This window comes from Bos grunniens, chromosome 10 (genome assembly GCF_055505025.1).
Source record: "Bos grunniens cultivar Pamir isolate PY7600 chromosome 10, Bosgru_T2T1.0, whole genome shotgun sequence".
Lineage (NCBI taxonomy): Eukaryota > Metazoa > Chordata > Mammalia > Artiodactyla > Bovidae > Bos > Bos grunniens.
In genome coordinates, this window is record NC_141174.1 from 82,900,732 (window position 1) to 83,030,538 (window position 129,807).

General features: G+C 38.0%; 1 protein-coding gene across 2 annotated transcripts; it reads right to left on the bottom strand.

Moving 5' to 3' along the window:
- Window positions 1-4,026: 4,026 nt before the first annotated feature.
- ARIH1 (ariadne RBR E3 ubiquitin protein ligase 1) lies at window positions 4,027-108,621 on the bottom strand. 2 transcript variants are annotated; one of them, XM_086322662.1, is made up of 15 exons: window positions 107,941-108,621; window positions 78,906-78,973; window positions 60,789-60,856; window positions 42,410-42,554; window positions 35,100-35,192; window positions 34,539-34,594; window positions 26,190-26,256; window positions 24,791-24,897; window positions 22,034-22,076; window positions 21,438-21,509; window positions 18,578-18,708; window positions 15,103-15,160; window positions 9,491-9,751; window positions 8,326-8,438; window positions 4,027-7,364 (listed from the first exon to the last, which is right to left on the bottom strand). In XM_086322662.1, the coding sequence occupies exons 1-15, from the start codon at window positions 107,969-107,971 to the stop codon at window positions 7,280-7,282; spliced, it is 1,398 nt and encodes a 465-aa protein (XP_086178788.1). In that variant the 5' UTR covers window positions 107,972-108,621; the 3' UTR covers window positions 4,027-7,279. The 2 variants fall into 2 exon arrangements, with proteins under 2 accessions (XP_086178788.1, XP_086178787.1); XM_086322661.1 differs by lacking the exon at window positions 78,906-78,973.
- Between the last annotated feature and the right edge of the window lie 21,186 nt (window positions 108,622-129,807).

Sequence of the window (129,807 nt, forward strand, 5' to 3'; positions counted from 1 at the left end):
GAGGCTTGCTTTTAAACTCTCCTTAAAATGTGAGGGTGGCTCTGAAATGAGAGAAAACGGCATACTTTGAGTCCTTCTTAGAGTATCTGAGGTTAACAACAAAAAGATATGTTTTGAATAGAGAGAAGTCAGAAAGAATTGGTCGTTGAGTCTCCTGAGGTTGGAAGTCCCTTAACTAGTCTGTATAAATTTAGCAATTACTTTTGGCAAAGTTGTTTGGGAAACAGCCAGTGATGAAGTGAATTTAGTAGTCAAAATGTGCCTGCAGACCTGCCATTAACTGGCTAGGTGACTTTGAGCAACCCATAGAATCAGGATTAAGTGCTTCAGACAGACTGCTTTGTTCACCGTGGTAAAACAGTTCCCAACACTGCGGGTGCTGACTGAAGGAACTAAGGTTTCAATCTTCATTCGGCCACTTACAAACAGATGGCCTGAGAGAGAACCCACCTTCTTTGAGCTTCTATCTTCTTATTTATAAAATGGAGATGGTAACTATCTCATATGATTTGGAGTTTCAAAAACACGGACATGAAGCATTTAGTAAACACAAAATAAGTTAGACATGAGTATCTATCATATACAAACTCTTTACATTTATTTAAAAAGAAAACTTTCAGGGCATTTTGGTGTTGTTGAGGATACTTGTGATGGACAGCCAGCAAAACATTCTAAGATCTGCTTCTTCATCCACAGGGGTAAGCCCCCCCCAAAGTCACATTTGTACCAATCATAATGTCCCAAGGGTCTGTTGGGTTTTCTATACATGTGTCTGGGACAGTTAACATGTAAAACCTAGAGCTATGGTGGTAGTGGAGAGGAAAAGCAGAAGCCTTTAGAATGATGTAGACTATACAGACAATGCCAGTTTTAGGAGTCCAAAATGGCTTTCTAGTTCCTGGATCCAATCTCATTCTGCTTTGGGAGTCTATGAGACAAATTTGCATCCTTATTTTTTGCCTCAATTAGTACTAGTATGCTCATTAGTTGTAACTAGGCTTTGTTTTCCCATTGATTTTCTTTGATCCTCACAACATTCCTATAAAAAAATTATGAGGGAATGAACACATGGAATCAGACAAGCACGACACCACCATAAATGCTTAAAGTTTGAATTACTAATCTCGACACCTTTCTTCTCATAAAATAGGACAGCAATGCCTACTTTGTTTTAGAGCTGCCTATAAGATACATCTGGCAAGAAGCACTCAAATTATAGCTCCTATTGAAAGCGAATGTGTTAGTTGCTCATGTCTGACTCTGCAACCCCATGGACTGTAGCCTGCCAGGCGCCTCTGTCCATGGGATTCTCCAGGCAAGAATAGTGGAGTGGGTTGCCATTCCCTTCTCCAGGAGATCTTCCCCACCCAGGGATCAAACTCAGGTCTCCTACATTGCAGGCAGATTCTTTACTGTCTGAGCCACCAGTATCCCCATCTTACAAAGGTAAAACTGTGGCTGAGAAATAGATATTCTTTCTACTGCACCAACCACACTCAGAATAACAATAAGAGAAAATACACTGTCTTAAAACATACAAGTTGATCAAAAGAATGAAAAAGTAATGGCCAAGAAGAAGCCTGTGACTTTCAAGTGCTCTAAATTTAACTGATTAAATGAAATTGTGCATTGACTTGAAACAGATAGCTTAACCAATATCCTTTGTTCACTCTACTTCCAGACAGGGTTCTTTTTCTTACTAAGAAAACGTAGTGCCAGTTGATGTGAATATTCTATTCAGGTTGTCAGTTCTACAGTACTTTTGGTTTTGTGAATTTATTTTCTCCAAGGTGTACCACTTATCAAAAAACCAGTAACAACAAAAATAACAAATCGGGGACTTCACACTGGACACTTAGGAGGCAGCATTCCACAAAAGCCACTCAGCTAGGGCATACAGCATGGCCCTTTTCTGAGCCTGTGAATTTGCCACAAGCCCTATTGTCCCATCTGACTATAGAGTGCTCAGCTATACTCCTCTTGGCATCTATGTAAGTATCTACATCAATGGACTCAACCTTGCCTATGAGTCTTAGACGGCACTGCACAGGCATCAGAGTTGGGTGTGGCTTTAAAAATTAATACTGCTCAGGACACAACCCAAAGCAATTAAATCGTAATTTCTATGGGGTGGGACTCAAGCGTAGTTTGTTTTTTTTTTTTTTTGGCTTGTCCTGTTGAAGCATCTGTGATTTCAATGTGTAAAATGAACAGTGACTTCCAGTTGCAACACAAGTTGGAAAACGATAGGCCCATGTGCAGCTCTTCTCTGACCCACATTTAAGAATATTTTAATAACCAACATTTCAAAATTGAGAGGCTCCTCGCAGAGCCCTCTTAGCCCAGGGCAGCCTATTAAAATATTTACCTGGTTCTTGTAGACATCTGAGTTTGGCTCTTGTGTTGGTATCACTTGAGACCCATGGATTACTGTGGTAATAAGTTGTGCTTTTGGCATTGTTAGAGCTGCTACGTTATCAATGTGTGACTGATTTTTATTCTAATTGGCTTCCACTCTGAAAATGGCCCTAAACAAACATTATCTATAGTTTAATCATAGTCTGAAAATTGTTTTTCAAAAGAATCTATCATTTTCGCTACTCTAAAAGCTACTGCTAAAAGATCAACCACAGTTGCCTCTGCTCCTGCAGTAGGCATTATTTCATTATTTCTGGTTGAACATTTCCGAGTTAGCTATTTCATCCTGGGTATTTAAGTGGAGAAACAAATTCCTTAAAATGAACCAGAAACACACCAACTTTATCCCCAAAGAACTCTGAAAAAATATGAGGGGTTCACACTTTTTCCTGTTTCTAAATGAGTCAAGGTCTCCCCCTAATTCTCACTACTTATTTTCTGAAAAGTTTCACAGGTTCCACAGGAGAAATGCTGAGAAACAAATAGAAATATGCTTTTCTGTGCATTTTCAGTTATAAAACAAATTCTCTAACAAGTTCCAATGGACAATGCAAAAAGTTTCACACTGAAAATTCATTTAACAAATAATTTGACCTACAACTGCAAATTACTTGGCCACTGTTTATCAAATCAAATGATGCTGAACACTCTAACTCTCAACTCTATGTGTGATAGTCTTCTCATGATGCCAGTCCCAGTCACCAAGATGGGAAGGGTTATTCTTCTATCCATGGCTGATTTTTATGATGAGGCAAAACAGAGAGCCACATTAGTTGCAAATCCTGCAAGAGCAAATTAAAGATCAGATGTAGCATATAGCCTTCCTCTAACAGGAACAGGAACAGGTATTTATACAGTCTTTGATAGGTTCAGTACACTACAGATTAGATAAGAACCACCTTTCGTATCAAATGCCACGTCATTCTGAAACCAGATTAACAAAATATGATACAAAGAGGTAGCATGATGCTGCTCAGAAAGAATAAAGCTTAAGTTCGATAGGAGAAACTGTGAGATCTTGGACTAGTTGCTTAATCTTGTTGAGTAACCTTATCTTTCTTTTAGATAATGATACAAGTTAAAGTGTTCTGAAGATATTAAGTGATAAATGAACTCTGGTAATTATAAATCCAAATAAGACCAAATTAAACTGTCCTAAATTCTGGCCTTGAATATTAATGACAAAGATCTCAACTTGGGACCTTCTTTAAGACAACTCTCCCCTCATTTTGGCAGGAGATATCAGCTTCTAAAAGTGAACCAAGTGGAAGTAATGTGACGGAGTTTCAAGTTTGAGAATGACTTTTAAATTTATGTCTATAAACTGACAAAGATCTACTGGGCATCTAATATCACTCATAAAACGAATAGCAACCTAAATTCAATGTTCAAGACACAGAACTTGGAAAGCTTCCAGAAAATGCTCTGAAGGCTTCATTAACCAAGTTTATTGTTGGGGAGAGTCTCATTCACAGTTCCCTGCAAAGAAACTGAACCAAATCTTGACATTTTATGTTAAGTAGGAACAGTGAATAAGGCACATAATATAGGTGACTCTTAGGCCACCAATGTCTTTTTCTTAATATAAAAATAAACATAAGTAACTAATGGAATAACAAAATAAAAGTTTATTTTATTAGAATTAGGAATGTTCTTTCCCTCTGGGCAACCTGAACAGTCCAGTTACAATGAAAATCTAAGAACAGTTATTTCCACAGCACAGTGTGCTCTACGCACAAAATTACAGGGTTAGGAGCATTTAATCAATTTACCGATCTGATTGTCTCACCAACCCGCCCCCTCCCATCCCCCAAGTGCTCTATACCGGGATTTTTGTACATCAAGTCCTTTTCTCTCTTATGCTAAATTTCAGTTCCTAATCATGGCTGATCCACATTTTACACTGCAGATTCAACCATTTCAAATCAAGTCAGTCAGTCTTGGATCTGCTATATTTGTGTGTATGTATACACGTGTATTTAATGTATTTATTTAAACACACATAAAACATACAATCTGGGTTGCAGCGGATTACATAGAATTTAGAGTCTGATGATATATGCTACTCAATTTTACCACTGTGGTTTGTAGTCCTGCGCTTTGGATCAACAATTTTATTGTAAATTATTTAAGTCCATCTACTGCTCAATGAATTGTTCAAATGATGCATGCAGTTTTCAGAAGACCTCAAAAAGACAAGGGAGACCCTGGTGCTGACCATGAATAGAGCCCTCTGACAGAAAGACTTAGGTGAAACAGGGAAGCCATCATATCATTTGGCTTAAGACCTATCCCAGCTGAGATCACTGAAGTTACTTACTGACAATGAAAGTGATTAACTGATGGGAATTCTGTCAGATATGGAGATAGTTGTTAAAAGCTTGAAATGGAAAAGGCCAATTCATCTTGATCCATACATATTAGGGAATGCACCCACAACTGCAATACCCTCAGGTAATATGCCAACACTGAAACTAGAAAACAGCTCTAAAAAGCACTGTTCTTCCATGGGGGGGGGCTGTTATTATGAAGTGCACACACTGTTTCTGGATACCTCTTGTAAGGGGAGCGTGTAAAAAGGGTTTATGACACTGAAATCTAGATACTGTAGTTAACCATGTAAGATATTTCTTAAAACACCACATATACACAAAACATTTTAAGGGGGCCACATATATCTAGATAGCAACTCTGGCTGCTTTTCAAAGTTACCAAGGAAAGGAACTTATTCAAGCTTTCTTAAAAAAAAAAATCCTTAGTTTTGATAAATGTCTTTTAAGATTGATGCAGTCATTTAAAATAAAATCAAATGTTTGACAAGGAAAAGGAAGGAGAAGAGAATAAGGAAGAAGCAGACACTGAGTTCAGATTTGCACCTGAGGTGGCAAGGGAGGGGAGGATAAAAGGTATAGATAAAGTTGATCCTAGAGCGACAAGTGGTTTAAGGAAGCAGCATAATATACTCAGCAAACATTCACTGATTTCTGATGGGAAAAGAACAGTTGCAAGTACATCTCATGTAACAACCTTTTCTAAAAGGAAAAGTAGGGTTGATTTAGCAAAGCCTAACTTAGGCAAAAGGCCAGAGGAAAGTGAAACTACTTCCCAATGGAGTAGTAAGATGTACGGTGCAAGAGCAGACAGAGCTGCCTCACAAAAGGTAAACACTCCCTAGGCGCAAGACATTTAGAGGAAGACAAAGAGGTCCTTCAGCCAGAAGTGGTATTTAGTATTAAGACCTCATCTAGTTGCCTAGTTCACTCTGTACTCCTGTATAAAACTGACAGATTTAGGGATGAAAAATACCACAGCCAGAATGGCCTAAACAGATACATAGTTAATAAAACCACCACCATCCTTTACTTTTAACATAGCTCTTAGTAGAAATTTCATAAAAATGGACATCACAGCTAAAACGCCTTATTAATTCTCCTATCTGTTGACAAATAGAAAAGAAGCAAAGATTTCTATTTAAATGCACTAGATGGGAATATCAAGTTCTAGGATGTTTGCCTTCAAACTGAACCCACAGCAACACACACAAGCAATTTCAGTATCTGCCATTTTTAATTCACAATCTGAATCTAAGTGAATGGCTATTTATTTATATTTATATTTAAAGCAAAAACGTCCTATTTGACACCCTAACATAAAGAAGGGATGAGAGAAGAGCCATAACTAAAATCTTAAAAGGCTCAAAGCAGCAATTAAAGGGACAAATTTTTGAAATGTGTCCTCTGGATGTGACAGGAAGCCTAGGAAGCCTTCAGCTGTGTGTATGACACGGGCCCACAAAGGCTTACGTAGATGTATGAGGCTGCTGAGAGGGATGAGGTTGGAGACTGGGTCATTCTTCAATGGCAGCAACAAAGCTCCCTGTTGCAGCCCTTATCCAGCCACGGCATTTAGTCAGAGCTTGACCTCTCTGTGCTCAACCAGGAGCTGGCAATTCTGGGCATGAGACCCAGGGCCAGCAACAAATACATCAAAACCAGAGAGGGCAAAGTAATTTCAGGAAAGGGAAATCAAAGAACTCTAGTTAGGTCTTCCAGAGGTGCTAAACCAACACACCTTTTATCCCAACCCTCAGCCCTGGAAAGATAAAGCAAACTGAAAGAAAATGCACAGCAAATAGACATAATCTTGAAGATTTTTAAAGAATAAATATTTTTTGTAATTAAACATTATGCAAACACGTGCCACGCTTGCTTTGTCCATGCATATGCACTATATACAATTTTGAAAAATACTGTGTTGTCCTCTTGTTTTAAAAGTCATATACAAAGTTTTTTTTGTTTTTTTTTTAATTCCTCTTTCTGCCTACCCTCTTCCCCGCCCCAAGAATTTTCTTTACAAGGAACTAATCATTATTCACTCATGACCTTGGGGTATGAGAGAGAGACAGTCTGTGTGTGTGGGTATATCTGTATGTGTCGGGGAGAAACGGGAGAGGTCCTTTACCAAAGTACAACAAAATGGCTGGTTTGGACATGAAAAGCAGTGTCAAGGAGCAGTTTTAAATTTTAACTGTACTACACTCAGGAAAAAGAAAATGAAAAAAAAAGGAGTCAGCTTGGAGAATGAAGCTACGTTACAAGTTAAAGTTGGAGGGCTTTTAGTGTGTCTGTCACACTTTTGTTGGCGGCCTAGAATACTGTTGTACAATGGTTTATCTACCTTTTTTTTTATTACAATATAATTTACTTAAACTTTCCGTTAACAAAACAGAATTCTGGTACTACAGACCAGCGGTGTCAGAATAGGCTTAGTGCCTCCTTGTTTGTGTTTGTTTTGTTTGTTTTAATTGCATGAGCACTCTAGATGGTAAAGTTTTCAGAGTTCATTTTATGCAGGGCCATTCTCAGTCCTCAATGTACTCCCACAGATCTTTTTCATAGCCTTCATGCACATGCTGTAACAAAACCCTTCGTCGACTCTCACAGTATCTGTAATCAAAGAGAAAGAGAGAGAAAAAAAAACAAACACCTGTTGTCAGCCTCCAGTAAATTTTTTTTTTTAAGAGGCATTTACTTGTTTTTTAGGGCTCCCTATAGTTTATCCAGACATAGAACCTGTTTTTAAAAGGCATATTTTTAGGTCTAGATGTAAAGACATGACTATTTCTAATTTTCAAAAGGTATTTTCCGGAGTTTCTAGTTTGGGGAAATTAATTCCAGAGCAATAAACAAGCCTTAGAAATTATCTGATTCAATCTCATCATTCTACAGGTAAGTAAACAGTTTTAGGAAGAAGTAATTTCAGGGGGTATTCACAACTAAAATCTTAAAGTACTAGCGGTAGCTCTAATTGGCTAAGGGAAGTGAACATATTACTCAGGATTAAATTTTCAAGTCTTGCAAATTCCCAGAGATTTCCACTACTATTAAAGAGAAAACAACTTTTTCCAGCAAACAACTTTTGGAGAAAGAGCTCTACGTGAGAAAGCAAACATTTTGCATCTTTTACTTAAGAGGTGACATCTCTTAAAGTATCATCTATCCCTAGGACAAAGTAAATCTCTCCTTGGAAAATCAAATCTTAGAAAAAAATCTTTAAAAAGTCTGGGTAGCTCACTTGCCAAGAGCCACGATCCACCAGGATCCCTAGGCCAGGGCCAGCATGTTATTCTCACCCCTCATCCTAATAGTCACTTGCCCTTTTTGGGCTCCTTCTTCCTGTCAGGGCAATAACTACATAGATAAAGCCACATGGAAGAAGCAGGATCAGCCAGCACTGGCTGATTTCCTCCCTATGCCCAAAGGACAGAAGCGATCTGTGAGAAACATGGCAGCAGTTCAGTTATTGAATATGCTAAACCCAAGTTTCACCATCATTTAACTTCACCACTATGGCATACCACACCACCAGTGGCAGACATTTTTGCTCAACAACTAAAAATAAACTTACCTGTACTTATCTTGTACTTTCTGCTTTATATCCTGCAGAGAGTCTTGGGAAATATCTCGTTCGAGGTAACCCGAGAGCACCTCTGTGGCATTCTCTAGATCTGCTTGGTTATTCTGCAATAGGAAGGAGAATATATAGTAAATTCTGCCTTCAAAAGAAAGCTAAGAGATAAACTATCTTAGCTACTTCCTTAATAGACTGTACTCAACACCAATTTTCACAGGTGGTCAATTGTACCTCTAAAGTCCTTCATTACTTCCACCTCTAACAACTTGTTTTCTCTTTTTTTTCTCTTAGGAGAACTTTTTAACTATGAAAAGAACCAAAGATTTATCCATTACCTCTGGAAGAATACCAAGTATAATTTGAAAGTACTTAAGAAAATGTTTTTGGAAATCTAGCTCTGAAAACTATTATGTTAAAGCCTGAGAAACAAACAGAAATGCATTATTCTTTGTATCTAGCTAGATACCTAATCTTATCAGAAAACACTGTATGAAAGATTAAAATTTTGTTATCCAACCGTTACTAGTATAGCTAGTTCTGTACATTTACCCATCTAAATTCCCATCTGCTAGTCACTGTTACTATCTAGCCATCTATCCACATCAATACTGCATGTATAAATTTTAAATGAGCATCTCTACTTGAAAAAACTTTACTGCTGAAAGCCCCCTTTTAGTCACTACTTCTCCACAAAAGACAAGCTCCATATTTACTTCTAATACCATGTTATGAGTTTTACCTGAACAGACTTTTGAAAAGAACTTAAGATGTTCCTGGTGTTACATAAGCATTATACATGGATTGTCTCACTTAAACATCTTAACATTTCTAGAAAAGTATTATCCCCATTCTAAAACAGAGATATAGAAGAGGTTAAATAACTTGCTTCAAGTCAACAGAGCTAAAAAGTGATGAAGTCAAGATTCAAATTCAGGACTAATTGCAGAGCCTGCACACTTAATCACTAGCTGGCTAAACCACATCAATTTGAATGTAGTTTACAGCAAGATATCTGAATTTTTTGTACCTTCCTAATAAACGATAAACTTTTGATCCACATTCGGGGGCAAAGAGTAACCTTTAAAACTCTTATCTATAAAAGATAAGTAGTCCTATGACACACAGGTGGTTTTTTTACCCACTCAGTAACTATTCCTACCTCAAAGATAATGGACTGGTTATTCTTTTTGAGGTAGAAAGCGAAGACATAAGTGTACATGAGTGTGGCACGACACTGGCAGAGGACATCAACTGCTTTCTTCAGGAACTGCACCTCAATCCAGGACATGTTGTGCTGTTGCATCTCTTCCATTTTCTGTTTCACCTGAGCATATAGTTTGTGCTCAAAGCGGAGACTCTGCATGTGGTTCATATAGCGATTACAGTAGAACAGGTACCTCTGCAGGGCTGCCCTAGATCTCTGTCCCATTAAAAAAAATTAAGGTCACATAATTATAACAAATTTATTATAGGCACACAAAACCTGATATCATATTTACTGATGAAACGGAATAGGAATTTAGGCTAAAATCAAGAACAGAGAGACATCTATTGCTACCTCTGTTACTTAATATTTTTTGACTGTCCTATAGCTGTACTTTCCAATATAGCAGCCAGCAGTCACATATGGCCATTAAAAGTAAAATTTCAGTTTCTTAGTATTGCAGTCAGTGTCTACCAAATCAGACGGTGGTATTAAGAACATTTCCATCATTATGAATATTCTACTGGATAGCTCTGTTCTGCAGTGTGCAATAAGGTGCATCAATATTATAAAGTAAAAAACAAAAGAGAGGCAACCAGACATCATATAACTCCTAATATAATGCAACAGAAACTACACAGTACATTTAACACCAGTTAAGTGTTCTGTGTTCTTTCCACATCCCTCACCAAATCGTCTGAATGCGAGTATCTAGAATTAGCACCAGTTTCAGCAAGTTTAGGGACAGAAGAACCTAACCAGGGATTTGCAGTTGGGAAATCCAGAATAAGAAAAATGCTACAGCACAAAAATGATTTAAGTTTCCTCAACAAATAAATGGCAAAAGAAGAAGGAAAAAAAAAAAAAAAAGCCCCAAAACATGAAAGGACCTACAGATTATAACATCACATCCAACTTGTGGACCTATATGGATCCTCATTTGAACCAATTATAAAAGAAAGTTTATGAGATAAATGGGGACACTGGAACACATATTAACAAAATACTGCTTCAAAAATATATAATAAATATATAGCATAGTTATAAAATAACATAATATACAAATACTACTACAGTTTTATGAAAAATCTTTTAAAGTACATGAAGTATTAAAAAATATGATGAAGTATTTAAAAACATGATATCAGGTCTAAATTTGTTTTATATTGTTTATCATACTGCAAAAATAATTCACATGGGTCTCTCTTATTACACTGTAGATGTTAAGGAGATACACTTTTAAAAAAGTAATCTTGGGACTTGTCCAGTGGTCAAGACTTTGAGCTCCCGGTGAAGGGGAGAATGGGTTTGATCCCTGGTCAGGGAACTAAGATTTCACAGTTCAGTTCAGTTCAGTCGCTCAGTCATGTCTGACTCTTTGCAACCCTTTGGACTGCAGCATGCCAGGCTTCACTGAAACTCCAATACTTTGGCCACCTGATGTGAAGTGACTCATTGGAAAAGACCCTGATGCTGGGAAAGATCGAAGGCAGGAGGAGAAGGGGACGACAGAGGATGAGATGGTTGGATGGCATCACCAACTCAATGGACATGAGTCTGAGCAAGATTCCACAAGCAGCCAAAAATATCATTTTCTTCATATTAAATACTAGACACAACAAGATTAAAAAAAGCAATCTTGTTATAACTCTAGTACTTAATATCTAAAAAATGATTGTTGAATGTAACTACTATAGAAGGATTTCTTACCACACACATGGATTTCTTTTCTTTAAACACCATTCTCCTCTTCCTCTCCTCATGCCTATGGCTTACAAACAGTACAGATACTACAAGGCCTTATGCTTGGTCTCTTGCTCAGAAACACTAATTCTGAACCACATAACTAGCCAATCACATGATCCAGTATCTTACAACATGGAAACACCTAAAAAAACCTACACAAGTCATATTATTTCAGCAGTCAGGTAGGTAATCAATGCTTACACAGTGGAAAATTATGCCAATCATATCTAAAAATACTATGACAATTATATCTATTCATTATTAGATAAAAATAATAGTACTGTTATTAGATATGATTATACATAATAAAATTATGCCAATTATTTCTAAAAATAGAATATGCAAAGAATAATCTACTTGGCATTTTACCTCCATACAAAGCACTAATATTTTCAAGAATTCCCAAGATGAAATGGAAAACCTAAATCATGAATTAAAATGTATGTTATAGGACTTAATATGACTAAGAGTTCTCAAACAGCTTGCATCATTAAGATAATTTTAAAATTCAATATGAAAAAAACCAAACCACCCACACTACCACTGCAAATAATACCCATTTTTAAATCAAATCCCAGAATCTGGACTGAGAAATGCAATGTCCTGAAAACGCTTTGGAAAAACACACAACAACATGACTGCTTAGAAGACGGATAGGCAATCCAGCTGCTGCCTATTTTTGTTTTCAAAGTTAATCTGAAATGCTGCCGCATCCACTCCTTTAAGTCTATGGCTGAGTCAGCAAGCATCACAGGAGAAGGACGGAACTGAGCAATTCTAACAGACTGGATAGTCTGCAAAGCTGAAAACAGTTACTACCTGACCACTCACAGAAGTATACTGACTCTGGGTTAGTAGATAAGAAAATTTAGGGAATTCCCTGGCAATCTGGTGGTCAGGACTCTGATCTGACAGCCAGGGACCTGGGTTCAATCCCTAGTTGGAAAACTAACATTCCGCAAGCCGCATACTGTGGTCACAGAAAAGAAAAAAGAAAAGAAAAAAGTACCATATATGTTCTTTCTGTACTGTGTGCCAACCTTATAGTACTTTTTTAAGAACTACAACTGCCTAAAAATGGAAAACAAACAAACGAACTACAACTGCTGAGAAGCGGGCAAGAGAGGGTGAGATGGTTGCATAGTACCACCAACTCAACAGACATGAGTCTTAGCAAACACAGGGAATGGAATACTGAAGGACAGGGAAGCCTTGCGAACTGCAGTCCATGGGGTCACAAAGAGTCGGACACAACTTAGCAACAACAATATAACATAAATAGAATCATGTGACAGAGATCACAGAATGCTATCTGTAGACACTGGCTTTTTCACTCAGCACAGTGCCTGTGACATCTAAATTGCTATGTGGATAAACAGTTCATTTTTTGTTATCACTGAATAATATTTCACAGTATGGATTACCATGGTTTGTCTAATCATTCACCAATTAAGGAAAGTTTTAGATGTTTCCAGTTTGGGACTATAACAAATAAAGCTGCTATGAACCACTGTTTAAAAAAAAAGAACTACAATTGCCAGAAAACACTAGGCCAGAGTATGGACGTAGAGGAAGTGAGGAAAGAATAAGCTAGGTGTGTATGCCATGGTGTGCTCCATTCTGGGAGGTATGGCTCCTACTAAATAAACAAATACAGTCAACTCATACAAACCCCTTTCCCTGTACACTCACAGGATCAGAAGATTCTAGTTTAGTCCAATATATGACCTAGAAAAATAATGCAATCTAATGTCTACAATCTATACATTAAAAGGGCTAAGAAGCTATGTCCAATAATCCACCCTCCCTGCAGATCTCAGAAAGGAATGCTACCAGCACCCAAACACTTACCAGTTAAGGTCAAGGATAACCCATACACTTTCCATTGTCAGCAAATTCTGGCTAGATTTAGCCAGACTACTAAAGAACCTGCCTGCCAATGCAGAAGACATAAGAGACCCAAATTCGATCTATGGGTCGGGAAGATCCCCTGGAGAAGGAACTGGCAATCCACTCCAGTATTCTTGCTTGGGGAACCCCATGAACAGAGGAGCCTGGCAGGCTACAGTCCATGGTTTAGCAAAGAGTTGGACACTACTGAAGCAACTTAGCACACAAAAACTAAAAGCCCACCATGGTAATTAGGAAAAATATAATGCTACATAAGAGAAAAACAGCATTTCTTTATGGATTGAAAAAAATATTATCATAATTAGAAGAAAACTTTAGGACAAAAGCAGAAAGCCAGAAAGGGAGGCGGGGGGAGCTAAGATTTAAAAACAAACCTGAAACAGAAGGAGATGCAATGACAAACTTAGCTGAATAAAAATGAAAGAGAGGACTCAATTCAAAATGGAGGGTGGGAAAGGCATCACTCTCATTGCAGAGTTTTTTATACAAAGGTTACATGGGTGATGGTTCTCAAATTATAGTCTGAGGATACTAGAGGGAACTGGAGTAGGGGTTCCAAATGATCTCGTTTAAACAGACCATGGAAATTTTTAAATATTAAAAATCTGATAATAACCTGAAGAAAACACAAACACTCGACCACCTGAATAAACTTATGACAACGCTTTCAGGTCTTACATTTGTAAAATGGCTAAAAATGGCATCAAGCCATACTACTTTAACTGCACCAGAGTTGAGAATAAGTGACAGGAAATACATTAATAATAAATTCTGATCAAATCAAATTTTGATGCACTGTAGGGATGAAAAGGCAATAGTTGATATATAGAAAACTGATGGGAGAACAAATTATCACGTGGTACTTATAGTAGTATAATAATACTAAATTCAAAAATTCTGGGTCTTAGTCTATCAACAGTAATTCAATTTCAACAAATAACTTATTTGTATAATTAGTTTTTTTGAGTTTCACTGGTTGTGGGTTTTTTCATTTGGTTGTATAGCTGCTTAAAATAGTCCAGCTGGTTTTACTTTAAACACAGTTAATATAGTAATATTATAATGAATATAATGTAAACCAACATTATAACCTGTGGGTTTTTTCCCCCTTTAAAACGATCACAAATATTGTAAACATCTGAAATATGACAGCCTAGGTTATGTAAATATATTCTTTTGTATTTACAGTAATTTAAATAAATTTTAAAGGAGCCTTTGAAAAGTGAAATAATAACAAACAGGTCGTGTTCTGGCTTGCATCTTGGCAAGACAAGTCTTTTTAAAAGATTCTGGGAAGAGAAATGGGGACTTTAAATACAGAATGTATGAATGTAAGGGATGACTAAATTCTAGAATTCTACTATTAAGGCAGAATTACTAGCCTGAAAGGAACTCAAAGTGTTACTGAATCTAATCCACACCAAGGGTTTGAATCTCTTCTTCTATAAAAGTGGGTTATTTCCTTATTCAGTAATAGGGAAATCCCTACCTCCTGAGACAGTTCATTCCAAGTTACCTAAAATCATTAGAGCTTCTTGAACAATGAAGTAATTAATTAAAAAGAAGTGAGGCTGGATATAAATAGCAGCAGTGCCATTTAACAAATATTGTCCTTTAGACTCTTTGCTGGGCAGGGAACACCTTGCTATGGAAGACTACTGATACCTAGAGGTATGCTATATTACTAGACTGGTTTTTTTTTTTTTTAATGCAAACAAATCTATAAATAGGAATACTCCTAATATGTATTTTGCATAAGATTCCCTTTCTACATGTATACAGATATACAGTATTTATTGGAATATCCTTTAACAAATCTTTCAGAATTGAACTCTTTTGCTAAATTATTCCCTAATCAACAGATAATGCACACTCCTGTTCAACCGTTACCTGAAAATAAATGTACTTACCTCCTGTGCGTCTCTTGCTGCCTTTGCATCATCCTCATTATAGCGGTTACAGTTGTACCTGAAGTAAGTAAAGAGGATTCCATAAAGCCATAAATCAATGAAAAGGGAACAAATCACAGAATTTTAGCCTGGATTTAGCAATTATATAGAGCCAATATTCTCCTTTACAAAGATAAAATGAGGTGAAGAAAAAAAAAAGCCCCTAGGTGTTTGAATCCTTTCCAAGAGTATGTCTGTTCTCTATTAGTAAAAAGCAGTTTCCCACCCCCTGAGGCAGTCCACTCATTAAGTTTACTGATAATCATTGGAAAACATTTTTTCATTTACCAACTGTAGTTTGAACTTCTAATTCATATTTTGAAGAAAGAGACTATCTCATCTCCTACACAGTCTGTTATTTAGCCAAATATTTTCAATTTTTCCAGATTACTCACCTTGTTATCCTCACTTGTATACACCAAAAAGAACCAACTGTTGACAGACTGTTATGTGACAAGTGCTGTGCTATATGCTTTATATGCTCTGAACAGTTTATGAGAATCCCTGAAAACTCAATATACAAAATGAGGAGCAAGGGGAAATCTGCCCAGAGAAGTCAGCTCAGAGTGGAGATGTGTAAGACAGGCACTTCTCCTTCCTGATTACCTGTTTTATTTTATGGGAGCCTACATTTTGAGAACAACTGACATACACTATATTCCATCCACTTACTAAGGATTTTAACTGTACTATCACATTTAATCCCCTCAATTACCTTATGAAATATGTATCATTATCCTCACTGAGCATATGAAGAATCCGATTTTGAGAAGATAAGCAACATATTAAGATCACAAAAGAAGAGTTTCAGAGGTGGAAATTAATCTGATGCCCTTCTGCCAACTGAGACCCATGCTCTTAACTAGTGAATACATATCTTCAGAATCTTTCTAATGATGACCTTTTTAGAAGAATTTTGAATTTAATATAAATCTCATTAAACTGAATTTATTATTCCAGCCTGTCAAATTCTTTAAGATTAAAATGGTTTATATATTCAATATCTCTCTTTGATATAACCCCAGAATATTGTATACAAAATTTTTTATATTAATTCAAGAAAATCATCAATACAATTGAACAGAAAAGCAGTATATAGTTTATGTGAATAAAAAAGATGTGGACAAAGCCTTTCAGCAAACCTTAAAGCATTCCACTAGGAAGACACAAATCTATTACCTGTACTCCCAAACATCTCCATCTGTAGTTCACAGCCTAGGCTACAAACCTCTGTCCACAATGAAATACCTTGCTGAAATCTACCAAACATTCCATAATTCATCATCCTAACAATACCATTTGATTCTGGAATTTCACATAAGAGAAAAACTAAACAAACTAACAAACTATGGTTCATATGCAATTTGTGGAATGAGAAATTCTGAAAATTTGAATTACACTGTCTGCTCCCAATCTTAGGTTCCTTTCTATTTTCCACAGTACTCAGAAACAACCAACAGTGATCACTGATTTCATCTCAAAGTTTTTAAAGTAACCCAGACCACAATTCACCTGAGTCAAGAGACATTACCAGTCCCCCAGATGGATTAATAATCCTCTCTTACCAATAATTATTCTACTCACAAATAAGCCTAAAGATGCCTCTTCTCGCTATCTACTGGTCAACGATTAACACATTTTCTTCCTAACTGATATATCCTCAAAAACTTTCCTTTTGATATTTGTTAGATATTTTTAAGCCTCAACTCACTCTGGGCTTTACTCTGTCAACATTAAGAATTTTAAGGCCAAGAAAGCAAGGAGGGCTCATCTATATTTCCAACTGAGATTACTGACAGTGCTATCTGGAATGTTATTTTGAAGATTCTAAGATATTTTCAGATTTAAACAAGAAAGCACAGCAGGATTCATCTGCAATATTAGCCACGGGAAAAGGCAAGATACAGGCAACATTTCTGATAACCCCCGGACCCAGCCATTCTTCATTCTTCCGTAGTCATCATTTGTTTTGTATCCCTTTCATTTTTCAATCCAGTTCATTTAAAATTTGAGTTGTGATCAGAGACTTCCTTACATACACACAAAAGTCTCTTTAATACTTGTCCCCCATTCCCTCTCTTCTTCACTGAACTTGTATATATACACTCATATGAATTTAGTTTCTGGGAACACTCTAATCTTCAGTTTGCATTCCTAAACCCCAAATATCTTTCCTTGGCTCTGACAGTAGTAAAATCACTTTTTTTTTTTCACCTAACCAATTAGTTTTTACCTAAACTAGTTTAGAATCAATTCAAGACAATCGGTCTATTCCTCTAATTAATGAAATAAATGAAAATTCCAAAGAAACTAAAAGGGAATGTTTGCCATTGTCTTAAGTTCAGATTCTCCTCATCTTGTCTTGAGCTTGCAATTTTTCCCCTCCCACCCACTCTCTACAAAGCAGCCACAATGTCCAGATAAAGTATGGAAAACACCTAATACAGAGCATGTCATCTAAACTACAGACATAACGTTGTTACTCTCAGTAAAAATACTTCTGATAATTGTCCAAACTACTTCAGGTCCCAGTCTACTTTCCCTTTTCCTATTCCCCACAATTTATGAGGGGCCACAAACTCAAACACCAACAGGAGACAAATGCAAATAACATAAACTAGTCAAAACGGCAATCTGCATTATTGTAACACCCAGAAATATTTCCACATTTACCAGGAGATGCACTAGCTCCCATTTTTCTTGTTTTGAGAAAAATGCAACAAGATATCTTTAATCTAACTTGCATTTTCCCTGCATGCATGATAAGAAACATGCAGGGAACAAAGGTATGTATCACTACCAAATGTGCCATCGTAAGACATGCAAATGCCAATAAGCTTTGGTCTTAGGGAAAACATTAAACTGCAGTAAAGGCTCCATCTAAAAAGCAACCAACCAATTCCAGGTGATTTTTGCCAAAAAGAAATGCAGGCCTGTTCTTATGTTTCAATGAATGCTAAAACTCTGGATTGCACTGGGTAATTTTCCAGTTCTTAAAGTTTGGACAGGTTTTTTTGTCTAATGGCATGCAGGATAACTAAAACACAACTGTGGATTGGGTTCTGCCAAGTGTCTTTATTGTCTAGAGAGACGTATTAGACAACGCTGAGTAAGTCATGTACTATCACATTCTTCTACCTTTGTTCATGCTACTCCTTTTGCCCTGAATGTTTTTCCTACCACTTTTTGAACAAATGGAACTCTTAGTCTTTCTTAAAGTTCAACTCAGTTGTTACCTGATCTGTGAAATAAATCTTATTAAACTCTCTCTTTGGATATCTTGCATACACTTCTAATACTGATCACACCCTGTATTCATTTATCTAGTCCCAAGTTAGAGGGTGATTTTCATGAGGCAGAAACCTTATTCATAATATGCGGCAGATACATCACACAGTTATGTGAACATGTTCTTCCCTTCGTTTCCCCAACCTACCAGGCAGATCCATGTGGTTCCCAAGGGCCAAGACACACCCAGCAAAACTCTGCTTTACAGTTCTGGTTACGACAGACCATGTGATTACAACCGCCATCCTTCTCAATTGTGACATGGCATTTAGGACATTCCTATGAAGAGAAACTATAAAGTTGGTGTCAATGCTACACTGAGGAGAAGCCAGCTCTAGATTTGGTTTATTTTTAAATTGATTCTGTGATTTATTGTGATTGATACATGTAAAGCACTTAGAACAGTGTCAAACACTTAAGTACTATTGAAAATGAGTTATTATTACGGGTTTTTAAGATGCATGACAATTTAAGGATTTGTTTTAGTGGGGTTGGGGGACAAAAACATTTTAAGTACTTTTAACCATACACACAGTAATAATAGTTTTATGAGAGGCTAAACATTTTGTTCCTGTAAACATACTGTTCCAGTGCTATTTGGAAATAATTACTGAATACTTCCTGTATCCCATACATTGTTCTCAGTGTTCTATATGCATTAACTCATAATCCTTATAGTGGTCTTACTCCGATTTCCATTCATCAGATGAATAAACTAAGAGAAAATTTTAAAGAAACGAATCCAAGGCTATACAAGTAGCAAACGATAGTTAGGATTCAAACCCAAGCAATTTGGCCTTAAGAGTCAGGCAAGTAAAACTGATCATTCTTTTTGTGGCTACTGAATTTCCCAACTTTCTTCTGCCAAATACCCTTGTTAAAATCTTTTCATTGTGGTTCCTTGACAACAGTGCTGCAGAGATTACATCCCCTTGCTCAAGTCTGTATCATTTTCTTGGTTGCTAATGAGCCAAAGTTACTACCCTTGTGGGCACATCTAATGTTCTTCCTCTTGAAAAATTTAGAGAATGAAACTTACTCATTATTTTTAATAAAACTATGAATAAGATGTAAAGCTTGGATTTTTGCTGTATGTTTTTGTGTTGATGTCTATTACTCCCATAAAGGGAGGAAAGTATCACCCAACATAATATTTGTACAATTCAGCTAAAGTGAACAGATTTTACTGTCCACAAACTATAGTATTTCAAAAGAGGTCAATACCATCAGATTTTTGAAGTTACTCACATAAAAAATACTATCATCTTCCCAAAGAAGCAAATTTCAGGCCTAAAATATGTTTCATTCTATATTTCTTGGCTATAATTAACTAAACAGTATTGATTTCTTAATATAACAACAACCTGCAAATCTAAAGTGCTAGTAACAAAAATAAGCTTCTGAAATGTCTCCAGAGGGAAAAACCCTCAGTTTCATCTCAAAACTTCCAACTGATAAATCTATTATTACAAATTGTCATTCTTACTTAATAATCTACCCTCTAAACAAAGTCAAGCATATTCAAACCTATACTCCCTATTTTAAATATCTTGGAGATTTAGAATATGTAGGGATTTTTCCAGATGCAGGAGAGGGTAGTTTATAATCAAACTACTTAGGGAAAATACAACTGCTCTATTCTAAATACTAATCTGACAGCATATTTAAGGATCTAGGACTTTAATGAACATTTCTGGTGGAGAAATCTTCAATTTTTGAAGAAGAATGCTTAAATAACAGAAAAAAAAATTTTTTAATAAAAAAGCAACCACTTTCTGATATTATAGTAAGATTTTCTTAAGTGCCATAAGGTATGTTTATCATGCTGGTTTCAGAGACATAGAAATGCTAATTTCAAAACTACATTCCCCAAAGATGTGGGTATTTCTTTTATGCAACAGGACTGTTTTATTGCCAATGCTTTCTGGGAGACAGAAATGTAAACATGTTTTAATCTTTTAGGGTAGAGCCAGGTATCAGTGTTACAGAATCACGTGCTGGCTGTCATTTAAGCAATCCTTATTCTTATCATTATCCCATAATTGAGTGATGGAAGACCGCAAAGTTATAACTAACTCTGGTCAAACAACTCAATATTCTTCAAAGCATCATCATCATATGTGAAAGACAACAATAAAAATAAACAGCCCATGAATAACACTATTAGTCACCACTCAAAGCCACTTCCTATTCAGACAGGACATAAGATTGGATGTTTATACAATTTCCTACAAAAAATTGGCTGGGTACACAGTTTGGATTCAAATGCTTACCACTTAGGGATAGAAAAGAAGGGTATTCAAGTTTATTTGCATTTGTAAGACATTCCTCTAGGGTTTAAGATGTGGTTTATGTCATAAAGATACTGAACTTTGAAACTAGTATCATGACCAATGAATTCAATAAATAAACCCCCCAAAACCAAGGATATTCGTGTTATCCTTAAGCTTCCATTTCTCAGGAATCAAGTCTTTTAGTAAATTATATTTTGGAAGTTCAACATGTTAAAAACGTTAAATTTGTTAAGCCCAGTTCAATTACATAATTAAATTACTCATTTACTCTGACTCAATACTGCCCTAAAGAATAACTCCTTAAAAGTTAAACCCTGGAGATTTTAAGGGGCAGAAATATAGCCTAGTTAAAAGAAAAAAAGGCTAGATGCAGTAAACTCTATTATTGGTATACTAGAAGGCAGCCAAGAATTTACATGAAAAGATATTATCAAACCCCAGGGTAGAAAACTGATTAAGCAACCACTACTTTTCTGATGGAAGAAAACTAAAGCAGAGTACTACACATACTACAGTAGAGTACTCAATAAAACAAACTCAAACAGTAAAACAAAGGAAAATTATTAATAGGCAATCATTCTGAAAACAAAAAGCAAACTAATCAAATGAAAGGGAAAACAAGGCCCTTCAGTATGTAAACTTACTGCTTCTGAAGTTGATACACCTGTTCTTATCAGTTTCAATACCAAGGGTTTACTGAAGGAAGATACCAACCTTTGTGTTGGCTGCAATCCAATTAGAGGTTTCACTGTCATCATCACACTTTTTAATCCACTTCTTCAACCACTGTTTGAAAACAAGAACTGTTAGAGCACAACAGAAGACTTAAGGATAGCAAATTACATCAACATAATATAGTCAAGCTTAAATGTAAAAGCCAAAGGATAGGATTGTCACTGGATTTACTTCTTTTTAAACCAAGAAATCCTGTGATTCTCATTTACAGTCCAGGTACATTAAAAAAAAAAGAAAAAATCAACCAAAGGAGGACTTTCTCTAGCTGCAGGGAAGTGAGGAACCTAGAATTCAACAAGCAGCCCAGCTGCAAGGTGTGTCCTTCCCCTTAGCTAATTATACAGCTTTCCAAGGGAAGGACCTTAACCCTCATTATCCTCATAATCAGGAGATAACTTAATTCCTAAGCAATGTTCCCTGAATATTTGCAAAAATCACCTGAAATAAAAAGGACAAAATACCATGTTCCAACTACTAATGAATAAATAACAAAATGTGGGCTGTGACTTAAAGTCATCAAGTCTTAGAAGTACTCTACTACCTTATTTAAAAATGAAAATGCCAGGCAAACTCACCTTACATTTAACAGGGTCATGCCAATTTTCTCCACAGTTAAAGCTGTTAAGTGACACAAGAGTTAAAAGAATTAAGTCCTACCTACTGTGAGTAAACAAACAAACAACTTCACGCTTTACAGAACCTCAGTACTTTCACCAGTTTCTAGTGACTGGCAAATACAAGGAAAGGAACCATGTCTATTTTACTCTGAAGTAATTTACTTAGCCTGTAGTACTAGGGCCAGCACACACTGAGTGTGTGTGTGTGAAATGAAGAAATGACCTGAAGGATGAAGACATTTTATCATGACAATTACAGAATAAATGACTGTCTAAATAGCTACCAAACTGTTGTATGCTGTGTGCTTAGTCACTTAGTCGTGTCCGACTCTTTGCGACCCCGTGGACTGTAGCCCACCAGGCTCCTCTGTCCATGGGGATTCTTCAGGCTAGAATACTGGAGTGGGTTACCATGCCCTTCTCCAGACCAAACTGTTAAGACAGTACAATCAGTTTAGAGTTGTATTTTCTGATAGTTTTTAATATGTGTAATTCCTTGCTGCAACCACTGTCTAACTGAACTAAAATGAAATCATGTTCAATAATCTGAACTTACAATGCTTCATAGAAAGTGAAAGTGAAGTCGCTCAGTCGCGTCGGACTCTGCGACCCTGTGGACTGTAGCCTACCAGGCTTCTCCGTCCAGGGATTCTCCAGGCAAGAATACTGGAGTGGGTTACCATTTCCTTCTCCAGGGATATTCCCGACCCAGGGATCGAACCCGGGTCTCCCGCATTGGAGGCAGATGCTTTAACCTCTAAGCCACCAGGGAAGCCCTGGTGGGGTTCCCCATAAAGAATGCTTCATAGGTATATATTAAATATTTAACATTCCAAATGAAGAGTTAGTCTGACTTCGTATGGTAATTCTATACTTTAGTACTAATGCACAGTAAGCAATATGTGAGAAACAAACAGGTCACATATTTTTGCAAGATCCAAACAAATGAACCTCAGCCTAGTAAAGTGTACCAAACAAGGTATAAAACAAAAGATGATGACTACATATTCTGCTACATTAACTGCTAATTCCTTTCTGCTTTCTAGGAGCATGGTTTAAAAAGTATAAATTAAGAATAAACACTCCCTCGTGGCTCAGATGGTAAAGAGTCTGCCTGCAATGCTGGAGACCCTGGTTCTATCCCTGAATCAGCAAGATCCCCTGGAGAAGGAAATGGCAACCCCCTCCAGCATTCTTGCCTTAAAATCCCATAGACAGAGGAGCATGGCAGGCTAAAGTACATGGGGTCGCAAAGAATCAGACACAACTGAGTGACTAACACTACTACTAAGAATAAAAACAAATGCTTGTGAAAAACATAAGCATGGAATGGCTGATTAATTAATCAAGTACTTTGGGAATGCCCAAAATCCTTTGCAAATTAGAAGAATAAAGTGCTCTCAGTTTAAATGAAGCCACGATAATGGTTAGTTCTAGAAGACGGGGAATGGAATAGAGAAAGGAACATCAAGAAGCTTCAAATATATCTTTCATGTTTTATTTCTTGACAAAAACAAACTGATTTTCATTAAGGTCGGTTGTAACTTTATAAGTGTTTAAGTATTGCTGTTATTCTCTATACTAAATCTGTATTTGAAATACTTCATACACAAAATATATTTGAAAGCAGGGAAGGAATTAGACTCCACACTATGTCTACAGAGTAAATTCTGAAATGATAATGTATAACCTTTACCAAAATAGCATGTACTTTACACAAACTTAATCTCTGTGAGTTTTACCTATTCTTTTGGGAAATATTTAGTATTAATGATGCTAAGACTAAATCTATTGCTGTTTGGAGGAAAAAAAGAATGATACAGAGCAATTTCCCTAGAGGGCTAGTGGTTAGGACTCCATCCTCTCACTGCCAAGGGCCTGGGTTCAAACCCTGGTCAGGGAACTACGATCCCACAAAATGCATACCCATGACCAAAACAGAAACAAACAACAAAAAAAGAATGATATGGAAAACCAATAAAATGTGTATTTGCTACCTATAGAGCCCCTTGGCTTTAACAGCTTCTCATTTCTAAAAGATCCATAAAGGAATGGTCTCTAATGTGTGGTAATGGAAATTCCCTGCTAAGTTGAACCTAGAATTCAAAGGCTATGGTACTTCAAGAATCCAGGTTACCAAGAAAGCTGGGGCCAGAAGCCCCAGAGAAAACTCTTAGTTAAAAAAGATTTAATCAACAACTAAAAGATTTAATCAACATCTAATCAACCAAGTTTTAGCTTTCCAAATTTATCTACATATTTTTAGGACCAAGATTAAACTCATCAGAACAAAGGAAATTAAAAACTCCTAACTCTGTATTTCCTAAGAGATAATCTGAATACAAATCATGAGCCATAAGGAAACAAAAAACAATGTGACAAAATAAGCTGTTAATCAGAAACGAGAACTAAGTTCTTGTCCCAGATCTTTAGGTTTGCTCCTATACATGTGCCAATGGAGGATACAAGGAAAAGTGATTATAACTGCACTTTTTTTTCCCATAAGAAAATAAATCCAAAACTTACAGCAACATAGAAAGAGGAAAATTATCTTAAGATATGAGACTTTTTAAGCTAAGTTTTATTTTAAAGAAATATATGCTATTTAAAATCAGTTACCAACCTACCTGAGGTAAAGAAAATTTTCTATTTCACTACCAAAAATAAATAGAAAAGCTATGTGTACTACTCCAATTCAGGAAATCACCTGCTTACCAAAACTGGCGCCCACATTTGCAGCGAACAGGTTTAGCATCAGGATACTGAACTTTAACAACGTGGTGGCAGTCTGGGGCAGGACACCACTTTAACAGTCGATTGCACTGAAATACAAGTTAGAAAATTAAAAAATGACAGCAAATTAAATCATGATGCAAGATTTCCCAGCACACCATGCAATTATGTATACTACTTCCTCACTATCATAAAGTGCGGATGGTGTCACAAGCATTTAAAACCCTGCTATCAATAGTCTTTTACAGCAATGCTTCTGGATGTACTGTTTTTCTAAGATTATAGATCACTTGAATACCTGGAATTATAAACTATCTCTTGTTCTATCTTCAAAATCCCACTGGGAAACTTTAAAATAAATAATCACCATTATGTGATCATTAACACACATCAATTTGTGTATGGTTCTATTTCAGGGCAATTTTATAAGATGCAAAAAAATAAGGTAATGCTTCTACTCAGGGAAGGAGTTCATATGCTATATGAAACAAGCTAAAGAATACACATGGAATTCCTCTCTTTGGCCATAAAAAGTTCTTCTAAAAACAAAAACCAGTTCCTAAGCCACAGCAATGGTTGCATTTTAGTTCTTCAAAAGAAATATAACTTTTGATATATTTTTATTATGGGACAAAACATTGCTCAAGGAACACTCCATGAGAATTCAAGTTTATTGACCATTTTTAAAAATGTGTAATTCTTTACAACTGCTATTTCTAGAAGACCTTCAGTTTAACTGCTAATAAAAATTAATATTACTTTCTAGAAGTGAAATACCAAGTTACACTCATGCTCTTACACAGGGGCTGGCAAACTTCTTTCAAATGGAGCCCGATAGTAGATATATTTGGCTTCATGGGCCATTCTTTAGCAACTACTCAACTCTGCCACTGCAGCACAAAAGCAGTCACAGACCACATGGGCGTGTTCAAATAAACCTTTATTTACAAAAAGCAGACTCGCCGTGCTTTGACAATTTCTTTTCTGTTAAGCCATACTTGATACAACATACAAAAACCACTAAACAATTCATTTTTAACCAAGTTTACTCGTAATGCAAGGAAGGTAAAACAAGTAGAGATATAGCAGGGCTAATGTATCAAACGTGATGAAACATGACATCACTAAGAATCAGCTACAGTTCTCTGCTAAGGATAAAGACTATAAAAATAATTTTATCAAAGCTTAAGACCTATGAAAAGACATCTATTTATTGATTTGTCAGATTCTTTTGAGAATAAAGGTATTTTGGTATGCTTCATAAAAAGATAGTAACTGAAGTTATCATAAAGGTGTTTCTTATGTAAGACAAACTGAGTACTTCTATTAATAAGCAGAATTTCTTTTATTTAAAGAATGAAAACTTATGAGAATCACTTACCTCTACAAAGCTATTTGTTATTAAATGCTGATACTTTAATTTAACTTTTGAATCTGTGATCAGGCGCCTGAAAGTGAGAATAAAAATAGTTTATTAGGAGGTTTTCAGCTAAGGGTATTTTCCACATTCATAAAATAAAATTTCAATGCTCTGGTATGAAACTGCCTTAAATTGAAAGTACTAAAATATATATATAAACTGTCAACATATATAACTCTAGGAATCAAAACAATAATCTCAAAGTTTCTATAATTTTATTTTGGTAGATGTTTCCCCCTGGTTCTTATACTCTAAATATTCCATTTTTACCCAACTGGTATTTGTGTTGTAGTCTAATGACTTACCAACTATCGCCAAATTTGGGCCCCTTTCAGAGTCTTCTGACTCTCATATCTTGCCTTAAGACAGCAATTCTTGGCCACCTTTCCTAAGATCTCCTCCCCTAAAATCAGTGTGTGAAATAAAACAATCTTGACAGGAATGTTCAGAGATGGATATAGGTTTTGCCACATATAATTCTGATAGCCTTCTTCTTCTGAAATCTTCTGGTAATTTATTAGAAATGCTTACTAATTGCAATCTGGCATTCCTTATTCACCTAGAATACTGTAAGTCACAAGAATTTCTTAAACTCACAGGAACTCATGAAAGTGAAGAACCTTCAAGTTTAATTTTCACTAGTTAAACATGCCTGTGGGTATTATAGGAAAACGGTATTAAAGCAAAGAAAGTAACCACCAAAGAAGCTATTAAGAACAGTACCAAAAAAAATGTAAAGTCCAATATCATCTTGAGTTTCTTATACCACTCACTTCTCTTATCACACTGCCCTTACAAAAGATCCCCACCCAGTCCTGTGCACTCCTCAGTGTACTCCTCTCGCATCTGTATTCTTTCAAAATAGTAAGCACCACCCTTCCTCAGGGCCTCCCTGGTGACTGAGACAGTAAAGAAACTGCCTGCAATGCCAGAGACCTCAGTTTGATCCCTGGGTTGGGAAGATCCCATGGAGAAGGCCATGGCAACCCACTTCAGTATTCTTGTCTGGAGAATCCCCATGGACAGAGGAGCCTGGCTGGCTACAGTCCAGGGTATTGCAAAGAGACAGACATAGCAACAACTAAGCACAGCACACCGGAGGTCAGGGGAGGCGTCAGAGAAGAGCAACCCCATGTCCAAGGAGCGGCGGCTGCGCAGGCACAGGAGGGCCGAGAGGAGCTACTCCATGTCCAAGGTCAGGAGGGGCAGCCGTGAGGAGAGACCCCTCGTCCAAGGTAAGGAGCAGTGGCTGCGCTTTGCTGGAGCAGCTGTGAAGAGATACCCCACGTCCAAGGTAAGAGAAACCCAAGTAAGACAGCAGGTGTTGCGAGAGGGGATCAGAGGGCAGACACACCGAAAGAATAATCACAGAAAACTAGCCAATCTGATCACACAGACCACAGCTTTTTGTCTAACTCAATGAAACTAAGCCATGCGGTGAAGGGCCACCCAAGACGGGCGGGTCATGGCGGAGAGGTCTGACAGAATGTGGTCCACTGGAGAAGGGAATGGCAAGCCACTTCAGCATTCTTGCCTTGAGAACCCCATGAACAGTATGAAAAGGCAAAATGATAGGATACTGAAAGGGGAACTCCCCAGGTCGGCAGGTGCCCAATATGCTACTGGAGATCAGTGGAGAAATAACTCCAGAAAGAATGAAGGGATGGAGCCAAAGCAAAAACAATACACAGCTGTGGATGTGACTGGTGAGAGAAGCAAGGTCCGATGCTGTAAAGAGGAATATTGCATAGGAACCTGGAATGTCAGGTCCATGAATCAAGGTAAATGGGAAGTGGTCAAAAGGAGATGGCAAGAGTGAACGTTGACATTCTAGGAATCGGTGAACTAAAATGGACTGGAATGGGTGAATTTAACTCAGATGACCATTATATCTATTACTGTGGGCAGGAATCCCTTAGAAGAAATGGAGTAGCCATCATGGTCAGCAAAAGAGTCCGAAATGCAGTACTTGGATACAGTCTCAAAAACGAAAGATTGATCTCTCTTTGTATCCAAGGCAAACCATTCAATATCACAGTAATCCAAGCCTATGCCCCAACCAGTAACGCTGAAGCTGAAATTGAACGGTTCTATGAAGACCGACAAGACCTTTTAGAACTAACACACAAAAAAGATGTCCTTTTCATTATCGGGGACTGGAATGCAAAAGCAGGAAGTCAAGAAACACCTGGAGTAACAGGCAAATTGGAATACGGAATGAAGCAAGGCAAAGGCTAATAGAGTTTTGCCAAGAGAACACACTGGTCATAATAAACACCCTCTTCCAACAACACACGAGAAGACTCTACACCTGGACATCACCAGATGGTCAACACCGAAATCAGGTTGATTATATTCTTTGCAGCCAAAGATGGAGAAGCTCTATACAGTCAGCAAAAACAAGACTGGGAGCTCACTGTGGCTCAGATCATGAGCTCCTTATTGCCAAATTCAGACTTAAATTGAAGAAAGTGGAGAAAACCACTAGACCATTCAGGTATGACCCAAATCAAATCCCTTATGATTATACAGTGGAAGTGAGAAATAGATTTAAGGGACTAGATCCGATAGAGTGCCTGATGAACTTTGGGCGGAGGTTCATGACATTGTACAGGAGACAGGGATCAAGACCATCCCCATGGAAAAGAAATGCAAAAAAGCAAAATAGCTGTCTGGGGAGGTCTTACAAATAGCTGTTAAAAGAAGAGAAGCAAAAAGCAAAGGAGAAAGGGAAAGATATGAGCATCTGAATGCAGAGTTTCAAAGAATAGCAAGGAGAGATAAGAAAGCCTTCCTCAGCAATCAATGCAAAGAAGTAGAGGAAAACAACAGAATGGGAAAGACTAGAGATCTCTTCAAGAAAATCAGAGATACCAAGGGAATATTTCATGCAAAGATGGGCTTGATAAAGGACAGAAATGGTATGGACCTAACAGAAGCAGAAGATATTAAGAAGAGGTGGCAAGAACACAGAAGAACTGTACAAAAAAGATCTTCACGACCAATAATCATGATGGTGTGATCACTCACCTAGAGCCAGACAACCTGGAATGTGAAGTCAAGTGGGCCTTAGAAAGCATCACTACGAACAAAGCTAGTGGAGGTGATGGAATTCCAGTTGAGCTATTTCAAATCCTGAAAGATGATGCTGTGAAAGTGCTGCACTCATATGCCAGCAAATTTGGAAAACTCAGCAGTGGCCACAGGACTGGAAAAGGTCAGTTTTCATTTTCATTCCAATCCCAAAGAAAGGCAATGCCAAAGAATGCTCAAACTACCGCACAATTGCACTCATCTCACACGCTAGTAAAGTAATGCTCAAAATTCTCCAAGCCAGGCTTCAGCAATACGTGAACCGTGAACGTCCAGATGTTCAAGCCGGTTTTAGAAAAGGCAGAGGAACCAGAGATCAAATTGCCAACATCCGCTGGATCATGGAATAAGCAAGAGAGTTCCAGAAAAACATTTATTTCTGCTTTATTGACTATGCCAAACCCTTTGACTGTGTGGATTACAATTAACTGTGGAAAATTCTTCACGAGATGGGAATACCAGACCATCTGATCTGCCTCTTGAGAAATCTGTATGCAGGTCAGGAAGCAACAGTTAGAACAGGACATGGAACACAGACTGGTTCCAAATAGGAAAAGGAGTACGTCAAGGCTGTATATTGTCACCCTGCTTATTTAACTTATATGCAGAGTACATCATGAGAAACGCTGGGCTGGAAGAAGCACAAGCTGGAATCAAGATTGCTGGGAGAAATATCAATAACCTCAGATATGCAGATGACACCACCCTTATGGCAGAAAGTGAAGAGGAACTAAAAAGCCTCTTGATGAAAGTGAAAGAGGAGAGTGAAAAAGTTGGCTCAAAACTCAAAATTCAGAAAACGAAGATCATGGCATCTGGTCCCAACACTTCATGGCAAATAGATGGGAAAACAGTAGAAACAGTATCAGACTTTATTTTTTGGGGCTCCAAAATCACTGTATATGGTGACTGCAGCCATGAAATTAAAAGACGCTTACTCCTTGGAAGGAAAGTTATGACCAACCTAGACAACATATTCAAAAGCAGAGACATTACTTTGCCAACAAAGGTCCATCTAATCAAGGTTATGGTTTTTCCAGTGGTCATGTATGGATGTAAGAGTTGGACTGTGAAGAAAGCTGAGTGCCAAAGAATTGATGCCTTTGAACTGTGGTGTTGGAGAAGACTCTTGAGAGTCCCTTGGACTGCAAGGAGATCCAACCAGTCCATCCTAAAGGAGATCAGTCCTGGGTGTTCATTGGAAGGACTGATGCTGAAGCTGAAACTCCAATACTTTGACCACCTCATGCAAAGAGTTGACTCATTGGAAAAGACTCTGATGCTGGGAGGGATTGGGGGCAGGAGGAGAAGGGGACTACAGAGGATCAGATGGCTGGATGGCATCACCGACTCGATGGACATGAGTTTGAACTCCGGGAGTTGGTGATGGACAGGGAGGCCTGGCATGCTGTGATTCACAGGGTCGCAAAGAGTCGGACACGACTGAGAAACTGAACTGAACTGAACTGAAGCATAGCACACCCTTCCTCAAAGGCTTCTGCTTGGGGCTACCTTCCTTGGAAAGCAAACAAAAGATTATCCTAGTGGGGCTCTGAAGTGGGACAGCCTACGTTAGAATACTGGCTTCTCAACTTACGAAGTGAGGATATGTCCTTTGACTTCCACTCTTCAATTTTGTTGTTATTTTAGTCGCTAAGTCATGTCCAACCCTTTGATACCCCATGGACTATAGCCTGCCAGGCTCCTCTGACCATGGGATTATCCAGGCAAGAATACTGGAGTGGGCTGCCATTTTCTTCTCCAGAGGATCTTCCCAACCCAGGGATCGAATCCAAATCTCCTGCTTGACAGGTGGACTCTTACCCCTGAGCTACCTGGGAAGCCCATTTTTCAGTTTACTAATCTATAAAATGGATAGCAGAAATAGAGCTGGGAGACTAGCATAGTGCCTGGCAAATAGTAAGCACTCAATAAATATTAGATGAAGCTGAATTCATCACCATCATTATTATTTCACTCAGTTAAGATGTACTGTTACTCACTCAAGGAGGCCCTTCCTACAATTCATACCAGTCTAGATGTAGACCACTCCCCTTCAGTTTTCATGGCAAATTATACACTTCTTTACAGAATGTGTCATAATTTTCATCAGCCAGCTATCATATAATCATTCTTTAATATCTGCCTCCCTAATTCCCTATTCTCAACCAAACAATAAGCTCCATGAAAGGATCTCTTATGTCCAATACACTGCCTGGCCTGTGGAAAGTATTTAGTAAGTACTTTTCAAATGAGTAAACCTTCAGATTTTGCACATGTTGAAACTGAGGGATAAAAGTAATTAGTGCACAAGGCTGTTCCTCAAAAAGCCAAACACAAAATTACCATATGACTCAACAATTAATTCCACTCCAAGGTATATACATTCAAGAGAATTAAAAACAGGTGTTCAATATAAACCTTGCACACAAATATTCAAATAGTAACAAAGATTTCTACAAAAAGCAAAAATAACTCAAATGTCCAAGAACTCATGGAGAAATAAAATATGGAATATCCGTATAATGGAACATTAGTTAGCCATAAAAAGGAATGATGTCCTTATACATGCTGCAACATGAATGAACTTTGAACACATTATGTTAAGTGAAGGAAGCCATTCACAAAAGGTCATACACTGTATGACTCCATTTAAATGAAATGTCCAGATTAAGCAAATCCATGCAGACAGCAAAGGTGAGTAGTTGTCAGAGTCTAGGGAAAGGAGGGAGTCAAGAGTAACTGTTTAGTGGATATGGGATTTCTTTTGGGGCTGATGAAAATGTTCTGGAATTAGATAGTGGTGATGGTTACACAACATCACATAAGTATTCAAAAAGCCACAGAACTGCGTACTTCAGTTAAAAAGGTGAATGTTATGTTATGAGAAGTTTACATCATTTAAAAACCAATGGGACGTCCCCAGTGGTCCAGTGGCTAAGACCCCGTGTTTCCAATGGAGGTGACATAGGTTTGATCCCTGGTTAGGGAACTAGACCCCACGTGCTGCAACTAAGACCCAGCACAGCCAAATAACTAAATAAATATTTTTTTAAAAATGAAAAAATAATTAAGGGGCTTCCCTGGTGGTCCAGCGGTTAAGAATCAGCCTTCAACACAGGGGACGATCCCTGGCAAGGGAACTAAGATCTCACATGCCATGGAGCAACTAAGCCTGTGCCACACACAAGTAGGGAGTCCAAGTGCCACAGCGAAAGATCCCGCATCACGCAACCAAGATCCCACGTGCCACAACTAAGGCGCAGCCAAATAACAAACATAGAAAGATGATTAATGTCAGAATATCTAATGTTGATTTACATTTATTTATTTAACCAGGCATGATAAACAATAATCTTCTAACCACATCTCACTGCCCAAATGCCTCCCCACTCTACACTATCCTCCTTTGCATTTGATGAGAAAATGCAAATCTCATCAGTCCTAATAACCTTTTATGACAAAACTCAAACTGTCAAACTCTTTTCATCCTCATCTCTAGTAATCTGCTACTTTGTGCTTTAGCCATGACAGAATACATAAAAGAGAAGTTCATGGACTATTACTCTCCACACAAAATTTTTAATCCTTGGTATCTCTCCCTAAGATGCCCTAATTCTTTAGGTAATGTGTTTCCCTGTAACTGTACTTTATACATACATTTACACATAAAATGGGCTTCTCAGGTGGCAGTGGTGGTAAAGAACCTGCCTGCTAATGCAGGAGACACAACAGACAGGGGTTCAATTCCCGGGTTGGGAAGATCCCCTGGAGAAGGGGATGGCAACCTATTCCAGTATTCTTGCCTGGGAAACCCTATGGACAGAAGAGCCTGGAGGGGTACAGTCCATAGGGTCATAAAAAGTCAGACACAACTGAAAGGATGTGGCAAACATGCATACATCAAATGTAAACTATGTATTTATTATTAGGAACCTCTTGGGGAAAGGAAACGTATCTTAATTTGTTCTCCTGTGTTTATGTGCTAATAAAACAGGCTCCCAGTAAATGTTTGTGGAAGAAATGAAAAGATACAGTGACCTGTACTGATGAAAGAATACAAAGAATTAAAAGTATCAGAGGACAAGATAAAGACAACTGGAAAGATGGTGGTACTTTAAGACCATACATGGTTAATGGAAATAAGATTTACTGAAAGACAAGCTGACAAGAGTAAAGGTATTTTAGTAAACCAAAGTAGGTTGGGATTAATAAAGTGGAATCAGTGGCTTTATAAACTGTGCTGGTTAAGTCAATTTATGGCTTCATTAGGTTAAGAATTTGCTCACTAAAACCCATGGCTGCTTTCACTCTTATTACTCTCAAATCCCAGTGCTTAAATGCAGACATACCTTTCTATACGGGCAATTATCCAGGACTAATTATAAAATTTGTCTGTGGATCATTCAGGCCCTCGGTCTATTTATCTTCCTAGACTAAAATCAATTAGGCTGCCTGAGGTTATAAAAACAGCACTGACTCAGGAATTAAGCGACTCCGGATTTTATCCCATGTACAGGAGCTAATTATACCTCTTTCTTCAAGTTTCTTTCTCTCCTTCAAAAGGGAACCTTTCACAAGGCCAGTAGTCAGCCAACAGCCTCCAGCTGCAGTGCCTTTGAGATTCGTAGCAGTGTTCCAGATGAGGCCACACCCGCCCTGCTTAGCTCCCAGTGAGAGACTAAGCGTGACACTGGTGCCGGGGCCTGGCCATTTCTGCTGCCTGAAGCATCCTCTGTGGGAAATCTATGGACTGGGGTTCCCGATAGGGCTGACAGAGACTCTCTCACAGCTGCACACAGTCTTAGTCATTTCCTACTGAATTCTTCTTCCTTCTTTCTCAACAGGTGTCAGAACTGTATCATGTCTGTCCACTCCTCCTATTCCTATTTATCCTACATAGACGCTATCCGTAATAAAGCACGTTCTAACTATGTCCTGGCTCTGCTTCTCAGAAGATCAACTGATACACTGACATAACCTATCCTCCAACTGCAAAGTTCGCTGAAATCTAGCTATCACGCATTGCCAACTTAACAAAATACTGACTGGGCATTTAACCAGGCTACAAACAGGCTTGTGTACTACAAAGGAATGTACGTTAGAATGTCTCTCCAGACTTTAAATGTTCACCTCCAGTGTGGTGTTGAGCAAAAATTAATTTGGCTTAATCAACTAATATATATTCAACATGCAGAATCTATCAAAAGTACTTACATAACTGTGTTGTCATCCACTAAGATATCACAACCATGAGCAGGACACGAAATAGTCTGGAAAAGATTGAAATTTAAACTACGTCTTCATTCAACAAATATTTACTAAATGTTTACCACTGCCAGGAATTTGCTAGGTTCTGAGGATACCTTAACATTTATAGGACCCTAATCATTTCCTTTCTTTTAAAAGAAACCTGTATGTGAGTATCTGTCACTATAAAGCAACTAAAATTGCTAACCCAAACAACTGGTTTTTCAATATTAAACTTAATTGGCAAAGGCAAGAGATACACAACAAAAATTCTCAACAAGTTTAGCCTGGATAAATACAAATGTTAATGCCTGCTAAGAAAACATTACCTGCACTGGATTTTTAACTGGAATATCACATTGTAAATAGGAAAAAAAAAATCTCAATTATCTTTTAGTTGTTTTAACCTAGAAAAAAGAGCCAAATGTAATTCACAACCCAGAATGCTTTACCTGTTTATATTTGTGTAACAGTCTAAACACTTAAAAGAAATTCAACAAAATCTCAAGAACAAAGTGGCATCTTTACCTGTCCCATGCCTTCTTCCATTATTTTGGTAGTTAAATATTCACTCCAGCACTGCATACAAAACTTATGTCCACATTCAAGGCCAGTGAAATACTGCAACAAAAATAATATATGGACTTTCAAAAGAAATTATCAGAAGAATCACTATAGTGACTCAATAAGAATCAATCAGATCATGTTTCTCATAGTGGCTAAAATGTCCAATTTGACAGGACTAAATGGGCTCCTAAAACGAATTTCTATGGGGCAAAATCTATACACACATTCACTGAGCAGAAAACAACGAGAGATGATTCTACATTAGATATTTATAATTTTTAGGAAAGGCACACAAGTTTGTACCAATAAGCAAATGAAAAGATGCTCAATATCCTTAATCATCAGGAAAGGTAAATCAAAGTCACAATGAAACACCACTTCACACCCACTAGGACAGTTATAATCAAAAAGACACAATAAAAGTGCTGACAAGGATATGGAGAAATCAGAACCCTCAAACACTGCTAGTGGGAACGTACAGGAATTTTGGAAAACATTGGCAGTTTCTCAAGAAATTAAAAGTTATTACCAAATGATTCAGCAACTCCACTGCTAGGTATGTACCCACATAAAAACTTGTACACAAATGTTCACAGCAGCATTAGCCACAATAATTCCAAACTGGAAACAAATCCAATGTCCATCAACTGATAAATAAGCAAAATGTGGAATATCCATGTAACAGAAAATTACTCAGCCATCAAAGCAGTAAAGCACGCACTATAATGTGGACAAACCTTGCAAACATGCTAGTAAAATAAACCAGTCACCAAATACCACATGTTGTTTGCTTTCACTTGTAGATTGTGGTTGCCTAAGGCTAACAAGCTTGAGAGGAATGGGAAGTGACTACACAAGGTCCTTGGGGGATTATTAAAATGTTTGAAAATGAATTGTGGTGATGGCTACACAACTCTGTGACTATGCTTAAGACCATTTTAAATAAGTAAGTTGTATGGTATGTGAATTACATCTCAATAAAGCTGCTACTTTATTATTATTTTTTGGCCATACTGCTTGCTTGGTTTGCAGGATCTTAGTTCCCCGACCAGGAAGTGAACGCAGCCCCACAGCAATGAAAGCACCAAGTCTTAACCACTGGACTACCAGGGAGCTCCCAATGGTGTTATTTCTAAAATGTCACACAGATACCACAGTTCTCGGAGCTGCAATGGAATATACCTAACCTAGAAAATAAAACCTTATGGAAACCAAAATACTTCTTCAGAATAGTAGTAATACTTTAATAGTAAGAATAATAATAGTAACATTTTGGCCTAATGTTATACTACTTATATGATTTGAAATACTTTCAATTTGATGGCTGGTTAAATGAACCTTATTATATTCTATAATGGGATATTAAAAGCAGGTACTTTAAGTAATATTAAGAGTGTAGAAGACTACACTTCAAAAGACAAACATGGTTATCATAGTTTACTTTAAAAATATTTTACTATATTTACCACCTAATTCTTTTTAAATTAATATAATATAGGCTATAGTTAAAGACAATTATTTAACAATATGAGTTTATGTTAAAAAAAAAAAGTCTTATCTCCATCTTTCTCTACCTTGTCCTCTACTTCTCTACCCAGAAGTAATCACTATTTCCAATATATGGTAGAAGTACCACAAACCTTCTTCTGTATCTTGGTTTTCTTTTTATTATCTGTGTGATCAAATGAATGTATATCAGGAAAAATTTGTACAAGTGAAATTCTAACAGTATACATTTTGATTATTGCAAAGAGGTTGTTGCAATTTACACTACTGAAGAAAACCTTCTCACACCCATGCCCAAACACTTAAACTCCTTGATTTTTGCCAGTAACAGGTGAAAATGAACTAACTACCAAGAGTTTTGATTTTAATTTCTCCTTTTGAGTGAAGCTTAAAAATTTGAAACAAGATTTAAGGCTGTATATTTCTTTTTCTGTGTATTTTCTTCACCTTTTTTGCCAAATTTTCCTCTGGGCATTTTTTCTAAATGTTTTACTGTTTTTTTTGTTTTTACTTATTTAGAAAATTGACTGTTTATAAGTATGGAAAATATTTTCTCCCAGTTTCAATACATTTTGCTGCTGTGCAGAAGCTCTTCATTCATATACAGCAAAATGTATCAGCTTTAGAATCCATGGCCTCTAAATTAGTTTCTTCTTAAGTTGAAAAAAGTTGTGACAGACTTATGGACATGGGGAGAGGGGAGGAGAGGGAGAGATGTATGGCAAGAGTAACATGGAAACTTATATTACCACATGTAAAACAGAGCTAACAGGAATCTGCTGTAAGGCTCAGGAAACTCAAACAGGGGCTCTGTATCAATCTAGAGGGGGGAGATGGGGCAGGAGATGGGAGGGAGATTCAAATGCAAGGGGATATATGTATATCTGTGGCTGATTCACGTTGAGGTTTGACAGAAAACAACAAAATTCCGTAGAACAATCATCCTTCAATAAAAAAAATAAAAACGAAAGCAAGACATACAAAGGAAAAACTAGTTAAAAGATTATTTTGTTTCAATATGTGCAAATAAATTTTTAAACCTGGAAAAAAAAAGTTGTGTTTTTTTGGGGGGGGAGCTGCACTGGGTCTTTGTCGCTGAGCACAGGCATCTCTAGTTGCAGCAAGACAGGGCTACTCTTTAGTTGCAGTACACAGACTTTTCAACGCAGTGGCTTCTCTTGTTTGGAACACAGGTTCTAGGGTGCGAGAGCTCCAGTAGTTACAGTTCATAGGCTTAGCCGCCTATGCCAGTTCCCTGTGGCATGTGGAATCTTACCAGACCAGGGATCAAATCCGTGTCCCCTAAACTGGCAGGCAGATTCTTAACTACTGGACCATCAGAAGAGTCCTAAATTAATTTTGATATAAGGAGTAAGGCAGAAATCTAAGTTTCCAGATGGTTACAGAGTTGTTCCAATACCATTTATTAAATAATCCTCCTTAAAGGAAATACCCTCTCTGTTGTGTATTAAATTCTCCACAAATATACTCGACTCTGGCTTCTCTGGTGGCTCACTGATAAAGAATCCGCCTGCCAATTCAAGAGATCCAAGTTTGATCCCTGGGTCACGAAGATTCCCTGGAGAAAGAAATGGTAAACCACTCCAGTTCTTGCCTGGGAAATCCCATGGACAGAGGAGCTTGGCAGGCTACAGTCCATGGAGTGGCAAAGAGTCGGACACGACTGAGCAACTAAACAATACTCAACTCTATTCTGCTTTACTGCACTGCCTATTTCTGAATTTGGTAAGACTAGCTTCTCTCTACCCTCATCAATCTACTCTTTGCTTCATTTTATTAATATTCTATCTTTCCAAATACTTGTCATTTATTTATCTCCCCTTTCCTTCATATAGGTCTTTCATATTTCTTGCCAAGTTTATTCTTAGCTCTTTTATTCATTTTGTGGCTCTTATTAAAGTGGCATTTTAAATTCTACAACATTTTCTAATTAGCTGTTATTTGAAATATGCTTACAAAATTTCTGATGTTGCTTATGAGCTATAAATGCAAATAAGATACAATATTATAGCATACTAACTATGTAAAATATACTTGGAAAGTAACTGGGAAAGAAAAAGTTCAGAGTCCTAATACTGGTTTTACAGACCAAATAATATGGAAAATATCAAGGTTAAAATGTTACTATTTAGAGAGTGACAATGATTCTACCTGAGTCACAAAATAAGTGAAGATAGATATTTGGGAAATCAATATTCTAATCCAAAAACAAAAGATCTGAGAAATAAAAAGAATCTATTCTTACTACTACTCACAACAGTGAAGGAGATCTGGCACTAACCTATTGTCAGATTACTAAAGGAGAGTATTTGATTTTTGATATTTGAGGGGGCATTCTACAAATATAATAAAATCGTATCAGTAATTCTAAAATGTTTTATTCATAACCTAAAAACACAAACACACCCTCATGTGCTTTCCTCTTTTTTACAAAGACTGATAGCTTAAAGGTCACAATGGTTACGCAGTGATCTCTATAGGTAACACGTCTACTTTGGGGGACTTTTACACCAGGGCTCTTTTAAGATAACATAAAAAGACAAAAAACAAAGTTGTTTTTTTTTCCCCCTTTCCAATAACTTTTTAAATTAAACAGGTAACAAGACTAAACAACATAAATTAGAAAAATAAATCACACATACATGTCCAAAGGTAAAGCAAAAAGAGGGTGGCAACTCTCACAGTCTTCAATTTTGCTTTTATCTATACCTTATTCTTAGAAAGTATAAAATGATTTACTTCATAAAAAAGATGATAGCTCAAGCTATATTTTCTAATAGAGCTAAATCTTAAGCTTTGATTGAAAATAATATTATTATATAAAGTAACTGTTGCCAAGGCTAAGAAATTCCTGAACTGGACACAACACAAGGGGGTAGGGGGACAGAGGAGGAATCTCTGAACTGAAAAAGAGTGTTCCAAAATCTCAGGAAATTGTTTTTAAAGAAGAGACCACCCAAAATAGCCCCAAAGTATCAATTTTATAAACTAAACTGTCAGAAACATTTACTTAAAAACCTGTTTTCATGTGGCACTATATAAAGCAAAGTTGCTTTCTAGAAGGATAAAGGTATTGAAGATAAACAATAATAAAACACAAGTTATCAGTGTTTGAAGAATAGTGGAAATTGATACATGGGAGTCAGGTAAATAATGTAAGTAAAGAAAGCATTCATCCAATTAATAAAGCCTGAATAAAGAATCTCAGGTGACATTCACTTGCAAAATTGAAAAGGTTAAAATTATCCTTTATTAGCCCAAGAACTGTGAGAAAAGAAGTCCTAGTTTCACTGTGCTTACTTTTTCCTAACACCTGGTACAGTTTCCATAACACTTTTAACTTACTTTCCAACCAATGCTGCTGTTTACTTTCTTGTCCTGTCACTTACATAGCCAAACTTCCTTTGAAAGACTAATTTATGTTTATTGCCTCCACTTCCTTTCCCACCTTCAAGTCCATGACTCTTTAGCTCATGTAGTTTGGTTTCCCATCTTACCATAATACTTAAAATTACTTTTCAGGATCATCAGTCAACTTCTTGTTGCTAATTCCAAACTCAACCTTTCAATTACTCTCTCTGAAGCTCTAGCACTGTTTACCACTCTTGGTATTGCATTTTCTTCCTTTGGTTTCTGTATTGCTATACCCCCTGTTGCCCTACCTACCACAACTTCAGAGGTTAATTCAAATGTCAATGTCAGTGGGAAGTCTCCCTGATCCAAAACTGGATTAGGTGTCTCTCCAATGTGTTCCCTCAGTACCATGCCTCAGTACCATGCCCTACCAAAGCTCTTACCATTTTTTCTATGTCATTTTACTTATTTGCCCAGTTAACCTGTAAATTATGCCTTTATTCTCCACTGTTTCTAACATTTAGAATAGTGTCGAGTCTGCTGAATAAATGAAGGCTGTTTCCTCCACTATCAGTTATTAAGTATAGCACAATCCACACTGCAAATATCTACTTATGATTTTCAATTCTAATTTGTTCAAGGGCATTGAGAAAGTTATAGCGGTTATTTGTGAGCAGCTAGCTTCAGTACTTATATTTAAGGTTTATACTAAAGAGGAGCTGGCTGTAAGAGAGCAGGAAGGGAAATGCCAAGGAATAAGAAACCATACATAATCCGGAACAAACTTTTTGAGTCTTAGTATTACCTCATAGAACCATTTACATACACTATACAAATGTCAACTGGCAAAGAGAAACTGTTAAAGAAAGATAATAAAATGGTCAAAACACAAAACTAATGTATTTTTAATAGCAGTTTTTTAAATACTTAAGTTAGGACTGTGATTTAAGTAAAGGGAAATGAATATAGTTTCAGGCTGACAGAGATCTGAAACAATATCTTATTCAATTTATTTGAAAGGTTAAAAAAAAATGAGACTCAGCCAGATTAAATCATTTATTACCCAAAGCCAAGAAGCTAGTGTTACAGCTGTGACTGAGAATATGGGGTACTTCCCCTGGCACTCCAGACGTTAAAATACCATGTTTCCACTGTAGGGGACAAGGATTTGATCCCTGGTCGGGAAACTAAGATCCTGCACGCCGCATGGCAAGGCCAAAAAAAATTTTTTTAATTCGAAAATAAAATAAGAATGACTTAAGAATCTGGAAATTCAATTTAGTATTTTAGCTACTAAATTTTTTTGACTGAAAATTTTAATCAGTTGATTTATTTTTTAGGCCACACCATGTGGCATATAGAAACTTAGTTCCCTGACCAGGGATCAAACCTGTGCCCCCTGCACTGGGAATGAGGAGTCTTAAGCACTGGACCACCAGGGAAATGCTCCTACTAAATTATTTTAACTCTGATTTTCCAGTTCTCTAAGAGCATATTAATTAACTTTCTTTTAATACTCTTCTAAGTGCTTGTATGTGCAAACAAATTAATTTCCTTCAAATGAGAACGTTTAAAGGTACACATGTCAAATTCTAAGATTAATAACAAAAAACCTTCAATATGTTAAAATATATAATACTGGTGACAAAGTTCTGGTATATACTAATTACTATAAAAACCTGCTTAACTATTACAATAGAGAATATAAACAAGATGGTTATAATTGTTGTAAAATTAAATTAGCCTTAGATATCTTTAAACATCTTAAGAGGTGAATTCTGAGTAATTAAATACATTTTTTTGGCCATAAATGTAATTTTCCTATGGTTACTAATAAAGTGCTTTCACAAGAAGAAGATTGTGTTTATTTAAGCATAACATTTCTTCACTAGATAAGTCAAAGTAAATCCTCTAAATACAATAGGTTTTAGGAGGGATACACGTACTAAAGAATAGCTGTTGGATTGGCTCTGTATGTGTGAAAATCTTTTGTTAAGAAGAGTCCTGAAAGCTCCCTAGTGAAATAGCATTAAAGACATTTTGTTAAGTGTTTTGGATATTCTAAAAACTTAAGTTTTAAATCTACTTTAATTTGGATAAAAATAATTCTATTTGCTGCCTACCTATTAACACAATTCTCCCATAGAGGTAAAGCAAAAAGATTCAGGTGTATAGTGACAACTTGGACAAGTTGCAGCTTTAAAAAGCAAATGAGGATGGGGAAGGGCTGAGAGACAAGCTCTTACTCTTCTTTATTCTTAATATATGGATAGGTTACTGCTTTGCTACAATCCCAGACTCCCAGAACTGCCTTTGTTGAAATAACGAAATGTCAATTTATCCTCTGAAGTAGAGTCAGCAGTGCTGGCCTTAAACTACCAGATACTCACCGAGTTAGGGTAGTTCAAGTAGCAGATCTGACAAGGCATATCCTGTGCTGATGACCTTGTATTCATCTGGCGTGTTCGAGACTTTTTACTTGGATTAATTACATGACACTCAGCAAAGAGCTTCTCCAGGTTTCCATCAAAGTACCTGCATTATTTAAACAGAAAGGATGAGAGCCCTGCAACAGCACACTGTTAGAGCTCTCAAAAACCTGATTTTCTATAGGGAAAAGCAAAGAAGTGAATTAAACCAAGACCATATTCCTTCTTGCTCAGAGAAAATGTGTTGTATGGCTACAAACTGTAGCAAACAGAAGTATATGTACAGGTAAGCAGATCAAATTTTTGCTCTTTTAACATTTTTTACTTTGTTTTTATCCTGAGAAGTTAAGATATTAGTATATTAACAGAACTACAACTAAAATCTATGGATAAAAGTTGTATTATCTCTAACGGTACCTTATGAAAAGTGTGTTTTAATAGGCTAGGCTATATTTTACACCAATGAATTAATTTTATTAATAATTTTAGTTCTACCAGTTTAAATACATTAGTGAGTAAACTACCTACAAAGCATACTTTATCCCACAACTCATTTAAAAATTAAACTACTACATGTGTCTCTTTCTACAAAAGACTTGCTTTCTAAATATTCTTTGAAAATAATTTTTAATTTATTAGGGTAGGGGAAGAAGGAGGAAACAAAAAAGTATATCTTTAAAAGTTTTTATATCAAATAATCTATATATTCATTTTTTCATATAAAGTATGTATCTATATTTACAGAAGTAGTTCACTAAGATATCAACAGCATAGTATGGCAAGTACTAGCTAGAGAGTTACGACTAAACTGTAAACTTCTTGACAGAAGATACGGGTAAATACTTAGCACAATGTTTCCCATTAATCCAGTAAGACATGGTCTTTGGTCTCCTGAAATATCTTAATATTCTAAATGGAAAAGCAACAGATTAAAGAAAAAACTTTCAATTTAATCAGCAAAAATGTTAACATGGAATCTGATCAATTTACTTTTTAACTTAAGTACAGGCTTAAATAACTTCAATGTTCTTTATATATAAACAAGAGGTTCTCCAGTTAAAAAATTATCGATACTCAAAAGAGTTCCCAATAGTTTTCATGAAAGTCTTCTTCAGGCATTGTATCAAAGCATTTACTGCATCTCCAGAACATCACTCATGAGAACCACCACCACTCTCTAAAGACAAATAAATATCCTTTTATAAATGCTTTGACTACAATTATGTTTCAATGAAATGGTCATGTCATCAATCAAAATGTCAACATATTATTAATATAAAAGGGGAACGCATATGAAGTTGTCTCTGATGATTCAGCTAATCAAAATATATAGAGCAGAAAAATCAAATGTTTTTCTTCACAAGTTATCTTTGAAAACACCTAAGATATAAGTTTTATCTGAAAAGTTGAAACATATGAAGAAAACACTAAATATGAATAAGTATTCCAATTAACCCCTTGTTTTTTAATTAAAAAAAAAAAATTTGTGGACACAAGAAAACACAAACTCCAGTTATCAAAAACTTGAAAATTAACAACTAATACTTCGGTGAACAGTCTAGGTAGCATTCTATGCAAATACAAAGAGACGTGCACATCTGATATCATCTCATATTCCAGGCTTATTACCTGCTTTCTTCACTAAACAATATGTAACACCACCTTTGTCCATGAGTATGGGGTTACATTATTTTCACTGTTGCATAATATTTCTCTGTAGGTATATACTATAATATACTTAACCAACCTTATACTGAAAGATATTTAGAGATGTTCCACATACAGACAATCCTAGATTAAAATACTGCCCCATCTGATGGGGGGAATATATCTAGACTTGTATTTCTTTATTAGTGAAACTGAATATATTTTTCGTGAAGATACTGCTATTAGTTTATGAGTTCAGCGAGTAAATGAAGAGTAATCCTTTGTTTTATGGACTGCTTTCTTCCCAGTTTCCAACTTGCCTCTAAATATTGTTTAATGGTGTTTAACTGCCACTTTTAATTTTTCTGTGGGCGAATTTACCATGCAACACTGTTGTGATTTATGGATTTCATAAACTTCTTAAAAATTATCTCTATATGCAAAGACTATAGAAGTTTATTCATGATTTAGGCCTTTCCTTTAAACTGTTTCCATTAAAACTGTTGATTTACGTGGAAATTATTTTCGTGCAGTAAGAAGAAAGCAGGGGTTCCATTTAATTTTAAGCCAAATGGCTAGCCACTACTGAAGGGTGTTTCAACTACTGAAATACTTCCTTCTACCTTAAAGGTATCAATTTAAACCTCATCTCCTTAAACAAATCTTCTTTGACAGTTCCTCCTCTTCATATTAGGTAAGGCTCCCTTGTATTACATCCTCACAGTATTTTGTACTCCTGTGTAACAAATCATATTACTAACCCTGTAATCACTGTTTATGTTTTTCCTGTGAAAGATAAAGTGAAAGTAGCTTAGTTGTGTCCAACTCTTTGTGACTCTGTGAGCTATATAGCTCACCAGGCTCCTCTGTCGATGGAATTCTCCAGGCAAGAATACTGGAGTGGATTGCCATTCCTGTAATCACTATTTTATGTTTTTCCTACTAGAATGTAAACCCCATGAGGACTATTTTATTACTGTAGCAGCCCTATTATCTGTAAGAGTTCAATTTCTTTTTAGAGAACAAAGAGATAATAATAAATCTGAATTTCTTTATTTAGGAATATTTCTTAAAGATAGCAATATATTATAGTTTATAGTTTTCAGTCCATTCTAGAAGGCAAATAACCTTCAAATACAGCCCAGGTAAACAGAATGGAGAACTGAAAAATCAACTCATATTGCTGGTCATAGCAGGCAGGCCAAGAAATTTTGTTCATTTAAGTTCCATTTTACAGAAATGTAACACTTTAAAATTTGTTTTTATTTTTATTCATCACATGCTCTGTCCACCGAAGACTTTGCTATGGTTATTTGGAAAGATACTGAAGTCTAATTTATTGTTATAGAACATACCTTAAAATGGGTATTTAAACCAATTTTGCCAATTGTATATAATACATTGACTGTCCTTATATAATACCCTACACTTAACTCTAGGTTGGAACTTCCCGGAACTCTTCCCAGTTGATTACCATTTTACATAATTTTTCCACTAATTACATTGTTTTCACATTGTATAGCTTTTCTTTCAAGAATAGTAAAAACTGCTTTCTATTTCCTAAGCCTGACAGCCCTAATTACTTAGACATAATTAAAATGTTGTGTTTTAAAAAATTTATCGGCCTCCCTCAGGCCTTAGTTTTGGCACGTGGATCTTTTGTTGTGTCATGCAGGATCTTTCACCGCGGTGCAAGAGGTCAGTAGTTGCAGCTCAAGGGCTTAGTTCTCTGTGGCATGTGACCAGGGATCAAATCCATGTCCCCTGCGTTACAAGCTGGATTCTTAACCACTGAACCACCAGGGAAGTCCCTAAAATGTTTAATTGTATTCAAATGCTCATTTTAGCCACACTACTACTCATGACAACCTCCATTTCTTCTGGTACCTGTTGTTACTGAAGTCTTTAGTAAAAATAATTCTCATTTTATAATTCAAATCATTTTCAACTGACATATATTCAAGGTTTCTTCATTCTTGAAGTATAGTTCTATAGGGTTGATCTTAGCATTTAACTTTCTCTTTCAAAATGCCAATTCAGGTAATAATTATTTCAAGAGCTTTTAGCTATTAAGATCTGCTGGATTTACACCCAATCTTTGTTCATCTGTCTTCCTTGCCTACCATCTACTAATTCCTTCTTTGTCCTTTTCTTCTCTTACATGTCTTCATTTTCCATAGTACCTGCTCTATTTCTGGCTATTGCCAACATGCTTTCAATACATTATTGACCAGGGGATTTTTGCAGAAACACCTGTGGCCCGCAAGTTGTTATCCAAGTGAATACCTGAAAGGTCTCCCGTCAGTAACGTTCAGGTAACAAAAGACATATTACTATGTCTATGGTCAATAACGAGGTAACTTCTGCAAGATTACTGCTTGTCCCTTTTTTTCCCCCCTTAGTTCTGTCAGCTTCCTTTTATCTTGTTCTGTTATTTCATCAGTTTATCTTTGATCTCTTATCTCAAAGTCTATTGCTTACTTTAATCTTCTTAAAAAGAACAAAGAAGCTTTTTTTCAACCTACTAATTATGACAGTTTTATAAGGACTACTAGAGAGTAAAGCGTCTGCCTACAATGCAGGAGACTTGGGTTCGATCCCTGGGTCGGGAAGATCCCCTGGAGAGGAAATGACAACCCACTCCAGTACTCTTGCCTGGAAAATCCCATGGACTGAGATGCCTGGTAGGCTACAGTTCATGGGGTTGCAAAGAGTCGGACATGACTGAGCGACTTCACTTTCACGCTCAAGAATATATGTGGATTCTTAACTTCTCAGACTTTGTATACCTGGGTCACTACATATTTGAATGTTCCTTCAGTTTGCTGGCTTTTACGTACATCCTTGCTGGTCAAAACAGACCAAGATGAAGAGAGACTAATTCAGTGTAAGGCAATTTAGTTCAAGTACCTTGCTTAATGAGTTAACACACATATTTCTCTCTGCTTCACTGACTCCAGTACACAGGTGCAAAGATTATCATAAAACAATACTATCTTCCTTTCCTACAAAATCTAACTATCCTTTTGACAAAATCATATTGATGAAAAGAAAAACAGAATGGCAGTATTGCTCTTTTCCTTCAGTCCAGATTTTCTTCAGTGGGGCAAGGGCATGATGATTACAGTATCCCCACTCCATCTCTCACAAGGCCTAGATTTTTCTAGATAAAGATTGTTAGAAGGGCTGGGGATTCCCTGATGGTCTAGGGGTTAGGACATCATGCTCTCAATGCTGGAGCATCATTAGATTCCTGGTTGGGAAAGTAGGATTCTGCAAGCTGTGCAGTGCAGCAAAATAAGTTAGAAGAGCAACATGAGAGGGTCTTCAGTAGAGATTTATGTGTGTGGTGTGTGGGATCTGAGTTCCCCAACCAGGCATCAAACCTGTGCCCTCCTGCACTGGAAGCGGGGATTCTTAGCCACTGGACCACCAGGGAAGTCATTCAGTATGTTTTCAGAAATATAGCTAAGCAAACTGGCACTTAATCAGTCAACTCTCCAAAATATTTAGATCTTAATTTTTCATTTTCCTTGAATATGAGAAATATACCAAGTAATATGAATTAAATTTCAAGGCAGGAACAATTACAGCTTAAAAACTAAGTCTGGTTATAGAAGTATATATATAGCTGGCTAGTATGTCTTCTTGAATTCCAAATGACTGGCATCATTGTTTGCCATGTCAATAATTTTGTCGTTATGAGCTTTTCTTAAAAGCCACTTATCACAGTAAATTTGATAAGAATTCAGGGAATAAGGCGATAGGGGTGGGGGGCGGTGGGGGAATCATACAACTCAGATCAGGAGCTAGAACACTGCTAGTACTTTACAAACCCTCCAAACACCTCTTTTTCAGTAACAAGCTCTCCCCCCAAGAGATAATCACTACTCCATTTTACCACCTAAATATCTACCCTCAAACAATGTAACTTATTTTTGCCTGTTTTTGAATTTCATATAAACAGAACCATATTGAGGCCAGGTATTCTGTTGCATTTGTTTTCCTTTCACTAAATATGTTTTTAAGATTCATCTATGTAGTCAGTTGTTGCACTATTTTACTTTTCATTCCTGAATTATATAAATATACCACAGTTACCTACCTATAGACACCTGAGTTGTTTGTAGCTTGTGCTCGTATGGGTAACAATGCTATGAACACACTTATATATAACCTTCAATTTAGACATACTTATTTTTCTCTGTATACCTGGGAGTGGAATTATTGGGTCAAAGATATGCAATTGTATTGCTGCTAATTGAAAAATAAATTTTTATAATTCTAAAATCATTTAACAACTTTTCTGTAGATTCCTTTGGATTTACAATATATACCATTCATATCAGTGATTAACTGTCTAGTATCTGCCTTACAACCATTATACTTTATTATTATTGGTATACTACTGGCTAGGATCTCCTTCAGTATATGTTGAATATGAGCAAAGATAACAGACACCCATGTCTTGAACTCCATATAAAAGGGAAATATTTTCAACATTTCATCATGAACTATATCTCCTACAGATGCTTTTATAGATTTTTAGATTAAGTTTCCTTTTGTGCCTACTTTGCTAATGGTGTTTCTTTTTTAAAATCATGAATAATTGGTAATTTTCAGCAACTGCTCCTCTGCATCTACTGAAATATTATTCTCATTTATTTGTTCCAGTGACCATATTTAACTGTTTCAAGTTAAACCAACCTAGCATTTCTGGGATAAATCTTGGCCATGCTGGATTATTAATTCTTTTTATGTACTGCTGGATTATTAATTCTTTTTATGTACTGCAGGATTCAATTTGCAAATATTTGGGGTTTTTGTTTCCCTTGGCAACTATGTATATGATAGAAACTGACGTGTAATTTTCCTTTGAGCTTTAGTATCAACGTTGTGATAGCTTCAAGAAGGGGGAGCAAACTCTTTTTCTGTTTTCTAAAAGAATATAAAGTTATGTATTATAAGGTTAGAATTTCTGTCTCATTAAATGTTGGTCCAAGTTCCCAGTGTATCCAATCTGGACTTGGACTTTATTCAAAGTTTCACTTCACAGTTATAACCCCATAAGAGTTTTATCTTTCTTACGTAAATTTTTGTAAAAGCAAATTCCTAAGAATTTATCCATTTCATGTAAAATTTCAACCTAGTTATTAACAGTATCTTTTTTTTAAGTATCTTAGGATTCAAAGGGACATTCATTACTGATATTGGTTATTTGTGCTTTCTTTTCTTGACTAATCTCATCTTTTGTCTTCTTGATCCCTTTTACTGTATGTTTCTTTTCCATTTCATTAAAGTCTCCCCCAGTATTTCTTCTTGTACATATTCTCTCTGAATTTATTTTGTTCTTTTTCTATTGGACATATCTAGCTCATCATCTTGAGACTTAAGATGAAAGCTTAGCTTATTACTATTCTTATACATGCACTTTACATGTATTTATACATGTTTTAGCACAAATTAGGCAGCTGTCTACAATTATTTTCCCTTAACATTCTAATAGTTGCTTAAATAGCATTTATGAATATTTGAAACTTTAATAAACATGGATAGAATCTGAAATGTTGGCTTAAAAAATACAAATGCTAGGTACAACACAGAGCCACTTTAATATTAATTTTAAAGGATAGCACCGTTTCTGAACACATTTCCATGATTATAGTATTCTAAATAGTATTCTAGATTAGCACTTATTTTCTTTCATCTACTGAGGGATCATCCTAACATCACTTTCACTTTTAGTACTGGGAAATCAGCTATCCTCTGGAAGAATATATACTTTCAATTTCTATTTTTCCCTCTACATACATTATATATATACACACATAGTTTCACTTTTTGTAAATAATCCTTCTTGTATCTTATTGCTCTTATGATTGTCTGTTTATGTTTACAGGTTTACTACGATGTTTTAAAATGTAGATTTCTTTTTACCGTATTTAATAAAATGCTTTGGCACCAAAATTAATGATCTTACCAGAAAGTGAAATGGGAAATTTTTCACATAAGTCAAATTATCAATCTTGTTGGACTGTAAGGTGCCATCAACTGAAAGATGCATTTAGATTTCAGACAAATATCTAAGGTGTGAAAAACTACATCTTAGAATCAATAAAAACAGCATTGTATTATGCATCAGTCAGTTCAATTAAGTCACTCAGTTGTGTCCGACTCTGCAGCCCCATGAACTGCAGCACGCCATGCCTCCCTGTCCATCACCAACTCCCAGAGTTTACTCAGACTCGTGTCCATTGAGTCGGTGATGCCATCCAACCATCTCATCCTCTGTTGTCCCCTTCTCCTCCCGCCTTGAACCTTTCCCAGCATCATGGTCTTTTCCAATGAGTCAGCTCTTTGCATCAGGTGGCCAAAGTACTGGAGTCTCAGCTTCAACATCAGTCCTTCCAATGAATATTATTTTGCATGGGAACAGTTAAAATCTCTTACCAATCTATAAAAATTGGTCATTAAAGCTTCAAATATCACCTCTGCCCCATTTTCTCCTCTTTTTCTAAACTCAATGGAGACCTTCTTGTATGTTTTATGTTTCTTCTCTTGTGTATTTTCCATCCATCAGTGTGTGTGCATAATTCTGAATAGTGTTTTGATTTCCTATTAGGTTAGTGCAAAAGTAATTGCATTTTGCACTGCTGAAATCTGCAACTTGATACTGGAATACATTCTTAAATGTGGTTATGTTATACACCATTTTAATGCACAGTTCTTGCTTTATGTTTTTTGCTAATGACTTATTGCTTGCTATTTATATGTATTTTACACTGTAGAAATAATGTTAGACAAAAAGAAATTTCGAGTGATTTTATTCAAGTTCAAAATTGGTCATAAAGCAGTAGAAACAACTCACAATATCAACAACGCATCTGGCCCAGGAACTGCTAAGGAATGTACAGTGCTGTGGTGGTTCAAGCAGTTATGCAAAGGAAACGAAAGCCTTGAAGATAAGGAGTACAGTGGCTGGCCATCGGAAGGTGACAATGACCAACTGAGAGAGCCATCATCAATGCTGATCCTCTTAAAACTACGGGATAAGTTGCCAAAGAACTCATCATCAAACATTTTATGGTCATTTGGCATTTGAAGCCAACTGGAAAGGTGAAAAAGTATGGTAAGTGGGTGCCTCATAAGCTGACTATAAATCATCATTTTGCAGTGCCTTCTCTTATTCTACACAACAACAAACCATTTCTTGATCTGATTGCAAAGTGCGATGAAAAGTGGATTTTATACAACAGGTGACAACTAGATCAGTGGCTAAACAGTGAAGAAGCCGCAAAACACTTCCCAAAGCCAAACTTGAACCAAAAATAGATCATGGTCACTGCTCAATGGTCTGCTGCCAGTCTGATCCACTACAGCTTTCTGAATCCCGGTGAAACCATTACATCTGAGATGTATGCTCAGCAAATCAGTGAGATGCACTTAAAACTGCAATGCCTGCAGCCAGCACTGGTCAACAGAAGGGGCCCAACTCTTCTCCATGGGAATGCCTGACTGCACGCCATACAGCCAAGGCTTCAAAACAGAAAGAACTGCGCCACAAGTTTTGCCTCAGCCGTATTTACGTGACCTCTTACCAACCAACCACCATTCCTCAAGCACCTCAACAAGTTTTTGCAGGGAAAATGTTCCATAACCAGCAGGAGGCAGAAAACGCTTTCCAAGAGTTTGTCAACTCCTAACACATGGAGTTTTATGCTACAGGAATAAACAAACTTATTTCTCATTGGCAAAAACGTGTTGATTATAACAGTTCCTATTTTGATTAATTAACACGAACATGTGTTTGAGCCTAGTTACAATGATTTAAAATTCAGGATCCAAAACTTCAATTACTTTTGCACCAATCTAATAGTACACTAAATCTGTTTAGCTGTTAAACTAATTCACTGAATTAATTTTGCTTATTTTAATAAGCTTTTTTTTTTCCTTCTGAATCTGTATGACAGCTCATACATTCTAATTCCCTGATAAAAGCATACCTGTTTTAGTTTACTAATTTAGTGTGACTAATTCTAATACCTAGAATCTCAAGTTAGTATACTTTAATTATAAAAAATAATTTGAGGAAGTAGTTTGAGGCCTTGCTGCTTTTCCCTAGAAAAAATTTATACTTGGTTCTGTCAGGTGTCTGGGTACATTAACAGTTTGGAACCATCTTAATTCAACTTCAAGGCTTGAGGTTTTCTGGGCCACTCAGATGACCTGAATACTATCTTCAGTCTTTAGGAGAGCTAGTTTACCTAATCCTCATTCTTGGTGAGATGAGAACTCCAACTTTTTTCTCACTAACCAAAGGCGAACAAAAACCACAGCTCAGTCTCCTGGCTACCTCTTCTGGATCAGCATATGCCTCTAGGGCACAGCAGACCTGGGTACTTGACTCATCTGTCTAGATTTCCAAGTTCTCTTGGGTTTTAACCCTCTATTTCTTATTTTACTAATTATCAGATGTTCTTTGTTATTATATTTAGTGGATGGAATGAGTCCCAGAAGTTTTCCAGTCTCCTTTATTTTCTGTTAAACTCCTTCACATCTCTTTCATCAATACTCTGCTTTCAATTAACTGTCACCCAACCTAAGTCAAGCCAATTTTTATCTGTATTATTGAAATAGTCTTCCACTTGGTCTTCTTGCCTTCAATCAGCTCATACTGTTAGTTTTTTTTCTATAATAATGTTTTTATATTAAATTTCTCCATAAAACTTTTAAGGGCTTTCCACTAAACAGTGGAAAAGTCAAATTTTATTTGCTAAGCATTCAAGGTCTTCCAAAATGTACTTTCCACTAAACACATCCAATCATTTCCTCTCTATTCTTCATGTAAATCTCAATTACCATTCAACACATGTTCCTTAAACACCCCCCATACCAAAACTATTTTCTGAACCTGTAATACCCAGGTTTTCACATTCCCCTGACCTTCTAAGTCCAATCAAATGCTATCTCATCAATAAATTCTTAACCACAATAGCAATAATAAGATAATACATTTGCTGCTTTCTATACACTGCTCCCCACTAACACCTGAGTTGTTTGAAGAGGAAAAACTGCTATACTGTAGAACAGTGATGAATGCTATCACAAAAGTCTGCCATCTGACAAACCAACTTTACTTTCACATTCTAGCAGTTATCTGTGAAGCAATATACTATTATTAATGTGGTTAAGGAAAGCTACATACTATCACAATAACGTACAAGGGCTAACCCCCATACTTAATTACTCAATGGGTGTTAATGCTTCAGAATGAAAAGTGGAAAGCTATTTGCAACATAGGGTGGAAAAGACTGATATCCATTTTTATTAAGATTCTTTGATCACACCTGTCCATTAAAAGTAGTCATCAGCCACCTGTACTGCTCCTCACTTCAGACAGGCCAGTTAACTTATTAACTAACATTCACCTTATATATTACTGACTACAGTGAGTATTAAAATTTAACAAAACATACCTATAAGAAAAGAAATCTGAGCTGCAGAAAAGAAGATACCAACTTGTTACTTGCTACTAACTGTAAAGGAGTTTAATCTGGCACAGGGTGGTGGTGGTAGGTGGATTTGTCTCAAACTCCTGACAAACTGAAATCTGATTTATATGCATATCATACATTAAAATAAAAGTTCTACTGTAGAAAAACAAAAGCTAGAAAGGGCTGAATTTAAAGTATTTACTAAACACTATATATGTCAGGAATTGTGTTAAGTGCTAGGAATGAAAAACTAGTGAGGTATTTTCTACATAAGGAACTCTAGCTCGATCCATGGGTTGGGAAGATACCCTCAAGTAGGAAATGACAAACCACTCCAGTATCCCGTGGACAGAGGAGCCTGGTGGACTGTAGTACGTGGGTCGTGAAGAGTCGGACACAAGTGTTCTTCAACGAGAAATTTACTCTATCAGAGGTAAGGAGATACTCAATTTTCAAAGACTGCAATAGCAGAATTACTAGTCGTGGTGTCACACGCTCAATATTTGATGCTACAAGCTGTGATGCCTGTGTCCAATAGCACCAGGAACAGCTCTTCCATTAAAAAAGTTCGGCATTTTCCTGAACTCAGACTTCACGGCTGATTCTCAATATGTAATGTCTTTTCCACTTAACTTCTCAGTTTGCTTACAAATAAAAACCCTAATTGATATACCAGAAAAGGAGACAGTTCAAGATAACAAATTAAATAATGAAAGCAACATGCCACAAAAATTATGATAGAATCAAAGCCCAGATGGAAAGGTTGGCCTTAAAGAAAGACAGACTTGTTATTGCTGTACTTCTGATTCTCTGATTTGTTCACCTGGAGGATCATGGGAAGAAGCCTAGTCAATAGAGAAAATTCTATTTAATTTGTAAAACAGAAAATAAAGATATCTGCAGAGTTAAAAAGCAGAATGCTGGGTAAGAAAGAAAATGGCAAAAGTCTGGAAAGCTGTTATAAGAGACAAAAGAGACCAGAAAGTTAAAATGGTCCCTTGTCTACCAGCCCCTCCCCACCTTCACCAAAATTTATTTTTCAAAAGAATAAATCACTCATGTTTAGGGTCAGGACAGATCTGTTTAAGCTATGGACTAGAAGTCCAGGAGGCAAGTAAGAAGAATTATTGTTAAGAATCTATTTATACCTATATTGCTATTGCTGGACTATGGATTCCCTCCTCCAGGACAGGGACTATGGCTCACTAATAAACACAAGAAATATTGATATGCTTAGTATATGGAAAAGAGAGAGAAAGAAATTTAAAACTTCACAATTTTTACTAAGGTAAGAATCATCTTTAAGTATGTCAAAATGAATAGAAATAATACTTGAATTCATTTTGTGTCACCAACTGGAAAACAAGATTTTTTTTTAATGCTATGTAACAAAATTCACTGGCCATATTATCTGTCTTTGCTTGCAATTCCTGGGATCCTAAATATTATAAAATTATCATACAAGTAACTTTCACTTTTATACTTAAGAACTGGGAGACGCACAGTGTCACTGAAGCTAAGCCTCCTTATAATTCCGTGTTTCTTTTCATTCTTCAAGGATATTAATGGGGTGAGAGGAGAGGTAAGAATGGAAAAGGGCCCGGGCATTGACATTTACAAAAATTCTTAGGTAATTTCTATGTACTTTAATAGCTTACCAACTAACTGTCTTGAGTCTCCTGGGTAACAATTATATTGTCTTCACAGAATTTCTCTTATATGAATTTCTTTTTTAAAAGAATTATTTTTAATGTTTTATTTTCTTTGGGTCATGCTGTGCAGCACATGTGATCTTAGGTCCTCGATCAGAGATCAAATTCACGCCTCTAGCACTGGAAGTACAGAGTCTTAACCACCGGACCACCAGAGAAGTCTTTTTTTTTTTTTTTACAGAAAAGTGCTTTCATTACAAGTAAATGTTTATTTTCTGAATTAAGTAATTATTTTGTTATAAACTTTTCTGCTATTTTAAGGGAAATTCACAGAATACAAAAAAGCATAAAGAATTTTTAAAAATCCATAATCCTCCCATCCCCAAAACAATCTTCATGCCACTTATTTAATTTTCCATGTATTATTTTATGTATTAGAACTCCCAGTACATTTAAATGGTGGTGACCGTCAATAACCTTGTTTGATTTTAACTGGCACATTTCTAATATTTCAAAATTATGTATAGCTTTGCTATAGGTTATTAGTTGATATCCTTTATTAATCTAAGCAATTACCTTATTAGTTTGCAAAAAATTATTTTTTTTCTGACTCAGGGGTAAATACACAATATTATTAATACATTGCTGACATTTATAATTACCTTCTGGCTTCTCTTCATCAACCTGTTAAAAGTAGTAAATGCTACAGACAAGTTTTTCCCTAAAGGTGAACCATTCTTGCATTCTTAGGAGAAATTCTACTAGACCATTATTATTTCAATTATTTTTTATTCATGAAATCAAAAGCTATGTTCATAACAAAGGTAGTTTTTTTATGCTGTCTTTGTCAAATATCATAACCAGATTTATTCTGATTTGGCTAACATGAAATAATGATGCCTTATCTTTTTTTACATTCTAAAATAATTTTCATTAGGAACCAGTAGCTCCTTAAAGGTTTAAGATAGAACTTGAACATAAAATCATCTGGTGCTTTTTGGGAAAGGAGAGGGATCTTCTAGTGTATTTACATTTTCCTGCAGTTGTCTTCCTACTTTTTTCTTTGGAAGATGGCTAATTTCCTTTCAAACGTAATGGTATAAGTGGTGTAAGTGTGTAGTCGCTCAGTCGTGTCCAACTCTTTGAGACCACATGGACTGTAATGCACCAGGCTCCTCAGTCCATTGGATTTTCCAGGTAAGAATACTGGAGTGGGTTGCCATTCCCTTCTCCAGGGGATCTTCCCGACACAGGGATGGAACATGGGTCTCCAGCGTTGCAGGCAGATTCTTTACCACCTGAGACCAGGGAAGCCCCGTGGTGGTATACACAGTATTAATTAAAACTTTTGAAATAGGTTTTCCTAACCATAATTATACATTATTTCCAATGTTGTTTATTTGTGCCTCTTCCTCTTACCCCAATCACATTTGCCAATGATTTACAATGATTTATCTCCCTCTTTTTCAAAATAAACTTTACCTTTCAAAGAGCAATTTTAAGCTCAAAGTTGAAAGTACAGAGGTTTCCTGTATAACCCCTGCCACTACACACACACACAACCTCCCCTTCCATCAATATCTCACATAAGAGTGGTACATTTGATGCAATGAACCTACATTGACACATCACCGTCACCCACAGTTTACATTAGGTGTCAGGTTTGGTGTTATACAGTCAATGCATTTAGATAAATGTATAGTTGACATATACTTATCCTAACAGTTTCATAAAGAACACTTTCACTGCCCAAAAGATTTTTTTTGTATCCCTCTACCTTCTGGCAACATCTTTTCATTATTTACATAATCTTGCTTTTTCCAGAATGTCATACACTTGGGATCAAACAGTATGCAACTTTTTCAGACTGGTTTCTTTCACTTACCAATACTCATTTAAGGTTCCTTCATGTCTTTTCATGGCTTGATAGCTCACTTCGTTTTAGCAACGATATATTCCATTGCCTGGATGTGCCACAGTTTGTTCATCCATTCACCGACTGCAGAATATCTCGGTTGCTTCCAAGTTTTAGCAATTATGAATACAGATGCTATGAATACCCATGTACAGGTTTTGGTGGGCACAAGTTTTCAACTCATTTGGCTAACTATTAAGATGCGTGACTGGATTATATGATAAGAAACTTCCAAACTGGAGGCAAGGTGGCTGGACCATTTTGCATTCCCAACAGCAATGAATGAGAATTCCTGCTTTTCCACATCCTCATCAGTACTTGGTGGTGTTTTCTGGATTTTGGTCACGCTAACCAAGGTGTGTGGTGGTAATTTTGACAATCCCATTTTAATGAGCAGTACCCTAATGATGATATGTGATGTTAAATATCTCTTCATATGCTTACTTGACGTCTGTATATCTTCTCTGATAAGGTAAGTATTAAGATTTTTGCCCACTTTAAAATTGGGTCTTTATCCTACTACTGCGTTCCAAGAATTCTTTATGTATTTCAGGTAACAGGTATCTAGGTCTTGTTTCTCATTCTCTTATTTCCCTTTACCCATTTCAAAGATGTTTATTTCTGTTCCCTAGTTCACTAATGCTGTTTCTATCTTAAATAACTATTCTACTCTCTGAGTTTATTTTATATACTTTTCTAACTTCCTGTTTCAAAGGTTCAGTTTGTTTTCTCCCTATTTATCTTTTTTAATAGATACTGACTATAAATTTCACTGTACCTCTTCAGCCACATTCCACATCTGACCTGCCATTATTTAGTTCTAACTTTTAATAATTTCAATTTTGGATTCTGAGTTTTTTGCAAGTGTGAAAATGGAAGCAACATATCAATTTTTCTTGGAATGTATTATAGCCCAGAATGTGACCAATTTGAAAATAATATACTCTGAAGGATACACAAAATACCAATACATATTTTAAACTCTAAGTTTATTTATTGACACCAGCCTAGAGAGACAGCACCCACAAAACAAGAATAAAGTTATTAAAATGAGTAAGTTGGATACTGTTAAACAATTCAAGATGGCTAAACAGCTGATGCAATAAGAAAAGCAAATTAGTGAATTAAAGGTAAACCTGAAGAACTTTCACAGACCAAAGTAAAGAGACAAGTACAGAAGAAGCATTTTTTAAAAAGGTGGAAAAGAGATCCAGAAGTCTCAACATATAACCAACAGGAATTCTAGAAAGCAACAAGAGAATGGAGAAAAGGTAATATTAAACAAATAATAGCTAAGAATTTCCCAAACTAAAAACATGAGTCCTCAGACTTGAAGTGTGCAATTAGCTATATTTTCCAAACTTACTCCACAATTTCAAACTATTAAGAATTTTTCTTGAGGAAGGGGACACATGTATGCGTACATCCTATTCATGTTGATGTATGGCAGAGGCCATCACCATATTGTAAAGTAATTATCTTCCAATTAAAATTAAAAAAAAAAAATTCTCATAGAGCACTAAAGAATGTATTATTCTCGAGGGAGGAAAAAAAAGTAAATATGGAGTAAACAGTGGGATGCCAAAAAAAAAAAAATTTAGCCAAAAAACAAAAAAAGTTAAATATACTAATAGTAAAAATGCTTAACATTAAATGAAAACTTCAAATATATCAACTTATCCAACTGAGAGAAGAGAGGACAGAGAAGAAAATTATGCTACAGTTTTTGTCTTATGTAGGACATGAATATAAATAGTATACTGTTATAAACTTATAGTTAAGTATACATATACAAACTATAAGGGTGATCACTTAAAAAACTGAAATAAAATATATAACTCTGAAATTATTAGGGGGGAACAAAGGGAAAGGAAACTTGGTCAAGCCAAATAACCCAACAGAAAACATAATAAATATAAAGCACAAATCAAGGAAATCAGTAACTAAATCTAAACTTATTAGTAATTACAAAATAAAGTATAGCAGTGCTACCATCAGACAACATAGGATATAATGTGAAACATTATGTGAGACAAAAGGTATTGCACACTGATTTAAAAACACAAAAGATTTACAAGCACCCAGTAATATATCTCCAGAATATACAAAACAAAAACTAGAATTACAAGGAGAAACTGAAATGTTCACACATACTAGAAGTTTTCAGAAGTCACCTATTTCAATTCATACTCGTCACACTTAAGTATAGTATTTAATTGAAGAATGCTTTCAACAGTGTCAGCAATGCTGCAGGGCAAATTTGAGAATGCCTTTAGGATATACTGATAAAATAAGTCTAGTTCAGCAGAGGAGTATCAGATGTAAACAATGAAACCTACCTTTTTCCTAACAGAGGTGTCATAAAGTAAGTTTGAAAACAAACTTGACCAAAATTAAAAGTACCACTGATTTTTTTCAAAAAAGGTCAGATCCATACAAAAATAGGGGGGAAAAAAACCACCACACTAGTCAAGGAGCATTTTATTCTTCAAGCACCTGGGAAAGTTCTACAGTATGTGTCTAAGAACATAAGCTTTGGAGTCCAACAAATCTGAGTTTAAGTGCTAACTCCTTGTGTTACAAAACTCATACAAATATATCAAGCTCTAAGTCTTAGGTTCTACAACTATTAAGTGGGGATAATAATTTGTAGCTCCATAAAGCTATCACCAAGATAAAATGAAATAATGCCTGGCCCAGAGGGCTCAATAATTAACAATTATTGTTGTTACTATTAAATTGTATTGGGGTGCAAGATGTGAGAAACTTCATAATATTCTTGGTATTAATTAACATCTGTTTTGCAAAGCGTTTTTGATTTTAAAGTCACACAGGAAATATTTTCCATTTATTTCTCATAATACTTGGATTCTCAGGTTGTAACAAAAACTGTATGCAATTTTAAAATCATTTAAAATTAGAACTGCTAATTTTAGACTGATAGAATAAATAACGGCTCTCATCCTATTACCAAGTGCTTCAAATTTCTAATCTAAGAAAGACAAAAAGATCAAGACGGCAGTATTACTATCATTCTCCAGTCCTTGTAATTTCTTGCCTTTAGAACCAGAAACATTTCCAGCGAGAAAATGCCCAATGGGATTTAGTCCTGCACTGAAACCAGAGAATCACTCCAAACAGCTGTTTTGCTGGTAAGGATACCCTGAGCGACTTCTTTATATTTACTGAAGAAATGTCATTATTGTGCCTACAGTAGATTTAAAAGTTTATGGGGAAGAAAGTTTTAAGTAATTAAAGGAAGATCTTATTCATGTGTTCTAAGGCTGTATCAAGTCCTTAAAAAACAAACAAAAAAACACCTACTTTTAGTTCTCAGTACTCAAGGGGATGTATTATAGAAGATATTGAGGCAGAGTCACCACACCTCACCTCCAAAGTAAAAGAAGAAACAAGCCTGAGTTCCCTTAACACTAGGTTTATTGCAAAACTTACAGATGGGGAATATATCAAAGCAAATACTACTCATACATGGGAATATATCAAAGCAAATACTACTCATACACGAGTTTGGTAAGTATATAAATCAATCCCTTACTTGTGTCTCATAAATTCAGTTCAACAGGCTTTCCATAATTACTTCTAAGTATAAAGCTCACAATATAGTTCCTTACCTTTCCATTAGCTTCTCTTTATCCCAATTGAAGTGGCTAAGGAGTATTCTTGTGATAGTTGCTGGATTCTAAAGAAGGGGGGGAAAAAAGTCATTTTAAGGTAATAGCACTTATTGACATTTAGTGAATTTTTTAGGTTGAATTTACTCTTCTATAACACCCCACCCAAATTACCTTTCCTAAGGTATTTCTTTATTCCCCTAAGAAAATACAAAATTTTAAGATCAAGACTATTTACAAATAGTTTGTCACACTAATGTCACGCTTCTATGAGATTCTAAAGCAGAATTCACAATAAGCCAAGAAGAAATTAAATGAAAAACTACTGTATTAAATCAAGCACTAATAAAGTGAACTTTTTTGCAATTAGATTTAACCAACTGCCAGATCAACACATTGTAAATCAATAAAGTTTCTAATATCTTATGTACTGAATAGCTCTAATCAGTCCAAACCATTTTTAATTCAAAAGTCCCATACTTAATGAAAAAGACAAAATACCTGTACTATGAAATAATTTATAGAGCATCATCTGTAACCACCATTTCATTTCTCACAGGAAACCACAGAGTCCAAAGTTTAGTGCCCCATCATCATGCAGTGATGTCAAAGAGCCTCCCGCTTGCCATGAAACTAGTGAACAGAGTTTTACCTCAGTAAGATGATGGGGCCCAGGAGATGAAGGAAGCCCAACTTATTCAAAGACACTAAAGCTAGTTACAATGCCAAAAGTGAAATTCAAACCTGAGTCTGCTCATCTGTACTTTATGCATGATTTTATTATATCAAGTAACATTTCAAAAATGGTCTCTGCATATAAACCATGGTTAGACAGCAATGTCCCGGGCACAGTAAGTGTTTGGGCTTCCCTGGTGGCTCAGACGGCAAAGAATCCACCTGCAGTGCAGGAGACCTGGGTTTGATCCCTGGATCTGCAAGATGCCCTGGAGAAGGGAATGGCAACCCACTTCAGTATTCTTGCCTGGAGAATTCCATGAACAGAGGAGCATGGCGAGCTGCAGTCCATGGGGTCGCAAAGAGTTGGAGATGGCTCAATTAATAACACACATCTACTGATTTAGTTTAAAAGCAATCCTGTATAAAAATGTCATGAAAGAAATCCCTATCAATTATTCTTAGTAATATCATTTGTCACAAAAATTCATAGACATCCACATTGCTGCTGTTGTTTAGTTGCTAAGCTGTGTCCGACTCACCTTTGGCAAAAAAGCCAAAGATGCAGATATGGTAAGTCCCAACCCTCTGCTCCAAGCACATTTTGCTAATTCATCTAGGTATTCCTTACTTCTTAGACTCAGACTTAAGAATCTTCCTTCAACACACCATTTGAGAAAAACACTGTCAGTCTATAAGAATAGGTGAAAAGAAACCTATTAGCTCACCCTAAATTATAATATTTGTACAGAATACAGATATTATCACATATCCAGCTCTTTTACAATAGGATTGTGGGCTTCCCTTGTGACTCAGCTGGTAAAGAATCCACCTGCAATGCGGGAGGATCTGGGTTCAATCCCTGGGTTGGAAAGATCCCTTGGAGAAGGGAACAGCTACTCACTTCAGTATTCTAGCCTGGAGAATTCCATGAACCGTATAGTCCATGGCGTCACAAAGAGTCGGACACAACCGAGTGACTTTCACTTTTTCTTAATGGAAACCACAATTCTGATTTCCATTAGAAAGGACTGAGCAACTTTCACTTGCCTGTAACTGAAATAGTAATTCAGTCATATTTAAAATAAGAGCAATAATCCCATCAATTGGGAAAATTTAGTAGTACTCATTGGGATTTTGCAACTATAACTTTGGGACATCCAAAACACTATACATTCTCTGCCACTGGGGAAAATTTTTCAGGAACTGTTAAGTCTCAACTTGCAAACAGAAATATGGGAGAGGTGGGGAAATGCCCTCTTTGACCTAATGTTGCTAAGTGCCTTTTCTGTGTTTGAGATCCCACATCATAAACTGGTCTCATCCAGAGTTTCCAAACCTGTTTTATTGATTCTTCAAAAATAACTATGGAATGTTCCGTTAAAAAACAGATTCCTAGGTTCCACCTCTAAATGTGCTTGTTGCCAAAGGGATTCAGAACATTAGACCAGTGGTCCTCCAGGATGAAGAAAACATGGCAATCTTTCTGGTTTTGGCTGTTCAAAAATTTCTGTGTAGGTTTAAGTGTGTGTTTAGTAGTGTACAGAGGGACCTCCCTGGCAGTCCAGTGGTTAAGACTTCACCTTCCAGTGCTGGGGAAGCAAGTTCAATTCCTGGCTGGGGAGCTAAGATACCACAGGCCTCAGGGCCAACAAACCAAATTACACGGAGTTCCCTGGCTGTACAATGGTTAAGACTTCGCTTTCCAATGCAGTGGATGCAGGTTCCATCCTAAGATTCCACGTGCCTCTTGGCCAAAAAGCCAAAAAACAAAACAGAAGCAATACTGTAACAAATTCAATAAAGACCTAAAAAAATAATAATACTTTATTGAGGTACATGCCAGAAAATTTTCCCCAGAAGGATACTACTGGAAAATTTGGCTAAACCACATCATAATGCCAAAATAGCTATATTCTACCAGTGATCTACACTTCAGGGAAGAGAATATTTCACAATACTAAATAAATATATTTGGATCACTATCTCAGTGCAGCTGGCTCAAGTCATTTATGTGCATTGAATATAAGGAAAGGTGATGGAAAAATAACGTTTATTGTACATCTACTATATTCCAGACCCTGTGTAAGAACTTCCCAGTTGGTGCCAGTGGTAAAGAATCTGTCGGCCAATGCAGGAGACATAAGAGATGTGGGTTCGATCCCTGGGTAGGGAAGAACCCCTGGAGAGGAAATGGCAACCCATTCCAGTATTCTTGCCTAGAAAATCTCAGGGACAGAGAAGCCTGGTGGGCTACAGTCCACAGGGTCAAAAACAGTCAGATATGACTTAAGAGACTGAGCACACATATACAACACAGTACTTTATATGCCCCATTTAATCCTCAAAGCTCTCTGTAAGGGAAACATTCCTACTTCCCATTTTAAATATGAGAGAACCAAGACTAGGCTCCAGGCGTATACAAAAACTATCCAATATCATACCTCTGCTGCTGCTAAGTCGCTTCAGTCGTGTCCGACTCTGTGCAACCCCACAGCCGGCAGCCCACCAGGCTCCCTCGTCCCTGGGATTCTCCAGGCAAGAACACTGGAGTGGGTTGCCATTTCCTTCTCCAATGCATGAAAGGGAAAAGTGAAAGTGAAGTCGCTCAGTCGTGCCCGACTTTTTGCGACCCCATGGACTGCAGCCCACCAGACTCCTCCGTCCATGGGATTTTCCAGGCAAGAGTACTGGAGTGGGGTGCCATCGCCTTCTCCATCATACCTCTAATTAAGTACAATAGTTGGAAATTCTAGCCTAGGACAATCTGGATCTAATATTCCTTCATTTATTCTATGTGGGAGAATGCAAAGGACTATTAAAAATATTACTTACATATGTTTAAATTCTTTTATATCCTCCAAAACAGGGTAATTCAAGGCAGGATGAGGAGGGGGTGACAGAAAGCTATAAGGCACAAGGGCATTTGAGGGACTGAAAAATGTGATGGTTGGTAATGATGAGGGAAAATCTTTATCAAAACTCAAACTATACACTTAAAAATGGGTACCTTTAGTCAAATAAAAGTTACACATTAATCATGTTTATTTTTATTTAAAAACAGAACAATCTGACTTTTGGTCCTGGCATCTCCCTCCCACCAATTACAACTAAAAACTCTGCACAAAATACAACCAACAAGAGTCCTCTGACAAATAACAGCAGGTAGATTGGGGAGAACAGGGAAGAACAACAAATAAGATGGTAATGAGTATCCTGTTTGTTTTATCTCCTTTATTTCCTGGCTTGGACACAAGGGTGGGCCAAATAGGCAAAACTGTGTAATAGGCATGCTCGGTAAAAACTGAGCCAAGCACACCTTCTTGGTCAGAGTACTAGGGCAAATGCCCCTGAAGAAGTCAGAGAGAATACTTTTCATTTTCCTTTATTTATTTCTCCCAGCCTTGGCCTGAGACCAGTCCCAGCCATGAAAATACATTACTGCAGACCACAGAAAACTACCAGGGAAAACCCACTGCTCTGAACAGAGGAACAAGGAAGAACTCTGTTGTGAAAAGTGTGAGAGAATCCTTATTATTTTCTTTTTATCTCTTGCCACTTCACCTCAAGGCATGACAGGCAGAAAACCGAAACTGAGAGAACTCCATACATTCAGCTAGAGGAATAAAGAAAAGGTCCCCTGGGAGACAGAGGAAATCACTGTAAGGAGAGAGATGCAGAAGCAGATTCCTAATTCTATGATGAACCAACTTCTATGATGAACCAAGTCCTAGGCTCAAATGCAAGCAATACATGTGTGGAACAGCCAAAGAAGAATAGGAAGTTTTCAGAACAGAACTATGATATAAACCACTGCCCAAATCCTAGATCAACCTAGTGGGAATGGGAGGGGCAAAGTGAACATAGCAAAGATTTAGAAAACTGAACAGCTAATGGAATCAACCTGTACATAAGGTGAGAAAGAACTCTGGGTAGAACCTAACTGGGTTGACTTGTTTACTAAAACAAATAAAAGATCCTTAGCATTTTTGAATTGGAAAAGGAAATGGCAACCCACTCCAGTGTTCTTGCCTGGAGAATCCCAGGAATGGGGGAATCTGGTGGGCTTCTGTCTACGGGGTCGCACAGAGTTGGATACAACTGAAGCGACTTAGCAGCAGCAGCAGCATTTTTGAAACGATTTTAAGAAGACAGAATCTCACATGCAGGAGAGAATACAGAACTACAGAAACAAATTAAGAACAATAACAAAAATCTGATCAACTATCAAGGGAGAAGACAATTACTTGAGTCTGACCCCAAGATGACCCAGATATTAGAATTATCAAAGACTTTTGAAGCAGCTGTTAAAAATATGACGCATTAGGTAAGGGTTAACACCTTAAAGTGAATGAAAGAAATTCTTAGGACAGAAGCTCAAATTATTAAAAAAAAAAAAAAAGAAAGAAAGAAAGAAGAAGAACCAAATGGAAAATTTTAGGACTAAAAAACTCTAAGATCACTGGATGGGCTCAAGAGCACAGAGGAGATGAGAGAGCAGTCAGTGAACTCAAAGATACGTCAATAACAAGAGTGAGTGAGTGAGTGAGTGTGTGTATGGGTGTGTATGAAGTCTTGGGGCCCTGTGGGATAATATCAAAAGCTACCAGCCTAAAATTCTATATTCAATGAAAAGTATAGTTCAGGATTGAAGCAAAGGATATTCTCAGACAGAAGAAAACCAAGAGAACTCACTGCCAGCAGACCTGCTCTAAAGGAACTGCTAAAGAAGTTCTCCAAATAGAAAGGGAATGGTAGCAGAGGGTAACCTAGAATTTCAGCAAAGAAGGAAGAGCAACAGAAATGGTAAATGAGTAAATATCATAGTCTATTTTTCTCCTCTTATGTTTCTGAAAATATGCAGTACTGCTGAAACCAAAATTTATAACATGTTATGGTGAGGGGAAAGGTTAAATGTATACCGATGTAACATGTATGACAACTACAATACAAAGGGACAGATACAAACATTATCTATATAGCTATAAGGTTTCTATGTTTCACTTGAAGTGGGAAAATATTAACTCTAAGTAGACTGTGAAGTGAAATATTCGTATATAACGCCTAGAGGAACAACTTAAAAAGAGAGAGATAAAAGCACCAATACATATATAAAGTCGAATATTTTTAAAATTTCAATCCAAAAGAAAGCAGAAAAGGAGGACAAAAGAGAAAAATAATTTAAACCACCAAATTCAACCACATCAATAATTACATTAAATGTTAAAAATGGGGAAAAAACAAAACCAAAAAAACAACACTAAAAGACAGAGAGTGAGAGAGAGTGAAGTCGCTCAGTCGTGTCCAACTCTTTGCAACCCCATGGGCTGTAGGAGTCTACTATGCTCCTCTGTCCATGGGATTCTCCAGGCAAGAGTTCTGGAGTGGGTTGCCATTTCCTTCTCCAGAGAATCTTCCTGACCCAGGGATTGAACCCAGGCCTCCTGCATTGTAGGCAGACACTTTACCGTCAATCCACAAAAGACAGAGGTAACTATACAAATACCAAATTATTATGTTATATACCTGAAACTGATGTCATATGTCAATTATGCTTTAATTAAAAAAAGAAATCTTTGTGCTGCTAAATGAAAATAAAAGAGACAGAAAGTTTAATTTTTTTAAGGCAAAACTATATATTGTTTATATAACAACCCATTTTCCAATATAATGATATACAGAGACTAAAAATAAAAATTTTTTAAAAAGATGTATTATGCAAAACACAAATCAAGCACAAGCTGCAGCAGCTGTTTTTCTCAGACAAAGTAAACTTCAAAACAAGAAAGTTTACCAGTGATAAAGAGAAATCTCAGTGGAAAGGTCAAGTTACCAAGAAAACATGCACCTAACAATAAAGTCCCACAATAAATGAGGCAAAAACTGACAGAAATGAAAGCAAAACAGACAAATCCACCCAATTATACTTAGAGATTTCAAAACTCCTCTCTCAGTAATCCACTGAACAGACGATTCAGAAAATAAACCATCTTCTATTAAGTAATCCAAGGGTCAACAAGGAAGTCTTGAAGAAAATTAGAAAACATCTTGAACTGAGGACTATGAAAATACAAAACATCAAAATTTGTGAAATGTAGCTAATGCTGTTTAGGAAGAAATTCATTGTGTTAAATGCTTACATTAGAAATGAAGAAAGATAAAAATTTTTTTTTAAAGCACAAACTACACCTCACACAAGCAGAAGAATTAATAAAAAGAAGTCAATAAAACTGAAGACAGAAAAACAAGAGAAAATAAATGAAACCAAAAGCTGTAGTAAACATGAACGGAATGCAAGCAAGGGCTAAACAAGGGACTGCTCTGCTGGTCCAGTGGCTAAGACTCTGCACTCCTAATGCAGGGGACCCAGGTCCAATCCCTGATGAGGGAACTAGATCCCACATGCAACAACTACGAGTTCATTCACATGCCGCAACTAGAAAATCCTGCATGCTGCAACTAAGACCCAGCACAGCCAAAAATACAGCCCACCAGGAAAAGTTTCAGTTTCTTATAAAGCTAAACATAATATTTAACCCCAAAATCTGACTATTGGGAATTTACCCAAGTGAAACAAAAACGTATGTTCACCCAAAATCCTGTATGAAGATGTCTGTGTGTGTGTGTGACAGTCGCTCAGTCGTGTCCAACCCTATGCGACCCACAGTCTACAGCCTGCGAGGCCCCTCTGTCCATGGGATTTTCCAGGCAAGTATTGGAGTGGGTTGCCATTTCCTCTCCAGATTTATATATATACATACAAACACACACACACACACACACGTATATAATAGCTTTATTCATACCTGGTAAAAACTGAGAACACCCTAAACGTTTTACAACTAGGGAATGTATAAACAAATGGTGGTACATCCACTGGATGGAATACTACTCATCAACAAAGAACTATTGTTACAACAGTACAGATGAATCTCAAATGCAAATTCTAAGTGAAAGGAGCTATACTCAAATGGCTACACATTATTGCAAGATTCCATTTTTATGACAAGGTAGAAAAGGCAAAATACAGAGATGGTATACAAATCTTCTAGTTGCCAGCGGTTGGGGGGTGGTATGATTTGGACAAACAGGATATAAGAATGGAGCCTTTTAGAGGGTAATAATGGAACTGTTCTATAAGCTGGCTGAGATGGAATTTATATTCTCTAGGCATTTGTCAAAACTCATGGAATTATATATCTAAAAGTGACTATGCCAAAGCCTTTAACTGCGTGGATTACAACAAACTGGAAATTTCTTTAAGAGATGGGAATACCAGACCACTCTACTTGCCTCCTGAAAAATCTGTATGCAGCTCAAGAAGCAAGAATTAGAACCGGACATGGGACAATGGACTGGTTCCAAACTGAGAAAGGAGTACGTCAAGGATGTACATTGTCTTATATCAATAACCTCAGATATCCAGATGATACCACCCTTATGGCAGAAAGCTAAGAGAAACTAAGAGCCTCTTGCTGAAAGTGAAAGATGAGAGTGAAAAAGCTGGCTTAAAACTCAACATTCAAAAAAACTAAGACCATGGCATCTGGTCCCATCATTTTCTGGCAAATTGATGGGAAACAATGCAAACAGTGAGACTTTATTTTCTTGGGCTCCAAAATCACTGCAGATGGTGACTGCAGCCATGAAATTAAAAGAAGCTTGCTCCTTGGAAGAAAAGTTATGACCAACCTGGACAGCATATTAAAAAGCAGAGACATTACTTTACCAACAAATGTCCCTCTAGTCAAAGCTATGGTTTTTCTGGTAGTCATGTACAGATGTGAGAGTTGGACCATAAAGAAAGCTGAGTGCCTAAGAATTGATGCTTTTGAACTGTGGTGTTGGAGAAGACTCTTTAGAGTCCTTTGGACTTCAAGGAGAACAAATCAGTCAATCCTAAAGGAAATCAGTCCTGAATATTCATTGGAAGGACTGAAGCTAAACCTCCAATACTTTGGCCACCTGTTGTGAAGAACTGACTCATTGGAAAAGACCCTGATGCTGGGAAAGATTGAGGGCAGGAGAAGGGAATGACAGAGGATGAGACAGCTGGATGGCATCACCAACTTGATGGTGATGGACAGGGAAGCCAGGACTGCTACAATCCATGGGGTCCCAAAGAGTTGGACAGGACTGAGAGACTGAACTGAAAAGTATAAATTTAGTGTATGCAAATTCAAATATAAATTTAAAATATAAATAAATTATAAAAGTAATTAACTTGTACTAGAGTACCCATAATGGAATTCTGACTATTAAAAGTGCAATGATACCTTACAACCCATCAATCACACTCCTGGGTATTTTTATACCCACTAATTCAAAAACATACATGCACTGCAATGGTCACAGTAGCAGTGTGTGAAACTGGCAAGATATGGAAGCAACCTAAGCATCCATCAACAGAAGAATGGATGCAGATGTGGTGTATATACATGCAATGGAATATTACTCAGGCACAAAAGGAATGAATTTTTGACATTTGCAGCAACGTGGATAGACTTGGTGGTCACTCAGTTCAGTTCACTCCCTCAGTCGTGTCCAACTCTTTGCGACCCCATGGACTGCAGCACACCAGGCCTCCCTGTCCCTCACCAACTCCCGGAGTTTACCCAAGCTCATGTCCATTGTGTCAGTGATGCCACCCAACCATCTCATCCTCTGTCGTCCCCCTCTCCTCCTGCCTTCAATCTTTCCCAGCATCAGGGTCTTTTCAAATGAGTCAGCTCTTCGCATCAGGTGGCCAAAGTATTAGAGTTTCAGTTTCAACATCAGTCCTTCCAATGAATACTCAGGACTGATCTCTTTTAGGGTGAACTGGTTGGACCTCCTTGCTGTCCAAGGGACTCTCAAGAGTCTTCTCCAACACCACAGTTCAAAAGCACCAATTTTTATTGGTGTTTCTTCAAAAAAAAAATAAGAAGATACAAACAAGCCAAACAAAATCAGTTAATGAGCAAAATCACCATAATTAGAAAATTAATACTTGCAGCAATATACTTAACCTTTAGGACAATAAGGCAATCCAAAATTTCACATGATCTCTAGCTACAAGCTCTAAAACAATGGTTTCCCCATTCTGGCTACATATTAGGATCTCCTCTGGAAATGTAAAAATATCAATACATGACTTGAGCACCAGCAATGTGGTTTCAACTGTCTGGAATGGGAAATGGATACGTGTACTTTTCATCCAACTATAATATAACCTGCAGTTCCCCCAGACAAGAGTAGTATGCAGCCAGAATTAGGGATTAATACCCTGAACAATTTCCCACTATGAGGGCTCTGAAGTGTATGAACTTATGAACACTGTGTCCCATATGAACACAGTGGCTTAGTGTTTCAGTAATTTGAAGAAAATTACATTCTACAGTTATAGCAGTAGCGCTTGCTTTAAAAGTATGTCCAAAGTTCCATTTCTGGATCTTTAAAAAGTGGGTCTCATATGACAACTGTCCCAGCTGACTTTATGCACTATCATCCTCTATTCTTTGATCAAATGGTCCTCAACTATGGTAGTCCATTAGAATATGAAGCACTTTAAAAAACTGATGTGCAAGCCACATCCAAGGCTAAATACATCAGAAGCAAAGTAAGGGAGGAGAGGTGGAGGAGGGGACTGGGTACAAAAGGGAAAAATCTTGGCATTACCATTTACTGAAAGCTTCCTGGCATTCCAACATGCAGCCAAGGTGGAGAACCACAGTTCTAGATGTATGCATACATGCAGACATGCCCACACTCTAGAGTATGACAGAATCTCCTGGCAGATCAACCAAGCTATTGAATGACATTCCTAGGATTAGTACTATGGAGAAGCAACTATTTTTGAAAAGTCTCAATAGATAATCCTTATTTTAGGGGAAAGCTAAATATTAGATGAAAGGGTTTTATAATATAAAACAGCAGTCTAAGATGAAACAACAAAAAAATTAAAAAAAATAATAACCCAATTATCATACACAGAAAAGACCCCACAAAGGCTAGCTTTCTCTCAAAATTTGATCTAAAATAGAACAGGTTGTAGATTCCATTTCAAAACTCAGTCTGACAATTTTCCTACACGAGAATGGGCTCATGCTTCTATGTTTCTATTCACCTTAATCTGACCTCCTTAAGAGGGCTTCCCGGGTGGCTCAAACGGTGAAGCGTCTGCCTGCGATGCAGTAGACCTGGGTTCGATCCCTGGGTCGGGAAGATCCCCTGGAGAAAGAAATGGCAACCCACTCCAGTACTCTTGACTGAAAAATCCCATGGACTGAGGAGCCTGGTAGGCTACAGTCCATGAGGTAGCAAAGAGTCAGATGTCCTTAAGACAGCTACTGCCAATTTAAATTTTTACAAGCTATTAATGTGCCTTTTAAAGCAATATAGGAACCCAAAAGCCATAAAGTACAAAAACTTCTGTATAGAAATATTTGCAACACCTACAATAAAAGGTAAATAAACATGTATGTCCATAAAAGACAAATAATCCAACAAAAATAGGCAGTTTATGAATTCAAAGAATATAACTGGCCCAAAAGGAAATATTTGATCTCCTTAATACAGGTACTGCTGCTGCTGCTGCTGCTGCTAAGTCGCTTCAGTCGTGTCTGACTCTGTGCGACCCCATAGACGGCAGCCCACCAGGCTCCCCCGTCCCTGGGATTCTCCAGGCAAGAACACTGGAGTGGGTTGCCATTTCCTTCTCCAATGCATGAAAGTGGAAAGTGAAAGTGAAGTCGCTCAGTCGTGTCCAACTCTGCGATCCCATAGACTGCAGCCCACCAGGCTCCTCCGTCCATGGGATTTTCCAGGCAAGAGTACTGGAGTGGGGTGCCATCGCCTTCTCCGTAATATAGGTACAGGCTGTTTTTAATTTAGCACAATGGCCAAGATCTTAAAAAAAAAATTATAATATTTGGAAACAAAGATGTGGGGAAACGGCCCACAACATGTTAGTGACATGACAACTCTCTTAAAACCTCTGTAACAACAGTTTAGCAGAACTGATCAAAACTTAAAATGCATCTAGAAATTTTACTTTTAGGAACCTACCCAAAAGAAATCTTCAAGTGTAAAAGGGTAAGAATAAGAAAGTAGACATGCACGTTATTTGTAACAGCAATAAAGCAAAAATAACCTACATTCTCCCAAAAGACTGCCTATAAATTATGCTATATCCATACTTAAAATATTATGCAGCAATTTAAAAAACAAAATAGACCTGTGAACACTATAATGGAAGGATATTACTGAGATACCACTGACTGAAAAAAGCAAGTTTCTGAGCAATGCACAATATTCCATTTTTGTGGGTTTTTTTTTTTTTAAGTAAATTTCTATGACATACTGAATGTGCAATTTTAAAAGTTTAGAAAACTATCCCTAAGAATTATATCCCCAGGGACTGGTTTAGGAATAGGGTGATAACATGTCCCTTAATTTACAGAACCAATCCAAATTTTTTGGCCAACCCAGTACTTCAAAAATGCGTCCCACAAAATCATAATCACCCAAGAATTAGTTAGGAATGCAGAATCCTAAATCCCAATCCACACTGTATGCACATTAAAATTTGAGAAGCACTGGTACAAACTATGTAAGGAAGCAACATTCTGAGCTGGTCACACTAACCGTAAAAAGTTTCATTTCCAAATTCTCAGATTTAATTAAATACCTGATTTCCTTCTAAGAAATTATCATGTATAATTCAGGTATAAACATCTTCCCTTTAAAAGTATGTAAGAATGCTGAGAACTTTATACCAAGAGTCAATAAAAGACTGCAATACAATTAACAGTTAATGACATACAATAAATACATACAATAAATTCTCTAGGTATCAAAAGCTCACACTGTACGATATACAAAATTAAAGAGTAGGATCCTGTCACCAAAAGACACTCTTGACTTTCATCAATCAGGGTTAGGTGCCAGAAGAGAAAGCACTAGGTATTTTGAGGAAAGGGAGAGTTAATAAGAGCAACTGGGTACTTAATAGTTGCAAGGACTGGAAGAATGGGGCTGTAAGGCTATGACCGTCTCCAAGAATGACACCAGAACACGAGACAACTGAAGCACAAGGGACTCTCTGCCCTTAAGCCAGCAACGTGCACGTGTGTGCTCAGTTGCTTCACTGCTGTCTGACTCTTTGGGACCCTACAGACTGTAGCCCACCAGGCTCCTGAGTCCATAGATTCTCCAAGCAAGGATACTGGAATGGCTTGCCATGTCCTTCTCCAAGGGATCTTCCAAACCCAAGGATTGAAGCTGGGTTTCCAGCATTGCAGGCAGATTCTTTATTGACTGAGCTACCAATAGAGCTACTAAATTCAAGAATGGCAGCTAACTGTGATCCAAGGGATCAAAGAATCACCACAACAACTGCCTCCAGATAACCATGAAACAAGGGGATGCACACAAGAGCCTCCCTACCGCCTCTGCTACAAATGCCTCTTGATAACATAGAAAGGTGAAGAATGGATAATGCGATGCTGCATTTCTGCTACTGCAGAAAAATATCAAATTTTCACAACCCAGAAAAAAGCAGCAGGTAGGAATGGGGGGCAGAAAAGGGAAGAAAGATGAACTTCCTTCACACCTCTCAAATATGTACCTATTAAATAACTGGCAGCAACTATTTCACATCTAAAAAACCCTAAATGCAAAACAGTCTTAGAAATAAAGTTTTTGGCTTTCTACTCCATCCTCCTAATTACGGAGATTAGGAGGATGAGGAAGACCATCACAGAATTCTCAGATGGCTTGAACACTATATAAATAGGAAAAAAATTTACAACACTAATCCTCAAAGTTTCCAATTTTGAATATTTACTTCTAAGCAACTATCAGGAGAAGGAAGGTAAAAAAAAGGCGGGGGGTGTGCAGGAATGTTGAGGGTAGTGTTCTTGAGATACTTTTCCACTGAAGTGCTTCCTGGAGATTATTTCAGTAAGAAGTTCATACTCTACTCACTACCCTTTGATATTATTTTTAAAAAATTTAACACTAACAAGTTTTGACTAACTATTTTAATTCTGTAGATCCATGATACTTTACTTGAAAGTTTTCTGAGGTAAGCATCTGAACTATAAACTTAATCTTGATGTACCAAAAGTTGTTACTGAATGCACCCAGCCAACCACCCATCAATAACATTTCAAATTTGAAATTTGCTCTTCTTCACTTGCCCTTGTATAGGCATTTTATGAAGGGAATTACTTCTACGTCATCTCAAATTTGAAGAGTCAAAGATTTCACCTCTAGAGAATGTCTCAAGAGTTTAGTCAGAATAAGACAAATGTTTCTATAAATGGAAGGATACTAAACTGTGTATAATCACTTAAATTTTTCTGTAAAAATCCAAATGCAAACCAAACGGGTTGGGTGGAAGGGATATTATTTACATGAACAGTAGAAACAATATGTAAAACTTCTTTTTTACAACAGAAAAACAAATTCATGACTTTAAATAGCACTATCTAGTTTTACATGTAGCTGAACAATAGCCAAGTTACACAACAATCTTTTAAATCTTTTAACTCTTTTAAATCTTTTAAAACTTTTTAGATCTTTTAACTCTTTTAAATCTTCACCACTACATGAGGCCCCATTCAAACAAGATTTTGGTGGACCTCAGTCTCCTAACTGCCATTAGGAGCAGGGAAAAAACTACGATTTCCCTGGTGGTACAGTGGATAAGAATCCATCTGGCAGTGCAGGGGACATGAATTCAATCTCTGGTCCAGGAAGATTCCACATGCAGCAGAGCAACTAAGCCCAGGAGCCACAACTTCTGAGCCTGCTCACCCCAACTAGAGGAAGCTTGCACACACTTACGAAGACCCATCGACACCAAAAAGAATGAAGTTTTCAAAAAATGAAATAAATCACAGGGATATAATGTACAACATGATGACTGCAGTTAATTTCATATTGTATATCTGAAAGCTGCTAGGAGAACAGATCTTAAAAATTCTCATTACAAGGGGGAAAAAATCTAAAAGGCAAGGCCAAGAACCAGGTAACTCCAATTCCAAACTATCTTGGCATAATGGAGCTAATCTAAACCACAAATGAAGATTATATATAAACCACCTTATCCTATGTTAATATTTTTTTCATAGCTCTGAAACTGTGAGAAATAATTAAGATTGTTTAGCAACCCTGAGTCATCTACTCATATTCTCTCCTCTGGATTCCAATGGTCAAGCCCAAAGTATTAGCATTCCACATACCTACGTGGCACATACTAAAAGTGTTCCACCAAACACAGAAACAAAACATCTGAGTGACTTCAATGCACTGTCACTTCTCACACTAACAGCCATCTTCAAACTATCTAAAGATGGCACACAAAAATTAGTTCTACAACGCAAACTGAATATTGTTAAGTCTTGGTTTTTCAAATTGCTGTATAGTTGCTTTACTCTGCTGTGTCAATTTCTGCTATACAGCAAAGTGAATCAGCCATACATATACACATATCCGTCCTCTTTTGGATTTTCTTCTCATTTAGATCACTACAGAGCACTGGGTGGAGTTCTCCGTGCTACACAGTAGGTTCTCATTAAGCAGTCTTGTATGTAGTTATTTCTCCATGTGGAGGCACTTAGAAAAACACACACATGCACATTCCCGGCTACTACTGTTTTGTTTTTTTTAAATAGTATCTGACCTAGTGCTTTAAGCGATTTCTTTTAACCCATATCCTTCTGTTCCCAACACAGCAACTCAAAACAGCTATTGGTAAGTGATAGGATTTTGATTAGCAACTGACTGATTACTTCTTATTCATAACCTATACATGTATATATGGTACACAAAATTTTGTAGAATATTTTAGATGTGCGATTATTTGAAAATCATAGGGCTTATACTTTGAGTTGTGAAAGTTTTAAGCAAATTTTTAAAGCATCTTACAAATGCTTTTTTATGAAAAATTTTACTTGAAAATAAAGAGATTGTAAATGTCTTTAAAGATCATAAATGCAAATGATCCTAAAATAGACAAAAATATATAATATATACTCTTGTATCATTTAAAGCAAGTTTTACAAGTAAGCTGTAACAGGTCATGTACATCTCCAGTACATTCTCTTGCTAATTATCCTCAAAATACACAGCTCAACGGTTAAGAATTAAATAAGAACCATGTGATACATACAACTGGAATCTTCCTTCATGAAGGCTTGGACTAAGAACATTTTTACATATATCTGCAGAGAGGATTTTAAAGAATGAAGTATCACTAAATGTGGACCTTTAATGATGGGACTGCATTGAATCACTTGATTTTTTTTTAGAGTATGTACACAGTTTTAGAAGGTAATGGTAACCTCAAAGCTTAACAACCATCTTGGCCATATCCCAGATGCTATTTATTTCCAATCCTTTGAGGCAACCATTTACAATTCTTTTAGCTGTTTCTCCTTGTTTTTAAATTTATCCTAAATAATATGCTTATGCTCATATAGTTACTATCTTTCCATTTTAGATATTACCACATTCCTTGTGAAAGCTGAAGATTCAGCACTCTTACAGGCACCCTCTCTGAAATCATTTTTATATAATTTTATCTTAGTTTTTTATCTGTCATCATATGTATTACTTTAAACCACAAATTACAGATGGGAGAAAAGAACTACAAAAACTATCCTATTAAGAACTCAATAAGAAAAGGCACAAAGGACATGAAATGGCAATTCAAAAAAAATGTTAAAACAACCAAATAATATTTTATCAGACTACTGAAAATTTTAGGATTCTTAACAGTTGTCAGTTGTAGATTAAAGTTTATTGACAAAAGCATAAACAAGCACAACTTTAAAAAAATCAAATCTTAGCAATGATTTAGATACAGTTCAACAGTTTCCTCTTCACCCCCTTACTAAGAATTCCTTTTCATAAAGACATAGATTAACTAGATTTTGTAAAGGTGCTACCAACATACATTTTTAAAAAAGTGAAAACCAAAAAGCAGAAGTTACTTTTGAAATGGCAATAGTGGCAGTCAACATTAGAACATACTTAGGTCTCTGAAATTCAGAACTATTTTTCTTTATAGTGAGTTGGACTACTAGGTCTGACAATTCTGAAGAAACTATAGATTCATGACTAACATTCATGCCACACAAAAAGATAATAATTTGTGATTTATTTTACACCACGAAATACCTAAAAAACATTTGAAAGAAGGTATGAAAATTTTAAAAAGTTAACCAAAAAGGTTTCTAAGATCAAAAAATCCTGGTGTGTGTGGGGAAGATCTTAAAATACACCGAAACACCTCAACACTACTGATTAAAGATCTCTCTCTACTACAGTACACCAAGAAACGGCACTTCAAAATACATTTTCACATTCAAGTGACAGTATACTAGATCTCTTCAATATAGCATAGAGAGTTTATTATAACTATTAACTTTTGGGGCCAGAATTTACGCTACCGATATCTAAGATCTTCATTTTAAAGTCATTTTGAACATCTCGTAATCTTCACTGAAATCCAAATGCCAACTTTTATCTGCCTTTTCACTCAGGAAGCCTTGAGAAACACTATAATTACCTGCTAGAAAAACCACCCCTGTCTTTTGGAAGCACAACAGCAAAGAAAATGATGCAAATATCTGTATCATTCAGTTATCCCTATAAAATCTCACTTTACAATCAATACTAGAGGAATAAATAAGCAATCCAACACTTTACCATATTACACAATATATAAGCCTTTCACGTCTTTTTCTTCAAATGTTTGCACTGTACTGCCTAAGTTCTTATAACTTGGCTGTGATTTACCTCTTAGGATTAAGTATAAAAGTGCTGTTGCTCTCTCATTTTAATCCAACATTTACCCAAAAAAAGCCAGGAAGAGCTATTACAAATGTGATCATTTAGCAAGTAAACGGATACAAATATGAGTAAATGGTACCAATATTTAAGTAAAAATCCTTAAGGTTCCTTACATAAGTTAAAAGAACCACCAGGATTTAATTATTTTCATCAAAATAGGATCAGATATATAACATTAATACATAAATATATATGCATGGCCAGATCAATCTATTTTTCCTGCTTCTTCTCCCAGTTTTACAAATGGGATTTTCTGTTGTCATAGATTCTGAAAATCAACCAGGTTCATGAATCAAGCAAGCGTCATAAATACCTTCCATTTAATCATTTCTATTATTCATCATTTTTAAAAAGATAGTGGCAAACATCAATTTACTTTGTTGCCTGAATACCAAGTAAACTTCTGGCTTAAAAAACAGTAAAACTGTGCCCTTTATAAACAGATATGTCAAATTTGTCATGTCAGACCAGGCTTTCCATATCGATTTATAGGATAAATTGTATGCCCTTAAAATACTAGATGCTGCTTTCAATATGTGCTCACATATACATATGTTAATAATCCTTTAATAACTTGTCTTTGGAATGATTCTGTCCTACCTTTGCTGCTGCAGCCCTCCTGTCCTTTGCATCACTGAATTCATACGTCTGGAAGTACCCAATATGCACTGTAACAGACAGATGGACAGATCAATGGGCCACAGCGGCAAAGGCCAGATAGACAGACTTGATTAAAAATTAAAATCAAAGTATATACAGGAGAGGGAGGAACCAGAAAACATGCCTGCATTCTATAGTAAATACCTAAACTTCATATCTGCAACTCTCCCATACACATACTACATAAACTATTCTTGACTTCCATAGTATTCCCTTTCAAGTAGAAATAGTACCATTGCCAAAGGCAAAATAATCAGTATTTTTAATACCATCAGCAGTTACCAATATAGCAGGTATTTCTGTAATCACACCACACAATTTCTTCAAATAGAGGTTGCTCTTTAACACACAAGAAGCTATCACATCCAAAGACTTTCTATGAAATATTAAAATGGCAATTATTACACACAATTTCTAATGTAGTGCCAAGGCCTGTGTGATTCGAGTTTATTAGTGGGAATCATTGAATGAAAGTCATATTTCAGCATTTTATTATTGTGTACTTTCGTGACTATGTAAAAATGTTTGCTCACACCACATCTAGATTACTTGGGTGGCTTAAAACAATGTGTTAGTGCCATTTAGGCCAATTTCTAAGATAAAGTAAAACACTTACAAACAAAACTATCAACAGTATTTTTTAAAGCGATGTGGAGTTTTCCTGTTACCTCAAATCCATACACCATAAAATTCAAAGTATGTGATTCAGTGGTTTTGATTACATTCAGAGTTGTGACACATAGATGTGTTAACCATCAATTTTAGAACATTTCATCACCCCCAAAACAAACCCCATACTCACTAGCAGTCACTCCCTGTTTTCCTCTTTCCCCATCCAGCCTGTTTTTTGTCTCCAAGGACTTGCCTATTCTGGACACTTCATATAAATGGCATCATATAGTATGATGAGTCCTATGCAACTGGTTAATTTCCTCATTTAGTTTTACTTATCTAGGAAGATTAACAAGCTGAGAGCTTGCCATGAACATCAAATAAGCCTGCTTTACTGGGAGAATGGAAAGGAACTATTAATTCAGAAAGTGAAATGCAGACTGCTTAAAGCTTCAACTACATTATAATAGATGAGCAAAAGAAACTGATTAAAATTATATAATTGATATAAAGTCACACAGCTGATAAAAGGTTAAAAAAAAATAGCTGGAACTAAGTTCTATACAATGTCAAAGTCTTAACCACTAAACTATTTTGTCTCCTAATAAAATAATTCAATTCTCACTGATGCTACCTCCTAATACCTGAATACCTCTCCTACCTCTCCATTCCTGCTTTCACAACCTCATCGTGTATTTCTTGCCCAGATTATAATACATTTCTCATTACTCTCCCTGCTTCCTAATGTCACCCTGTTCTCATTTACTCCCTATACTGCCAACAAAGTGGTACTTCTCAACACTAATCCTATATTAAGAGTTTACAGTTGTTTCAACTGGCCCCATCTCATTTAGCACTATGCTAAAACCTTTCACAAAATGCATAACCTGTCTAGGTCCAGCTCTGACCACACTACTTCCCAATCCTAATTGTTCATTCAACAATTTAGACCATTAACAGCTTCTACCTTTTGTACATTCTATTGCTCTTGCTCCTCTGTCTGGAATTCCATCTCCAATCCCATTTGCCTAACTAAGTTACTATTCATTTTTCAAAACCCAGCTTCAGACCCACTTCTACCTGTCGGTACTTTCCAGAAAATAGCACTAAACATTCCTTTTTGATTCCTGTAATTCTACTGCTGGACATGTCACTGTATTATAATTTATTTATACAAACCACCTTAAACAACTGTCCAGTATCTGTAGTCCCCCAGAACAGTGTAGCTAAGAAAATATTAGGTAAAAATCAATCAAGTACTCAACTTATATACTGTTCTCAATTAAACCGAAGCATTATTTTTGGAATCCATAAAATAATCATATTTAGGATCTTAAAAGGAGGATAAAAATCAGGTTAGGAGAATTGTGGGGGTTCTATTTCTAAGAGAAAAGTACTAAGAATAAAGATAATAAGAGTAGTGATTAGCTCTGAGGGAGGGAATCAGGTAGTTAAGATATTAAGGCAGGAAATTTTCTTTTTTATCTTTTGTACTTTTTGAATTTTGAGCCAAGAAAATATATGCACAAACAAAAAGATGACAGTCTAATCCTTAACAAATATATCAACAGTCTTAGAATACTAAAGCTGTTTAAAAAAAATTTTTTTTATCAGAGGCTATACAGTTCAGTCATATTGGCCCCAGTATGCAACTTATTTCTGTATTTTGCTTTGGTTACACAGAATGAAGAAAAGCCTGATTAACAAAGATAAGAAATTTCCATCACAATTTCGTAATAGTCTTCACTTAAACTGATTCAGAAGCGTAAAAAAAGGCAGTAGAAAACATTTTAATCAGAGTCAACCAGTTAATACTGTCCAACAACTGCTTTTATTTATATAAATGCAGAGTCAGAGGAAATACCATAGTAGTTGTCATTTAGTTGCTCAGTTATGTCTGACTCTTTTGTGACCCCATGGACTGCAGCCCACCAGACTCCTCTGTCCATGGGATTTTCCAAGCAAGAATGTTGGAGTGGGTTGCCATTTCCTTCTCCAGGAGATCTTCCTGACTCAGGGATCAAATCCACGTCTCCTGCATTGGCAAGAGGATTCTTTACCACTGAGCCATGAGGGAAGGCCACATTCTGTTTAAACAAGAGTTGAAATATCCAGACACACTTTCCCAAAATAACTGATGCTAGTTGAAAATGAATGGCAGTGAGATTCTCCAAGGGATTTCTAATTAGCAAAATGTGTATAATTTTGAAGAATTGTCTATTCTTTGCTGGAAGACAGTCACTCAACAGGTCAAAATGCAAACTGATGTCTCTGTTCTAAACCTAAGTATGGCTGCTTCATTTTTCTGAATGAGATTTTGCTTCTTTTCCCTTAAAGGCAAGAATAAAAAAAAAAGAATATATAACATCAACAGTGACTATCAATAAAAGAGTAACAGCAGGATGAGTTAGCTATTCACTTGTTATGCAAAACTTGCCAATGTCTGCAATGAGGGTATGAAGAAACATCTGCTTCTGCTTTGCCTGGCATTTATTTAACAGAACAGGATGCGTAAGTGCTGCATCAGTATCCTACTTTCTGTAACTTTGAGCAGACACAGACAAGTCTGAATCCAAAATACCAGTTCATAACAATCTTTAACAATCCATAAAAAGTGAGGCACAGCAAAGCAAACTATAAGCAAGGTGAAAAGACAATCCTCAGAATTGGAGAAAATAATAGCAAATGAAACAACTGACAAAGGATTAATTCCCAAAATATATAAGCAGCTCATACAACTCAATACCAGAAAAACAAACAACCCAATTAAAAAGTGGGGAAAAGATCTAAACAGACATCTCTCCAAAGAAGACATACAGATGGCTAACACACACATGAAAAGATGCTCAACATCGCTCATTATCAGAGAAATGCAAATCAAAACTACAATGAGATATCACCTCACACCGGTCAGAAGGGCCTCATCAAAAAGTCTACAAACAATACATGCTGGAGAGGGTGTGGAGAAAAAGAAATGCTCTTGCACTGTTCGTGGGAATGTAAATTGATACAGCCACTATGGAAGATGATATGGAGATTCCTTAAAAAACAAGGAATAAAACCACCATATGACCCAGCAATCCCTCTCCTAGGCATATACCCCGAGGAAACCAAAATTGAAAAAGACCCATGCATCCCACTGTTCACTGCAGTACTCTTTACAACAGCTAGAACATGGAAGCAACCTAGATGTCCATTGACAGATGAATGGATAAAGAAGTTGTGGTACATATACGCAATGGAATATTACTCAGTCATAAAAAGGAACACAGCTGAATCAGTTCTAATGAGGTGGATGAACCTAGAATCTATTATACAGAGTGAAGTCAGCAAGAGAAAGATAAATATCATACTCTAAGGCATATATATGGAATCTAGAAAAATGGTACTGAACAATCTGTTTACAGGGTAGCAAACGGGAAACAGACATAGAGAACAGACTTACAGACATGGAGAGAGGAGAGGAGAGGGTGAGATATATGCAAAGAGTAATATGGAAACTTACATTACCATCTGTAAAATAGATACCCAATAGGAATTTGCTGTATGGCTCAGGAAACTCAAGCAGGGGCTCTGTATCAACCTAGAGAAGTGGGATGGGGAGAGAGATGGGAGGGGGTTCAAAAGGGAGGGGATACATGTATACCTACGGCTGATTCATGCTGAGGTTTGACAGAAAACAACAAAATTCTGTAAAGCATTTATCCTTCAATTAAAACATAAATAAAATTTTTTTAAAAAGTAAAGTAGAAGCTTTATTCTAGATTCTGCACACACACACAAATATTAGCCTAGATATAGTTTAATGCATTGGTAATTTCCAATATGTTAAATAACTCTTTAAAAATTACAGAAAGGCTATCATGAGGAAGGGTTAGAATCAGGTAGGTTCAAGAAAAAAGCTACAAATAAACAGATATTAACATATGGAAAAATTCAATATCAGAGCTGTTCAAATATGAAATGCACTTACTTCTAGAACAGCTGTGGGGGTTTAAGTCATGGTAGACATTTAAGAACAGGCTCAGGGACCACTTAACAGGGAGACAGTACACTTGGTAAGTTGCTGGCCAGCATAAGATCTTTAAGATCTTTTTCATTCCTATTAACCTTACTCTACATGAATCAAAAATTGTGTTGACTTTGATATCAAATAGTTGACAAGTTTATTATCATCCTTCATTCTTTAACTACTGTTTATTTATTACACTTTCATTCCTAAGGATGACTACAGGATTTTTATAAATTTTAAAGTGCTATTCTCACCCTTTCGGCTTTATAGTTGAGTGGAATACATATTATAAATCAAGCTACAGATACTCATATATTCTGAGGACCCAGGATAACTATATTAATGCAATGTGAGTTGAGATGATTATATTAATACAAAACAAACAAAATGTTTAGGGCCAATGAAATGTAATGATTATATTTAAAAAGTCAGACTGGTAAGTAAAATTATATATACATACACATACATATTTTCTTTTCAAAGGAGCATTACTTTCATATTAAATAACAATGCGGAGAAGGCAATGGCACCCCACTCCAGTCCTCTTGCCTGGAAAATCCCATGGACGGAGGAGCCTGGTAGGCTGCAGTCCATTGGGTCGCTAAGAGTCAGATACAACTGAGCGACTTCACTTTCACTTTTCACTTTCATGCATTGGGGAAGGAAATAGCAACCCACTCCAGTGTTCTTGTCTGGAGAATCCCAGGGACCGGGGAGACTGGTGGACTGCCGTCTATGGAGTCGCACAGAGTCGGGCACGAGTGAAGCGACTTAGCAGCAGCAGCAGCAGCAGCAGCAAATAACAATGAGGCTCACTCTAAGTTTTTGTTTTATAAGAACAGAAGGTTGAAAAATATAGATTTAACTTTAAATGGTGTGTTATCAGTAATACGGTCCTCTAAGAACTTCACAAAAGAAACATTTTCTCATTTTTGAACAAAATAAGTCAAATCAGCTAATATCCCTTTAAATATATGAAGCATTTGTTATCTAGTGCATTGACAACAATTTCACCACGCTATTCACCTAGAACCTCTTTAATGTGTCTGTCAGGGGAACGCAGACTTTGAGGACTACTGGCCTCAGTTTGTCATTCCATATATAAATCACAAATTTTACATTATACATGTGTGCATTCTACAACATACATCAATTTTTAATGTTAAAACTTTGTTTTAACATTAAGCATTAAAAAAACTTTGTTTTTAATGCTTAAATGCTTAAATTGGAATGGAAAGTAGTAAATACCAATTTTGGCTTGAAATTTTCTTGAAGATGGTACATATGTAAGATGCAAAGTTTAAATGGGGTACATAGTAGACTTCTGCCTCTATCCGCACACTGGTTTATTATTTATTTGGATTCATAAGCAACAGCACTAAAGTCATAAAACAGTCCACTGACTATACAAGTTAGTCTCCTGGGGCATACAGAGTTGGAAAGACAAAGAGCAGATCTGGAGAGACAAACAGAAAATACCCAACACATAAGACAAGAGCAGTCATATATGTTTTATTTCTATTTAATGATCTAAAATACTGAGTTTCGACCCCATGAAAGCCTGGGCAAGCTACTTAATTCCTCTAAGTCTCAGTTTCCTTATCCATAAAATAGTAAAAATACCATCTACTTCAGAGAACTGTTGTGATGACTAATATTCCCTTAACAACTGGTTCAAAACAAAAAAAATGGAAAATATATTAGAGAATGAGAGAAGATTTAATTTGATGAAGTCAACAGAAGAGGAATGTGAACCATTCATAAAGGAAAAACACAGGAGTAGTACCAAGACTTATTTTTTTATCAATAATAAAACTCATTCACATTTAATTTTGACTCTTCAAATCCATGTTTATTAGCCATGTTGCAGGAAATGTGGGAGTCAATGAGAATACCAAAGGTAACACTGATCAGGATTTTCAAAATCCATTAGCAAGAGAATAACAAATTATTTTTTAAATAATAGTATTATATATACAAAATTCTGAGACCCACTCAAAGGGAAAGATTCAAAGATGAAATGATGTTTAAGGTGAGTCTTGAAGTATTAATGAGTTTATTAGGGGAAAATCATCTGAAAGGAAAAAAGACAAAGTCACAAAGGAGAATTTCACAGGGACTATCATTTCACAGGGACTATTATTTTGTTGTGTCAAGATGAGTGTGAAGAAATGATGGATAAAGTAGATAAAGGTCAAATTATGAGAAGTCTGATCTATCAGGCTAAGAATCTTTTATCCTAATCTGCATCCTCTGGTAACCTAGTTAATGGAACCCTCTAGGCTCAAGAAGCCCTAGGCTTAGTAGGTTCCTCATAAGCACCATTTCCTGTCCCATTCCTACTGCCTATCAAGATTGGTAAAGATACGGTGTACTTTCTCAGGCCATAAACAGACCAAGTATGAACATTTTTGACACTGTCATAAAATTGAACAGGATGACCACTCAGAAAAAAAGGAGACATTCAGCATTTCCTAAAAAAACCTGTGGTAATCACACCACACTGATAAGGCCCCATTTTCCATCAATATCACTCTTTTCATTCTTTTCATTTTTCTGATGTTGCCAATGAGAACCTTCTAATAACTTCTAATATCTTCTAGCAAGACTTATCCAAAGGACTACTTTCCTTCTTTCCTAAAAACCAGCTAGTGTCTTCGGAAGGCAAGGCTTTCCTTAACCAAACAGCAAAGAGTGGTCTAACTACAACAAAAGTGAAAACACATCAGGGTTGACCTGGTGTAAAAATAACATCTCAAAAGACAAACTGGTAGGGGTGGGATTTCTGGGTAATGGCAATAAACCAAGATACTCAACTATGAAAAACCAGACCAGAGCAAATCAAGAAACAGGATATAACTGAGATTAAGCTACATGTGGATAAAAGCAGGCATTATAGGTCCTAGTTACTGCCTTTACAGTCAAGGATTGATTTATGTGTTTGCCCTTCCTAGACTAGGAGCCCTGGAAAGGAAAGTGTTCTCCAATCATCTTTGTACACCTACTGCCAAAGCACACCAAGGGGAAGCACATGAACGTAAAAGTTTAGCACAGATTTGGCAGAACATGATGACAGGAAGATGTATAATGTTTTTAGGAACAGTGTTATAAAATCCAAGAGGACCAATTTCAAGATAGACAGGGCCATTAGATCAGATGGAAAGGAGGCTTTGGTCTTTCAGCTCCCTATCTTGAAAGCATTCACACTAATTACCTTTTGTCACCTGAATTTTATACCTAGAAAGGAGCTTTAGAAATCATGTCCAAACCTTTCCTTCTGCAAGGGCAGGTTCAAACTATAAACCAAGTTAGTCTAAGGTTACACAGTAATGTAGATGGGTCAGACTCTAGTCTTAGATAAGGTACGAGTTTTATAAGATAAGAAATATGAATTAAATAGACAAAGTAATTATTATGTACTTAAGAGCTTTATATATACACCCAGTTTGGGGAGCTTTCGAGTTCCCTTTTTGTTATTTATTAAGCATAATGTAAAAAAAATTTTTTTAATCTCATGATCCTGAAACTAATAAAGTGTCATAACCACAGTTCTGTATCTTTCCCTTCCTTTTCACATAGTCTGTGTGGTAGGCCAGCCTCCAAGATGGCCCCCAGTGATCTTTGCCCTCTGGGATATGTGCAGTTCCCTCCCACAGTGAACAGGTTTGACTGTGTAACCAACTGCTGTTGTTTACTCACTAAGTCATGTCGTGACTGGAGAAGGAAATGGCAACCCACTCCAGTGTTCTTGCCTGGAGAATCCCAGGGACAGGGGAGCCAGGTGGGCTGCCGTTTCTGGGGTCGCACAGAGTCGGACACGACTGAAGCGGCTTAGCAGCAGCAGCATGTCATAACACTTCTGTGACCCCATGGACTGCAGCCCACCAGGCTCCTATGTCCATGGGATTTCCAAGGCAGAAACATTGGAGTGAGCTGCCATTTCTTTCTCTGGGAGATCTTTTGGACCCAGGGATTGAACCCAGGTCTCTTGCTTGGTAGGCAGATTCTTTACTACTGAGTCACCAGGGAAGCCCTGTATAACCAATAGGACAATGCAGAAATCACAAAATAAGGCTAAACCATGAAAACATTTACTGTATCTGTCTAGGTTCCTTGGACCACTTGGTCTAGTTGGAAGTCAACTAACTTGTAGCGAGGACACTAAAGTAGCCCAGTGAAGAGGCCCATGTGATAAAGAACTAGTCTTCTACCAAACAACTACGTGAGTCCTCTTGAAAGCAGTTCTTCAACACAAACCAAGCTTTAAGATAAAGGCATCCTAGGCTGACAGGACGACTACAACCTAATCAGAGACCCTGACCCAGAATCACCCTGCTAAGCAACCTGCTGCTGCTGCTAAGTCGCTTCAGTCGTGTCTGACTCTGTGCGACCCCATAGACGGCAGCCCACCAGGCTTCCCCGCCCCTGGGATTCTCCAGGCAAGAACACTGGATTGGGTTGCCATTTTCTTCTCCAGTGCATGAAAGTGAAAAGTGAAAGTGAAGTCGCTCAGTCGTGTCTGACTCTTCACGACCCCATGGACTGCAGCCCACCAGGCTCCTCCGTCCATGGGATTTTCCAGGCAAGAGTACTGGAGTGGGGTGCCATTGCCTTCTCCGGCTAAGCAACCTAAAACTATAATAAATGCTTGCTGTTTTAAACCCCTAGTGCTAGGTAATGTGTTATGCAGCAATAGATAACTAATACAAGAGACATTTAAAATTAGTCAATTAGCTAAAATGAAAGATTCTTTTAGTACTATAAACTTTTCAGCATAGCAAAAAAAAAAAAGGTATGAGGATTTGACTCAGTCATAAAGTCCAACTAAGGTCTGAAAAAGTTTGGTATAGCAGAAAGAATTTTTATCTTAAGTCAAAAAGACCCACCAGTCCTCCACCAGTCTGTAATAGAGAAACTCTGAGATTCCCTGAGAAAATAATTTCTCAGCTTCTCTACCTTCAATTTACTCATCTATATAATAGAGATAATGCTACTTTCTTGGGACTTTGTAATAAACTAATAAACATGAATGAAAACACCTAGCATAGTTCATAAATATCAGTGATTATTACCACTTCTATGTTTACAAATCTTTCCTTACATAAAAATGAGTAAATTAGATCTTTTTTCCCCTCTATCCTGTTATTTTCCCAAATCTCAGACATTCCCTTACTCCAATCTTTAAATTGTCATACTTGCTAGCTGGAATTGAAGTTCAAAAGCCCACAATGTGGCTGTATGCACCCATGGAAAGCATGCTTCAAAAATCTCCAAGACAGATCTGATAGACTAAGGATATTGACTGATTTTTAAAAGTATTTAGTATTCCATTTTCAGGTAGAATATAGTTAAGATGTATACAACCATCCCCATCCAGAACCAGAAAAGCTGGATAATGTCCCAAAATCATGTCTGAAAACAGCAGAGAGCTGTGAAGGCAACAAAAACTAGAGAAGGTGGTAATTTTACAACTTCAGTGGTTTCCCTGGAGGCACTTGAGAATTCTGGGAGCAAAGCAGAATACTGATAATCTACCACAGAGGGGTGCTACTGACAGGCAGAAAAGTGGTTCCCCCACCCTGAGATGTTCATATCCTAATATTTGGAACCCATGAATTTATAATACGTGGCAGAGAGGAATTACTGTTGCGGAGGTAACTAAAGCTGCTAATTAGCTGCCTTAGAGATTTTCCAGGTCAACCCAATGTAATCAAAGGGTCTTTTTAAAAGAAGGAGGAGGCAAAAGTGGAGAAAAGAACTGAAGATGCTATGCTTTTCTGACTTTGAAGGTTAGAGTTAGGAAGCCGTAAGTCAAGGAATGTAAGCAGCCTCTAATAGTGAAACAGTCAAGGGAATAGATTCTCCCCTAGGACCTCCAGAAGGAACACAGCCTGCCCAGTGAGATTCACTTTGAACTTTTGACTTTCTCAACTGTAAAATAATGAATTTTTGTTGTTCAGAGTCACTAACTTTGCGTTAACTTATTAGAACTAAATGAAACTAATACTGAGACTTGAAGGGGTATCTCAATGAGTAGAGGAATGGCTGGTCTTCCCCCCAGAACATTTACTGAATCCTGGGATCACACAGGGCCAAGACTAAAAATCTAGAGCCTCTGAAACATAGATTGGTGCTTCCAGCAGTCTGGGAAGGAAATAAAGTTTGGGAGCCCTTAGGAGAGGGACTGATGAAAAACATCAATTCTTAGTTGAAGAAAAAAAAAAGCCAATGGCACGTAAGAGAGACTAGAACTGAACAGGGCTAGAACTCAGCCTTACTGGATTAAGACAACCACTCACTACTCTCACTGTCAAGCAGAAGGAAAAATAAAAATCCTCTCTGGAGGAATCCATCATCATTCAGAATCTCTAAATACTTTATATAGTGGTACTGGCATGTAATCAAAATATGTCAAATGACAAGAACACATGACTGAAAACAAAATAGTATGGTAGAGACTAACAGATAATTCAGATGTTGGGAGTTAGCTGACAAAACCTTTAGTAATAAATTCTTAATATGCTGGAGAATATAATGCAGAAGATGTAACACAAATGAAAAAGAAAAATATCACTAGAAAATCAGCATCAGTAAAAAAGAATTAAATGGAAACTCCAGAATATAGTACCTGAAATAATTGAGGGGTGTTTAATAGCAAATCAGACAAAGGAGAAGACAGATGTAGAGACTCAGACAACAGATCAATAGAAATCAATCAAACTGAAGCACAGAGAAAAAAGGATATAAGATACACAAAAGAGCATCGAACACATATGGAACATAATAAAAAGCTCTAATATATGTGCAACTTGAGGAAACAGGATACAGGCAAAACAGAATTTCCAAAACCCCCAGGACATCACCCCCAAAGATTCAAAAGGTTCTGAAAACACAAAGCAAAATAAACAAAGTGAAAGAAAGTGAAGTCGCTCAGTCGTGTCCAGCTCTTTGCGACCCCATGGACTGTAGCCTACCAAGCTTCTCCGTCCAGGGGGTCTTCCAGACAAGAACACTGGAGTGGGTTGCCATTTCCTTCTCCAAAACATAGAGAAAACCACAACTAGACACAAAGTCAGAAATATTACAAATATTACAAACACCCAGATTAAGTGCAGGCGGCTGCGATGGCACACAAGCGCAGCCGAGAGGAACTACCCCATGTCCAAGATCAGGGGCAGAAGCCAGGAGGACCCCATGCCCAAGGGGCGGCGGCCAAGAGGAGCTACCCCACGTCCGAGGTCAGGGGCGGCGGCCGGGAGGAGCTACCCCCAACCCAACCCGCGCGCGAGGTCAGGGGCAGCAGCCGGAAGGAGCTACCCTCCACCCGAGGCCAGGGGCGGCAGCCGGGAGGAGCAACCCCAAGTCCAAGGAGAGGTAGCTGCTCGGGCGCAGGAGGGCCTAGAGGAGCTACTCCACGTTCAAAGTCAGGAGGGGCAGTGGTGAGGAGATACCCCTCATCCAAGGTAAGGAGCAGGGGCTGCGCTTTGCTGGAGCAGCCGTGAAGAGATACCCCACGTCCAAGGTAAGAGAAACCCAAGGAAGATGGTAGGTGTTGCAAGAGGGCATCAGAAGGCAGACACACTGAAACCATAATCACAGAAAACTAGCCAATCTAATCACACTAGGACCACAGCCTTGTCTAACTCAATGAAACTAAGCCATGCTCTGTGGGACCACCCAAGATGGGTGGGTCATGGGGGAGAGGTCTGACAGAATGTGGTCCACTGGAGAAGGGAATGGCAAGCCACTTCAATATTCTTGCCTTAAGAACCCCATGAACAGTATGAAAAGGCAAAATGATAGGATACTGAGAGGAACTCCGCAGGTCAGTAGGTACCCAATATGCTACTGGAGATGAGTGGAGAAATAACTCCAGAAAGAATGAAGGGATGGAGCCAAAGCAAAAACAATACCCAGTTGTGGATGTGACTGGTGATAGAAGAAAGGTCCGATGCTATAAAGAGCAATATTACATAGGAACCTGGAATGTCAGGTTCATGAATCACAGCAAATTGGAAGTGGTCAAACAGGAGATGGCAAGAGTGAATGTCGACATTCTAGGAATCAGCAAACTAAAATGGACTGGAATGGGTGAATTTAACTCAGATGACCATTATATCTACTACTGTGGGCAGGAATCCCTTAGAAGAAATGGAGTAGCCATCATGGTCAACAAGAGTCTGAAATGCAGTACTTGGATGCAATCTCAAAAACAACAGAATGATCTCTCTTCATTTCCAAGGCAAACCATTCAATATCACAGTAATCCAAGTCTATGCCCCAACCAGTAACGCTGAAGAAGCTGAAGTTGAACGGTTCTATGAACCTACAAGACCTTTTAGAACTAACACCCAAAAAAGATGTCCTTTTCATTATAGGGGACTGGAATGCAAAAGCAGGAAGTCAAGAAACACCTGGAGTAACAGGCAAATTTGGCCTTGGAATACGGAATGAAGCAAGGCAAAGGCTAATAAGAGTTTTGCCAAGAGAAAGCACTGGTCATAGCAAACACCCTCTTCCAACAACACACGAGAAGACTCTACACATGGACATCACCAGATGGTCAACACCGAAATCAGGTTGATTATATTCTTTGCAGCCAAAGATGGAGAAGCTCTATACAGTCAGCAAAACAAGACTGGGAGCTCACTGTGGCTCAGATCATGAACTCCTTATTGCCAAATTCAGACTTAAATTGAAGAAAGTGGAGAAAACCACTAGACCATTCAGGTATGACCCAAATCAAATCCCTTATGATTATACAGTGGAAGTGAGAAATAGATTAAAGGGACTAGATCTGATAGAGTGCCTGATGAACTGTGGGCGGAGGTTCGTGACACTGTACAGGAAACAGGGATCAAGACCATCCCCATGGAAAAGAAATGCAAAAAAGCAAAATGGCTGTCTAGGGAGGCCTTACAAATAGCTGTGAGAAGAAGAGAAGTGAAAAGCAAAGGAGAAAAGGAAAGATATAAGCATCTGAATGCAGAGTTCCAAAGAATAGCAAGAAGAGATAAGAAAGCCTTCCTCAGCGATCAATGCAAAGAAATAGAGGAAAACAACAGAATAGGGAAGACTAGAGATCTCTTCAAGAAAATCAGATACCAAGGGAACATTTCATGCCAAGATGGGCTCGATAAAGGACAGAAATGGTATGGACCTAACAGAAGCAGAAGATATTAAGAAGAGGTGGCAAGAATACACAGAAGAACCGTACAAAAAAGATCTTCATGACCCAGATAATCACGATGGTGTGATCACTCACCTAGAGCCAGACATCCTGGAATGTGAAGTCAAGTGGGCCTTAGAAAGCATCACTACGAACAAAGCTAGTGGAGGTGATGGAATTCCAGTTGAGCTGTTTCAAATCCTGAAAGATGATGCTGTGAAAGTGCTGCACTCAATATGCCAGCACATTTGGAAAACTCAGCAGTGGCCACAGGACTGGAAAAGGTCAGTTTTCATTCCAATCTCAAAGAAAGGCAATGCCAAAGAATGCTCAAACTACCGCACAATTGCACTCACCTCACACACTAGTAAAGTAATGCTCAAAATTCTCCAAGCCAAGCTTCAGCAATATGTGAACCATGAATGTCCAGATGTTCAAGCTGGTTTTAGAAAAGGCAGAGGAACCAGAGATCAAATTGCCAACATCCACTGGATCATGGAAAAAGCAAGAGAGTTCCAGAAAAACATCTATTTCTGCTTTATTGACTATGCCAAAGCCTTTGACTGTGTGCATCACAATAAACTGTGGAAAATTCTGAAAGAGATGGGAATACCAGACTACCTGATCTGCCTCTTGAGAAACTTATACGCAGGTCAGGAAGCAACAGTTAGAACGGGACATGGAACAACAGACTGGTTCCAAATAGGAAATGGAGTATGTCAAGGCTGTATATTGTCACCCTGCTTATTTAACTTATATGCAGAGTACGTCATGAGAAACGCTGGGCTGGAAGAAGCACAAGCTGGAATCAAGATTGCTGGGAGAAATATCAATAACCTCAGATATGCAGATGACACCACCCTTATGACAGAAAGTGAAGAGGAACTAAAAAGCCTCTTGATGAAGGTGAAAGAGGAGAGTGAAAGAGTTGGCTTAAAGCTCAACATCCAGAAAACGAAGATCATGGCATCCGGTCCCCTCACTTCATGGGAAATAGATGGGAAAACAGTGTCAGCCTTTATTTTTGGGGGCTCCAAAATCACTGCAGATGGTGACTGCAGCCATGAAATTAAAAGACGCTTACTCCTTGAAAGGAAAGTTCTGACCAACCTAGATAGCATATTCAAAAGCAGAGACGTTACTTTGCCAACAAAGTCCGTCTAGTCAAGGCTATGGTTTTTCCTGTGGTCATGTATGGATGTGAGAGTTGGACTGTGAAGAAGGCTGAGCGCTGAAAAATTGATGCTTTTGAACTGTGGTGTTGGAGAAGACTCTTGAGAGTCCCTTGGACTGCAAGGAGATCCAACCAGTCCATTCTGAAGATCAGCCCTGGGATTTGTTTGGAAGGAATGATGCTAAAGCTGAAATTCCAGTACTTTGGCCACCTCATGCGAAGAGTTGACTCATTGGAAAAGACTCTGATGCTGGGAGGGATTGGGGGCAGGAGGAGAAGGGGACGACAGAGGATGAGATGGCTGGATGGCATCACCGACTCGACGGATGTGAGTCTGAGTGAACTCCAGGAGTTGGTGATGGACAGGGAGGCCTGGCGTGCTGCGATTCATGGGGTCGCAAAGAGTCGGACACGACTGAGCGACTGAACTGAACTGAACTAGCTTCCTCCTGGGCTTCCCTGGTGGCTCAGAGGTTAAAGCGTCTTCCTCCAACGCGGGAGACCTGGGTTCGATCCCTGGATCGGGAAGATGCCCTGGAAAAGGAAATGGTAACCCACTCCAGTATTCTTGCCTGGAGAATCCCATGGACGGAGAAGCCTGGTAGGCTACAGTCCATGGGGTCTCAAAGAGTCGGAGAAGACTGAGCAACTTCACTTTCATTTTCGCTTCCTCCTACCACCACAAACCACTGAAGCCAGAAAACAATGGAATCTTTAAAGTGCTGAAAGAAAACTACCAACCTACAATTATATACATAGCAAAATATTCAAGGGGTAAAATAAAAATGTTTACACAAAAAATGTTTACTAAGTGATTACTATGTGTCAGGTGGGCTTCTCAGGTGGCAGAGGGGTAAAGAACCCGCCTGCCAATGCAAGAGATATAAGCAACGGAAGTTCGATCTCTGGGTTGGGAGGATCCCCTGGAGAAAGGCATGCCAATCCACTCCCAGGATTCTTCCCTGGAAAATCCCATGAACCAGAGGAGCCTGGCAAGCTACAATCCACTGGGTCGCAGAGTCGGACACGACTGAAGCAACTTAGCACTCGGTGTGTCAGGTACTGTTCTGGGCGCCGGGACTACAGCAACGAATAAAACAAAGCCACTGCTCGCACAGAGCTTTCATTTCAGTGTAAGAAGTCAGAACGTAAACAAATTAATGGAATATGTCAGGTGATATCTCTACTAGCTATTCCTTGAAAAAATTGAGCATCCCATTCCATTTCCAAAAATCTTTACGGAACTAGTCATATTTTATGATTCACGTTTCTAATATTTGTTACATATTAGCACAGCATCTAACATAGCTTATGTATGTTTCTGACTAATCAGCAGTAATTCCTAACCTGTCATATATACCCATTACTAATTTAAAGTAAACACATAGCGGGGTTAGTCATATATTGGTTAGTCGTATCTCCTGTTTGCAAGCCAATACTATGTTTCCTTAGTGATTCAGAAATATTTCACAATATCAAAGCAGCAACTCTCAATCTGTTTGGCCTCAGAAGCCTTTTTAAATTTTAACATTACTGAAGGCGCCAAAGAGTTTTGTTCATGTGAATCATAACTATCAGCATTTATATTAGATATCAAAACAGAATTTTTTAAATAACTATTAATTCATTAAAAATAACAGTAATAAAACCCATTATGTTAATATAAAGCCCATTTTTATTAAAATAAATTGTATGTTCTAAAACAACAGAGAGAAAAACTGCACTGCTTAAGTCTCTTTAACATCTGGGTAAATAGAGAACAGTTGGATTTTCATATCTGCTTCTGTATTCAATCCTCAAATATGTTGTTTTGTTTAAAAAAAAAAAAAAAAGTCTCACAAAGATATATAGAGTTGGAAAAAGCAGGAGAACTTTTATAGCCTTTTCAGGTAACTGTGGATATCTTTTTATATTATACCAATACTCAAAAGGTGGTAGTTTCTTAAAGGCTAGCCGAAAAATAGAATCTGAAATCATATCAAACAACTTTTCTTACTCTTGTCATATTAAAATCCAATGGTCTATCTTGTACTTTGAATGGATCATTTACCAATGTATGATTGTGATATATCACAACTGCTCACTGGAAAATTAGTCATTTGAAAAATACTGGTTCATTATATTAAAAGCAGATCTTCCAAATGTTGATATATTAAACAGGATATCATCACCAGGATATTGTCAGTCTCAGTCTCACAGTGGTAGATATGTTTTCCAAAATTCTAATTTGCACTGAAAAACTTTAAGTATTTATCACTGGCAACAAATACCATAAGCAGTTTTTTTTTTTAAATAACAGGTGTATTTGGAGCAATAATTACCATATGTTTATTTGCTATTTGTCTGAATAATCAGTTTGTCATTTTTTCCAAGTAAAATTGGTGTTCCATCAAGCAGCTTGTTCAGCTCGGAAACCAATCAAACGCACAAATGTTTTTCTTTGAGACAACCTCTGTACTTGAGTATGCAGAAGTGCCTTATAAGACATGTGTACTTAAGAAATTGTGTACTTAAGGGATACGATATAGTAATACTAATAATTTTTACTGCTTCACCCAGGACAATAAGTGAAATCAACATTTTTAATGAATGTGTGGCAGTGAAAAATAAAATGACTAGCACTAGTGTAATTAGTGCCTCTGACTTGATCTGTGCTAAGGTTCCCACGGTTTTACGTAACCAAATCCATTGCTTCTGCACTATCAGTACAAATCCCAGCATGTTAACAGACAAATAACGTCCTAAAAAGTTTTCCTCTCATGGACCATACTTTGAGAGCTACTGCATTCAGTTCAGTTCAGTTCAGTCGCTCAGTCGTGTCCGACTCTTTGCGACCCCATGAATCGCAGCACGCCAGGCCTCCCTGTCCATCACCAACTCCTGGAGTTCACTCAAACTCACATCCGTCGAGTCGGTGATGCCATCCAGCCATCTCATCCTCTGGCGTCCCCTTCTCCTCCTGCCCCCAATCCCTCCCAGCATCAGAGTCTTTTCCAATGAGTCAACTCTTCGCATGAGGTGGCCAAAGTACTGGAATTTCAGCTTTAGCATCATTCCTTCCAAACAAATCCCAGGGCTGATCTCCTTCAGAATGGACTGGTTGGATCTCCTTGCAGTCCAAGGGACTCTCAAGAGTCTTCTCCAACACCACAGTTCAAAAGCATCAATTTTTCAGCGCTCAGCCTTCTTCACAGTCCAACTCTCACATCCATACATGACCACAGGAAAAACCATAGCCTTGACTAGACGGACCTTTGTTGGCAAAGTAACGTCTCTGCTTTTGAATATGCTATCTAGGTTGGTCAGAACTTTCCTTTCAAGGAGTAAGCGTCTTTTAATTTCATGGCTGCAGTCACCATCTGCAGTGATTTTGGAGCCCAAAAAAATAAAGTCTGACACTGTTTCCACGGTTTCCCCATCTATTTCCCACGAAGTGATGGGACCAGATGCCATGATCTTCGTTTTCTGGATGTTGAGCTTTAAGCCAACTTTTTCACTCTCCACTTTCACTTTCATCAAGAGTGACTCAGTTATTTTTAACGTAACTCTCAGTTCATATAAAGTGCCAGAGAACTACATGCAAATAAAGTTAAATCTAAAAGAGTCGCTGTATATTCGGAGATTTTAAAAAGCTTGCATTCTTGGAATTCAAACACTTTTTTCTTGTCACCTTACACTACTACTGAGGTATTATCTGGAAATTATAAAATAATTTATTAGTGCCAGAAGAAAATTGTGTCCGGCTCTCTTTGGTTTACAGGTAAGGAAACCAAGGAAACAAGGGACCAACTTCAAAGAACATGTATTCACTGAGTTTCTACTACGTCAGACTATTAGTGTGACATACACTATGGATGAAGACTCGGCTCTTACCTTCAAAACCCTCATAGCCAGCTAGTGACTTAGGTATTGGGATGGCCATATTACAGGCTCCTGTATTATCCATATAAAGGGCTATGCAAACACAGGTAAAAGAGCAGTGATGGTAGGGAAGAGGGACCTGGTAAGAGATATGTAATATCTGAGCAGGGTATAAGTAGAAGGATATCAGGCAGTTAAAAAGAGAACGAAGACTTCCCTGGTGGTATAGTGGATAAGAATCTGCCTGCCAATGCAATATAGGAGATCCAGGTTCGATCCCCGGGGTTGGGAAAATCCCCTGAAGGAGGGAATGGCAACCCACCCCAGTATTCTTGCCTGAAGAATCCCGTGGACAAAGAGCCTGGTGGGCTACAGTCCACAGGGTCACAAAGAGCTGGACACGACTGAGCAACTGAACAGCAACAGCAGCCAATACAGGGGACGTGGGTTCTATATACAGTCCGGGAAGATTTCTCATGCCTTGGAGCAACTAAGCCCCTGTGCCAAAACTACCGAGTCATCGCTCTAGAGCCCTCAAGCTGCAACTACTGAAGCCCCTGCACCTAGAGCCTGTGAAACAAGAGAAGCCACTGCAATGACAAGCCCATGCATGGCAACGAACAGGAGCCCCTACTCATCGCGACTACTGAGAGCAACGAAGACCCAGAGCAACCAAACCCAGCGCAACCAAAAATAAAACATAATTTAAAAAAAAAAGAGAAAGAGCAACCACAAAAAGAGGCATCAGCATGAACAAAAACAGGAAAACACAAATGTGCATTTATATAGTAAGAAATTACAAGTAGTGCAGTTGGGAATGATGGGAAAATTAGAAACAACAGCAAATAAGAATGAAAAAATTACCAGAAATCAAGGTGAGGAAGCCACGAACACTATATTAAAGCATCTAGGCTAGACATATAATAGAAAATGTGTTTCCTATTTAGTTAAAAGGAGAAGAATAACAAATTTCAGAGTAACTTGATCAGGGCTAATTGGATACAGGAAATGCTGGGGCAAAAGAGAATCACTGACTTTCAAATTCCAAGAATGGCTGATTAGTAAATCAATCAAAGGAAGAACAGCCTTAGGGAGAAAAGGCAATAAATTTGTTTTTAAATGGGTTTCAGAGACCTGTCCAAAATGTCACAAATTTCAATGAGTCCACATAAGAGGTTTTTACTTATAATTACTAAGAAAATCAGAAAATACTTCTCAATCTCTAGCATATACTTAATCCCTAAAAAACTATACAATTGTGACTGAGAAAGGATATAATATATAATTGTAATCAGTTAATATGTGAATTAGAAGTATGACAGTCTCAAAGCAGATAGCAAAGCAAGTCTGGGAAGAAGTGTCTGGGATTATAGCTATTCTTAGCATTGTCTAACCAAATGTCTTAGTAATAAGGAAATGTTACCTAATACTTCATTATCTTCTGTACTTTTTGCCAAAATGTATTAAGTGTATAAGGTCACTTGTGACACTTCTTTTAAATGGAACATAAGAAAAAAGGAAAAATGCTATTCAGCAAGTTTACATTAAGGAAAAAAAATTACATGAAAAAGCTCCCAATACAGTATTTGACCTTAATACTAGTATTCTCATTTTTAAAAATGAGAAAAAGTAGGGCCTCTGAAAAGTTAATCTGCCAGAGCAGATGCTAGCTCAATAAGACCCTTTAAAACTGCCTTCTAAGATACCAAACTACCCACTAATTTAATTTGAACTCCAACTGACATCTACCATAGAGCAAGATTAAGAAATGAAGTATTATTCAAGATGGTTGGATGCCATCTCTGAGTCAATGAACACGAGTTTGAGCAAGCTCCAGGAGATGGTGAAGGACAGGGAAGCCTGCCGTGCTGCAGTCCATGGGCTTGCAAAGAATCCGAGTAACTGAACAACAGTTTCGTTGGACTGTTTTCCTTTGTTTTTGTATCTTCTCACTTATCTGATTAAACCTATTCTTCGGCTCAAGTTTTTCCAGACAAAACAATGTGGGTGGGGAAGGACCACAGTAGGGTCCAGCTCCATTTCAGAAACTTAAAATACATGATTGTAGAAATCTACTGATGCTATAAAACATGCCCACTCTTTTGGAACTGAAGATCCAAAACTGACCCACATTTTAATTAGCTTGGGCAGTTTTGATTTACTTTGTTTTAAACACAGTAGGCTTTTTTAAACACTGAAAATAAAATAAGGCAAGGGCTGCCACTACCATTTCATGGGTCCCAAAAGATTCAGTGATCCCAGGTTAGAAGCAGCCTCAGATTACAGATTATTCTCTCACCTAGTAAGTGACCATCAAATGTCAGTCTAACCACTCATTCTTCTATTTATCCCATCAGTTAAAGGGAATAATTAATCTATTTGTAAGGTTACATAGTAACCAAAGGTTACTGATATCAGTTTCAACCTAATATTGATATAGTATCAATATTAAAAGATGAACTGTATAAATAGCCAAGATCTTAACAGGGTTATAGGCCTGTGATATTATACCTAATAAAGACAATGTATAATTGAAAATTAGAGAAGTAAGCAACATGCATAATCAAAGATACCGGTTCACTATCATAGAGGAGACAAAGAAAAGAGGATTGATTAACGTCAAGAAAAAGTTTTTCCTTCATGCTTCCAAACAAAAACTGTTAAGAAAACAACAGGACTTCCCTGGTGGTCCAATGGTTTAAGAATCTGCTTGCCAATGCAGGGCAGATTCCATATGCCACCTGGCAACTAAGTGCTTGTACCCTAGAGTCTGAGCTCTGCAACAAGAGATGCAACCGCAATGAGAAGCTCCTGTACTGCAACTAGAGAAAGTCTGAGAGCAGCAATGAAGACCCAGTGCAGCCAATAAATAAATTAAAAAAAAAAAGAAAAACTAAAAATATCAAAGGGCCACCCTAGGAACAATGGACCAAAGTTAAAGTGTAAACAGTTTAATTCCATTTTTTTCCCCCAAAAATCAAAAGTTAGAATGAGCTATATCACAAACTAGTTTATTGTCATTTACTCATAATTAAGCAGACTGGAGGAGAAGGCAATGGCACCCCACTCCAGTACTCTTGCTTGGAAAATCCCATGGACAGAGGAGCCTGGTAGGCTGCAGTCCATGGGGTCCCTAAGAGTCAGACACGACTGAGTGACTTCACTTTCACTTTCCACTTTCATGCATTGGAGAAGGAAATGGCAACCCACTCCAGTGTTCTTGCATGGAGAATCCCATGGACGGAGAAGCCTGGTAGGCTGCAGTCCGTGGGGTCGCACAGAGTTGGACACAGCTTGGTAGGCTGCAGTCTGTGGGGTCGCACAGAGTTGGACACGACTGAAGTGACTTGGCAGCAGCAAGCAGACTGGAATGTTACAAAGAGAGGATTATTAAAGATACTGGACAACAACAATAACTTTGCTTTCAACCCTGGCTGTACATTAAAATAAACCAGGGAAAACTTCTGTTTAATGATAATGCCTGGTCCAAACTCCTAGAAATTCATTTGCTTAGCCTTGGGTTATGAGTCCCAATATATTTTTTTAAATCCTCAAGTAAAGAAGTCTGAATGAGTAAACTGCATCAGTATCAATATACTGATTATGATACTATATACTAGTTCTGCAAGATGTCATCATCATAGAAAAATCAGTAAAGGGTATAGGGGATCTCTCTGCATTGTTTCTTGCAAAAGCATTTGACTCTACAAGTATCTCAAAATTTAAAATGTGATGAAAAATTCCCAGGTGATTCCACTATGTCGTTAAGAGTTTAAAAAAAAAAAAAAAAAAACCCAACAGACTGGAGAATCTCAGATTCCTGCCAGTTATTAATAATTCCAAGAAGCTGCAAACTATTCTTTGAATCTCAGCCACTGAAGGTAATTAGGAATACTTATCATTTAAAGATATAATATTTTGCAAAGCCAAACACAAATAATTTATGGTTATTCTAAAATAAAAAATCCAAATTACTATACACTGCCATTGTACAGTTGGACTGGATAGATAAGCATTATACTACAGTTCTCATTCGCCTCTTAACTGAGCCAGATTCTATGTATCATGGTAAGCAGGCTCTCAAATGGCCCCCAGGATCTACCTCATCTTCACACTTTTATGTAATCCCTTCCTCTTTAGCTCCTCACTTAACACAGGTAGAGTATGGCAAAGTGATAGGATGTCACTTCTGAGATGATGTTACAAAAGAGCATGGCTTCCATCTGGGGGGTTCTCTATCAGAAACCCCCTACCCCAAAGGAAAGAAGCTACTGTGTTATAAGCCACCTTTCAGTGAAGCCCACATGGCAGGCAACTGGCCAAAGAACAGCCAGTGAAAACTCCTGAGGCTTGGCAAGAGTTACATGAGTGAGCTCACAGGGGGATCCTCCTCTAGTCAAACCTTGATAACTGCAATCTAGCCAGTATGTTGAGTTGCAGCCTTATAAGAGACCCTGAAACAGAGGCACACAACTAAGCTGAAGTCAGAATCGTGACCCACAGAAAGTGTGAGATAATAAATGTTTGCTGTTTTTAAGCCACTACGTTTTGAGGAAAATACAGGGCTAAAAATAATACATATAGCTGCCACAGGACAAACCCACAAGAAAGTAATCTGATCTGATGACTTCTGCCTATCTTTGTTCAGAGTATCAAACCTCCCAGCTTTTACAATATTATCACTTATAATTAACAAACTGTTTTACCTGAGGTGACCTCACCATCACTGGGGACACAGCTTCCTCATTCTTATTTCAATTTCTTAGAATGGCTTCCTATCCATCTCTTCTATGCACCTAAATCCTAGACATCTTCCAGATAAAATGCACAGGATCTCTTCCATGAATACCTATTACAATCCATTTAGCACTGATCTAACAGCTTTAAGAGTAGAAATTCAGAGACCATAAGCTCCTTAAGAGTAAGTCTCACATTTTCTTCAACATTCTGTACAGTACTGAGCAACTGCATTTACAATATTCAATTCCTTATATCCCTTTCCGTGTATCAAATAAAGAAACACTCTCAACTATTTTTATTTTTAAAAAATAAAAATAAAAAAGCCAGGGGGTGAGAAGGGGTGAAGAAAACCCAACTGTTCCAACCTAAAATATGAGAGTGTCACTGGTTTGGCTTGCGTGTTTGAAATAACTGAGTACAGACCACTCTAATCTGAAGAATAACAGTAATGATAACAAATCCCCTCCATGAGTAGCCTAGTAATTGTTATTTGTAGGCTCTCTCTCTCTAGCTAGCTCTCTCTCCTAGTAATTGTTCAGGCTCTCGAAATTTTCCTTTTATTAGTTTCTTAAACAATTTGCCTTCCATTATTAACCCACTCTATAATAATTCATCACTAGTCATTACACATGGAGAAACACTGCTGTTAAATCTCAACTAGACCAGTAGCTCTCAAACTTTAGCTAGCATCAGCATCACCTGGAATGCTTGTTAAAACAGACTGCTGGATCCCACCCCCACAGTTCCTGATTCATGACTAATGCCATAAGTGATTCAAAAAGCACACGCACACGCACACACACACACACACACACACACACACACACACACACACACTCCCCCCCACCCAACCCAGTTAACCAATCTAAATTTATCTTGATATGCCCACTTGAGTTCAATTTCATTGAAACAAGGAGGACCTCGAATTCACTGAGGTTTTTTAAAAAGGCTATTAGAAAAATTAAGCATTAATGTAAAAAAGACCAATCTAGTAGTTCAACAGTCCTAAGTTCCCAGATAAAAAAAAAAGGGAGGGGGAGAAACAGACAAAAACGGAAGGTTCTATGACATAAAAATTAACTTGCCAGGTAGGAAAAGCAGTGGCTAGAACTGATTCCTGAACAAATTACACAATACACTGGACTATGCTACTGCTAAGTCGCTTCAGTCGTGTCTGACTCTGTGCGACCCCATAGACGGCAGCCCACCAGGCTCCCCCGTCCCTGGGATTCTCCAGGCAAGAACACTGGAGTGGGTTGCCATTTCCTTCTCCAGTGCATGAAAGTGAAAAGTGAAAGTGAAGTCGCTCAGTCGTGTCCGACTCTTCGAGACCCCATGGACTGCAGCCTACCAGGCTCCTCCGTCCATGGGATTTTCCAAGCAAGAGTACTGGAGTGGGGTGCCATTGATACTGCCTCTAATTTATGCGTGAAACCTCAGTTTAGAAGTACCTCAAATATTTTAAATAAAAAATGGGCAAAATATTAAAGATTTCATATCAACAGCCAACAGGAAACTTGTTGTCTTTTAAAACAGGTTATTGAGAATAATAAATCTTCTAACAGCAAGAAGCCCACCCACTTCTCTTTTGCTTCCTCTCTGATCACTCACATCCAACAGTTCCATGTGCCTCTTCCTCAGCATATCCTTTAAATGTGGTATTCCTAAGGGTTACTTGCCCTTCTTACTCATTCTCCCTGAGTGAGTCAAAATCATGACACTGGGTGAACTATGAACATACCAGCCGTTCAGAACTATCACTGGACTGGCTAAAAATATAAGATGCTTAGGCTCCAATTTAGACTTGACTAAGGGATAACAATCTCTGGGAATTGAGCCCAAGAATCTCTATGTTCCCAACCTCTATATGCTTCTTAGGCAAGAACCATGTCCTCTATAGTGACCAGCACACACACAAGGCACAATCAACATTTGCTAAAGAATGCTGTGGAAACAAAAAGCAGCAAATTTAAACATCTTTGAATTCCACAGTTATGTAGTGTTAGTTTAATAAATTACTTAGATATTTAGACAACTATATTAGATAACCATTGTAATATTATTAACCATCTTAATATTAACAATGTGAGTTAAATATAGCTGGGTAAACAAAGGACTTTAAGCACTACTCTACCCTTAAGATATGTTACAGAAAACCCCTGATCTTAAAGTTCAAAAGGTAAGTAGCCACAAAGAATTTAAATAAAAGAAAATCAAATTAAACAAACAAAAGTTACAGAGAGCCAGAAAACCAAGAGCTTTCTAAAAGAAAAAGTGTTAACTTGATTGAAGACTAGAACTAACCAGCAGATATCTACAAATAACAGTATTAATCTGTTGTCGCCCAGAAAAAGTAATCAAATTCCCCCAGGGAAGACTCAATTAACTTGGCAAACTTTTTTACATTCAATCTTTTTATCCTGCACATTTATTTTCAAATTCACTAACATACATGATTCATATTGAAAAGTAATACCAGAAAGAAGGGAATTTAAATTTTTTAGAATTAACAGCAAGCTCCCCAATGTGAACTAGGTTAATAAAACAACGGTTTTTAATTTACTTAAAACTAACTATATATTAAACCAACATTAGATTTAATTGAAAAACCTGTACGACTGATGTTTCAAGGTTTTATGAATATAAACTGGTCTCATAAATCAATAAAAAGATAAACATCCCTAAAGGGTGTAAAATGAGCAAAAGCAAAGGGCAATTTACGAAAGAAATACCACTGCCCAAAAAACTCTTTAAAAATTCAACCTCAGTAGTTTAAAAAAAAAATAAAACAAGTTTAAAAAATGATGACCAATCAAGTACCATGGAGGGAAAACTAGTATAACCTTGCTGAAAGCAGTGTGCTAATATTTATTAAATGGTTAAAAATAAGCAAATGTTTGGCTTAGCAATTTATCCTAACAAAATAAAACATCCAGACATTTATCTGTAAGAATATTCCTAGTCAGGTTTATAAAAGATGAAAACTAGACAATAAAAAGGAAGACCAATAATAACAGATTGACTAAATTAGTTTAGATCTGTAATTGTGTAAGCACTTGAAAAAGTTACTTATTGACAGGAGAAAGTTGTTGACCTTCCCTCTGTTTTTGCAACCTGCTTTTTTCCTACTGAAAGCATAAAAAGAACTTAGTTTTATTCTGTAATTATCATTTTTTAAAAACATGTACAGCTCATCCACACATCTGGAACGATTATTACAGTTCAGATTGTGGTATATCTCTCTCAGTAGCAGGCAAAATAATTATCTTTTTTTTCCCCCTCACCTCATCAGTTTTCTTCTTACAATGTAATGTGTTACCTGTATAACTTAAGTCTAAATCTATTAACATAAATAATCTATAACATAACCAAACCCTAGTTTAGTGCATCATTTGCCCAGTGTATACCATTTCGAGAAAGAAGATCTGGGGTAAATCCTATCCTTTGATCTACTGATCTTTCTAAATATGAACTTTTAACAAAGGAAAAGATACTCATTTCAGCAGTCCTACTTCAGAACACCCTTAACAAGTAGTAAACTAGGGAAAAAAGAGTTGTTTCCAAAATCCAGCATGAAAACATGGTTAAAGTAGGACACTTAAAAAAATTCTCTAGTATTTTGTAGTTCTTAGTTTAGTTTATCCATGTTTATTCCTATTCCTCTAAACTAACAAAGAAAAAATGATGTCACATGCATTAGCTACATCTCTGTTCCAGAAGTGACATAAAGAATCTGTAGGGTCTGGCCTCAGTGATTGAGGACACACCTAAGAGCTGAAAAGGCTGAATGAGATTTACATGAAAACACACTACAAGAAGCTAAATAATAAACATCCATGAATTTTAAAAGGTAACTAAACATGCAAATAAGCCAGGTGATGGGTCTGAAAGCATCAGATTCAATACAGATTTACTATATACTTTATATAATAAATAAACGAAAAGGGACTTCAAGGTTTCACTGTAAACTCAACTTTCCTCAAAAAAAAAAAAAAAATTCTCCATTTAGTGACCTAAGAACTTAAATATTGTATCTGTAGATCAGAAAGAGCTACAAAACTTATCTTCCTTTCACAACCCTTCAATTTCCTCTTCAGACTACATTATCTATACGAAAAAGTTTGAGATTTCCACTGTTTAGCAATAGCACTAAGTATCACATTTTTTTTTTAACTATTATTTAAAACACTGTCTTCAAACAGGCCTAAATATATGGTTTCATTTTCAAAAGAAAGTTTTTTTTTTACTAAATACTGTAAAAAATTTATTAATAAAAAAAATCTATTAATCATGCACGCAGTGACATACTGCTTATTTACCAGTGAATATTAGCCAACCAATTTTAAGAGGGGGGAAAAAAAATCACATACCAGAAGGCAATCGTAACCTGCTGCTCACCTATACAGTTTTCTTCCATGAAACTAGTGTTTTCTAAGGGTTATATTGAATCAAGACTCCATTTTTATTCTGCAGTCGTACCCCTGACCCCCTCATTTTTCTCCAAATAAACTGAAACTTTTGATTTTCTAAATCAAATCGCAAAATATGACCCACAAGAAGATTAGATGAGATGCGGTTATCAGTTTAAACCGAGTCCTACTTACCGACAATGAAATACAAATTATCAGAGAAAGGACTCCAGAAGCAGAAAGTCTCTAACTTGCTAACTCACAATAAGAGTCTTGTTCAATATTACACAATAACACTGCGCTTTGCTGTTGTTTGAGCTGCAAAGGCTGGGTATGCAAGTTGCAGCAACTATGCCAACAGCTTCAAGTATGCTACAACTAAGAAGAGTAGCAGTTAGAACCCAAACGAACAGCAAACATTTTAAAAAGATACAAGCAGAAGCCTCAACATTAGAAAAGAAGATCCATCAGCACCTCCCCCAAGAAACAGTTCCCTTCCCCCACTTTTAAGTAGGCACTTAAGACTGCCAAGCAGATCCACTTCTTTATTAACTGGTGCCCACTTGGGGCAACTGTACACCAAGCAAGCCCTCAGGCCTACTCTAACCCCTTCCAAAAGTGCTCAAGTGCGACTGAAAGCCGGGGAAGCCGTCTTAGGGGCCCAGATCTTCTCCACCGCCCATTCCGCCCCGCCCCTGTAAGCTCTCCTGAGACCAGAAGAAGGACACCGGGCCCAGGGACCCGCAGCAATTGCCCGCAAGAGAAGTCTGAGGCGGCCGGAGGCCTCCGCCATAGCAGGACCTGGAAAGCACCGCCCCTAGCGCACCTCCCCACACCCGGCGAATGTCTGCTCTATCCCCAGCAGAAGAGAAGACAGGACCGGGAGGCATCAGGCTAGGCTGCGCACCAGGCCCTGGCCTGCCCCTCGGGGCCGCGCCGACCGCCCGAATCCGCTCCCGGGTCCGGCTCGGTCAAGCTGGCGCGGGGGCCACACTCACCTGGATGACCTCGTTGACCTCCCGGATACATTCCACCATGTGTTGCAGAATCTGCTCGGCCGTGAGCACCTCGTAGCGGTAATCCTCCTCCTGCTCATGCCCCGGCCCGCCGCCGCCGCCGCCACCGCCGCCGCCACCTCCGGGCCCCAGAGCGCTGCCGCCGCCGCCGCCCGTCTCCCCGCACAGCAGTCCGTCCCGCTCCCCGCCAACGCCCAGCCCCGGCTCCACCAGCTCCACCTCGCCCAGATCCAGGTTATCATCGTCCGGCTCATCGTCGTCCTCGTCCTCCTCCTCCTCGGCGCCGCTGTCCTCCTCGCTGCACTCTTCGTCCTCGTCGAACTCGTAGTTGTAGCCCTCGTCCGAGTCCATGGCGCGACGCGCGGAGGCCCGGCGGACGCTGGCCCTGAGGCGGGGAGAGGGCGGGGACGCCGAGGCCCCGGCTCTCGCTCCGGCTCCGGCTGATGTCCGGACGCAGGCCTGGCTCCGGCCCCGCGGGCCGCGGCTCCTCCCCGGGCGCGGCGGTTGGCGGTTGGCGGCTAGCGGCGGCGGGGAGGGCGCGGAGGAGGGAGGGAGGGAGCGAGGGGGCCGCTTGCCGCCCGCCTCAGTCAGACGCGGCTCCGCTCAGGCCTCCGAGAGAAAACAGTCCCCAGCGCCACCTCCACGGCCGCTGCTACCGCTACTGAGCCAACAAAGGGGCGTGCGTCACCGCGTCGCGCTGCGTCGTCGCGTCACTGCTCTTGACGTCATCGCGCCCCGCCCCGCCGCCCCTGCGTGGAGTGCGGGGAGACCCCACGGCCTAGGTTTGCCCTGGGAGCGCGGCGCCCCGGGAATCGCATGCTGGGTTCCGGCTGTGGTCGCTGTTGGGGCCCTCAGCAGCGAACAGAGTACTGGAGGAGCCTATGGCCGTTGGTCGCCGAGAGCGAGAGGGGGCCTGGTCCGCCCAGGTGGTGGATTTTTCCGCAGGCCATGATGATCCAGCCCCTCGCGCAATCCTTTGGGGAAGGCGGCCTTCCCCCAGGGCCAGAGAGACCCTTCCCGCCGGCCCGGGAGTGATTCCAGGAATACCTCGGCTGTTGAGCTACTGTTCCTGTAGCCTGGGCTACTCAGTGGAGTCTGTTTTATGCAGAACCTCTAAGCTGTGTTGCTGGTGAACCCCGTTTTAAGTAATTAGATTGTGTACTCTCCGGACATGCTGTGATTTTTAAGTCGCCTACAGTGACGTCATTTAAAAGAAGCGTTTCCTGAACTCAGGTTATCAAGCACTATTCAAGGCACTAAACTGTTAAAAGTCATGGCTTGTCTTAATTGAGTACTGTGTAAGATTTTTACATACATATTTCTTATCTTCATGGAGCCACAGTACCCATTTTATACCTGAGACTGAAAGGGAAAGAGACTTGAGGAAGACCACGGAACATTTGTCCTATGTTTTAGCACCTGGGTGACCTTAAATAGCGATCATAAAAATAATTTAAAATGCATAATATGTATTATATGCTTCATTATATATAAAATGGGTTGTAAGATAATACAATGGAGACAATACTAGAAATACATACAGGGACCAAATAAAGCAGAGAGAGAATGCCTGTCTCCTATCTGGAAATGTGTTGTGTGAGCTGAGTATTGATAGATGGCCAGGAGTTTAACAGAGAAAGTAGGGAAGATGATCTAGCCTGAGAAAATAACAAAAGCGAGAGCACAGTAGGCATAAGATAGTTTAGTTTGGGGAGCTTAAAATGCAAGGAGGGTAAATGACAAAATATCAAGCAAGTTGTGAACAAGAGAGGAAGAGCATTTTATGCCATTCTAGTAGACATAAATCTTTGTAAACAGGACAGAAAAGCCAGAGAAATATTCTGAAGGAAGAAGAGGCACGAGAAAACTTACTCTTGGGATAACAATCCTTGAAGGATTGGCCCAGATTGGAAAATTTTTAAAGTCTGAATCCCTAATTTACTGATAAATCTTACCTTTCAACATACAGTTTCCCATTGGAATCTGATTTTGAAAAGTGAAAAATACCTTTATAATGGAAATAAGTCTTATTAATTTGTACATTTCTTAAAGTTTTTAATAATAAGATTTCCTAAAATACTCCAAGGATTTGCAAATTAAAATTTACATTTTGTGTCTTGGTCCTTTCTTGTTTTTATTTTAGCAGTTCTAGGTAGTTGCCACACCTGGAGCAACCTAAGAATACCAGCAACCCTTCTCTCCACCCCATCCCTGTTCTTACACACCTAGAGAAAATTCAGCAAGGCTTGACAGTACCCTAAACTCCTTTACCCCATCTTTTTTTCATCCACTCCTATATTGACTGAACCCTACCATTCATAGCCTCCCCTTTGATACGGAGCAGCTGACCACTACTGGAGAAATTTCCATGATCACATGCATTCTGTTACTAAATTCCAATCACCTACCACACCTGATGCCTCAACACCCAGCAGCCCTGTTAAATTTTTCTAAATTGTTCTGCCACTCTAGGCAACTCTTTGAAATCTTCACCAGTTTTTTTCAAATCCCCAACCCTGCCCTTCCAAATCTGCTCAAAGTACATGACTACATCACAGAAATTTGAAATCATAAGGACCTCTGTGACTGAAGCATACTGAGCAAAAATCGAATGTTAAAGGATGAAGTCAGAGAGGACAAATCAAGGTAGAGGGCCAGCAGGACCTCATAGGGCATCTTAAGAAGTTTACATTATTACAATGGAAATCATTAAAGGATTTTAAACAGAAGAATTAAATAATATGCTCTCTTTTTAAAAAAAAATAACAGTGCTTTTTGGAGAATAGACTATGAAAGCAGAGACCAATTAGGAGGTCATCTCAGAAGTCGAGGTGAATAATGCTAATAGCTTAGGCTAGAGTTGTGACAGTGGGGCTGATTTGAAAGTGGAGCCAACAGATTTGCTGATGGCCTGACTGTGAGGTTGATAAAGGATGAGGATGCCTCCTAAATTTGGGGTTTGAGCAACTGGGTGAATGGTGGTGTTTACTGAAACGAGTTAAAAATGATTGGCTTGTTAAACATTGACGTAGAGATACTGAGAAGGCAGTTTCACATACGAATATACAAGACTGAAGGTCAAGAGAAGGTAGGGCTAGATAGAATTTCACCAGTGTTTATGTCAACAATGTTGAGAAGCAGCCTAGGAAGGAATAGAGCAGAATTTACCTCTGCCCCTCCAGTTGCTGTCTGTAACTTTGAACAAATTACTGAACCTCTCTAAGCTTCACTTTGAAGTGAAGTTAGTCGCTCAGCCCTGTCCTACTCCGCGATCCCAAGGTCTGTAGCCTGCCAAGCTCCTCTGTCCATGGAATTCTCCAGGCGAGAATACTGGAGTGGGTTGCCATTTCATTTATTCCCGACCCAGGGATTGAACTCACGTCTTCTACATTGTAAGCAGAGTCTTTACCATCTGAGCCTCCAGGGAAGCCCAAGCTTCACTTTGGAGGATAATTCCCTATTCTTATAGAATTATTTGTGAGTATCAAATGGAATAATGTATTTAAAACACTTGACACAGTGCCTGGCACATAGTTATATGTTTACAAAATTAGAACTTTTAAAAGTGTTGTAAGTCACCTTGCATCTTTGGGGGAAAAAAACTATAAATTGGATTTATAACCTTGTAGTTGATTTTATTTTGATTTTACATAAATGTATATGGCCTATGTCATCCTTGTTTTCCAAGGAAGAAAATTGGCATGCTTTTTTCTCAGAAACTGTTTCCACAGTTTGATGACTCCTTTTTGGTCAAAATCATAGTGCTTCTGAATTTTGGGGTCTCCTATTCATGGGTATAATGAGATTTTCATCAATATTCCATAGACATTTAAAAAAATATCTTAGAATCAGGTAATTGTATAGGGATATTAAAGGAAACCAGTATAACAACTTCTCTCTGGCCCCAAATTGGCCAAGGGATGACCCACATACAATGTTTTTTTAAGTGACTTGATCTTAAAGGTATTGCCTGGGTCATTTATTTCTCAGGTATGGTGATTACTGGGTAGAAGTACAAGAGTCTGTAAACAAGAGGTTAAAACAAGTTCCTTGAAAAAAAAATAGGCAAGTTAATATTTCCTTGGTGCCAAAAGAATAATTGTTTTATAATTAGGTATTCACATTGTCCCCATGTCCTTTTTTTTTTAGTATATATTTATTAAATACCTACTCATGGTGTAAAACTCCATAAATATTTATATGCATACAAAATAGTTATGAACTAAATTCCAGCAGGAAAAATATGCAAGTGCTTTTCAGATAAATAGAAATTAAAACAGCACTGGACTTTTTCAAAGGGCAGATAATAGAGCTGTAAGCTATGGAAAAACGTCTAGCAATGGCAGGGCACTAGAGTGACCAACTGTCCCTGTTGGCACACATGGGAGTTTCCTGGGATGTGGAATTTTCAGTGCTAAAACTGGGAAATCTCACACAAATTGGGACGTGGTCACCTCCCCCAAAATTCTTACATGATTTAATCAAAACACTGTTTCCAAAACTAAATGGAAATAGCAAATTATCATGCACCACTTTTTGCTTTTTTTTTTTTTAATGTTTTAATTGTTTCTGTGTTTTACCAGGCAGGAGGTAAAAAAATGAAATTTTAATATAAATTTAATTTAAAATTCAACTTTAAGAAAAGTGCAAAGAGATTCTAATAAGCTAATTGAATACTTCGCATTTCTTTAAAACCATCTGTGTACTTTGTATTTTATTACAAGCAACAATTAAATGTTACACCATTGTTGAGAGGTAGATCTTATCATACCAGTTCTATGTGGTAAATAATATAAGGCAGCTTAGAGAAATTGAGGTTGTATGCCTCATTAGAAGTCTGGAAGAAATAGGGATAACCAAAAATGGAACCTGATATTTTTGACTGCAACACCCTAAGATACACTCTCTACCTTATCTTGTTCTTCTAGCATATAGAATTGGAGATTTTATTATTGAACCAGAGATTTTATGCAAGTAATTATCTACAATGTGTGGTAAGATAATGCTGGATCTAGGAGGAGAATTCATGCACGCCCTCCTGCAATTAGACAAATTTACAATGTACAAATGTCTGTGTTTCCCATGATTGCAAGACACATGTATTTCACCTAATTGTGTACTTATTACAGCAAAAAATAGCAAGTGATTACCACCACCCCAGAAGTGAACATGTTTGTCCTAATGATTTAATCATTTGATGAAAAAACTGGTTTTATAACAAACTTTGCAAAAGATGGCTTCTCTGATTTACTGTATCTATTGTGTTGCCTTGTGGATGCATTTGAATGAATGGGCAAAAAGTGAGCAAATATATTATTGTCTACTGTATGCCAGAGTGAGTGCATGTATATTTTAAATTTATTCCTTATGATCTCATGAAGTTGGGATTCTTTTTTTTTATTGAAGCATAGTTGATTTACAATGTTATGCCAATCTCTGCTGTACAGCAAAGTGATTCAGTTTTGCACACATGTACATTCTTTTTTAACAATATTTTCCATATGGTTCATCCCATGAGACTGAATATAGTTCCCTGTGTTATACAATAGACTATGCTGTTTATCCATTCTAAATGAAATAGTTTGCATCTAGAAGTTGAGATTCTTAATTTTATAGGTAAGGAAAAAGACAAAAAGTAATTTGCCAAGTTTCACCAGCGCTTTCACATCCAAAATTTCAGAGTTCAAGTCCTCTGTTGTTTCCACACAATTCTCAGTAATTGTAATAAGATCTTATTCCTTTTTCTAAAATATGTCTTTGTATTTGTTGTACTGGAGTAATTGCTATCAAGCCTACTTGTCCAGACTGGCAGCATAAACATTGACAGTATGCAATGTTTTTTTCCCCCTGGAAACAGTTAATAAAAATAGAATAGTGAATAAACAGATGTGTTATCCTCAATTAAAATAGTCTCACTTTAATCTTGCAGATACAGTCTTACTGTTTTTAATAAAATGTTTTAAAATACATGGCACTTTTTTGGTCAAACAATAGTTATTAGTGACTATTCAGTGCAAAGCACCTAATCATTCTACAGAGCTTGGAAAGGAAGAACCCTGAGAACACCTAAGAAATCATTGTTTAAGGGAAAGAGACAAATTTAAAGGAAAGTTTAATGATAAAAATGTAACTATGACAAAACAAGAAGAATGGCACAAATGTTAAGTGCTAAGGAGTTTACAAAGGCAGAAGACACTAATCTGAGTTGTTCTAAGACAGTAGTGGCTTCCCAGATGGTACAATGGTAAAGAATTTGCCTGCACACATGAGATGCAAGAGTCCTGTGTTTGATCTGTGGGTCAGGAAGATAACCCCGCCCCCGCTCCCCCTCCCCGACCCTGGAGGAGGGCATGACAACCCAGTAATCTTGCCTGGAGAATCCCATGGAGGAGACTGGCAGGCTACATTCCATAGGGCAGAGTCAGACACAACTAGAGCGACTTAGCATGTTTATTTCCTCTGCATGACATCCTTTCCAATCACTCTACCCCCAACTAACCCATATGCTTCAAGACTACTATGTATCACCCATTACTGACACACTTCCAAGCTTTTGATCATGTTGGAATGAATTAATTTAAACCTAAGTTGGGAAGATTCCCCTGGAGAAGGATATGGCAACCCACTCCAGCATTCTTGCCTGAGAATTCCCATGAACAGACAAGCCTGGTGGGCTACAGTCCATGAGGTCGCAAAAGAGTTGGACACCACTCAGCGACAAAACAACAAAGCTAAAAACCAATAGACATTGCCTTCTTACTTCAAAATGTGTTGATTGAATCTTGCTGACATTATATAAAGATTAGTGTTCAGTTCAGTCCCTCAGTTGTGTCCGACTCTTTGTGACCTCATGAACTGCAGCATGCCAGGCCTCCCCATCCATCACCAACTCGAGTCCACCCAAACCCATGTCCATTGTGTCAGTGATGCCAGCCAACCATCTCATCCTCTGTTTTCCCCTTCTCCTCTTGCCCTCAATCTTTCCCAGGATCAGAATCTTTTCAAATGAGTCAGCTCTTCACATCAGGTGGCCAAAGTATTGGAGTTTCAGCTTCAACATCAGTCCTTCCAATGAACACCTGGGACTGATCTCCTTTAGAATGGACTGGTTGGATCTCCTTGCAGTCCAAGGGACTCTCAAGAGTCTTCTCCAACACCACAGTTCAAAAGCATCAATTCTTCTGCACTCAGCTTTCTTTATGGTCCAACTCTCATATCCATACATGACCACTGGAAAAACCATAGCCTTAACTAGATGGACCTTTGTTAACAAAGTAATGTCTCTGCTTTTTAATATGCTGTCTAGGTTGGTCATAACTTTCCTTCCAAGGGGTTACCTGTTAATTCTTCTAGGTCTCCATGAAAACTTGAGGGTTGTGTGCAAGAGGAGGAGGGGATTTGATGTACATGTTTTCCATGGCATCCCTCATCTAGGGTGCCTCTAGTGCAAATGCCCAACCCACTTCTCACATCCCCAGGGGGACCTCAGCTTTTAATAGTTCATGGCAAGGCAAGATTGATGTTGGAATTCAGTACATTGGACACAACTGATACAATGCTGCCTATTTATGAGTGAGTGAAGGACTGTAGCAAGGAACAAATGGAAAAGCCTTAAGAGGCTGAAGATTGGAGTAACTGAGGGAACCTGAAAGAGTAGCATCTGACAGGCCCACCTGGCTCCAAAGCATTCAGGAATAAACACTTTTCTTTTGTCTCTTCTTTATTTTTTTGTTCTCTCTTGGGTTTTGCTGTTGTTTGTTTGTTTTTCATTTGTTTTGTCTGAAACAATACCATGACTTAAAAGACATAGTCACCTCTTGCAGCTCCAGGAACCAGATGCCACTCCTTAGAGTTATGTTGCAATGTGCCAAGAACCGGTTTTTCAATTCTGTCTTCCTGGCTGTACCCTCACAGACATCATCAGTAAAATAATAATGGAGGGCTTGTGATACATGACTTTATGTCCAGAATTCTTTATGAGCTGCTTCACATTTTGCTTTCATGAGAAGACAGTTTAGTATGTTGGTTGCGTGTTTTGACACACTCAAATGCTGAAGCACTGAACAAGTTCTCATTTTAAAGAGTTTGAAAGGTCAATAAAAATAATTAAAATTATAACATTGTCTCTGCTGCTGCTGCTAAGTCACTTCAGTCGTGTCCGACTCTATGCGACCCCATAGATGGCAGCCCATCAGGCTCCCCCGTCCCTGGGATTCTCCAGGCAAGAACACTGGAGTGGGTTGCCATTTCCTTCTCCAATGCATGAAAGTGAAAAGTGAAAGTGAAGTCGCTCAGTCGCGTCCGACTCTTAACAACCCCATGGACTGCAGCCCACCAGGCTCGTCCAATTGTCTCCAAATGTTATTAAAATAGTATAGTCCCAAAGGGTTACCCCATGTTAATGATTAGTACATTTTTTCATAAAGCAAAACTGAGTATATACAGACAATTTTCTGTGAACGACAAACAACAGCATATATGAACTATGAGTCTATTTTCTTCTAGATGATTGTATGTGGGAGGTTGCAGGTAAAGAGGGTCAAACAGATATTTTACAAGAGTAAATTTTACTCAGCTAACTTTAAGATGCACTATTGTGTGACAGCCCCATAAGCTCCAGATGTGGAAGCCCCATTTATTAAGTATATGACCTTAGGCAAGTTACTTAACCACTTAAGAGCCTGTTTTCCCATTAAAAAAAAAAAGGAAGAATAATAGGATTTTCCTCCTTGCATTATAAGGATTACCCAACTTAACTGTGAAGGACTCTTTACAATATCATCATTGGACATAGGAGATGTACAATGTTTTGTTTTAGACCTGAGAATATACAAAGAAAATTATTCAGTCAATTTTAAAGCAGTTGTCCTTTGAAAAGTATAGATCATTATTCATTTGTCAAATTATTGAAAAATGTTGCTATACTCTTGTATGCTTGTATTTTTATTAGTTACTTCAACAACACAATTGTTCACTAACAGTATCTCAGGCCATGTGCTAGATGTCAAGAATAAGAAGATAAAGCTGGACTAGAGAGGGAAATGTGTAAACCATTAATTACATTATAACATGATAAGTACTGTAATGATGTATGATCTGAATGTTAGGGTAGCGAGAAGATAAGGCATATTAGTGTGGGAAGCAGACAAAGTGTCAAAGAAGGCTTCCTAGGGAGGTGTGGCCTGAGCTAAGAATTGGAGAAAAAATAAATGATGCTCTGGAAAGAAGGAGTGTTGTATGTACATATAAATATGAAATAATATGGCATATTTGAATCATGGACTGTTTGGACAATGTTCTTGGCCCTTCTCTGTACCCTTCTTGTATTGTTTTCCCTTTTCTTATTCTTTTTCTTCCTCTCTCCCCTTCCTCCACAGGTAACATGTCTAAAGTCCATAGCTTGCAAATGGTAGAGCTAGAAATCAAAGCCTCAATGCCTCCATTTCCAGAGATTATGCTACTCCTGCTATGATACTTTGAAGATATTTCACTCTTTTAACAAAGCTTGTCATTATTTTCCTAGCATTTTTGTGAGACAATGTCAGGTTGCTTATTTTACTAAACTCATTTTGATCATCACATTTGGATTCTATTGGGCAATACGCTGGGTTCAAGGAAGGGAAGATGTGTTCCATGCTAGTTCAATTAAATACGCATTTACTGAATGCCACTGGATATGAAGCATTGTGCTAGACATTATTGAAAATACAAATCAGGTTACATTTCTTATCCCTAGGAAGCTTACAGTCTAATACAGGAAATGATACTTATTGGAAAACTTCATACATGGCAGCTTATCTGTTAAGCTTAGCACTGGGGTAGTGTTTCTCAACTATCTTTCTTCATTATCATCCCTTAAAGAAACTTTTCAGACCTTTTAATCCTAAACATTTCCCTCATGAAATTTTAATACCACAGAAATACTATATATCTATTTATGTAATGTATTACACCTATACTTCATACTTAAAAAGAATGCTTTTTTCCACACACACATACACCAAAGAACCAATTTCGGCCCCTTTGGAGGCAATATTGCCCATGATGAAAATATATGCACTTAGCTAAGGCTATCACTTTCAAAGTCTAATATTGACAGTCAAATTCCAGTTTCAGATTTTTGGTATCTGCCAAAGATTAAATATAATTTAAAAATTGAATTTCCTGAGTTACAAAATAAAGCCCACAACATTAGATTTTAAAAATAAGATGATTGTGTGTATTCGTGTGTGAGTACTTGTGTGGCTAAGTTCAGAGCTACCACATTGTCTGACTCCTCAAAGAGTATATTCACAATACAGTATGTGTGATAGGAAGGGAAGAAGAAAATGGGAGACAATTTGAAGCTATAACCATGATGTGTTTGAAACAGAAACTCAAGTTTATAAATTATTTCAACTTCAGCCCACCCTAATCATCTTCAACTTTTCCTGTGCAAAATGTAATTAATTATCTGTAAATAATTAAATCAAAATAATATTAATTTAGACATAGGCAGGAAGTATATACCAACCAGAAAATTCATAGTGTATCAGTTCAACTCAGTTCATTTGCTCAGTCGTATTTGACTCTTTGTGAGCCCATGAACCGCAGCACACTAGGCCTCCCTGTCCATCACCAACTCCCAGAGTCTACCCAAACCCATGTCCATTGAGTTGGTAATGCCATCCAACCATCTCATCCTCTGTCGTCCCCTTCTCCTCCTGCCCTCAATCCCTCCCAGCATCAGGGTCTTTTCAAATGAGTCAGCTCTTTGCATCAGGTGGCCAAAGTATTGGAGTTTTAGCTGCAGCATCAGTCCTTCCAACGAATATTCAGGACGGATTTCCTTTAGGATGGACTGGTTGGATCTCCTTGAAGTCCAAAGGACTCTCTAGAGTCTTCTCCAACACCACAGTTGAAAAACATCAATTCTTCTGTGCTCAGCTTTCTTTATAGTCCAACTCTCACATCCATACATGACTATTGGAAAAACAATAGCTTTGAAGAGACAGATTTTGTTGGGAAAGTAATGTCTCTGCTTTTTAATATGCTGTCTAGGTTGGTCATAACTTTTCTTCCAAGAAACAAACGTCTTTTAATTTCATGGCTGCAGTCACCATCTGCAGTGATTTTGGAGCCCAAAATATAAAGTCTGTCACTGTTTCCACTGTTTCCCCATCTATTTGCCATGAAGTGAGGGGACCGGATGCCATGATCTTAGTTTTCTGAATGTTGAGTTTTAAGCCAGCTTTTTCACTCTCCTCTTTCACTTTCATCAAGAGACTCTTTAGTTCTTCTTTGCTTTCTGCATAAGAGTGGTGTCATTTGCATATCTGAGGTTATTAACATTTCTCCCAGCAATCTTCCAGCTTCTGCTTCATCCAGCCCGGCATTTCGCATAATGTACTCGGCATATAAGTTAAATAAGCAGGGTGACAATACACAGCCTTGATGTATTCCTTTCCTGATATGGAACCAGTCTGTTGTTCCATGTCCAGTTCTAACTGTTGCTTCCTGACCTGCATACAGGTTTCTCAGGAGGCAGATCATGTGGTCTGGTATTCCCATCTCTTTCAGAATTTTCCACAGTTTATTGTGATCCACACAGTCAAAGGCTTTGGCATAGTCAATAAGGCAGATGTTTTTCTGGAATTTTCTTGCTTTTTCGATGATCCAACAGATGTTGGCAATTTGATCTTTGGTTCTTCTGCCTTTTCGAAATCCAGCTTGAACATCTGAAAATTCACAGTTCACGTACTGTTGAAGCCTGACTTGGAGAATTCTGAGCATTACTTTACTAGCACGTGAGATGAGTGCAATTGTGCGGTAGTTTGAGCATTCTTTGACATTGCCTTTCTTTGGGATTGGAAGGAAATCCCAAATGGGTTCAAGGTCAACACCTTGTTTAATCCTTGTGAGAGATCCTGAGACCCAGGACCCAGCTAAGTCACACCCAGATTTTGACCCACAGATACTCTGAGATCATGGGTTTGTCACTGTTTCAAATTGAACTTTCCTTTCTGCTTAGTCACTCAGTGGTGTCCAACTCTTTGTGACCCCACGGACTATAGCCTGCCAGGCTTCTCTGTCCATGGGGATTCCCCAGGCAAGAATACTGGAGTGGGATGCTCTTTTCTATGCCAGGGGATCTTCCCACCCAGGGATCAAACTCAGATCTCCTACATTGCAGGCAGATTCTTTACCATGTGGGCTACCAGGGAAGCCCTTTACTCTAATCAAAATGTCTCCTTTTTTATAATCAACAGTTTATTAAGTATCAAAAAGTTGGTTAGTCTACCTACTACACTCTAGTAGCTTCCCTGGTAGCTCAGAGGGTAAAGAATCTGCCTTTTATGCAGGGTTTGATCCCTGAGTCAGGAAGATCCCCTGGAGAAGGAAATGGCAACCCACTCCAGTTCAGTTCAGTTCAGTCGCTCAGTTGTATCCGACTCTTTGCGACCCCATGAATCTCAGCATGCCAGGCCTCCCTGTCCAAAACCAACTCCCGGAGATCACTCAGACTCAAGTCCATCGACTCAGTGATGCCATCCAGCCATCTCATCCTCTGTCATCCCCTTCTCCTCTTGCCCCCAATCCCTCCCAGCATCAGAGTCTTTTCCAATGAGTCAACTCTTCGCATGAGGTGGCCAAAGTACTGGAGTTTCAGCTTTAGCATCATTCCTTCCCAAGAAATCCCAGGGCTGATCTCCTTCAGAATGGACTGGTTGGATCTCCTTGCAGTCCAAGGGACTCTCAAAAGTCTTCTCCAACACCACAGTTCAAAAGCATCAGTTCTTCGGCACTCAGCCTTCTTCACAGTCCAACTCTCACATCCATACATGACCACAGGAAAAACTATAGCCTTGACTAGACGGACCTTTGTTGGCAAAGTAATGTCTCTGCTTTTGAATATGCTATCTAGGTTGGTCAGAACTTTCCTTTCAAGGAGCAAGCGTCTTTTAATTTCATGGCTGCAATCACCATCTGCAGTGATTTTGGAGCCCAAAAAAATAAAGTCTGACACTGTTTCCACAGTTTCCCCATCTATTTCCCACGAAGTGAGGGGACCGGATGCCATGATCTTCGTTTTCTGAATGTTGAGCCTTAAGCCAACTCTTTCGCTCTCCACTTTCACTTTCATCAAGAGGCTTTTTAGTTCCTCTTCACTTTCTGCCATAAGGATGGTGTCATCTGCGTATCTGAGGTTATTGATATTTCTCCCGGCAATCTTGATTCCAGCTTGTGTTTCTTCCAGTCCAGCGTTTCTCATGATGTACTCTGCATATAAGTTAAATAAGCAGGGTGACAATATACAGCCTTGACGTACTCCTTTTCCTATTTGGAACCAGTCTGTTGTTCCATGTCCAGTTCTAAACTGTTGCTTCCTGACCTGCATACAGATTTCTCAAGAGGCAGGTCAGGTGGTCTGGTATTCCCATCTCTTTCAGAATTTTCCATAGTTTATTGTGATGCACACAGTCAAAGGCTTTGGCATAGTCAATAAAGCAGAAATAGATGTCTTTCTGGAACTCTCTTGCTTTTTCCATGATCCAGTGGATGTTGGCAATTTGATCTCTGGTTCCTTGCCTAAAAAATCCCATGAACAGAGGAGCCTGGAGGTCTGCAGTCCATAGAGTCACAAAGAGTTGGACACGAATGAGTGACTGACACACACATACTATACACTACCTCAGAACTTAGCACTTTTTTATAGCAGTCATCAAATTTGTATAATATTTGTCTTCTGAGTTGGTAAATTACATAGTTAATATTAGTCACTCAGATCAGCTCAGTCGCTCAGTCGTGTCCAACTCTTTGTGACCCCATGAATCGCAGCACACCAGGTCTCCCTGTCCATCACCAACTCCCGGAGTTCACTCAGACTCACGTCCATCGAGTCAGTGATGCCATCCAGCCATCTCATCCTCTGGCATCCCCTTCTCCTCTTGCCCCCCAATCCCTCCCAGCATCAGAGTCTTTTCCAATGAGTCAACTCTTCGCATGAGGTGGCCAAAGTACTGGAGTTTCAGCTTCAGCATCATTCCCTCCAAAGAAATCCCAGGGCTGATCTCCTTTAGAATGGACTGGTTGGATCTCCTTGCAGTCCAAGGGACTCTCAAAAGTCTTCTCCAACACCACAGTTCAAAAGCATCAATTCTTCGGCACTCAGCCTTCTTCACAGTCCAACTCTCACATCCATACATGACCACAGGAAAAACTATAGCCTTGACTAGACGGACCTTTGTTGGCAAAGTAATGTCTCTGCTTTTGAATATGCTATCTAGGTTGGTCAGAACTTTCCTTTCAAGGAGCAAGCGTCTTTTAATTTCATGGCTGCAATCACCATCTGCAGTGATTTTGGAGCCCAAAAAAATAAAGTCTGACACTGTTTCCACAGTTTCCCCATCTATTTCCCACGAAGTGAGGGGACCGGATGCCATGATCTTCGTTTTCTGAATGTTGAGCCTTAAGCCAACTCTTTCGCTCTCCACTTTCACTTTCATCAAGAGGCTTTTTAGTTCCTCTTCACTTTCTGCCATAAGGATGGTGTCATCTGCGTATCTGAGGTTATTGATATTTCTCCCGGCAATCTTGATTCCAGCTTGTGTTTCTTCCAGTCCAGCGTTTCTCATGATGTACTCTGCATATAAGTTAAATAAGCAGGGTGACAATATACAGCCTTGACGTACTCCTTTTCCTATTTGGAACCAGTCTGTTGTTCCATGTCCAGTTCTAACTGTTGCATGTCCGGTTGCTTCCTGACCTGCATACAAATTTCTCAAGAGGCAGATCAGGTGGTCTGGTATTCCCATCTCTTTCAGTCACTCAGTCATGTCCAATCTTTTGGGACCCCATGGACTGTAGCCCACCAGACTCCTCTGTCCATGGAATTCTCTAGGCAAGAATACTGGGGTGGGTAGCTGTTCCCTTCTCCAGCGGATCTTCCAACCCAGGGATCAAACCTAAGTCTCCTCCACTGCAGGCAAATTCTTTACCAACTGAGCTACCAGGGAAGGCCCAAATTAGACGGTTGGGCAGAGACTAATCTTGTCATGTTTATTACTGTAAAAGTTGAAAGTTAAGTTGCTCAGTCGCATCCGACTCTTTGCGACCTGGTGGACTGTAGCCCACCAGGCCCCTCCGTCCATGGGATTCTCCAGGCAAAAATACTGGAGTGAGTTGCCATTTCCTTCTCCAGGGGATCTTCCCGACCCAGGGATTGAACCCAGGTCTCCCGCATTGCAGGCAGAAGCTTTAACCTCTGAGCCACCAGGGAAGCCCTTATTACTGTAAACTGCGTATTTAATACCTGGAGAAGGCTGTAGCCCTACAGGCTCCTCTGTCCAAGGGATTTTCCAATCAAGGATACCAGAATAGGTTGCCATGCCCTCCTCCAGGGGATCTTCCCCACGCAGGGATCAAACCCACATCTCCTGCAGGTAATTGTTTACCGCTGAGCCACTGGGAGAGCCTTTTTTTAAAAAGCCATGCTACCATTTAAAATTATATGATAGGAAACTATGAACTGATCTGGAAAGATGGTCATGCTATGCAGCTGAACTGGGAAGAAAAGGCAGCTACAAAGCATGGTTAAAGGATGGTCCTGTGTCCTGTATGCAGATTTATATGAGTGACTCAGGGGAATTTCTAAAACTTTACTAAGTGTTCATTTACTAATCATAAGATCCACACATTTCAAGTGTACAATTAAAGGATTTTAAATACATGTACAGAGTTTGTACAACCATCCCATTTCAGGTAAAGAGATTTTTTCTTTTCTAATTTACCTATATTTTCTTATACTTCTACAATAGGTATGTATAACCGGTAATGTTTTTAAATTTAATTTCCCCTTTTTTACTACTGATGTTTCAAAAAAAAAATAAAAGATACAAAACACCAAAATAACTGTAATGGTAGTTAAAAATTTTTTCCAGAGACCAAAAAAGGTAGAAAGCAAATACACTTTAATTCTTATAGAAGGATTAAAGACTCATGGAGATTAAAGGACCCGCTCTCAGTCTGTGTAAGTAGGAAAGTGAAGGCGAGCCGCCTTGCACACAAAGTGCAAAATGGCACATAGGCATGCTTTTATCCCCACCTGCTCTCCCTCTCTGTGTCTCCTACTTTTTCTCTCTCTCTTCCCACCCCCACCCTTTCCGATCCTCTTAACATATTTCAGCTTAAAGGAATAAGAACTTTTATTTTTGGAAGTATCCAAATTCCTAATTCAACCTTTAATTCTTAAAAGGAAATGTAATCAGGGTGATAAGTATAAGGAAAAAATAATTCCAGAAATGAACAGGAACGTGGAATCAGCAAAAAATGATAATGGAATAGATTGCTCTTTCAAAGATCAATATGTAATTAACAATTATGATAGCTATGGAAACTATATGGTATATACCAAATAAACATTAGATTTCCCAGCCAAAACTACAATCATTTTCCATGTTTAAATATCTTATGCCATCATGGAGAATTCAGATCGAAAAATAGGAATGAGATGTGAAATTTTCTGAAGTTTTCTTAATTTTGTTTTACAGAACTAGAACATAAACCTGTATTTCACTGTTAGTATGTAAGCCAGTGTTAGGATAAATATGAAAATATGGGCGAGGAGGATGAAACTCCAAAGCCTATCCATGTCAGAAAAAAAACTAAAAATACATTTTTCACACAATAGGATCACAGAATGTTGTGAAATGAGATACAAGTTATCTCTACATCAATCTCTTTATGAATAAGAAAATCAAAAAAACTATGATTGGCCCATAGTGACATTACTGGTTTTATTGTTGTTCAGTTGCTAAATCATGTCCATCTCCTTGCAACCCCATGGACTACAGCACCCAGGCTTCCCTGTTCTTCACTATCTCCCCAAGTTTGCTCTTGTCCTTTAAGTCGGTGATACCATCCAACCATCCAACTGATGTCTCTGCTTTTTAATACACTGTCCAGGTTTGTCATAACTTTTCTTCCAAGGAGCAAGCATCTTTTAATTTCATGGCTGCAGTCACCATCCACAGTGATTTTGGAGCCCAAGAAAATAAAATCTGTCACTGTTTCCATTTTTTTCCCCATCTACTTGCCATGAAGTGATGGGAGCAGATGCCATGATCTTAGTTTTTTAAGTGTTGAGTTTTAAGCCAGCTTTTTCACTCTCTTCTTTCACCTTCATCAAGAGGCTCTCTAGTTCCTCTTCACTTTCTCCCATTAAACTGGTATCATCTGCATGTCTAACGTTGTTGACATTTCTCCCAGCAATCTTGATTCCAGCTTGTGTGTCACTGAGCCTGGCATTTCACATTACGTACTCTGCATACAAGTCAAATAAATAAGCAGGGTGACAATATATAGCCTTGACGTACTCCTGTCCCAATTTTGAACCAGTCCATGGTTCCATGTCCGGTTCTAATTTATCTAATACTACTAATAATAGTATTATTCAGTGTAAATAATGTTTTTAAATGATCACATGATCATCAGGAGTGTAACTGAGAAATTGTAGAATAAGAGGTCAAAGAAGTTGAATTTGTGTGTTGAGGCTGGAAAAAGAGAAGAGGGCATGGGCTAGAGAGGGAAACAAACTAATATGAGTGAGTTAGAGCAAGATAAGCAGAAGGCAATGGAGTCATAGGAGAATTTTAAGTAAATGATGGACCCAAATCTCTTTCAAGAGCTGGGCTAGGTTGGAATTGTGAGTCTTAAAGTCTTAGTGAACAGTTGGAGGCCAAAAGTTTGTCTTGCAGTCAGAGCCAAAACAACCTCAGAATGGTAGGTAGCTTCAGGCGTGCTTCTTTACCACTGGTAAACAAAGAGGCTTTTCTCCAAGAGTTTATGGCATTTTGTCACCATTCTTTCCAGAGATTTGTTCAAAGTTACCATAACAATAACAGCACTTCTAAACGCTCTACAGACCTCATCTAGATAGAACTTTTCTTCTACGATGGGGTTATACATAATCTTCATATGCATAATCTCTCATAAACAGCAGAGAGCATTGGGAATTAGAATCTTTACAATATGTTTTTGGTTCCTCAGAATGTCCAGACAAGTAGAACTGACTGGATGTAGAGCTAGAAGGGATTTTAGAAGTCCTGATTTTACAGAAGGAAAAACAGAGGCTCAGCAGAATAAACTGACCTGCCCAGTACCAAAGTGACCAACAGCAGAACTGGCACTAGAACTGCAATTGCCTAATTTCTAGTGCAATGCTCTGTCCACTCTGTTGTCCACTTGTAAATTTAAACTGTCTTAAAAAAAATCTGATGCAGGGATTCCTAAATACTTGACCAGGAAATTGTGCTAGATTGGCTATAAAAAATTATAAGTAGTGGGGGCGAGTGGAGGGATAAATTGGAAGATTGGGACTGACATATGCTATGCTATGCTATGCTAAGTCACTTCAGTCGTGTCCGACTCTGTGTGACCCCATAGACGGCAGCCCACCAGGCTCCCCCATCCCTGAGATTCTCCAGGCAAAAACACTGGAGTGGGTTGCCATTTCCTTCTCTAATGCATGAAATTGAAAAGTGAAAGTGAAGTTGCTCAGTCGTGTCCGACTCTTCGCAACCCCATGGACTGCAGCCTACCAGGCTCCTCTGTCCATGGGATTTTCCAGGCAAGAGTACTGGAGTGGGGTGCCATTGCCTTCTCCAGGGACTAACATATACACACTAACAAATATATATGAAATAGACAACTAATAAGGATCTACGGTATAGCACAAGGAACTATACTCAATACTCTGTTATGGACTACATGGGAAAAGAATCCTTTAAAAATATATATATATATATACATAGATAAAGGACAGAAATGGTATTGACCTAACAGAAGCAGAAGGTATTAAGAAGAGGTGGCAAGAATACACAGAAGAACTGTACAAAAAAGATCTTCACAACCCAGACAATCATGATGGTGTGATCACTCATCTAGAGCCAGACATCCTGGAATGCGAAGTCAAGTGGGCCTTAGAAAGCATCACTACGAACAAAGCTAGTGGAGGTGCTGGAATTCCAGTTGAGCTATTTCAAATCCTGAAAGATGATGCTGTGAAAGTGCTGTACTCAATATGCCAGCAAATTTGGAAAACTCAGCAGTGGTCACAGGACTGGAAAAGGTCAGTTTTCATTCCAATCCCAAAGAAAGGCAATGCCAAAGAATGTTCAAACTACCGCACAATTGCACTCATCTCACACGCTAGTAAAGTAATGCTCAAAATTCTCCAAGCCAGGCTTCAGCAATACGTGAACCGTGAACTTCCAGATGTTCAAGCTGGTTTTAGAAAAGGCAGAGGAACCAGAGATCAAATTGCCAACATCCACTGGATCATGGAAAAAGCAAGAGAGTTCCAGAAAAACACCTATTTCTGCTTTATTGACTATGCCAAAGCCTTTGACTGTGTGCATCACAATAAACTGTGGAAAATTCTGAAAGAGATGGGAATACCAGACCACCTGACCTGCCTCTTGAGAAATCTGTATGCAGGTCAGGAAGCAACAGTTACAACTGGACATGGAATAACAGACTGGTTCCAAATAGGAAAAGGAGTACGTCAAGGCTGTATATTATCACCCTGCTTATTTAATTTATATGCAGAGTACATCATGAGAAACGCTGGACTGGAAGAAACACAAGCTGGAATCAAGATTGCCGGGAGAAATATCAATAATCTCAGATATGCAGATGACACCATCCTTATGGCAGAAAGTGAAGAGGAACTAAAAAGCCTCTTGATGAAAGTGCAAGAGGAGAGTGAAAAAGTTGGCTTAAAGCTCAACATTCAGAAAACGAAGAAAATCGCATCCGGTCCCATCACTTCATGGGAAATAGACAGGGAAACAGTGGAAACAGTGTCAGACTTTATTTTTTGGGGCTCTAAAATCACTGCAGGTGGTGACTGCAGCCATGAAATTAAAAGACGCTTACTCCTTGGAAGGAAAGTTATGTCCAACCTACAGAGCATATTCAAAAGCAGAGACATTACTTTGCCAACAAAGGTCCATCTAGTCGAGGCTATAGTTTTTCCTGTGGTCATGTATGGATGTGAGAGTTGGACTGTGAAGAATGCTGAGCGCTGAAGAATTGATGCTTTTGAACTGTGGTGTTGGAGAAGACTCTTGAGAGTCCCTTGGACTGCAAGGAGATCCAACCAGTCCACTCTGAAGGAGATCAGCCCTGGGATTTCTTTGGAGGGAATGATGCTGAAGCTGAAACTCCAGTACTTTGGCCACCTCATGCAAAGAGTTGACTCATTGGAAAGACTCTGATGCTGGGAGGGATTGGGGGCAGGAGGAGAAGGGGACGCCAGAGGATGAGATGGCTGGATGGCATCACTGACTCGATGGACGTGAGTCTGAGTGAACTCCGGGAGTTGGTGATGGACAGGGAGGCCTGGCGTGCTGCGATTCATGGGGTCAGAAAAAGTCAGACACGACTGAGCGACTGAACTGAACTGAACTGAGTTTTATATATATATATATAAACCTCACTTTACTGTATACCTAAAACTAACACAATATTATAAATCAACCATCAGTCGCTCAGTCATGTCCAACTCTTTGTGACCCCATGGACTGCGGCATATCAGGCTTCCCTGTCCTTCACCATCTCCCATAACTTGCTCAAACTCATGTCCATTGAGTTGGTAAAGCCATCCAACCATCTTATCCTCTGTTGTCCCCTTCTCCTGCCTTCAATCTTTCCCAAAAAGACCCATCAAGGTCTTTTCCAAAGAATCAGCTCTCTGCATCAGGTGGCCAAAGTATTGGAGCTTCAGCTTCAGCATCAGTCCGTCCAGTGAATATTCAGGACTGATTTCCTTTAGGATTGACTGGTTGGATCTCCTTGCAGTCCAAGGGACTCTCAAGAGTCTTCTCCAACAACACAGTTCAAAAGCATCAATTCTTCTGCACTCAGCTTTCTTTATAGTCCAACACTCACATCCATATACGACTATTGGAAAAACCAAAGCTTTGACAAGACAGACCTTTGTTGGCAAAGTAATGTCTCTGCTTTTTAATATGCTGTCTAGGTTGGTCACAACTTTTCTTCCAAGGAGCAAGTGTCTTTTAATTTCATGGCTGCAGTTACCACCTGTAGTAATTTTGGAGCCCAAGAAAATAAAGTCTGTCACTGTTTCCACTGTTTCCCTATCTATTTGCCGTGAAGTGATGGGACCTGATGCCATGATCTTAGTTTTCTGAATGTTGAGTTTTAAGCCAGCTTTTTCACTCTCCTCTTTCACTTTCATCAAGAGACTTTTTAGTTCTTCTTTGCTTTCTGCATAAGGGTGGTATCATTTGCATATCTGAAGTTACTGACATTTCTCCCGGCAATCTTGATTCCAGCTTCTGCTTCATCCAGCCTGGCATTTCACATAAGGTACCCTGCATATAAGTTAAATAAGCAGGGTGACAATATACAGCCTTGATGTACTCCTTTCCAATTTGGAACCAGTCCATTGTTCAATGTCTAGTTTTAACTGCTGCTTCTTAACCTGCATACAAATTTCTCAGGAGGCAGGTAAGGTGGTCTGGTTTTCCCATCTCTTTAAGAATTTTCCAGTTTGTGTGATCCACACTGTCAAAGGCTTTGGCGTAGTCAATAATGCAGAAGTAGATGTTTTTCTGGAATTCTCTTGCTTTATCTATGATCCAATGGATGTTGGCGATTTGATCTCTGGTTCCTCTGCCTTTCCTAAATCCAACTTGAACATCCATCTGGAAATTCACGTACTGTTGAAGCCTGGCTTGGAAAATTTTGAGTGTTACTTTGCTAGCGTGTGAGATGAGTTCAATTGTGCAGTAGTTTGAACTTTCTTTGGCATTCCTTTCTTTGGGGTTGGAATGAAAACTGACC

Bases quoted from the DNA above. Each gene is read 5' to 3' on its own strand.
- ARIH1 (XM_086322661.1), bottom strand. From the start codon at position 108,309: ATGGACTCGGACGAGGGCTACAACTACGAGTTCGACGAGGACGAAGAG. The intron at 34,595-35,099 runs GTAAAGATGCCA...AATCTTTTCCAG, and splicing joins TGGAAGAAGGCATGGGACAG to ACTATTTCGTGTCCTGCTCA. The intron at 18,709-21,437 runs GTTGGTATCTTC...TTCTCTTCATAG, and splicing joins GGATTGCAGCCAACACAAAG to GAATGTCCTAAATGCCATGT.